General features: G+C 40.7%; 1 protein-coding gene across 1 annotated transcript; it reads right to left on the bottom strand.

The window, feature by feature from the left end:
- Positions 1 to 2,927: 2,927 nt before the first annotated feature.
- On the bottom strand, positions 2,928 to 82,277 carry LOC149445914 (solute carrier family 2, facilitated glucose transporter member 11-like). The gene is made up of 14 exons (XM_089653169.1): positions 82,226 to 82,277; positions 77,934 to 78,088; positions 69,430 to 69,516; positions 59,783 to 59,881; positions 55,057 to 55,217; positions 54,852 to 54,976; positions 49,590 to 49,719; positions 49,291 to 49,439; positions 47,043 to 47,230; positions 43,612 to 43,722; positions 35,500 to 35,601; positions 22,096 to 22,171; positions 10,185 to 10,312; positions 2,928 to 3,574 (listed from the first exon to the last, which is right to left on the bottom strand). The coding sequence occupies exons 1-14, from the start codon at positions 82,275 to 82,277 to the stop codon at positions 3,377 to 3,379; spliced, it is 1,761 nt and encodes a 586-aa protein (XP_089509295.1). The 3' UTR covers positions 2,928 to 3,376.
- Positions 82,278 to 103,550: the final 21,273 nt, after the last annotated feature.

The raw sequence follows: 103,550 nt of genomic DNA, 5'->3' as shown, positions 1-103,550 counted from the left end.
AGGGAATAGATGATGGTATAGCCGAATAAGGGTCTTGTTTCTTTTTCTCTGCCATCAACACAGTACCTCAGTGCCTTCACTGCAGTTCAAGCCCAATCTCAAATTGCTAGTCTAAAGCCAGCAATACATGGATCCATATATGGACCAAGTCTCAACTGGCACAGCAGGAACCGGCTGAGATTTGATACATGTATGGGCAGGCTGATTGTACCTAAGTCAATCCATTGATCGACTTGGGTACAACCAGCCTGTCGTATTTGTCTATATGTGATTACTGCCAGCGGCTATAGCCACTGGCAGGAATCATTGTGTTCTGCTGGCTGGGAAGGCTCCACATGCCCCCCAGCTGTCAGAACACAGTAGAACAACAGGAGGTACTGCAGGAGGCATTCTCTCTTCAACACCAATCTATCGGCTAAGTAAGCAATCATGCATATTCACTGTACATTATTACTAAATAGAAAGTAGGGATTGCTTATGTAATGGGCAAACAAGGCTTTCCCCATATACAGACATGGCCAAAAAATAAAGGCACCCCTGCATTTCTGTCAGATAATGCACCACTTTGCCCAGAAAATTGTTGCAGTTACAAATGTTTCGGCATTCTCATGTTTATTTCTGTTGTTTGTATTGGTATGACACAAAAAAAGTGGAAAGACAAAAAGCCAAATCTGACACATTCCATGCAAAACTTAAAAAATGGACTGGGCAAAATTATTGGCACCTTCTCAAAAGTGTAAGAAATAATTGCATTCCAAGTTTGTGATGTTTCTGTAATTTGTAAATAAACTCACCTGTATCAATTAACAAGTGCTGAAAACATAGGAATCACACCACCAACCAGTTCAAATGGTGAAAAACTGATTCAAGCTTTCTGTTGTGTGTCTCTGTGTGCCACATGGAACATGGAGAAGAGAAAGAACAGCAAAGAATTGTCTGAGGATTTAAGAACAAAACTTGTGGGAAAGCATGGACAATCTCAAGGTTACAAGTCCATCTCCAGAGATCTTAATGTTCCTGTGTCCACTGTGCACAACATTATCAGGAGGTGTACAGCCCATGGCACTGTAGCTAATCTCCCTGGACATGGACAAAAGAGAAAAATTGATCAAAGATTGCAATGAAGGATTATTTGAACGGTGGATAAAGAACCTCAATCAACTTCCAGGCAAATTCAAGCTGACCTTCAGGCACAGGGTACAACTATTTCAGCTTGCACTATATGTCTCTATCTGAATGAAAAGGGACGTTATGGTAGGAGATCCAGGAGGACCCCACTTCTGACACAGAAACATAAAAAAGCCAGATTGGAGTTTGCCAAAACTTACCCAAGAAGCCAAAATCCTTTTGGGAGAATGTGCTGTGGACAGATGAAACAAATTTACAGCTTATTGGTAAAGCCCATCATATTACTGTTTTAAGAAAAAGAAATGAGGCCTTTAAAGAAAAGCATACAGTCCCTACAGTCAAACATGGTGGAGCTTCACTGATGTTTTGGGATTGCTTTTCTGCTTCAGGCTTTGGATGTCTTGACTGTGTGCATGGCATTATGAAATCTGAAGACTATTAAAGAATATTGGAGTGCAATGTAGGGCCCAGTGTCAGAAAGTTGGGACTCAAAGGTCATGGGATATAGAGCAAGACAATGATCCAAAGCACCCAAAAAAGCTCACACAGTGTCAAAAAGCACCCAGAAATGGTTTAAGAAGAAGCACTGGAGAGTATTGAACTGGCCAGCAATGTGTCCAGATCTCAATTACATGGACCACCTGTGGAGAGATCTGAAAACAGCAGTAGGGAAAATGAACCCTTCCAGTCTGAGAGACCTAGAATAGTTGGCGAAAAAAGAGTGGTTCAAAATTCCATTAGAGAGGTGTAAGAAACTCATTGAAAGTTACAGGAAGCAATTGATTTCAGTTATTTTTTTCCAAGAGTTGTGCTACCAAATATTAAATTGAGGGTGCCAATAATTTTGTTCAGTCCATTTTTGGGGTGTTGTGTGGAGTGTGTCAAATTTGGCCTTTCTCCACTTTTTTTGTGTCATACCAATAAAAACATAAGCAAAAAACATGAGAATGCCAAAATATTTGTAATGGCAACAATTTTCTGGGTGAAGTGGTAGATTATCTGACAGAAATGCACGGGTGCCAATATTTTTGGCCATGACTGTATACATAGATAGTTACAAGCTACACAAATAAAACAGGATATTTTTTAATGTTAAAGAATAAGTTCACCTTTGGAACATGTTACATGTTCCACCCGTTTTTAGGTTGGAACATGTAATATGTTCCCATAGCTGCAGCCACTACATTCCCCCCGTGACAGAAGTATGGGGAGAAGTCTCCCCGTACTATCTGTTAGATTTGAAAACAGCATGGCTGTGCGGGGTTCCGCCCACATGGCCACGTCGCTCATTTACAGGGTTCTGTGAATAAGTGCCTACAAGTTCATTGAAGCTTCCTGTCAGAATATCTGCTTGCCTGTACATCCCATACGGAAAGCAGATATTCTGACAGGTCTGCAGGAGACCTGCATGGCATCAGCGATCTACTGATCACTGGTGCAATGCTTTCCAGGCTCCTTTGGACAAAAATAATAAATGCACATTTTTTTACCTGCAAAATCATGTGCATTTATTATTTTTGTCCAAAAGGTGAACATATCCTTTAAAGGAGAAGTATAACCTTTAAAACATTTTTAATATACTGTACATGTGAAAGTTTCCATCTTAATGTAAAAAGTGTATTAATGCTTAAGGTCCTTGTTCCTATGTATAGACTAATTATATATGTACATAGAGTCAGCCATATAACCTCTTTTCTTGCTGGTTTTGTCTTCCTTATCTTTTTATTTTACTGCAAGGCTAGCAGGTTTTTTTTTTACCTAAATAATGTGATGTAGTAATGTTGATACATTTTATGCCATAATGATTCATGTGACCTTTAATAGTCGATCCTTGATACCATGTTAAGTGGTTCTTGAATGAATCACATTTGCACATATATTTAAGAAAACAGTAATAATGTTATAGATGTGTTTGGCAAAGCTCTGTAATCCTTTGACTCTCAAAGATGTAGCCTATGCTTCCTGTTAATTAAAGGGTTATAAGAAGCTTGTGCCATTGATGACATGGTGACTAATAAATATATGTATCTGCCTGGAATATTTCTTTTTTCTTATAACATTGCAAATAGCCAGAAGTACAGATAAAACTCTTGATCTGTACACAGTATATAAAACATATTTTTCCAGGTACTTATGACACTTTTGTGTGAACAGACACTCCAAATTCTGCTTGGCATCTTTTCATAAGGGTCAAAAAAAGTCTTGACCAAAAACAATTTGAAGTACAGATGTTTGAAGCTTTGTGAAGTTAGAGTCTGGTAGATATAAAAAAAATCTCAGGGGTGCGCTCTGTGCTAGGCTGGTTTCTGTAGTTGTATTTGTTGAAGTCCTCCCTTATTTCCAGTGATGATTTTCCTTTTGTTTCTGGTAGGTAAAAGTATAGAAACACTCCACAGATTGCTATGATGACAAGGAATGTAAGGAAACAGTACTGCTCTATTGTAGCCTGGAAGAAGAGAAGCAAATGAGTGAATGCTATGTATAGAGAATGCTGCACAAATTTCAGCCATAATATACGGATGACAAAGACATTCTACTCTAAACTTTAAGGCAGAAATGTAATATACTGCAGCTCTCCTGCTTACCACTTCTGATGTTATGGCTGTATTAGTTTTCATTTTTCAGGCTAAGAACATTTTCAGAAAGTACGGAACATAACTCTACTATACCATTTGCCAGAAACAAAGTGTTCTTGACACTTTTTGAGAGCTTAATAGATTGCAAATAATTGTTCTTGTATAAATTAGCAGGCCTTGTTCTGTGCTGAACTGTGCATACTGGCACTGGTCCTGTAGTACGCACTGCACATGGGCTTCACTAGCACTGGGTACCTGGGGCATGTGTCCTGTGTCTGCTGGTGAGTGACATTCGCATACTCACAGGTATCAATAGGTATTAACACTAGATGGCTGCAGTAACTTATGATTTTGAAGAAAAATAATTTCCCTTTATTTTTAATGAGAATCATTCCAACAGCAGTTCAACAGGGGCAGGGCTTTCTACAGCTTAGAACGGCTGTGTTAACAATTTTAAAGTGGAATTCCAGCTTCAACCTAACTACTCCTAAAACTGCCCCCTCCTAACACCTATGCTAACTATCCTTTGTAAGAAAGATGTATATACTCACCTACTTTCAGGCCACTCTGGCCCTGCCATGTGATCCAGCTCCCCTGTGGCAGCTAGCATGGCTTCAGGGGAGAGGAGGAAGTAGATGGTCCATTGAAGCAGCTGCCACTGGCTGACATAGGGGACATTATGTGACCAGACCAGAGACAGCTGAAAATTGGTAAGTATATATATATATATATATATATATATATATATATATATACACACAGTTGTGTTCAAAATAATAGCAGTGTGTTGAAGAAAGTGAATAAAGCTCAAAATCCTTCTAATAGCTTTTATTTCCATACACACAAATGCATTGGGAACACTACACATTCTATTCCAAATCAAAACATGAAGAAAAATATATCAAATTTGTGTTGTTCCTCTAAACAAATTGAAGAAAAGTGAATATTAGACTGTTCAAAAAAATAGCAGTGTTTGTATTCTTCTTTACAAACTCAAACATTCACTATATAAACTGAAAAATGTTTGAAGATTTTGCTTTCCTTTGAATCACTTAATGAATATTTAGTTGTATAAGCACTGTTTCTGAGAACTGCTGTACATCTGTGTTGCATGGAGTCAACCAACTTCTGGCACCTGTGAAGAGGTATTCCACCCCAGGATGATTGAACTACATTCCACAGTTCTTCTCTATTTCTTGGTTTTGCCTCAGAAACTGCATTTTTGATGTCACCCCACAAGTTTTCTATTGGATTAAGATCCGGGGATTGGGCTGGCCACTCCATAACGTCAATCTTGTTGGTCTGGAACCAAGATGCTGCATGTTTACTGGTGTGTTTGGGGTCGTTGTCTTGTTGGAACACCCATTTTAAGGGCATTTCCTCTGCAGCATAAGGCAGCATAACCTCTTCAAGTGTTCTGATGTATTCAAACTGATCCATGATCCCTGGTATGCGATAAATAGGCCCAACACTGTAGTATGAGAAACATCCCCATATCATGATGCTTGCACAACCATGCTTCACTGTCTTTACAGTGTACTGTGGCTTGAATTCAGTGTTTGTGAGTCGTCTGACAAACTGTCTCCGGCCACTAGACCCAAAAAGAACAATCTTACTTTCATCAGTCCACAAAATGTTGCGCCATTTCTCTTTAGGCCAGTCAATGTGCTCTTTGGCAAATTGTAACCTCTTCAGCACATGTCTTTTTTTCAACAGTGGGACTTTGCGGGGGCTTCTTGCAGATAGCGTGGCTTCACATAGGCGTCTTCTAATTGTAACAGTACTCACAGGGAACTTTAGACCTTCTTTGATCTTCCTGGAGCTGATTGTTGGCTGAGTCCTTGCCATTTTGGCTATTCTTCTATCCATTCGAATGGTAGTTTTTCGCTTTCTTCCACGTCTTTCAGGGTTTGTTTGCCATTTTAAAGCATTTGCGATCATTTTAGCTGAGCAGCCTATCATTTTCTGCACTTTTTTATATGTTTTCCCCTCTCCAATCAACTTTTTAATCAAGGTACGCTGTTCTTCTGAACAATGTCTGGAACGACCCATTTTCCTCAGAATTTCAGAGAGAAATACATTGTAACCAGCATGCACAACATTTGCTGCCTTCCTTCCTTCCTTAAATAAGGGCAATAATTGCCACCTGTTTTTCAAAGAATGACTGACTTCACTAATAGAACTCCACACTGCTATTATTTTGAACATGCCCCTTTCAATTAGTGAATCAATTACACAGAATCAGCAGCATGCATGTCATGACTGTTGGGTCTGTTGGATTTCTATTACTCTACTACACCTGCTAGTAAATGATTTGCCATGTAGAGATATAATTTCTACCAAAAACAGTGATTGATCAGGTTAGTGATGTCTGACTGCTATTATTTTGAACACAACTGTATATCTTTCTTACACACAGATTAGTAAGCAGCAGTTTTAGAAGGGGGAAAGAACAGTTATAGGAGTAGTTGGGTTTAAGTTGGTATTACACTTTAAATAATAAGTTCACCTTTTGCTAAAAAATAATAAATGCACATTTTTTTGCAGGTAACTGTGAATGAGTGATGCGACTGGGCAGGTCACGTTTTTAAAAATTTTGAGGAGAAGACCCTTCTTGAGCACCCCAGAGATACCCCTATTTTTTTGTGATTAAAATTTTTATTGCTTACTTCAGCAAGACAAGAGATCTTACAAAAATAATGCAGTGTTACAAATCTTGGAGGTACATCCAATATCACTGGTCAGTCAAAACAGTATCCCAGCATATTAACAAGTACTAAACAGTAAACAAGGACAATTCTTAGCATGTAATAAAATGATAACTGGACCAGAGATAGCTATCCAACTGGGGGAACCCCACGGCAGAGGTGGACTGACCATTTGGAATGGCACCGCCCGAGGGCCCGGGGTCAGTAAGGGCCCCAATGAAATGCCCCTGGTACCTTTTTCATAGGTTTTTTTGAGTTTGGGCAAGGACACAGGGGCCCATGATCCCCTATTGCCCGGGGGCCCCATGAGTTGCCAGTCTGCCCCTGCCCCACGGATATATATAGACTCCCAGTAGCTATTCATTGTGTAAACATACAATTACAACACCTCTCCATCAGAGAAGGAGACCCCCCTACGTGATTTTATCTACTGTATGGTGGACTTTAAACTGAAAGGAGAAATTATGTGCACTGCTGGTGATTAGAATGAATTCATGCATGGTACTGGGGTTCACAGCAGGATATCGTATGTACTCTCCAGCGCCTCAGGATATGCACAGCCAAAAGGGAAGCCAAGGGTACCAGGACAGCGACAACCAAAGGAAATGTTCCAGGGGTGCAGCCCTCCTCAGACGGGGAAATCAGCCACTGGATAGAGAGAAAACAGGTGGCGCACACACCTAGTGCATTATCCAAGGTTTATTGTAGGAATGTACCTAAGGTTGATGCCATCAACAGCGAGGCTCTTTCTGTCCATACATCATACATCAGCATCAGAGGTTGGTCATCAGCTCTGAAGAAAGGGATTCGTCCCCGAAACGCGTCAGCCATTTGACCGCACTGACAGTGAGAACACCTTGCCCGCCGTTGTGGCCATTGCCATTTTTCTATGCTTTTTAGATACATGCTTCGTCTGTGAGTATGTTTTTATTATTTAATTCCTACAATAAACCTTGGATAATGCACTAGGTGTGTGCGCCACCTGTTTTCTCTCTATCTATGGGGTTTCCAGCACCCTAGTTGGAGAACTGGACCTATCCCAACATAGGTCTGCTGATCATTCCCACAGCGGACCTGGAGGCCTTTACCATATTTAATTTTATTTCATGTCATATAATTTCACTCTATTTCATTACATTGCTTTACTTTATCTCACATTGTTTATGGTTAACTGTACTAGATCTACTGGTCCACATGTAATGCCCATGCTTTGTTAATATGTTTTATACTATTTGGTAGACGCATTTCCTGCCCACCTTTTGGTCCCTACGGTTGCCTCCCACATCTTGTGGGTTTTAGTGCAGCACCACTACACTGACACATAGCTTTATCTTATCAGCTCCCCTCCAGAGGCCACAGGATCATCGTGCTATTACCTTAGGTACAATGTGGTCCCTCTGTCACACTTCAGTGACTGAATGTCTCAGTCTGTCACCTCTCTTCACCCCATTTTAGCCGTGCTGATACATCCTCGACTTAGTGCAATGGGTACAGGGTTTTCTACCTGCACCCACCTGATTGACTTTTTCTCCTCCTTTTTCCTATCTACCCCACCCTCTCCTACTCTTTCCCTCACCCCATTTTCTTTCCCTCCCTTCTCCTTTCCCACCCAGCTTTCATCCACTTACAGAGGGGATTTCTTTCTCCCCCTCCTCCTTTTTTTTTCCCTTGGCAGGATCCTGCTCATGCTCCATTATATCATTCTTTTCCCCTTCTTAGATATTTTTTGGCAGTTAAGTGTTGTGCAGTACTGATTTATGTCCAGTATAGCCATTCCTTTAGCCACCATGCCTGCACTTACTGGGAAGTCTGACCAACAGAGCCTGAAATTCTACTCACTCAATGCTAGAGGTCTTAATATTTCTGAAAAATGGTCTATGCTTCTCCATGAACTCCATAGACATTAGGTGCACATAGCATTTATCTAAAAAACTAATTTTAGGTGCTCGGCAGTCCCTAAACTGATGAATCACAAATTCCAGACCACTTACACCGACTAATTAAAATTGGTATGGAATATTTTACCTTACCTACTAATGATTTAAAGAGTCAAAAGTACACTGCAGGCCAAAAGTTTGTGATAACCTGACCATCACATTTATGTGAGCTTGTTGGATATCTCATTTCATAGGTATTAACCACTTCCACTCCAGACACTTTTACCCCCTTCCTATCCAGGCCAATTTTCAGCTTTCATCGCTATCACACTTTGAATGACAATTGCGTGGTCATGCAACACTGTACCCATATGAATTTTTTAGCATTTTGTTGAGACAGATAAAGCTTTATTTTGGTGGTATTTATTCACCACTGGGATTTTTATTTTTTTTGCTATATGAATGAAAATGTTCAAAAATTTTGAAAAAAAGTGTTTTTCTTATAAAATTTTTCAAATAACTAATATTTCATCATAAATCTTGGCCAAAATGTATTCTGTTATCTTTTTAGTAAGAAACAAAATAAGCCAAATTAGTTTATAACCAAAAACTATAATTTTTAAACATTTTTTTAAATATTTTTATTTATATATTTATATTTAATATTTATTTTATTTGTTTATTTTTTTTTTACATACTGTTACCCTAGCAGTACAGTGTCACCATGGTGACACTGTACTACTTTTGGGGGGTGATGAAGATTTTTTTTTTTTTTTTTTTTACATTGATTGCTTTTACACCCATAAAGGCTGTAAAAGCAATAATTTCTCCTTCTCTCTGGCTGCATTCTTGCAGCCATTGAGAACTACTGTGTGACCTGTGATTGGTCACAGCTTTTCACATGGTACAAGGCTGTTGTGAATAGCCTCGTACCATGTGACCTCTGTGATCATTCACAGATTTCATACATAGTAAGCAATGATGTCAGAAGTGCTCTGCATGTGATCACTAATTGACCAATCAGTGATCACATGATCGGGACCTCGCACGGAGGTGTTTCACTGTGTTTCACTGTGTCCGGATCGCGGTGCTGCGCACAGTCCATAATGGCGAGTGCCGTTTATGAATGGCAACCCACCCGTGGAGTGCCACCGTCCTGCCGTTTATAAACAGTGGCCGGACGGCAAGTGGTTAATATAGTGTTGTCATCTTCAAAACAGAACTGAGAGGTAATCCTTGCAAATTAAGGGAATCCCTTGGGCCCCCCTAGTTCACCAGAACTAATGTCCCCACCATATAGAGTTGCCATCTTCCCACTGCAGCCATAACAGCCTGCACTCTCCTGGGTAAGCTCTCCACAAGATTTTGAAGGGTGTTTGTGGGAATTTGTGCCCTTTTAGCCAAAAGAGCATTCGGAAAATCAGTACTGATGTTGCGCAAGAAGATTTGGCTTCCAATCTGCATTTCAATTACTCCAAAGGTGTTCAATAGATCTGAGGTCAGAGCTCTTTACAGGTCACTTGAGTTCCTCCAACCAGACCCAACCATTGTCTTTATGGAGCTGGCTTTATGCACAGTTATGCTAGAGCAGAAAAGGACTTTCCCTAAGCTGCTGCCACAAGGTTGGAAATGCACAGTTGTCTAAAATTCCTTTGAACTGTATGCTGCATCAATACCAGTACCCCTCACTGGAAACACCTTGAACTCGTTAATTCAGAGGAAAGTCTACAGAGTTTTGGCCATATAGTATAATTTAGCATAGTAATTGATATATTAACATGACAGCTCCTTCTATGTAAAGAAATATTTCACAGGACACAATGCACATATTCACATCACTTATGAATCTTACTCACTTTTTAAATAGTAATTTGTACAATACAGTTTTCTCTTACCACTACAAAGGGGAAGACCATGCCGATGATAGCCAGACCTAACCAGTTTATCACCCCCACAATGACAAAAGCTGCTGCTCGAGCTTCCTGAGAAAATATTTCCACATTGATAGTCATGGTGGTTGCACCTGATAGGAGATACAATTCAGTGATTAACTATAGATCATTTATGGAATTTATTCCCATACAAAACAGATAAATAGTAGATTTTCCAAATAGCAGCAGATATACTAATGAAAGGATATCACCCACATAAGGAGTGCATTATTAAACCCACAGGCTTGAATTGTGAAATTGTCCTTTAAATCACAGCCATTGTATGGCACTGAAAAACAGTACGCCCATGTACTCAACGCCATCAAACCAAGAGACCAAAACCTCTTTTGGGTGAACTGGATGCAGACCAAAGAACTGAAAAAGGATGTCTTGTTTGAGGACACAGATACAAACTGCCCAAGCAATACTGAGAACTGGGTAACATCAACCTTGTTTTATGCAAAACCGATGAAGAATTCCATGCCAGTTAAGGTCACCAGTCCAAAGAGTCACGTCACCAAATGAAGGCTACAAGTGAACGACTTAAAATCCCACAAAGTCATGTGGGCAGCAGCATTAAGAGCTAAATGCGGACCTAGGCCCAGCTGTAGGAGAGGACTTGTCCATCGAAGAAACTCCAGGCGAGAAAGTCCTAAGGCTTACATAACAGATAAGCATGCATCATATGTCCAGCAATAGATTTAACAAGAAGTAGACCTCTCAGCTTAGCATCAAGGGATTCCTAGACTCCACGATGCCCTGTCTCTCAGAATTTGAGTCTCAATCATCAAGCTGTCAAAGGCAGTTTGAAGTTGGATGGCAAAAAACATTCCTTGTTAACAGATGATCCTGGTCCAGTAGATCCCTCGGAATAACTGCCCAGCATCCCTTTAGATTGGCGTACCACATCTGCTTGGATCAGCGTGGAACGATAAGGAACACTGTAATGCCTTCTATCCTTAAAATTGAAGACAAACGAGGGTAGTACTGATCCCATGGAGTCATTGTAGCATCCACCAGAGGACCACTGCATCTGAGCCAAAACTGCCTAACCTTTAGTTTGACCTTGGGTGCCAGGTAGTCAACTGCTGAAGTTGCCTAACTGGGACACACCTCCAGGAATAACTCCAGGGGTAGAAATCACTCTCACAGATTTAGGTGCTGCTGTCTGATGCAGTTTGCCTGCCACTGTGTATACCTGGAAAGCTCATGCCTGACAAGACTGGAGCCTGACGTTTTACCAAAGATACCAATCTATCATTTGCTATTGCAAAACTCTGGATAAACCTGAAAATGTATGTACGCCACTTGCATGGCATGGTCTGCTTGAATCTGTTTTGTATAGCCTTCCACTAAGAAGGTCCTGTACTTCATACAGCTCGGAAAATCTCGATGTTACTTTGGGAAACAAGATATCAAAGACAACCAAGCCACTTGAAATCAAGGGTGTCCATGTCTAGGTCTCTTCCCAAGAATAACTGACTGTCTGCGGTATCCCACCATGGGAGTTTCTTAAACAACAGGAAGTGAAGACTTCCTTGCTTCAGAGCCAGATGCTTGAGCCTCAGCAATAGGGAAGTCACCTGTCCAAAAACTGAGAAAACTTGTCCCCCAAAGAAAGGCCTGTAAATGCCTGTGGTAAAACTAGGAAAAAGGAACTGCCTCAATTGAGGCTACCCTCAGTTCTAGGCCTCTCATACAAAAGTGGAGTTCCAGATAGCTCCTGGTCCAGACTGCTTGAATCTGAGACCAGAGTGTGTCAAATTATCAATGAGGAAAAGCACTTTGTACTGAGCTGTAAGCAGGGACATTCAGATATTCCTAAGTTGAGTCGGTTCCAGAGACGATCTCCCAAGGTTTTGAACCTATCCAAATTACTAGAATACCTGGAGGACGAAGTCAGGTTGATTGATAGGATAGAGCCTGTGCCAATTGTTTCCTAACAGGAGGTCATCTAAGGATCCCACCATGAGAATGTTTCAGGAAGGCAATGAGGCTAGCACTGGGTCCAGCATCTTAATACACGAGGTGATGACAAGGGGACAGGGGAACGAGAGGCAAGACTCCAGATTGGTAGTGCATGGGTCCTAAAGCAAGGCATTGAAATTACTGGAGGGATGAGAACATTTGTTATCTTTGATGCCCACAGAAGCCATCACAACTGGGTCAAAAACATCTTGATCCAGAAACCTTCAGAGGATATGTGGAGGCCACCAGTGGACAAAAGACGCTTCTTAACAATTAGTTGGAGAAAAAGGCATTGCAATTTGTACTCTAGCCTTTTTCCGCTGGTAATGACAGGTGTTCAACTTCAGCAGCATCTCTAATGCTGTTGACCTGGGCTGTCTCAAAGAGACTCTGTCCCTGGAAGGCCATGCATGCTATTTCCAATGACTGAGAATAGAGATGAGCGAATTTCTCAAAAATTCGATTCGGCTGATTCGGCGAATTCCAGTGTGAAATTCGATTCGATGCGAATTTCTTCGCTACGAAGTTAACTTATTAAAAGGGTTTCTAGGCTTCAGAGAGCCTTTAAATTAGTGCAGAACACTGTACCTTTAATTTAAATGCCCTTGGAGATGAGGAAGGAGAAGGAGAAGGAGAAGGATGAGAAGAAGGAGAAGGAGAAGGATGAGAAGAAGGAGAAGGATGAGAAGAAGGAGAAGGATGAGAAGAAGGAGAAGGAGAAGGAGGAGGAGAAGGATGAGAAGAAGGAGAAGGAGAAGGATGAGAAGAAGGAGAAGGAGAAGGATGAGAAGAAAGAGAAGGAGAAGGATGAGAAGAAGGAGAAGGAGAAGGATGAGAAGAAGGAGAAGGAGAAGGATGAGAAGAAGGAGAAGGATGAGAAGAAGGAGAAGGAGAAGGATGAGAAGAAGGATGAGAAGAAGGAGAAGGATGAGGAGAAGGAGAAGGATGAGAAGAAGGAGAAGGATGAGAAGAAGGAGAAGGATGAGAAGAAGGAGAAGGATGAGAAGAAGGAGAAGGAGAAGCAGAAGGAGAAGGATGAGAAGAAGGAGAAGGAGAAGGATGAGAAGAAGGAGAAGGAGAAGGATGAGAAGAAGGAGAAGGATGAGAAGAAGGAGAAGGAGAAGGATGAGGAGAAGGAGAAGGATGAGAAGAAGGAGAAGGATGAGAAGAAGGAGAAGGAGAAGGATGAGAAGAAGGAGAAGGATGAGAAGAAGGAGAAGGATGAGAAGAAGGAGAAGGATGAGAAGAAGGAGAAGGAGAAGGAGAAGCAAAAGGAGAAGGATGAGAAGAAGGAAAAGGAGAAGGATGAGAAGATGGAGAAGGAGAAGGATGAGAAGAAGGAGAAGGAGAAGGATGAGAAGAAGGAGAAGGAGAAGGATGAGAACAAGGAGAAGGAGAAGGATGAGAAGAAGGAGAAGGATGAGAAGAAGGATGAGAAGAAGGAGAAGGATGAGAAGAAGGAGAAGGATGAGAAGAAGGAGAAGGATGAGAAGAAGGAGAAGGATGAGAAGAAGGATGAGAAGAAGGATGAGAAGAAGGAGAAGGATGAGAAGAAGGACAGTTCTGTGACAGTTTCTGTCTATTTCTGACAGTTCTGGGACATTCACTCCATACAGCGGTTTCAACCGCTGTATGGAGGGAATGTCATAGAACTGTCAGAAATAGACTATTAATGACAGTTCTGGGACATTCCTTCCATACAGCGGTTGAAACATTGTATCTATTTGTTTCCATAAATGGATCCATTTATGGAAACAAATAGATACAATGTTTCAACCGCTGTATGGAAGGACAGTCCCAGAACTGTCATTAATAGTCTATTTCTGACAGTTCTATGACATTCCCTCCATACAGCGGTTGAAACCGCTGTATGGAGTGAATGTCCCAGAACTGTCATAAATAGTCTATTTCTGACAGTTCTGGGACAATCACTCCATACAGCGGTTTCAACCGCTGTATGGAGGGAATGTCATAGAACTGTCAGAAATAGACTATTAATGACAGTTCTGGGACATTCCTTCCATACAGCGGTTGAAACATTGTATCTATTTGTTTCCATAAATGGATCCATTTATGGAAACAAATAGATACAATGTTTCAACCGCTGTATGGAAGGACAGTCCCAGAACTGTCATTAATAGTCTATTTCTGACAGTTCTATGACATTCCCTCCATACAGCGGTTGAAACCGCTGTATGGAGTGAATGTCCCAGAACTGTCAGAAATAGTCTATTTCTGACAGTTCTGGGACAATCACTCCATACAGCGGTTTCAACCGCTGTATGGAGGGAATGTCATAGAACTGTCAGAAATAGACTATTAATGACAGTTCTGGGACTGTCCTTCCATACAGCAGTTGAAACATTGTATCTATTTGTTTCCATAAATGGATCAATTTATGGAAACAAATAGATACAATATTTCAACCGCTGTATGGAAGGACAGTCCCAGAACTGTCATTAATAGTCTATTTCTGACAGTTCTATGACATTCCCTCCATACAGCGGTTGAAACCGCTGTATGGAGTGAATGTCCCAGAACTGTCAGAAATAGTCTATTTCTGACAGTTGTGGGACATTCACTCCATACAGCGGTTGAAACATTGTATCTATTTTTTTCCATAAATGACATTCTGCAGATACACTTAGAGGAGCGCTGCAGATACACTTTTTGCCAGCTTGGAATTATTCTTATTTTCATCCTACTTCTTCTTCTTCTTCTTATGAGGATGAGGATGAAGAAGAAGAAGTAGGATGAAAATAAGATTAATTCCAAGCCGGCAAAAAGTGTATCTGCAGCGCTCCTCTAAGTGTATTTGCAGAATGTCATTTATGGAAAAAAATAGATACAATCTTTCAACCGCTGTATGGAGTGAATGTCCCACAACTGTCAGAAATAGACTATTTCTGACAGTTCTGGGACATTCACTCCATACAGCGGTTTCAACCGCTGTATGGAGGGAATGTCATAGAACTGTCAGAAATAGACTATTAATGACAGTTCTGGGACTGTCCTTCCATACAGCGGTTGAAACATTGTATCTATTTGTTTCCATAAATGGATCCATTTATGGAAACAAATAGATACAATGTTTCAACCGCCTTATGGAAGGAATGTCCCAGAACTGTCATAAATAGTCTATTTCTGACAGTTCTGGGACATTCCCTCCATACAGCGGTTTCCGGCAAAAAGTGTATGTGCAGAGTTCCTCTATTCTGCAGATACACTTAGAGGAGCTCTGCAGATACACTTAGAGGAGCTCTGCACATACACTTTTTGCCGGCTTGGAATTATTCTTATTTTCATCCTACTTCTTCTTCTTCTTCTTCATCCTCATCCTCATCCTCTTCTTCTTCTTCTGAGGATGAGGATGAAGAAGAAGAAGAAGAAGAAGAAGTAGGATGAAAATAAGATTAATTCCAAGCCGGCAAAAAGTGTATGTGCAGAGCTCCTCTAAGTGTATCTGCAGAGCTCCTCTAAGTGTATCTGCAGAATAGAGGAACTCTGCACATACACTTTTTGCCGGCTTGGAATTATTCTTATTTTCATCCTACTTCTTCTTCTTCTTCTTCATCCTCATCCTCTTCTTCTTCTTCTGAGGATGAGGATGAAGAAGAAGAAGAAGAAGAAGTAGGATGAAAATAAGATTAATTCCAAGCCGGCAAAAAGTGTATGTGCAGAGCTCCTCTAAGTGTATCTGCAGAGCTCCTCTAAGTGTATCTGCAGAATAGAGGAACTCTGCACATACACTTTTTGCCGGCTTGCAATCATTCTTCTTTTCATCCTACTTCTTCTTCATCCTCATCCTCTTCTTCTTCTTCTGAGGATGAGGATGAGGATGAAGAAGAAGAAGAAGAAGTAGGATGAAAATAAGATTAATTCCAAGCCGGCAAAAAGTGTATGTGCAGAGCTCCTCTAAGTGTATCTGCAGAGCTCCTCTAAGTGTATCTGCAGAATAGAGGAACTCTGCACATACACTTTTTGCCGGCTTGCAATTATTCTTCTTTTCATCCTACTTCTTCTTCTTCTTCATCCTCATCCTCTTCTTCTTCTTCTGAGGATGAGGATGAGGATGAAGAAGAAGAAGAAGAAGTAGGATGAAAATAAGATTAATTCCAAGCCGGCAAAAAGTGTATGTGCAGAGCTCCTCTAAGTGTATCTGCAGAGCTCCTCTAAGTGTATCTGCAGAATAGAGGAACTCTGCACATACACTTTTTGCCGGCTTGCAATTATTCTTCTTTTCATCCTACTTCTTCTTCTTCTTCTTCTTCTTCATCCTCATCCTCTTCTTCTTCTTCTGAGGATGAGGATGAGGATGAAGAAGAAGAAGAAGAAGAAGAAGAAGAAGTAGGATGAAAATAAGATTAATTCCAAGCCGGCAAAAAGTGTATGTGCAGAGCTCCTCTAAGTGTATCTGCAGAGCTCCTCTAAGTGTATCTGCAGAATAGAGGAACTCTGCACATACACTTTTTGCTGGCTTGGAATTATTCTTCTTTTCATCCTACTTCTTCTTCTTCATCCTCATCCTCATCCTCTTCTTCTGAGGATGAGGATGAAGAAGAACAAGTAGGATGAAAATAAGAATAATTCCAAGCCGGCAAAAAGTGTATGTGCAGAGTTCCTCTATTTCTGACAGTTCTCTCACAGCTTCTTCACATGTACAGCGGTTGAAACATCTGTATCCTAAATGTAAACTAATAGATACAATGTTTCAACCGCTAAACATGTGTTCCTTCTGTCAGAGAACTGTCAGAAATAGCGGAGCTCACTGCAGGGACACTTTTGCCGGCTGATCGGGAAATGTTCAATTCGCGCACCCGAAGTAGGCAAAATTTTGGATTCGACGCGAATCGAATATTTCCTGAAATTCGACTCGAATTCTGGTTCGCCTGGTTCGATTCGCTCATCTCTAACTGAGAATATGCTGTAGCATGTTTTTTACCTACAGCCTCCTCTGGTTTCTTACCTGGCTCCTTTGGTTCTTCTCCACTCATGGTAAACTTACCTGCCTTAAAGGAAAATGGCCAGCAGGGGCAAAGCCTCAGGCTGAATGTAAAGTATCAGTTTATCCTCTGTTCTTTTATGCCAGCAGAAGTTGGCCTACTCTCTGCTGTGGGAGACTTTATGTAGTTGATAGCAACAGTGTTGGAATGCAGCTTGAGATATTCGCAATAACTTGGCTATGGTAACTTCACCCAGGCTCACAGCAATCCTTTGTGACAATGAATAGTGGGCAGGAGAGCTTCTGTCTACCCTTTTAAGGCAGTCTTAGCACACTATTCACCCAAGATTCACAGCAATTATTTGCGGCTAAGCATAATGGGCAGGAGAGCTTCTGTCTACCTCTTTAAGGCAGCCCTGACATACTCTTCAGGCCCTAGTGTTGGAGTTTGCAGTATGGAAGAGGCTTTTCTATACCTCAGACATGGATTTTTGATGCTCTTCTCACGCATATTTGTGTCAGTAGGACTGGCTGGGCTCCTTAGCCCAGGGAGAGGCCCATTAGCACCTGAAAGCACTCTTTTAGTAGAAAAATATCTACATGGTCTGATGACGCTTACCTCTAGGACCCATGCGGAACTTTGTTATGCAGGGCAAATGCAACACTGACATTTAGTCAAGTATGATAATAATGCAGCACTGAGACATGAGCAAGGGCATATCTATCCACTAGTTAGCAGACGTAAGTGGAGTGGAGACGTAAAGGATTGTCACTGAGTGTACCTGGAGGGGCCTGAGGAAGCAGAAGATCCAGTGGGATTAATATTGAGGGCATGCTGACATATATTTTTTATGGGTCAACTGTTAAGATGAGCGTGTATGCCTGAAGGTGGAGGAGCACAATTAATTTACACACTTGTTGAAGCCACTGGTACATTACTTTAAATGTTGCAAGAAAAAGACTGTTATGTCACTTTTGGACTGTATTTTTCACTTTATTAGTGATATCTATTATTCACTGTTCATTTGTTTTCTTTTTTGTATATATTTAGTATAGCTACTTATCTTTTCCATTACGCACTTTATGTGAATATCACTTGATTCGTCACAGATTTATTCCATTGTGGGGCTTATTGATCAGCTGGGCATTTATTTTTCAGTTATCTATTACTGTTGTGGTTGGTTTTAACAGTTTATGCTTCAACTCAGCCAGGTATTTATTATAGTTCGGCCAAGCGTTTACTGCTACTGTGATTGTGTTTTATATCCTGATATATGTTTCACATATTTATTACTGTTCTTGCTGGTTTTTATGCTATATTCTTCAGCTCAGCCAGCTGTTTATTACAGCTCGGCCAGGTGTTTATTGGTACTGTGATTGTGTTTTATTTTTGTTATACGTTTCACATATCATTTGGATTTAGTGGTTCAGCCAGTTTTCTTATTAACTATTGACTCTATTTGTTTCACAGATCTATTCATTTACACATTGGGTTTGATGCTCAGGAGGGTGTTTATTTAATATTAGTTTGTTTTTTGGGTCACTTGGGGGCAGGGCAGCACTATTCCTGGGGAATTTTTCTATTGATGTGGGAACACATTTAGGTGCTTGAAGCAGCTTATCATTCATTTGTGGCAGCGCATGAATAATATATCCTTATTATAATAAATGCCTAATAGATGTTCTAATCTCTTCTCTATTGAAAAATTAAAAAAAAAAGTTTTGTCTTATAATATTCATTAATGACATCAAGTTGAACTTTTTTAATGTTATTAACTAAAAGATAAATACTAGTGTTTTTATAAATAGAGAATGTGATGTTCACCAAACATTCACTGCAGGTGTATCTTCCTGGAATTTTAATTGTAGTGATTCACCTGCAATGTTTGATGAATGTCACATTCACGGCATTATATGTGCACATTGCTATTAAAATAATTATGTATGCTTTTGCCCATCACCATGTACTTTGGTGTTTTTTTCTCAGATTTAAGTGGATGTCCCTATATCCTAGGATTGAAAAGTTTTTGAGAAATATTGCTGCTGTGCTAATGTCAGAAAGTTTTCTCTCTGTATTTCAATCAGGTACTTATTAAAGCTAATGCTGTCAGATTTAGAAAACCATTTGTAGGACTGGACTGGGAATATAACATCTATGGCAGTGTTTCTCAACCTTTTTTTTTAGTCAAGGCACACTTTAAAATTATGGACAATTTAAAGGCACCCTCTAAAATTATGGACAGTCCCGAGGCACCCTTTAAAATTATGAACAGTCCCGAGGCACCCATTAAAATTATGGACAGTCCCGAGGCACCCTTTAAAATTATGAACAGTCCCGAGGCACCCTTTAAAATTATGGACAGTCCCGAGGCACCCTTTAAAATTATGGACAGTCCCGAGGCACCCTTTAAAATTGTGAATAGTCTTGAGGCACCCCATTCTAAAATGTAAAAAAACTGTTCTAATAGTTTTATATAATGCAGAAACATCTACACATGTAGGACACCCAACGCTAGAGGTGATTTATTCTTTCAAATCAAATACACTTTTGCACAGTGGTACTGACTAGTATTACAGTGTTTCTCTCAGTTTTTCTCCATCACTGAGCTAATGTGACCCCAGCACTGACCGAGAAGGGCAGGGAGGGGCAAACAGAGATGCTGTGCAGGCAGCTGACATCCTCCTTATCAACTGATGATGTCATTGGTTGTCAGGATGCCGGTGGCTAGAAGGTTGTAATGGTGCATAATGAAAACCTGTGGCTAGCTTCCACCTGCTAGCTTTTATACAAGTTTTGTGCAACTTTTAGACATTTTGTCAAAGTTTCCAGATTTGGTCTACAGAGGAAAACAATACAAGGAAAGAGTTCTCACAGTCTGTAAATGTTGTGCCTTTATGCTGCCTACGCACAGGCCCACAAGGGCAATTATGGTAAATTCTCCTAGATTGTAAGCTCTAAGGAGCAGGGCCCTCTGTTTCCTCTTGTACCAAATTGTATTGTAACTGTAATGTCTACCTTCATCTTGTAAAACGCTGCGCAAACTGTTGGCACTATATACAGTTGTGTTCAAAATAATAGCAGTGTGTTGAAAAAAGTGAATAAAGCTCAAAATCCTTCTAATAGCTTTTATTTCCATACACACAAATGCATTGGGAACACTACACATTCTATTCCAAATCAAAACATGAAGAAAAATAGATAAAATTTGTGTTGTTCCTCTAAAAAATTGAAGAAAAGTGAATATTAGACTGTTCAAAAAATAGCAGTGTTTGTATTCTTCTTTACAAACTCAAACATTCACTATATAAACTGAAAAATGTTTGAAGATTTTACTTTCCTTTGAATCACTTAATGCATATTTAGTTGTATAAGCACTGTTTCTGAGAACTGCTGTACATCTGTGTTGCATGGAGTCAACCAACTTCTGGCACCTGTGAACAGGTATTCCAGCCCAGGATGATTGGACTGCATTCCACAGTTCTTCTCTATTTCTTGGTTTTGCCTCAGAAACTGAATTTTTGATGTCACCCCACAAGTTTTCTATTGGATTAAGATCCGGGGATTGGGCTGGCCACTCCATAATGTCAATCTTGTTGGTCTGAAACCAAGATGTTGCACGTTTACTGGTGTGTTTGGGGTCGTTGTCTTGTTGGAACAGCCATTTCAAGGGCATTTCCTCTTCAGCATAAGGCAGCATGACCTCTTCAAGTATTCTGATGTATTCAAACTGATCCATGATCCCTGGTATGCGATAAATAGGCCCAACACCGTAGTATGAGAAACATCCCCATATCATGATGCTTGCGCAACCATGCTTCACTGTCTTCACAGTGTACTGTGGCTTGAATTCAGTGTTTGGGGGTCGTCTGACAAACTGTCTCCGGCCACTAGACCCAAAAAGAACAATCCTACTTTCATCAGTCCACAAAATGTTGCGCCATTTCTCTTTAGGCGAGTCAATGTGCTTTTTGGCAAATTGTAACCTCTTCAGCACGTCTTTTTTTCAACAGTGGGACTTTGCGGGGGCTTCTTGCAGATAGCTTGGCTTCACATAGGCGTCTTCTAATTGTAACAGTACTCACAGGTAACTTTAGACCTTCTTTGATCTTCCTGGAGCTGATTGTTGGCTGAGTCCTTGCCATTTTGGCTATTCTTCTATCCATTCCAATGGTAGTTTTTCACTTTCTTCCACGTCTTTCAGGTTTTGGTTGCCATTTTAAAGCATTTGCAATCATTTTAGCTGAGCAGCCTATCATTTTCTGAACTTCTTTATATGTTTTCCCCTCTCCAATCAACTTTTTAATCAAGGTATGCTGTTCTTCTGAACAATGTCTGGAACGACCCATTTTCCTCAGAATTTCAGAGAGAAATGCACTGTAACCAGCATGTACAACATTTGCTGCCTTCCTTCCTTAAATAAGGGCAATAATTGCCACCTGTTTTTCAAAGAATGAATGACCTCACTAATAGAACTCCACACTGCTATTATTTTGAACATGCCCCTTTCAATTAGTGATTCAATTACACAGAATCAGCAGCATGCATGTCATGACTGTTGGGTCTGTTGGATTTCTATTACTCTACTACACCTGCTAGTAAATTATTTGCCATGTAGAAATATCATTTCTACCAAACACAGTGATTGATCAGGTTAGTGATGTCTGACTGCTATTATTTTGAACACAACTGTAAATCCTGTATAATAATAATAATATATACGTCCAAGTGTGTGGGTGAGACAGAAGTGGGCTCAGGCAGGGAGTGGTTTCAGTACTAGGAAACACATTGACCTGCATTTGCACAGCCTCAGAATCATTAAGTGACAGAGAATAGGGATTTAGCTAATGCTCCCAGCAGTGCAACATGTAAAATAAATAAAAAATATAAAATAAGTAAAATTAAATGTAAGACTTTCAGGTTTGAGTGAAGTGTACATTTAAAGCTGAAAATGAGAGGTTTCTTACCTGGCCCTGCCCCAAAAGAGAAAGTATATATGAAAATCAGAATCACACTGCAGTAAGGCATCCAAGTGTACATAGTCTAAAACACAAAATATATTAAGAGTTATAAAAAAAAGCACACAGTCCTTAGCAATCCCTATCCTTAGGAGGCAATGAACATGGTCAATAACCTTTTACTGATAATAATGGAAAAAAAAAATACAATTTATCAATTTTTTAACTGTTCAAGGGAATATTATTATTATTATACAGGATTTATATAGCGCCAACAGTTTGCGCAGCACATTACAATATAAGGGAGATAGTACAATTACAATACTTTCAGTACAGAAGGAATATGTGATTTTCTGTATAACATATGGCCTAAAATATGTCGGCTGCACAGATCTTATGCACATGCTTTGGGGAGCAATGGGAAACTGGTAGAAAACTGGACCCTAAATCATAGCATTCCTAGCCAATTTCTTAGGAAACATCAAAAACCCACAAAAAATTTAAACATTTTCCCATCTCCTCCCAGTTCTCCACCACAGAGAGATTGATCAGGAAACCTACTGGATCTACATATATGATCAGATCAATATGTATGTTGAATACCCTGTCACCTATGGGCTTGAATGAACATCTTGAGTTCATACATAGGTACTAGTCATCCATCCAGTAAATATTCATTTATATAGATATGCTATCCTTTATATCCCTTCATATTTAATTTTAAGAATAAATCCTCTGATCTCCAACACAGCACAAACAAATATATTTAGATATGTGTATATTCTTATACATATGATCTCTCTTCTGTACATGGTCATATGTGTTAGAATATGCATTATTTTTAACCACTTGCCTACCAGGCACTTATACCCCCTTCCTTACCAGGCCAATTTTCAGCTTTCAGCGCTGCCGCACTTTGATTGACAATTGCGCGGTCATGCAACATTGTACCCATATGAAATTTTGATCATTTTTTTCTCACAAATAGAGCTTTCTTTTGGTGGTATTTAATCGCCACTGGGCGCTTTACTTTTTGCGCTATAAATTAAAAAAGTGCAAAAAATTTGAAAAAAAAAGTTTCTTTGTTTCTATTATAAAATTTTTCAAACAGGTAATTTTTCTCCTTCACTGATGTGCGTTGATGAGGCAGCACTGATGGGCACTGATAGGCGGCACTGATGGGCACTGATAGGCAGCACTAAAGGGCACTGATAGGCAGTACTAATGAGGTGGCACGGATAGGCGGCACTGATAGGCAGCACTAATGACGTGTCACGGATAGGCGGCACTAATATGCAGCACTGATAGGCGGCACTGATAGGTGACACTGATGATGGGTACTGATAGATGGCACTGACTGGCATCACTGCTGGGCACTGACTGGCGGCACTGACTGGCACAACCGCTGGGCACTGACTGGTGGCACTGACTGGCAGCACTGCTGGGCTGCACTGGTGGGTGGCACTGGTGGGCGGCACTGGTGGGTGGGCACAGGTGGGTGGCACTGGTGGGCACAGGTGGGTGGGCACAGGTGGGTGGCACTGCTGGGCACAGGTGGGTGGCACTGCTGGGCACAGGTAGGTGGCACTGCTGGGCACAGGTGGGTGCACTGCTGGGCACAGGTGGGTGATCTGCTGGGCACAGGTGGGCGGAGCTAGTGGGCGCACTGCTCGGCACAGGTGGGTGGAACTTGCGAGTGGCACTGCTGGGCACTGATCATCAGGGCACTGATCATCAGTGCCCTGATGATCGGTGCCGATCCCCGCTGTGACAACTGCCGGTTCTCGGCAGTACTTTCCTCACGATCTGACAGCGTGAGGAAAGTGCAGCCGAGAACCGGCACTTGCATTTCCCTGTGATCAGCGTGTCATTGGACACCGCTGATCACGTGGTAAAAGGCCGGTATGATTGGCCTTTTACCACATCTCGTGATCAGCTGTGTCCGTAGGACACAGCGATCACAGAGATCGCCGGGTGCGCGCCCCCTGGGGTGCGCAGGAGAGCGCGTTCTGGGGGGACGTCATATGACGTCCACCCAGAACTGGCCGGCCGCAGTGAAGCCGTCATTCGGCTATCTGCGGTCGGCAACCAGTTAATTATCTTTTATTATTTATTTATTTTTCTAATTATATTATGTCTCTGCAACTTTCACATTATTTTGCTTAGGTTGGTTTTAAAAGTCCGTGAGTGACTCAATAGTATTTTTTCAGCAGAAGTTATTTTGTTTCATTGCAAAAGTTACCAGGTTTCTTGTGATTAGCACAGATTCTTCTATATTTGCAGTAAGAGCTCCTTCTAGTGGCCAGTCCTGAGATTTATGCATGTCATTTATGCAATGTAATTGTCAGTGTCAATCAATTTCACTCTTGGTTTTTGTTTTTTATTATTATTATTATTATTATTATTATACAGTATTTATATAGCGCCAACAGTGTGCTCAGTGCTGTACATTACAATGGGAGACAATACATGAGACAGTACAATAACAATACAATTCAATACACGAGGGGTTCGAGGGCCTTGCTCCTTGGAGCTTACAATCTAGGAGGGAGGGGATAGTGGTACAGGAGGAAATAGCTGTGGGGGATGGAGTGGTAGGAAGAGTGGAGGAGATTGGCAACTAGCTGAGGGTGGGGTAGGCTTCCCTGAAGAGATGGGTTTTCAGGGTGCGCCTAAAGGAGAGGAGAGTAGGTGATAGTCTGATGGATTAAAGTGGAACTAAATCAACATGAACTGTATTTAATCATTGTGCTGGTAGTATTAGTAAATACATAGGAATATATATTATAGTCACATGTTTTCAACTCTTTTTTTTAACATTTCTTCAGTTCCTGGCCTCATACATCCCAGGAGTCTTCATGGGCATTTTATTTATTTTTTGACCTGGAGGAGAGGAGGAAGAGTTTTCTCAGCTAAGCACACCTCCCTGCCTGCATGCATGAGCTAAGGGCAGATAAATTCCAGGAAGTAAACGCTATATGATTAATCTGCCCTTACTCAAGATGGCTGCAGCTAGACATACTAGCGTGTTTTTGCAAAGTTTCTCAACAAAATAGAGCATTGAGATATAGATGGATGGATGGGTGAGTTTGCTTTAGATATTAAAAATGCATTAAATAGCATTTTCAGTTTGTGGCACTCAGTTACAGTTAAGTTTTGCTTTAATTGATTTTACACATACGGTCAACTAAAAAAAATTAATTGTGAGAATATTAAGGTTTCATTCACATGGACATACTACAGTGCACACACTTGTGAGGGCTGTGTTTGCCCACACTGGAATGCACAGATGTTCTGCGTATTTCTGTGCAGGCAGTCTCATACATGTCAATTTGGACACAGCTGCTGCACCCAATTTGACAGCCATGCGAGTGCACGGTCCCAAACAAAAACAGTGGGGTTATTTACTAAAACTGGATAGTGTAAAATCTGGTGCAGCACTTCATAGAAACCAATCAGCTCCCAGTGTTTTTTTTGGCAAAGCTTAACCACTTCCAGTCCGGACACTTTTACCCCCTTCCTGACCAGGGCAATTTTCAGCTTTCAGCACTATCACACTTTGAATGCCAATTGCGCGGTCATGCAACACTGTACCCATATGAATTTTTTACCATTTTTTTGGGACAGATAAAACTTTATTTTGGTGGTATTTATTCACTACTGGGATTTTTATTTTTTTGCTATGTAAATAAAAATGTCCAAACATTTTGAAAAAAAGTGTTTTTCTTATAAAATTTTGCAAATAAATAATATTTCATCATAAATCTTGGCCAAAATATATTCCGTTATATTTTTAGTAAGAAACAAAATAAGCCAAATTAGTTTATAACCAAAAATTATAATTTTTAAACATTTTTTTTTACATTTTTATTTTTTTTTATATTATTTATTTTATTTATTTATTTTTTTTTACATACTGTTACCCTAGCAGTACAGTGTCACTGTACTACTTTTGGGGGGTGAAGAAATTTTTTTTATTTTACACTGATTGCTTTTACACCCATATAGGATGTAAAAGCAATCATTTCTCCTTCTCTCTAGCTGCATTCTTGCAGCCATTGAGAACTACTGAGTGAGCTGTGATTGGTCACAGCTTGTCACATGGTACAAGGCTGTTGTGAATAGCCTTGTACCATGTGACCTCTGTGATCATTCCCAGATTTCACACGTAGTAAGCAATGATGTCAGAAGTGACATCTTGCTTACTACTTTGCATGTGATCACTGATTGGCCAATCAGGCCAATCAGTGATTACATGATCAGGACCTCGTACAGAGGTCCCGTCCGACGATCGGTGTTTCACTGTGTCCGGAGGACACAGCGGGCACCGGATCGCGGTGCTGCACGCTCCCTGGGAGCGTGCACAAGCAGGGTGTGGGGAGGCCATTTTTAAATGGCCACCCGACCCTGCAGTGCCACTGTCCGGCCGTTTATATACAACGGCCGGTCGGGAAGTGGTTAACTGAACAAGCTGAAGTTAGAAGCTGATTGGCTACTAGGCACAGCTGCACCAGATTCTGAGTGCCCTAGGTTTTGTAAATCTCCCCCACTGTGTGAAAACGTTAATTTATGTTTGATTATCGAATGGTTAGTGGGGTCAAATTGAAGTTAATTTTTAACACAATGAAGAAAAAATTCAAAGAGACAGGAAAAAACATTTTTTTTGAACAAATGAAACCACATTCAGTAACAGCGAATGTGGTTTTCATTTGGGAAAATCCATTCACTTCAAATTAAATGTTAAACGTAAAAGTGAAGTACTTTGGGATGACATTAGTCATTGAATGTACCTACTGGTAGACATGTGCGATTCATTTCATTATGAAACAAAATTCAGACGAAAATGTCATTATTTAGAGATTCAGATGTACAGTATCTGAATCTCCGAAACACAATAGTAATGAATTGCAACAAATCCAGAATAAATTATAATGAAAACAACAAACTAATTCATATTCATTCCTTTCATTTGGATGACATGATGTAAAAGTTTGAGCTTTTTGTTAAAGCAGAACTCTGGGCAAAAATTTTATTTCACAATGCAGTTGGGCTGTGCCCCCACTGCATGGGTCAACTGCTTGTTTTTTCAAGGGGTAAACACAAAGCTCATACTCACCTGTCCCGCCAATCCTCTGGTAAACAGCACTGCCTAACAGTCCAGTGGTGGACTGTTCCTGTCTATGGAGTGTGCTATGAACGTACTGACATCAGGAACAGTCCATTTACAAGATGGCTGGACCACAGGGGCTGGGGTTAGGAGTCGGAAAGACCATTCTTGCGTGGCAGGGACGGGCAGGTCAGGTAGGTATATCTCCACTGTCTTCTTCCCTAGAACAAAATGAGCAATTAACCTGTGCAGTGTGCAATATTTTGCCCGGAATTCTGCTTTAATATTTAAAGCATCCAAAATAACGTAACAACATAATGAATGATCCAAACTGATTCTGATCCATTTCATTTTTATTTTGCATTAACATTTTTCCTTATTATAAAAAATGCACTACATATGAAATGGAAATATATTACATTAAATACAGTATGGTATAAGTTAACCATATCCTTCATTCGGCTATAGCGCAGTTGTCCAGTTCTGGGAGGGCGTCATGGGATGTCTTCCCAGAACGCGCCTTCCTGTGCGCCCATAGCAGCGCGCACCCTGACATGGACACAGCTGATCACATGATGACGTAAAAGGCCAATCACAGTGGCCTTTTACCACATGATCAGCTGTGTCCAATGACACAGCAGATCACCGAGTAAATATGGTTGGTTATCGGCAGCACTTTCCTCACGCTGTCATAGCGTGAGGAAAGTACTGCTGATAAGCGGCAGCTGTCACAGAGCAGATCGGAACTGATCATCAGGGCACTGAATATCAGTTCCCTGATGATCAGTGCCCTGCAGTGCCACCCAGCAGTGCCACCCACCAGTGCTCATCTGTGCCCAGCAGTGCCACCCATCAGTGCCACCCATCAGTGCCCCCATCAGCACTGCTCAGCAGTAGTGCCCATCAGTGCCCAGCAGTGCCACCCAGCAGTGCCGCCAGTCAGTGGCGTCAGTCAGTGCTGCCCGTCAGTGTCACCCATCAGTGCCGCCTATGAGTGCCCATCAGTGCCCATCATTGCTGCATATCAGTGCAGCATCATCAGTGCCTCCTCATCAATGTTAGGGGTAAGCTTATGGATGAATATAAGCATAAAACAGAAAACATTAGTGATGGTGCTTGTCTCAGAGTCTGCTTTAAAAATGAAAAATAGGAATAAAAACAGTAACATACAACAAGAAACACATGAATGCTTTGTGTGCAAGAAACAAGGCCATTTAAAAGTAGATTGCATAATCTGGAAAGCTAGAATTCAAAAACAAACTAAACTACAAAAGGCCAAAAGTGTGAAGGAAGAAGTCTTCTTAAGATAATAAATATGTTTTTTCAATACAAAAGTTGCATCTCATCTTTTCAGGCATGGTGTGTTGATTCAGGAGCTACAAGTCACATAACAAATGACAGAAATTTCTTTATTCATCTTTACCAGAGTCAAACAGAAAAAATCACCAGAGCAAATGGGCAAAAAATTAGAAGTAATAGGAGACAGTATTGTTTACTGTCCTATTTCCCAGAGTGTCACCAGAAAGATACCTATGAACAATGTCCTGTACTGTATGTTCCTGCTCTTTAAAACTAAATGTTTGTCAGTGAAGAAGCTCACAAAACATGGCAATGTAGTGACCTTCTAAAGTGACAGTTGTGTCATCACAAAATGGGATATCTTACTTGCAAAGGCTAAAATTACAGGTTAACTGTATCAGCTGAACTGCAATGAGGTTGTTAACCACTTGAGCCCCAGCCACTGCATCAAAACGTTTGCAGGGCGGCACAGCTGCGCAAAACCACGTTTTAAAACGTGGTTTTGCAGAACAGGTAGGGGGCGCGCGCGTGCGAGACACGCGCCCGCCCTACCTGTCCCGCGGGTGTCAGCAGCGGGTCTCAGCCGCCGGGTCACAATTTTACAAAATTGTCACTTAAATGATTTACTGCTCACACATGCCATGGGTATATGTGGAATTACACCCCAAAATACATTTTGCTACTTCTCCCGAGTATGGGGGTACCACATGTGAGAGACTTTTTGGCAGTCTAGCCAAGTACAGGACCCCAAAATCCAATAAGCACCTTCAGGCTTTTAAAGGGCTTTATTTCCTCATTACACTTCCAGACTACCTATCACAGTTTTGGAGGCCCTGAAATGCCAGGATAGCACCTAACCCCCCCAAATTACCCCTTTTTGGAAAGTAGTCGCCCCAAGTTGCCAGAGGTTTTTGGAAAATGAAGAAAAAAAACAAAAACATATTTTTTTCTATTTTTTTTATATTTCAAAACCTTGTGAGAAAAAATGAGATCTGCAAAATACTCACCATGCCTCTTTTTAAATTCCTTGGGGTGTCTACTTTCCAGAAAGGGGTCATTTGGGGGGGGGGGGTTTGGGGCTATCCTGGCATGTTTGGGCCTTCGAAACTGTGACAGGTAGTGAGGAAGAGTAATGAGGAAGTTACGCACCTTCAGGCTTTCAAAGTGGTCATTGGATTTCAGGCTCCTGTATGTGGCTAGGCTCCCAAAAAGTCTCACACATGTGGTATCCCCATACTCAGTAGAAGTAGCAGAATGTATTTTGGGGTGTAATTCCACATATACCCATGGCTTGTGCGAGAAATAAATCATTTAAATGACAAATCATCAATATACACTTATTGGGATTTTTTTTAACCAAAAACATGTAGCAGAATACATTTTGGCCTAAATTTTTGACGACATTTTTGTTTTTTTAGATATTTTTTATGACCAAAATGAGAAAATATTGTTTTTTTAAAAAAAAATGTTTTTCCTTCAAAACTTTTTCTGGTTATAGCGCCAAAAATAAAAAGTGCACAGGTGATCAAATACCACCAAAAGAATGCTCCATTTGTGTTAAAAAAAGGACATAAATTTCATTTATGTACCGTATTGCATGACCGCGCAATTGTCCGTTAAACTAGCGCAGCGCTGTATAGCAAAAAAATGGCGTAAATTGCAGTATCTATACCATAGATTGTAGACGCTATAACTTTCACACAAAGCAATCAATATACACTTATTGGGATTTTTTTTACCAAAAACATGGAGCAGAATACATTTTGGCCTAAATTTATAACTAACTTTGAGTTTACTATATATTTTTTATAGCTGAAAGTAAAAAATATCGTTTTTCTTCAAAATATTTGGTCTTTTTTTGTTTATAGCGTGAAAAATAAAAAGCGCACAGGTGATCAAATACCACCAAAAGAAAGCTCTATTTGTGTGAAAAAACGGACATAAATTTTGTTTAGGTGCAGCATTGCATGACCGCACAATTATCAGTTGAATTAGTGCAGCGCCGAGTAGCAAAAAGAGGCCTGGTCATTCAGGGGGGTAAATCCTCAGGAGCTCAAGTGGTTAATACTGCCAAGGAGGAGAAACATTCAAACTGTATTCACACATGGCACAGATGACTTTGTACATGGAAATCCTGACATAATAAAGAAATTAACTGAGAATGGCTATGCAAGTGGAATACAAATTAGTCCATGTAATCAATTATTGAAATGCACCAGCTGTATAAAAGAAAAAATGACAAGAAAACCCTTTCCAAAGCAGAGTAACAGCATTCACTATATATAGTCTTCCACAGTACACATAACATACAAATGCAATCATTTTAATAAATATAAACTGCTAAATACTGTTTCTCATCAGCAGTATATAGCAGTCTTGTGACTTCTACAGTCAGGTCCATAAATATTGGGACATCGACACAATTCTAACATTTTTGGCTCTATACACCACCACAATGGATTTGAAATGAAACAAACAAAATGTGCTTTAACTGCAGTCTGTCAGCTTTAATTTGAGGGTATTTACATCCAAATCAGGTGAACGGTGTAGGAATTACAACAGTTTGCATATGTGCCTCCCACTTGTTAAGGGACCAAAAGTAATGGGACAGAATAATAATCATAAATCAAACTTTCACTTTTTAATACTTGGTTGCAAATCCTTTGCAGTCAATTACAGCCTGAAGTCTGGAATGCATAGACATCACCAGACGCTGGGTTTCATCCCTGGAGATGCTCTGCCAGGCCTCTACTGCAACTGTCTTCAGTTCCTGCTTGTTCTTGGGGCATTTTCCCTTCAGTTTTGTCTTCAGCAAGTGAAATGCTCAATCGGATTCAGGTCAGGTGATTGACTTGGTCATTGCATAACATTCCACTTCTTTCCCTTAAAAAACTCTTTGGTTGCTTTTGCAGTATGCTTTGGGTCATTGTCCATCTGCACTGTGAAGCGGCGTCCAATGAGTTCTGAAGCATTTGGCTGAATATGAGCAGATAATATTGCCCGAAACACTTCAGAATTCATCCTGCTGCTTTTGTCAGCAGTCACATTATCAATAAATACAAGAGAAGCAGTTCCATTGGCAGCCATACATGCCCACGCCATGACACTACCACCACCATGCTTCACTGATGAGGTGGTATGCTTAGGATCATGAGCAGTTCCTTTCCTTCTCCATACTCTTCTCTTCCCATCACTCTGGTACAAGTTGATCTTGGTCTCATCTGTCCATAGGATGTTGTTCCAGAACTGTGAAGGCTTTTTTAGATGTCGTTTGGCAAACTCTAATCTGGCCTTCCTGTTTTTGAGGCTCACCAATGGTTTCCATCTTGTGGGGAACCCTCTGTATTCACTCTGGTGAAGTCTTCTCTTGATTGTTGACTTTGACACACATACACCTACCTCCTGGAGAGTGTTCTTGATCTGGCCAACTGTTGTGAAGGGTGTTTTCTTCACCAGGGAAAGAATTCTTCGGTCATCCACCACAGTTGTTTTCCGTGGTCTTCCGGGTCTTTTGGTGTTGCTGAGCTCTCCGGTGCGTTCCTTCTTTTTAAGAATGTTCCAAACAGTTGTTTTGGCCACGCCTAATGTTTTTGCTATCTCTCTGATGGGTTTGTTTTGTTTTTTCAGCCTAATGATGGCTTGCTTCCCTGATAGTGACAGCTCCTTGGATCTCATCTTGAGAGTTGACAGCAACAGATTCCAAATGCAAATAGCACACTTGAAATGAACTCTGGACCTTTTATCTGCTCATTGCAATTGGGATAATGAGGGAATAACACACACCTGGCCATGGAACAGCTGAGAAGCCAATTGTCCCATTACTTTTGGCCCCTTAACAAGTGGGAGGCACATATGCAAACTGTTGTAATTCCTACACCGTTCACCTGATTTGGATGTAAATACCCTCAAATTAAAGCTGTCAGTCTGCAGTTAAAGCACATCTTGTTCGTTTCATTTCAAATCTATTGTGGTGGTGTATAGAGCCAAAAATGTTAGAATTCTGTCAATGTCCCAATATTTATGGACCTGACTGTATCAGACTGTCGCCGAGCACTGGTTAATCTTGTAGGACTTTTCATTCTGCTTTGATTGTCTTATGAGGCTGCATGTCCCCTGACCCTCTGTCTGGACAGTGCTGATTAGCCATTTGCTAAGCACATATACCCTTCCCAAAGAAAAAAAAATCTCACTAGCAATACACACCCAGCTGAGCATGTACACTGATTGTCAGCACCTGTGCTAGTGAGCCCTTGTAGATAGTCAACTTGGGGTTCCCCAGGGTCTAAGCCCAGCCTGCTTCTTCACCAGAGCCCCTGATGGTGGGGATGGACCTGCAGCAAGCTGGGACCAGGTCACGGCCCCCGGGTACACCCAGGTGAGGATGAGGAGACCGCTCTCAGGAGCAGAATACAATGGGAGGAGACAAACAGAAATCTGATAGACTAGCTGAGGTCAGGATGGGCAGAAAACAAGCAGTTAGAGAACAAAGCCGGGGTCAGTACACGAGTAGTCAATGCAGGATATAGGCAATAGCAACACACAGGAGCTCAGACAACTAGGAAGTTGCTCAGGCAAAGTGGCCTAGACTGTGCATGTTTTATATAGGCAGGCAAACAAGGAGGCGGGCCAGGAAGTGATGGAAGGGAAGGAAATAAAACCCAGAGAACAGCAGATGACGCCCATAGGTGAGCACAGACAAACATATGTGAAGGGATCAGGAACAGGACTGCAGCAAGGAGGTAAGAACACAAACAAGAAACTGCAGGCTAACTTGTAACACTGATAGCTTGTTATTGAAGTTCCATGGATCTCATTCTTATCATAACGAGGTTGATTTACTTCAATTATCAAACATGTGAAAAGAAAATTCCAGTTTACTTATTTTGCCTGCACATGATTGGATATTCAAAATGAAGAGGAATTTGCTATTCAACTGATTGGAAGATTGAAGTAATGATTACTCGCCTCTACTATTAGATGAACATTATTATTATTATTATACAGTATTTATAAAGCGCCGATAGTTAGCTCAGCGCTGTACATTACAAAGGGGGACAGAACATGTGACAGAACAATAACAATACAATGCAAAACATTGTGGGATAAGATGCAAAGACTTCTAACCCAGGAGAAGCAAAAGTGGAACAGAGCTTCTGATGAAGAGATGACATCTCTTAGTGAACTGCAGATATGAACACTTTCACAGCTACCTCATGGTAAGCGTGCAATCACCTACAAATTGTTTTTTAAGGCCAAATGGGACTCTGGAAGCAAGGTCTGTAGGTACAAACCACGGTTAATGGCAAAAGGGTACTCAAAACATTTAGTGAGGATTACTATGTTCCTTTTGCTCCAGTTGCAAAACAAAGTACTCTCAGAACACTGTTGACAGTGGCAGCTTCTCAGAAAATGGTTGAGATCGCCACTAAGAAAGGCTTGTGATATCATGGTGCTTCACAAAGAGGAAATATACATGACACCCAGAAGGATACGTGAAAAATGGAGAAGAGCATCTTGTGTGTGAGTTGCATAAATCATTTTAGGGACTCAAGCAATCAGCTCAAGCATTTAAGAATTTAAAAATAAACAAAATCTTCTAGACAAAGGATTCATACAAAGCAGAGCTGTCCCATGTTTATACTCAAAATGTGTAGATTCTGAATATATGTATATTTTACTCTGTGTGGATGATATGATTGTTGCTCATAAAAAGGTTGAGGAAGTTGCAAAGTTGATTGCAGTGCTCAACCAGCATTTTGAGACTAACGATCATGGAGATGTGACACATTACTTAGGAATTCATGTACAGTGTAAAGAATATGTCAGCTTCATGTTAAATCAGAAATCTAAAATGGAGGCAGTGCTTCAGCAGTTTGGCATGACTAAAGCCAAAGAAGCATGGACACAGCATACCGAAAAATAGAAGGGTATGTGGATCTTCTTCCTACTAATGATCCGTACAGACAAGCAGTGGGGAGATTGCTTTTTTATTGCAACCACTACATGTCCAGGCATTGCAGCTGCCATGTCACTTCTTTGTATGCCTGTGAGTTAACCACATTGAAGAGACTGGTCATCAATCAAGAGTCATGAGATTTATCAAACAAACAAAAGGCTTGAGTCTGAAGATTTCTGCAGTTGGTGATTTGAACCTTGCAGGATATGTGGACTCTGATTGGGCAGGTGACCTAAGCACTTGCTCAGTTGGTCTTATGCCATTCAAAAAGCTACAGTCAGGTCCATAAATATTGGGACATCGACACAATTCTAACATTTTTGGCTCTATACACCACCACAATGGATTTGAAATGAAACGAACAAGATGTGCTTTAACTGCAGACTGTCAGCTTTAATTTGAGGGTATTTACATCCAAATCAGGTGAACGGTGTAGGAATTACAACAGTTTGCATATGTGCCTCCCACTTGTTATGGGACCAAAAGTAAGAAACACTTACAAGAAACAGATTTATTGAACTGAGATCAGAAATGGGACTAAATAACGAGTAGTTGTTGACTGGGCGTGTTGGAATACAGCGTTCATGTATTTTGTGCAACAACTACATCGGTATTCAGTAGAGATATATTTTTTGATCAGTAGATGGCAGTGTTTATAAGTTTCTAGCTGCATCTATGGTAAACTCTATGTCTTTTCTCTGAATAATAAAGTTTCCTGTTTGCAGTGAAACAGCAGAAAAGCACATGTGTTCTGTGCACTGTCGGTTCTGTAGGGCTATATACAGAATTTCTAAGAGGCCTTATTTAAATCTTTTGAACAGGATCCTGCAAGTTGTACAAGAAAGCACACTGTGGCATTGTTTCTTTTGCCTTGCCACTTTTTCATAGTGTGCGATAATACCCCTCCTTTCATCCTTCAAATCCTTATCCGGCAAGTCTAACCCCTGTTCCTTCTAGCTTATTAAGTAGTGCATAAATCAGTTTTCAGTGTTCCGTGACATTTTCAGCTGTGCTGCACAAATTATATTTGCATAGCAATAAGTATATTTACCTGTAATGAGATTGTCAGAGTTAGAAGCCCCAACGCTAAGACCATTGATGTATAGCCAGCCAGCAGGAAAACTCTTCTGCCAAAGCGATCAACCACCAGACTCTATAACAGAAGAATATGTGTGCAGTGAATGCAAATGCTTTAAAAGCTAATTGTTAAATGTCCTATATTTGCATTTTTAGAAATAAATGTTATTTTGTATTATTTTTTTAGTTTGTCTGTGAGTACAGCCTTGGTATATACTGTATGTTTCTTCTATCTTATCGAGATTTAAAATGTACGAGGAGAATTGTTCCTCATTGTTTTCATGTGTATGAGTACCAGTTGTGCTGTACTGGTTTTCTCAAAATGTGTACAGTACTGTGTGCTTTTTCTGATGCTCTATGCTTTTATATATAGCATGCACTATATACCTCTTTAGCTGTTCTGCCAGGAGGAGTTAGGAAAAGTATGTTTTATTTGAATCCCAGAATGGAAAAATTTGATGACACATAATAAAATATAAGGGTTCCCCACTTGTTTAATTAGAGATCCAAGGCTATCGAAAAATCTGTTATATACAGTCAGGTCCATAACTATTGGGACATCAACACAATTCTAACTTTTTTGGCTCTATACATCACCACAGTGGATTTGAAATGAAACGAATAAGATGTGCTTTAACTGCAGACTGACAGCTTTAATTTGAGGGTATTTACATCCAAATCAGGTGAACGGTGTAGGAATTACAACAGTTTGCATACAGTTGTGTCCAAAATTATTCAACCCCCAATGCTGTAAAGGGGTTTAGGGACTATAGTGTACATTTGGAATTGTATTCAGAATCAAATCCTACAAGGACGTTGTAACTACCCAAATGCAACTAAAATGACATCAATTGTTTATGTAATACAGTAGTAAATGGTTCTTATGTGGTTTCTTCATTGCCACAATTATTCAACCCCTTAAAGACTACCACTCTGAAGAACAGAGGTTCATACAGGTGCTTTCCATCAGGTATTGAAAACACCTGTGGATGTCACCGAGCAGCAATCAAGCATAATAAGCACCAATTAGGCAGCTTTAAAATGACTGTGATACTCAGCTCCTTCTAGACATTTACTGGTGTGGTTACAAACATGGTGAAGGCAAGAGAATGGTCCAGGAAGACAAGAGAAGAGGTGATTTCTCTTCACAGGAAGGGCAATGGCTATAAGAAGATTGCAAAGATGTTAAACATACCAAGAGACACCTTAGGAAGCATCATTCGCAAATTCAAGGCAAAGGGCACTGTTGAAACGCTACCTGGTCGTGGCAGAAAGAAGATGCTGACTTCGACTGCTGTGCGCTACCTGAAGCGTAGAGTGGAGAGAAGTCCCCGTGTGACTGCTGAGGAACTGAGAAAAGATTTGTCAGATGTGGGTACAGAAGTTTCAGCCCAGACAATAAGACGCACACTGCGTAATGAAGGCCTCCGTGCCAGAACTCCCAGGCGTACCCCCTTGCTGTCTCCAAAGAATAAGAAGAGTCGACTGCAGTATGCCAAAAGCCATGTGGACAAACCACAAAAGTTGTGGGATAGTGTTCTGTGGACTGATGAAACAAAATTAGAACTGTTTGGGCCCATGGATCAACGCTATGTTTGGAGGAGGAAGAACAAGGCCTATGATGAAAAGAACACCTTGCCTACTGTGAAGCATGGTGGAGGGTCAATCATGCTTTGGGGCTGTTTTGCTTCTGCAGGTACAGGGAAGCTTCAGCGTGTGCAAGGTACCATGAATTCTCTTCAGTACCAGGAGATATTGGATGGAAACGTGATGCAGTCCGTCACACACCTGAGGCTTGGGAGACGTTGGACCTTTCAACAGGACAATGATCCCAAGCATACCTCCAAGTCCACTAGAGCATGGTTGCAGAGGAAAGGCTGGAACATTTTGGAGTGGCCATCGCAGTCACCAGACTTAAATCCGATTGAGAACCTCTGGTGGGACTTAAAGAAAGCAGTTGCAGTGCGCAAGCCTAAGAATGTGACTGAACTGGAGGCCTTTGCCCATGAAGAATGGGCGAAGATACCCGTAGATCGCTGCAAGACACTTGTGTCAAGCTATGCTTCACGTTTAAAAGCTGTTATAACTGTAAAAGGATGCTGTACTAAGTACTAAGATTGAATGTCACTTGGGGGTTGAATAAAACTGATAATGCTGTGAGCACAGAAAAGACATTTGTGGTTATTTCATTATAACTGTTATGTTATATTTGTCTGACCTACAAGTGCCTCTTTAATGTAAATGTAAGCAAGATGACTGAATGATCAAAAGCAATGTCAAACTGGCCAAAACACTCAATTTCAGTGGGGGTTGAATAATTTTGGACACAACTGTATGTGTCTCCCACTTGTTAAGGGCTCAAAAGTAATGGGACAGAATAATAATCATAAATCAAACTTTCACTTTTTAATATTTGGTTGCAAATCCTTTGCAGTCAATTACAGCCTGAAGCCTGGAACGCATAGACATCACCAGACGCTGGGTTTCATCCCTGGTGATGCTCTGCCAGGCCTCTACTGCAACTGTCTTCAGTTCCTGCTTGTTCTTGGAGCATTTTCCCTTCAGTTTTGTCTTCAGCAAGTGAAATGCATGATCAATCGGATTCAGGTCAGGTGATTGACTTGGCCATTGCATAACATTCCACTTCTTTCCCTTAAAAAACTCTTTGGTTGCTTTTGCAGTATGCTTTGGGTCATTGTCCATCTGCACTGTGCAGCGTCCAATGAGTTGTGAAGCATTTGGCTGAATATGAGCAGATAATATTCCCGAAACACTTCAGAATTCATCCGGCTGCTTCTGTCAGCAGTCACATCATCAATAAATACAAGAGAATCAGTTCCATTGGCAGCCATACATGCCCACGCCATGACACTACCACCACCATGCTTCACTGACGAGGTGGTATGCTTAGGATCATGAGCAGTTCCTTTCCTTCTTCATACTCTTCTCTTCCCATCACTCTGGTACAAGTTGATCTCGGTCTCCTCTGTCCATAGGATGTTGTTCCAGAACTGTGAAGGCTTTTTTAGATGTTGTTCGGCAAACTCTAATCTGGCCTTCCTGTTTTTGAGGCTCACCAATGGTTTCCATCTTGTGGTGAACCCTCTGTATTCACTCTGGTGAAGTCTTCTCTTGATTGTTGACTTTGACACACATACACCTACCTCCTGGAGAGTGTTCTTGATCTGGCCAACTGTTGTGAAGGGTGTTTTCTTCACCAGGGAAAGAATTCTTCGGTCATCCACCACAGTTGTTTTCCATGGTCTTCCGGGTCTTTTGGTGTTGCTGAGCTCACCGGTGCGTTCCTTCTTTTTAAGTTTTAAGTTTTATGTTCCAAACAGTTGTTTTGGCCACACCTAATGTTTTTGCTATCTCTCTGATGGATTTGTTTTATTTTTTCAGCCTAATGATGGCTTGCTTCACTGATAGTGACAGCTCTTTGAATCTCATCTTGAGAGTTGACAGCAACAGATTCCAAATGCAAATAGCACACTTGAAATGAACTCTGGACCTTTTATCTGCTCATTGTAATTGGGATAATGAGGGAATAACACACACCTGGTCATAGAACAGCTGAGAAGCCAATTGTCCCATTACTTTTGGTCCCTAAACAAGTGGGAGGCACATATGCAAACTGTTGTAATTCCTACACTGTTCACCTGATTTGGATGTAAATAACCTCAAATTAAAGCTGACAGTCTGCAGTTAAAGCACATCTTGTTTGTTTCATTTCAAATCCATTGTGGTGGTGTATAGAGCCAAAAATGTTAGAATTGTGTCGATGTCCCAATATTTATGGACCTGACTGTATTTGTTGGACTCCTGACAAAGATGCTGATTGTTACCTCACTGCCTGCATGGTGCTGACCTCTACCTTTTACTGGCTTTGATTTTGCAAGTGATTTGGCGAAAAGTATCTATTAAAACTTATTTGAAGGCTTAGTAGAGCATAGAAGTCTAGTCGTAAGGTTGTCCCTGCCCAGGCGCATGAGCATTTGGAATTTTTCTTGTCTGCCTATATTTACTGGTTATCCTTCTTACTTTTGTTGGGCTGCTGACCAAGATGCTGTTTGTTACCTCACTGCCTGTATGTTCCTGACCTCTGCCTGTTACTGGCTTTGATTTTGCAAATGATTTGGTGTTTTGCTGATATACTGTTCAACAAATTTTTATTTTTTGCCAGTTTTGGAAACAAAAGGATCCATTTCTTAATGAATTTCACATTCTGAGTTCAAATATAACAATGAAATTTGTCAATTGGCTCTAGTTTTTCTGTAAACGGAAAGTTTTCTACTATAGGCGTAATGACTACATAATGCACAATAATTATATAGATAGATGTCTTTCCACAAATATAAAGCAAGTGATATTGACTACATAACAAAGCCTAAATGGCATAATATATTGCATAGGATTACCAAGAAAAATTATAGCCATAAGCTAAGTTGAATCATTTTAATACTTAGGATTCTCACTAGTTTTGTCTTCAGTTTGTGTCGGTTTTGCTTCTCTTGGCTTTTCTCTTGTATTCGAGGAAAGGGCTATCTCTTACAACTGTCCAGCAATAGTCAGCAAGCACTGATGGGCTCCATTTACCTTGATATCTTCTTTCCATAGCTGCAATGTCTTGATGGAAGCGCTCTCCGTGTTCATCACTCACTGCTCCACAGTTTGGTGGGAAAAAATCCAGATGCGAATGTAGAAAATGAATTTTTAGAGACATGTTGCAACCCAGATTTCTGTAAGTCTGGATGAGTTTTTCTACCACTTTCTTGTAGTCTGGTGTTTTATTGTTTCCAAGAAAATTTGATGTCACTGATACAAATGCTGTCCAGGCAGCCTTTTCCTTTCCACACAACAGAGAAAGAAACTCATCATCATGAATAAGTTTACGAATCTGTGGCCCAACAAAGACTCCTTCATTTATTTTTGCAGCACTAAGTGCTGGAAATTTGCTAATCAGGTACTTGAAACCTGCTTTATTCTTGTCCATTGCCGATGGAATATTTGGATAGTGCACAGATAACTTTTTCTTCTTATTTAGCCCTTTTACAATTGGAGGCACCATACAAAAGTAACAATTACTAACATGATCTGTTGGCTCTCTCCAAATCATTGGCACAGCGAAAGGCATAGATGCCTTTTTTCCATTCAACCATTGTTCCAGTGCCGTCCCACAAGAATTGCAGCATATATGTGGTGCCCAGCTCTTGTCCTGGTCTCCTATCTTGCAGCCAAAATACAAGTTGTAGGCTTTCTTAATCATTCCTGTTATCCTCCTTTTTTGTGAGATAAAAGTTATTTCACCGCAGATATAGCAGAAATTATCTGCTTTATTCACACAAGTTCAAGGCATTACTGAGTAGCCTATATAAGCATAAAACGAAATGTAAAGATGCTGTCGAACTACAATCAGCTACAGATACTGCAGCTTTTATGCAGTGAAGTGATGCAATTAAAGGCTAATATTGCATCATCTCAGTATACATGCAATTTTCTATTGGTCACCAGTATCAATTGCGCAATATGCAGCTGAAGTTGCATCATAATTTTGAATGGCTTACGTCATTAGATGGGTGAATATATCATGGAAACTAGAGCCAATCAACATTTTTTAGGGTCATTTTCGTTTTCAGCACCCCAAAATTATGTAAGATTAGCTAATTTTATGCCCAAAACTTTTTACCTGTTGAACAGTGAATCTGTCACTGACCATGGCCTGTGACCAGACTATGCATTTATCTGAGATCTGTACATCCTTGGTGTGCTTCCAAGTGAACGTCTCACATTTAATAGTCAGGCTGGAGTCTCAGGCATCAGTGTCTCTACCTGGGCACATGTGCCCATCATCTTGAGTTCCTCACGTGACGTTTAAGAAGTCAGTAAAACGTACAATACATATTTATACACATTACTGTATCAAAAAATTAATCCACCTCCGGTTTTTCCTAACAACTATGCAGTGACATATGTGTAGAATCGCACTGGACTGAAAAACTGAAAGTACTGAATAATTAAAAGCACTGATTGTCAGCACCTGTGCTAGTGAGCCCTTGTAGATAGTCAACTTGGGGTTCCCCAGGGTCTAAGCCCAGCCTGCTTCTTCACCAGAGCCCCTGATGGTGGGGATGGACCTGCAGCAAGCTGGGACCAGGTCACGGCCCCCGGGTACACCCAGGTGAGGATGAGGAGACCGCTCTCAGGAGCAGAATACAATGGGAGGAGACAAACAGAAATCTGATAGACTAGCTGAGGTCAGGATGGGCAGAAAACAAGCAGTTAGAGAACAAAGCCGGGGTCAGTACACGAGTAGTCAATGCAGGATATAGGCAATAGCAACACACAGGAGCTCAGACAACTAGGAAGTTGCTCAGGCAAAGTGGCCTAGACTGTGCATGTCTTATATAGGCAGGCAAACAAGGAGGCGGGCCAGGAAGTGATGGAAGGGAAGGAAATAAAACCCAGAGAACAGCAGATGATGCCCATAGGTGAGCACAGACAAACACATGTGAAGGGATCAGGAACAGGACTGCAGCAAGGAGGTAAGAACACAAACAAGAAACTGCAGGCTAACTTGTAACACTGATAGCTTGTTATTGAAGTTCCATGGCTCTCATTCTTATCATAACGAGGTTGATTTACTTCAATTATCAAACATGTGAAAAGAAAATTCCAGTTTACTTTTTTTGCCTGCACATGATTGGATATTCAAAATGAAGAGGAATTTGCTATTCAACTGATTGGAAGATTGAAGTAATGATTACTTGCCTCTACTATTAGATGAACATTATTATTATTATTATACAGTATTTATAAAGCGCCGATAGTTAGCTCAGCGCTGTACATTACAAAGGGGGACAGAACAATAACAATACAATGCAAAACATGAGGGGATCGAGGGCCCTGCTCTTTCGAGCTTACAATCTAGGAGGGAGGGGATAGTGGTACAGGAGGAGATAGCTGTGGGGGATGGAGTGGTAGGAAGAGTGGAGAAGGTCGGCAAGTTAGCAGGGGGTGGGGTAGGCTTCCCTGAAGAGATGGGTTTTCAGGGTGCGCCTAAAGGAGAGGAGAGTAGGTGATAATCTGATGGGTTGGGGCAGGGAGTTCCAGAGGATGGGTGACACCCTGGAGAAGTCCTGGAGGCGGGCATGGGAGGAGGAGACCAGGGAACTAGAGAGAAGGAGGTCTTGTGAGGAGTGGAGTGTGCGTGATGGGCGGTACTTGGATATTACGTTAGTGATGTAGTTCGGGGCAGTGTGGTGGACGGCTTTGAACGTCAGTGTTAGGATTTTGAATTTGATCCTTTGCGCAATCGGAAGCCAGTGGAGGGATTGGCAGAGAGGGGTGGCGGAGATGGAGCGGTTGGAAAGGTGAATGAGTCTGGCTGCCGTATTCAGGATCGACTGAAGCGGGGATAGCCAGCGGCGAGGCAGGCCAGTAAGGAGGGAGTTGCAGTAATCGAGTCGTGATATGATGAGGTTTGAACATTCTCAAATCCATTAGTAAATCAGTGACAGTGAGTCACTGGCCTGCAACAAGCATGCTCTGATTAAATATCTCAATGTCTGATATACTTAGGCATATTTCAGGTCTGACAGGTATAAAATAAAGGGGCGACGCTCCAGCCTGGACCCTAATGAACAAGCCATCAGAGGCACCTTTAGTTATTTGAAACCTTCCAGGTTCATCTTATTTAGTAACCTGTGTAAGAACCAGGGGCGGACTGACCATTTGGAAACTCGGGCACTGCCCAAGGCCCCATGAGATGCTCCTGGTGCCTTTTTCATAAGCTTTTTTTGAGTTTGGGCAAGGACAAAGGGGCCCCATGATCCCCTATTGCCTGGGGGCTCCATGAGTTGTCAGTCCATCCCTGGTAAGAACTGTAAAAGTGTGTATTGACGCCACATACAAGGCCTTGGGATCCGGTGGGGAGCTTCACTGCTCTGGACCTTCATCAACCATTCCAATGCTGATTGCTAGAGGAACCCGCACCTGGCTTCCCTATAAGGCTCTGTCTTTTTGGTTTTCCATTAAATGTCAATTTTCTTCACTGAAATGCAGCAAAAGTGTTGCTCACATCACTTACACATAGAATCACTGATGTGGACTCACACAATCCTACACCAACTGTCAGGTAGGGAATCTGCGCATCAGGAAAGCCAGCAGCTTTGAATACTTCAACAGCATAGAAAAAAATCTAAAAAAAAAAACAGACATAATTATACACTGTTATGTCTCATGTGTATAAATTGTACTTTATATACAGTTTTTATCAAGTTAGCGCTCACAGAACACTGTATATTTATAGAGTAGCAGTAAAACTGTTGCTGATATATCTCATTAACAGGAATTCATACAGTTCCCCATCAGCATCCAATAACTTTTTTTTGAACTAAGAAAATGTTTTTGGATATTTTCTAATGTTTTCAATGCAGTTGTACTGACTTGAGATTCAGATTAACATGATAGATGGGCAAAACAGCAAACCCATAAGTGACATCATAGAAAAATAATATTCATAAAAATGATCAAAAATTCTGATCTAATCTAAATAAAAATCCAGTGCAAATTTAATGAATGTGTAATTGGTCTAAAAGTTAGATTCAGTTACCAATCTTAGAAGAGCAATTAATGTTATACCTATTTTAGAATATAAAAATATATCAGTATGTATCTGCTGCCATCACATTACACTACGGGGTTGATTTAGTAAAACTGGAGAGCACAAAATCTGGTGCAGCTATGCATGGTAGGCAATCAGCTTCAAACTTCTAGCTTTAGGTTTAGGTTTTTATGCAGAGCTGCACCAAACTTAACCTAACTTAAGCTTGTTCAATGAAGTTTTACAAAGAAAGAAAACCTTGAAGCTGATTGGTTTCTATGCAGAGCTATGTAATTGTAACGCGTACTGGGCCCCTCACAAAGCTGTATGACAGGGCATAAATGCCATGTTGTTCAGAATTCAGCCATGACAGTATATAACAACAAGAGACCTAATAGCAGCGGAGGTCCCCTTTTACATTCCCCCAGGACTGTTAATTGATGCCAGGTCCTTCTTATCAGCCCTTGTCCATTAACCAATACCCAACTCAGTCTAGGTACCCTTGTAAAACTGTCAAATTTGCAAGCTTAAGCAACCCAGGAAAACAAACAGAGGTCTAGCCAGATCACCCTTGTCTTAAATACTTTAGCAGGAGTCTGTAGAAATACACATTTCTGCCTTGTCCTCTTGGTAGAATCCATAATCCAAGCGTATTTCATAACTTCTGAAGTACTAAGAGTACAGCCAGAATAAGGACATATTTACTGTACCTCCATCAATTAAGTAGTAGCATTTTGAGCCCAAACACCGCTACCCTAGGGGTACTGGGAGCAGAACCAGCCCACCTCTCCTAGGTGAAATGCACATCTGAAACCTGTCAAATTTATATTTATTGTGAAGATAATTCAATGCTGGACAATAATATGCAAGTTATCAGACAGTAATCTGTAGGTTTTCAAAGATATCAATAGCTATAGAAACTGTATCTGGAACATGGTTGTAAACACAGTGACATCCCGGCTGCCACACTGTAGACCAGAAGATTTGGCAAGTCATTTCTTTAGACTTCCCTTTGAGGTCCAGAAAAAGTGACTGCAACTACAGTTGGGGGCTCTCATTTAACATCAAACCAAGGGACACCTAACAGGACTTGTGAGAGCCACTGTACCGTCTTGCTTATTCATTGGACTCTGTAAACCAGGACTTGCAAGTATTTTCATTTTTTACTTGTTTTGTCTCGCTGTTGCATTACTGTTTCTTTGTAATACCCTTTTTCTGTAAATATTTTATTTGCACCATTTTTACCTTTTCATTATTAAACTTTATTTTAAAAAAAGTGTTTATATTACTGTATCTCTAATGCGCTAATGCAAACTTAACCTCCCTAGTGGTCTGATTATGTCCATATTTCTGTGCTCAAAGCGGTACATTTTGTTGCATGGAAATATGTATTTTTTTTATTGTAGGCCTGTAATTTTTAGGAATAACTCGCTGAAATCTGTCCGAACAAGAGTCTGTTAAACATCCCGGGAATGTTAAAGATTGAAACACGAAATCATAAATTATAATTTAATAAATAATCATAAAAAATTATAATAATACATTTAATTCAATAATATAATCAAACCAAAAACACTGCAATTTCAAATATAGCACCAAGTTCGCACATCACTGAGCAAAGTTGCAAAATCGTTTTCAGTGTCTGATGATGAATTTCCCCACGAATCATTATCACTCAATTCTGCAAGTGGTTCTAATTTACTATTGCTGTTCTCTAGCTGGTCTAAAACCGCTTTTCACCTAAAGGGACGCTTTTTGGGTGCCATGGACGTTTCTCAGTTTCCAGGCAGAAAGAACAGTAAAAATGCAGGCAGGGCACAGGGCAAAGCACTAGGGACAAAATGTATGTGAAATGGTTTGATACAGTAATGTTTTACTATGTCATTTTAGTGATTTTAGTGAATGTCACTTTTTGTCATTTTCAAATTTCCAGGCGTTCCGTCCCCGTACGTCCCAACACCATGGAATGGGTTTCCATGGCCGAGCAGCTGCATCCAAGTCTTACATCACCAAGTGCAATGCAAAGCTTTGGATGCAGTGGTGTAAAGTACACCACCACTGGACTCTAGGGCAATGGAGACGTATTCTCTGGAGTGACTAATCACGCTTCTCTGTCTGGCAATACTATGGACATGTCTGGGTTTGGTGGTTGCCAGGAGAACGGTACTTGCCTGACTGCATTATGACAAGTGTGAAGTTTTGCGAATGGGGGATTATGGTGTGTGGTTGTTTTTCAGGGAACTCTTTAAGGTGTCAGCATACCAAGACATTTTGGACAATTTCATGCTCACAACTTTGTGGGAACAGTTTGGGGATAGCCCCTCCCTGTTCCAACATGACTGAAGACCAGTGCACAAAGCAAGGTCTATAAAGACATGGATGAGTGAGTTTGGGGTGGAGGGTCCTGACCTCAACCTGATAGAACACCTTTGGGATGAATTAGAGCGGAGACTACGAGACAGGCCTTCTTGTCCGACATCAGTGCCTGACCTCAAGAATGTTCTTCTGAAAGAATGGTCAAACATTCCCATAGACACACACCTAAATCTTGTGGGCAGCCTTCCCAGAAGAGTTGAAGCTGTTATAGCTGCAAAGGGTGGGCCACCTCAATATTGAACCCTACGGGCTAAGACTGGGATGCAGTTAAAGTTCATGTGTGTGTAAAGGCAGGTATCCCAATTCTTTTGGCAAAATAGGGAGAAATTTACTAAATCTGGAGCACTCAGAATCTGGTGCAACTGTGCATGGGAGCCAGTCAGCTTCTAACTTCAGCTTGTTCAATGAATCTTTGACAATACAACCTGGAAGCTGAATTGGTTTCTATGCAGAGCTGCACCACATTTTCCCCCATAGTGTATATATAAAATGCAGATAGGGATGCTAGTCAATATAATATGTAGCAACCGGAGACTTACTGCATTGATCCCACAGAGCTGCAGAGTTATCGTCAAGGCAAGGAGCATATATAGCTGCCAGCGCACGGAGCGCTCTTTCAGAAGCTCCAGGACACCCAGGCTCCGCCCACTTCTGCGAGCTGCTTGCTCCTTTAACATATCGTCAATCTCCTTTTGGTGGTCTCTGTCTCCCCAGAGCTGTTTCAGGGCTAAGGAAATGAGGGATCTATGTGAATATTTTTTTTATTTTTAAAGTTAAAATTTCCTTATTTTTTCAGTATAATTCTAACTAAAAATTAACCAAAACCTCTGATGGGGGCAACCAAAAATTTACAGCGCAAATCAAACTGAGTGTATCACATTGTGTTAAGTCAAAGACATTGTTTTTATACACTTTAAACAATGACATATGCATTGTGTATACATTTTTAACATATGTTGCATTTAATGTGGCTGGTTTATGATATCATTTGACTTTTTTTGTAAATTTTTGGTTGCTTTCAAAATCCCATTAGAGGTTTTGGTTAAATTGTACGTTATGAGGGGAAGTGGCAACCTTTACCCGAAATTAAAGCGGTATTTGTTCTTCTATATTCTAACTATAAAAGTGTGATTTTTTTTCTTTATTGGTTACCTTATTCTCTAAGTTATAAAAGTTCATATTTATTGTATTTTACATAGCCTCTGCAATACTGTATTTATGTAACCTGGAAAAAAAGCTGTTTTGAAATTCAAATTGCTTTGAAAAAAATAACATTTCTAGATCTTTCTAAAATCTCAATTTATGATAGTTTTGGATTAAATTTTTATTACAAATTAAAGAAAAAGCTTATTATGCTGTTATTTAAAAATTGATTCTTGTTTGAAAATGGATATGCTGTAGAAAGTTTAGAAGCTGAGTTATTCAATAGCATTTTATATTTGAGTTGGTACATCGCTATCCTTGTAACAACATTTATAATTTAATCCCCGACATTCTAAAATTCAACCAGTGAAAAATACTGTATGTCATATGTAAGCTACGAAACTGGAGTTTTAATTTGCACAAAAATAAAAATCCTTTTCTTTTCTAGATAGAAACCTGGGTATTTTTCATAAGGGACTGGACTAGAAATTTCTAAATAAAGACTTAAAGTGGTTGTAAACCTCAGACATGAAATATGAACAAAGCATATCCTTCTATAGTGTGCACTTGCCTCAGTTGTGACCATCATTTCTGTTTACTAATTTGTTCCTCTGCTGTCAGCATGAATCACTTATGACAAATTTTCCTGACATCAAGAGAAAAATGGTGACGGAGGAAGGGAATTCCAGCAGATTGACAGCCCCAACTCTGTTCCTGTGTGCTGCGTGGAAGGAGTGTGTCCCTTCCCTCCAATCAGCTTTGAGAGCCCTTCTTACTGAGCTCTGCAGTGTTTAACTTCAGCACCCCCCCTTTTCTGAACTCTGAGACAGTCTTGATAAATTATGCACTTTGAATGGATGTAGAGAAGAGAAAGCTGCAGATAAACAGGTCCAACTTATGTAGGAGGATTTGTTTTATCTCTGTGTATCACATGAAGCCAGTCACGTAACTGAGTATATGTAAGGGTTTACAACAACTGTACAGAAAAATTTGAGTTCATGCAAAAATGACACTCATAAAAACATCATACTGTATTTGTTATTAACTTTAAAACATCCATAATCCCCCAGATAGGTAAGTCTACACCACTATGTCCAAAGTACATCCACTAACACAAATAACTAATATCAATATAGCACATGTAGTGGTTATCTTGGTATATAGAAGTTAAATGCATCTTCAAAGTCACATTAAAGCTCTTAATCGCATTATATGTGGATAATATGCATTCCACTTGTGGAGCGATACATAAAATGAATCGGATATTGTGAAAGTGCCAAGAATAATTTTCCCAAATTATCACATATATTGTCATACAGAGCAACACAATCCCATATCATCACTATTATTAACTGTCAGGAACATGGAATCAAACTTTCAGCCAAAGAAATTGAACAAGGATAATGTGCTCTCCGTCCCTCCCCCGTGCTCCTTCCCCCCCCCTCCCGCTCTCTGGGCTTCCCATGCTCTCCAGCCCCTGGGCTCCATGCCCCCATGCTCCTTGGCCCCCTCCTTGGTGGTCTTTCAACAAGTAAGATGTCTTCAGCAAAACAAACTCAAAAGCCACAATAACCTAGGAGTACTTCATAGTAAACCTCTATCATTAATTATACAAGTAGGACATATAAGGATCTTCATCTATACCTTGTATACAGCCATCCTTGTCTTGTTTTTCCATCAGAAGGTATGGTGGAGACTCAGGAAAGAAAGGCAAGGTAAGTAATTGGATTATTGCCCAGAACCCACTGGCAGACAAGAGAAGAGGCCATATTGATTCAAATCCTAGGACCTCCCTAAAGGTAAGCATAGAAAACAAAACTATAAAATGTATATATTGTATATCCCAAAATACCCTCACATAATAAAATAAATTGAATTCCATCTGACAGTATAACAGATAATTAAAACACATGAAAGCTATCTACTGTAAAAGATTCACTTACCTTAGCCCAAGAATTTGCCCAGTCAGTTTCCCCGTTGTCACAAATATAGAGATACTGGTGTTAGTAAAGCCACGCATCTTTTTATCTGCTATTTCACTTGCATACCGAGAGTGGATGTTCAGCCCAAATCCTGAAAAGTAAATACATCATTTACCCGCAGTTCACACTAGCCCACAACCGCCTGCAGGAATTGCACCTGCTCCCGTACCCGTAACCACCTGCAGCCAAATAGCCCTGCTTTTGTAAGATGCGTGGGGGTGCCATTCAGATGAATGGCACCCCCACACATCTGAGCCCGAAGTGTGATTATGGTGCGGGAACCGCATGGAAACCACATGGTCAAAAAGACCATGCTGTTTCCCTGTGGCTGCATTTTTAGAAAGGTGCATGCAACTTTTTCCTGCAGGAAATGCAGCACAGGAGCCCATTCAAATGAATGGGCTGCTGTGCCTGAGCAAATGTGGGCCGCATGGCCTACAATAGTGTGCACCGAGGGTTACAGAATAAACAAGGTTAAAACATTTTAAGAGAAATCCATCAGAAATACAGTATATCTAAGAAAAAGTATAAAACTATAACTAAAGACATTTTTTTAGTTTTGGAGAGAGGGATTAGAAAACTTGTCACGTTTTTATTGTCTATGTTCCTGTTAGGGAGAGTTACCATCTCTATTTGTACTGTTTATCATTATCACAAGAGTGAAAGTGAAAGAAAATTCCAAATTTTGGATGGTCATCAGAACAGGAAAAGAGGGGAAACCTGGGGACACTAGTTCTGGGAACCCTGGCAATTAGTATTTTCCAAAAGAGGTCCAACATCTTATATATTTCTTAGAGAACAGGTATAATTTAAATCAACTAACAATTTTATGTGTCTCTATGATGGTGAGATCTTTGCATTAGTAACCTAGGACTGCATGTAGTACAGCAATTACAAGGGGGTCTCACTCTGACTGCTGGATTGTTAATGTAGTTTTTGTAATGGCGACATTCACTTTTTAGTAGAAGGAAGTCAACTGTACTTGAAAACAGAGGCAAAAACTTTGAAAAAAGGGCCATCATTATAAAGTCGGAGAGATATAATAGGCTAGCACATCTCAGTTATAACTGAAATATTAGTTTTTAGGTTAAAGCGTATCTACTGTCAAAACTTAAATTCATATATTCTTTTCTACATTGTATTTTAATTATTTTTAGCTTACTTATATTAATCTGAATGATATTGAAATTTGTAAACACACTTTGTCCCTACACATTTATTTCCTTGAATTCTATGACACATATTCAATTGGATAAAGAAAAATGATGCCATGATATTATGCCTACATCTCACCATCTGTATATAACACAAAATAATTTGTAGTATACCACACATCCATCGTGGGGGCTGCTCATGATGGATGTGCGGTATACACTATATTGCCAAAAGTATTGGGACGTCTGCCTTTACACACACATGAACTTTAATGGCATCCCAGTCTTAGTCCGTAGGGTTCAATATTGAGTTGGCCCACCCTTTGCAGCTATAACAGCTTCAACTCTTCTGGGCAGGCTCTCCACAAGGTTTAGGAGTGTGTCTATGGGAATGTTTGACCATTCTTTCAGAAGTGCATTTGTGAGGTCAGGCAATCATGTCAGATGAGAAGGCCTGGCTCACAGTCTCCGCTCTAATTTATCCCAAAGGTGTTCTATCGGGTTGAGGTCAGGACTCTGTGCAGTTCAGTCAAGTTCCTCCTCCCCAAACTCGCTCATCTATGTCTTTATGGACCTTGTTTTGTGCACTGGTGCGCAGTCATGTTGAAACAGGAGGGGGCCATCCCCAAACTGTTCCCACAAAGTTGGGAGCATGAGATTGTCCAAAATGTCTTGGTATGCTGACACCTTAAGAGTTCCCTTCACTGTAACTAAGGGGCCAAGCCCAACCCCTGAAAAACAACCCCACACCATAATCCCCCTCCACCAAACTTTGCACTTGGCACAATGCAGTCAGGCAAGTACCATTCTCCTGGCAATGGCCAAACCCACACACATCCATCAGATTGCCAGACAGAGAAGAGTGATCCATCACTCCAGCAAAAACATCTCCACTGCTCTAGAGTCGAGTGGCAGTGTGCTTTACACCACTGCATCTGACTATTTGCATTGCACTTGGTGATGTAAAGCTTGGATGCAGCTACTCGGCCATGTAAACCCATTCCGTGAAGCTCTGTACACACTGTTGTTGTGCTAATCTGAATGCCACACAAAGTTTGGAGATCTTTAGCTATTGGCTGTACGGACAGTTGACAACTTCTGTGTCAACTAACAGTTGACCTTGAAATATTTAGTAGCAAGGAAATTTCACGGATGGACTTATTGCACAGGTGGCAAACTATAACTGTACAATGCTTGAATTCACTTAGCTCCTGAGAGCGACCCATTTTTTCCCAAATGTTTGTAGAAGCAGTCTGCATGCCTAGGTGCTTGATATTATACATCTGTGCCCATGGAGGTGATTGGAACACCTGAATCCAATGATTTGGAGGGGTGTCCCAATACTTTTGGCCATATAGTGTACATAGGATTATGCAAACACCACCACTATAATCTTCATTGTTTCATTCGTGATTGTTGTGTCTCACTACTATTTGATGACCGTGCACCAATAGACACCAATTGATGCAACTGATAGATACGCATACGGTGTTATATACATATACGAGGATTAATCCTCAGAGTTGTAGAGGCTTTTGGCATTCCTTTAGATTGTTGCTCCCAGAGCCACTGCTCATCAGCTGGTTTATAATAGTACCAGCATAGAGCTCTGGTGAGTTCATTTAATTTGTTCGGTGGTGGATTTTACACAGTGTGGTGGTGTTTACAAACACGGATATTTATAAAGATAACAATAAGGACTTTTTTGCACATTTATTTATGGATGTTTAAACACACTTATTTGATGGACACATTGTCACTTATGTATTAGTGGATATGGATAAATGGTATATATTGAATGAGATTTAATATATATTTGTTGCACGTTATATACTGTATGTATTTTTAATTTTGATGGTGAGAGAATAAGTTTCACATATTAGTTTTTTGGCACATTAAGATTTTTTGTTATACAGTTGTGGTCAAAATAATAGCAGTCAGACATCACTAACCTGATCAATCACTGTTTTTGGCAGAAATTATATTTCTACATGGCAAATAATTTACTAGCAGGTGTAGTAGAGTAATAGAAATCCAACAGACCCAACAGTCATGACATGCATGCTGCTGATTCTGTGTAATTGAATCACTAATTGAAAGGGGCATGTTCAAAATAATAGCAGTGTGGAGTTCTATTAGTGAGGTCATTCATTCTTTGAAAAACAGGTGGCAATTATTGCCCTTATTTAAGGAAGGAAGGCAGCAAATGTTGTACATGCTTGTTATAGTGCATTTCTCTCTGAAATTCTGAGGAAAATGGGTCGTTCCAGACATTGTTTAGAAGAACAGCGTACCTTGATTAAAAAGTTGATTGGAGAGGGGAAAACATATAAAGAAGTGCAGAAAATGATAGGCTGCTCAGCTAAAATGATCCCAAATGCTTTAAAATGGCAACCAAAACCTGAAAGACAAGGAAGAAAGCGAAAAATTACCATTCGAATGGATAGAAGAATAGCCAAAATGGCAAGGACTCAGCCAACAATCAGCTCCAGGAAGATCAAAGAAGGTCTAAAGTTACCTGTGAGTACTGTTACAATTAGAAGACGCCTATGTGAAGCCAAGCTATCTGCAAGAAGCCCCCGCAAAGTCCCATTGTTGAAAAAAAGACGTGCTGAAGAGGTTACAATTTGCCAAAGAGCACATTGACTGGCCTAAAGAGAAATGGCGCAACATTTTGTGGACTGATGAAAGTAAGATTGTTCTTTTTGGATCTAGTGGCGGGAGACAGTTTGTCAGATGACCCCCAAACACTGAATTCAAGCCACAGTACACTGTGAAGACAGTGAAGCATGGTTGTGCAAGCATCATGATATGGGGATGTTTCTCATACTACGGTGTTGGGCCTATTTATCGCATACCAGGGATCATGGATCAGTTTGAATACATCAGAATACTTGAAGAGGTCATGCTGCCTTATGCTGAAGAGGAAATGCCCTTGAAATGGGTGTTCCAACAAGACAACGACCCAAACACACCAGTAAACGTGCAACATCTTGGTTCCAGACCAACAAGATTGACATTATGGAGTGGCCAGCCCAATCCCCGGATCTTAATCCAATAGAAAACTTGTGGGGTGACATTAAAAATGCAGTTTCTGAGGCAAAACCAAGAAATAGAGAAGAACTGTGGAATGTAGTCCAATCATCCTGGGCTGGAATACCTCTTCACAGGTGCCAGAAGTTGGTTGACTCCATGCAACACAGATGTACAGCAGTTCTCAGAAACAGTGCTTATACAACTAAATATTCATTAAGTGATTCAAAGGAAAGCAAAATCTTCAAACATTTTTCAGTTTATATAGTGAATGTTTGAGTTTGTAAAGAAGAATACAAACACTGCTATTTTTTTGAACAGTCTAATATTCACTTTTCTTCAATTTTTTTAGAGGAACAACACAAATGTGATATATTTTTCTTCATGTTTTGATTTGGAATAGAATGTGTAGTGTTCCCAATGCATTTGTGTGTATGGAAATAAAAGCTATTAGAAGGATTTTGAGCTTTATTCACTTTTTTCAACACACTGCTATTATTTTGAACACAACTGTATATAGTCTGCATTTTGATGCTATGAAATTTACATCCTGAGGAGCGCTTTTCTAATATATTTGTAGTGTATTTTACAAAACAACAGTTAAAGGGGATGTTCCGCCTTAAGGACTTGTCCCCCTGCTCCATGTTAAGAATTGGCACATTTGGGGAGCAGGGGTGGAGCGGGTACCAGATTTTGACAAGTACACTCCAAGTGCCTAGGTGAATGGAAGCAGAAGTTCTTCTCTCCTCCACAGTCTTTTGGGACATGTGACAGGGCCCAGAAGACTGCAGGACCATACACAATGCGCAGCACTGCTCGCACAGCCTATCACAACCCGGTGCCCACGCTTAAGATTTAAGATGCTGGCGCTAGAGACAGAGGATGGCCAGTGAACCCAGATGCAGTGAGCAAACCGTGGGATCAAGGGACAGGTGAGTGGCTGTTTTTTAAAAGTCAACAGCTGCAATTTTTGTAGTTGCTGACTTTTATATTTTCACAAAAGACTTGAGCTCCACTTTAAGCAGACTACCCATACCTGCATTAATGCCATACAAAAAGCGTGCAAGCAGAATCATCTCAAAAGACCTGGCAGTGGAACTGAGACCAAACAGGAGGGCTCCAGCAATAGGAATCAGGTCACTGCATAGCAGACATTTCTTTCTGTAATGAAGAAACAATGGTAATTATCAGAAACTGCTTTCATTCTGGTAATGATAGCAAATAGGTTGTAATGCACTTACTTGCCAAATCTGGAAGCTAAATATCCTGATGCCAGAGATCCAAGTAGCCCGCCAATACAGTAACATGTTACAATGAAGGACCATAATAACCTAAGACCACTCTCAGCTATTGGAAGCTCGTATCGATATATCCATGTGTCATTGATGAATGTCTTGACAAACTGGAAGAAAAGTTTTAGGTGATCATTACCTATTGTCTAGGACAGCAATGGGCAAACTACAGCCCGCGGGCCGTATACGGCCCGGCGGACCTTTTAATCCGGCCCGCGGAGCTAGGCTCCCGCTAGGCTCCTCTCACAGTCCGCCCTGAAGACCGGTGTAGCATGAAAATCTGTCTCCTATGCGGATCTGTCCCCCTCGACGTATCTGCGCATGTGCCGGAGATCGCCGATCGGCTGCTAATGCCTGAAACTGGCACATGCGCAGATACGTCGAGGGGGACAGATCCTCATAGGAGACAGATTTTCATGCTACACCGGAACGGCGCGGGAACACGGCGAGAGGAACGCGCGGAGCAAAGGTAAGTGAATTGACACAGGGGGGACTTGGGGACTTAATATGGGGGATGAATTAATATGGGGGATGAATTACTATATGGGGGATGAATTACTATATGGAGGATGAATTACTATGGGGGATGAATTACTATGGGGGGTGAATTACTATATGGGGGATGAATTACTATGGGGGATGAATTACTATGGGGGATGAATTACTATATGGGGGATGAATTACTATGGGGGATGAATTACTATATGGGGGATGAATTACTATATGGAGGATGAATTACTATGGGGGATGAATTACTATATGGGGGATGAATTACTATATGGGGGATGAATTACTATGGGGGATGAATTACTATATGGGGGATGAATTACTATGGGGGATGAATTACTATGGGGGATGAATTACTATATGGGGGATGAATTAGTATGGGGGATGATTTACTATATGGGGGATGAATTACTATATGGAGGATGAATTACTATGGGGGATGAATTACTATATGGGGGATGAATTACTATGGGGGATGAATTACTATATGGGGGATGAATTACTATGGGGGATGAATTACTATATGGGGGATGAATTACTATGGGGGATGAATTACTATATGGGGGATGAATTACTATATGGGGGATGAATTACTATGGGGGATGAATTACTATATGGGGGATGAATTACTATATGGGGGATGAATTACTATATGGGGGATGAATTACTATATGGGGGATGAATTACTATGGGGGATGAATTACTATATGGGGGATGAATTACTATGGGGGATGAATTACTATATGGGGGATGAATTACTATATGGGGGATGAATTACTATGGGGGATGAATTACTATATGGGGAATGAATTACTGTGGGGGATGAATTACTATATGGGGGATGAATTACTATGGGGGATGAATTACTATGGGGGATGAATTACTATATGGGGGATGAATTACTATAGGGGGGATTAATTACTATAGGGGGGATGAATTACTATGGGGGATGAATTACTATATGGGGGATGAATTACTATGGGGGATGAATTACTATATGGGGGATGAATTACTATGGGGGATGAATTACTATATGGGGGATGAATTACTATAGGGGGGATGAATTACTATAGGGGGGATGAATTACTATGGGGGATGAATTACTATCTGGGGGATGAATTACTATGGGGGATGAATTACTATATGGGGGATGAATTACTATATGGGGGATTAATTACTATGCTTACTATGGGGGAATATTACTATACTTACTATGGATGACACATACACATCATTCATCTACTCTTGGTCCGGCCCCTGGGTCCAATATATGAACCCATTGCGGCCCTCAAGTCAAAAAGTTTGCCCACCCCTGGTCTAGGATCTGAAATTATTGTATGGAGCCACTGTATGTCTACCTATAAGAATAAATAATTCTTTAATTTTTTCAGACTACTTCCTTCCATAGTGTAAGTCCTCATTTACACCAGGGCACGGCATATATCTGGTACATTTTCAGCATTTTTAAAGAGTTTTCAGGTGTTTTTCAGGAGTATTAGAGATGTTTTACAAGTGTTTTTGAATATGTATCAAGAGTTTGTTTCCTGGGCTTGGCAACAGGAGGAGAGTAGTTCTAGAGGAGCTCTTCAGGCATTAAGACACACATGAAAACACCAAAAAATGTGTGCATTGTGGGTTTAAAAGAGCTCCCTTTGTATTATATAGGGCCAAATCTGGCTGAATATGCTCAAAGAAAAGCTCACATAATTTTTTGAGCATAGGGCATAAAACCACTGAGTGAACATCGAGTTAGAAAGAATGGGATTCTCTATGTAACTAGTTACTTTGCACCGGTCACTCCCCCCTCCCCTATGACAATGGGTGGGGGTTCTTCTCCCCGCACCTGTTGTTGAAATTAAAAACCAGTGCGACTGTGTTGGTGGAATCGGTGAATGAACTACAAGTCCCTAGCTGCCACTGTTGCAGATGACTTGTTTTTCTCAATGAAGAGCACTGGTGAGCGCTATCGTAGTTCATTTACACTTCCTACAGCTTCCAAAGAGAAAGCCCATACAGAGGTATGAGCAGAAAGCTGTAGGCAGTGTCTGCAGGAGCATGACACTGCACCTGTGATCTGCTGATCACAGGTGCCATGCTCTGCAGGCTTCTGAGAAAACAAATTGTAAATGCATATTTTTTTATCTGAAAAACATGTGCATGTATTATTTTTTTTTTTAAAGATGAACTTAGCCTTTGAAAAACTGTCTGGTTCACAGTTCTCTAAACTTTTGAAGAACATTAACTACTGTATATCTAGCTCTTTTGTAAAATTAATATTAAGCCTTTTAGAGCAAATTAGAGCAGTTCTTGAATTCTGAATACACCAAAAGGAATTTCAGATGTGTTTGTGATGTGTTTAGTATCTGAATCTACAATGATGCCTACAGCCGTGTTTCTCAACCTTTTTACAACCACGGCACCCTTTAAAATTATGCACAATCTTGAGGCACCCCCTTCCAAAATGTAAAAAATGAAACTAATAGTTTGCACACTGCTACTGACTAGTGTTCCAGCCTTCCTTTTTCCTCATTTTCTCCCCCCACCCATCTAACGTGACCCCAGTGCTGACAGACAGGGGTGGGGGGCTAATAAGGATGCCTTGCAGGTGCCCCATGTTCTCCTTATCATCATTGATGTGATACTGGTGGCTGGCCTGCACAGTGCCAAGCATTGACATGTTGCCCAGTGAAAACTTGTATCTTTTTGTAACAACAAATCGGACCTGATCCTCCTTACTGGCTTGTATACACTTTTTGCGCAATTTGGGGCATTTGTTAAGCATTTTGCCAAGGCACCCTTGAAGAACCCAGAAGGCACCCCAGGGTGCCACCCTATATTTAAAAATATAGTCTGTAGAAGGGACAATTGAAAGGTGATTGGTTACCCAAATGTGTTTCCTATAGAAACAAAATCTAACTAATCAGATGCATTTAATTTGTGTAATGTGATCGACAGTGTTTAGCACCCCACTAGGTATCCAGGGGGAGCTAATTGCTAATTGTTAGTTAGACAGGCTGAGCAGCAGCCTGGGAATGAGTGAGAAAGTCAAATTTGGGTCAGGGCTGAGAGGCTCTGCAGCTCAGTTCCCTGACAGCTCCCCCTGCTCTAGAATCTTGGAGAAGATTCTAGAAGCAGTGAGCGGGGGTAAGAAGGCGCTGTCTCGCACACTTAGAGGACTCTGGCCAATTCTCAAGCAGGAGGCTTGGCATGGGGCATGGGCAGTCTTTAAGTGTGGCTGAGCCTGCTCAGTAGCAGGAGAGTTTGGGTTGAAGATGCAAGAGAGAAAGAGATACAGGAGCCTGGGAGGGGGCCCAGTGGGAAAGGGCCTATCTACAGGCAGAGTTTCTGGATAGGAGGATCACTCAGCCTCACCTTTCCCAGAGGGAGAACCACCTGTGGAGCCAGGGAAGGAACCAGCCAGGCAGAAGGCCTTAAGGCAGCCACCTACCCAAACCAGCTCACAGGAAAGGGACTGACTGAGTAATCCTACACCCCCTGAGCCAGTTAAGGGGAAAGAGCATTCTGGTGGAAAACCTGACTAGCTTCTTACCCTGGACTGTTTAACCTAAAGTGGCAGACACTGGATCCCCTTGCCAGGGATTTCATCCAGATAGCTGGATGAGAAGAGGATTCATCTGGGGTCTGGGGTGGTACATCAGCAGAGACTGAAGAGCTCTTCAAAAAGGTACCTTTTGCTATATAAAGGCTTGTACATAGCTGCCAGGAGGTTGTCCTCGATTTACAGTTCCCTTGGGCATCCCATACACCTCTTACCCCATCCAAGTTCAATACCCCTAATAAAATGTAAACACTAAAAAAAATCCAAAACAGACATACCCATGAAAGAAGAAAGTAAATACTTACCATTCCTGTGGCTCCATTCACAAGAAATCCTCCTCTGAAATCTATATGGGAACTGACACTTCCAGGAGTGTCAATCTACTTGACCCTCCTCAGTGTTTAGCCCCTCTTCCCATCGAGGGCTGCAAATTGAGGGTGCTGCTGTATAAGGGAATGCAAGATGCTAATATCTAGTTAAAGAATACTTCTAATGTAATAATTTATTGATGATTAGTCTGTGAAACAGTCGACACAATTGTCAGATCGTTTTATGCTTGCCAGAGTGGCACTGAATGAAAACATAGACAATTATCAGTTTAGTGCTCACCTGAGAGGGAGAGTTTACCACAGATATATGAAATCCATATTGAAAAGTTCCTCCAATTCCCAACACACATATGAGCTTAAGAAGCCCACGATACTGGAGCTGAGAGACAAAATATTTAATACTGTATTACTGAACTGCCTACAACACGCATGCTGTGATAGATCAGCTGAACAGTTTGTATTGTAGTAAATCTAAAATTAAAATGATTTGAAGGGGAGCTCCAGCTAATACTTAATAAGCCGTTACAGTAACAGTTTTTTTCTTTTTGAGATAAAGGTTTTACATAAATTAATTAAAGGTAACCATTGTAAGCACTTCGGTCAGTGTCAAATTGGCTTTTCCCAATCAACTGCCAATTTGGTGGACAGCCAAAAATCCAGAAATACCAGGTGACTTTGAATCTTTATGCTTTAAAGTGGTTGTAAAGTGGTTGTCTGTGCAGCACCCCAACCCCCCCCCCCCCCCCCGCAGCACCCCTTAATACTCACCTAAGCACCCTCTCGATCCAGCGATGTGCACTGGAGTCTCGGCTATACTCCTTCTTTTCATTGGCTGAGAGCCAATGGCTCCCGCTGCTGTCAATCACATGCAGGGATGTGGAAACGCTAGGGAATTACTCGTTTGCCCCAGGTCTTCAGGAATGGCCCTCTTCTCTCATTCTCTGACCTACAGGGTGCAATCGGTCTCTCTCCCACATCGTGGTTCTACAATTTCCAACTCTGTCATGCTGACCACTCTCAGGGCTCCTTGACTGACTGGCTCCGTCTCCCACACCAGTCTTTCACTATGTTCAATCAGTACAGGACACAAATGGGTTTATCTTTTTTATGATTTTATGAAATTTTACTCTAATCTAGAAGGGCACCCTTGTAAAGCTAAAGAGCAGTGGAAGCAGGATGTGGGTCCCTTAGAAGAAGATCTATGGGATAATGCTTTAGACCCAGTCTTTCTGTGTTCTGTGTTCCCTCAATAGTTCTCAAAGTTTCTCTCAACTATATATTATTTAATATCTACAGTGGGGATCGAAAGTTTGGGCACCCCAGCTAAAAATTTGTATTAATGTGCATAAAGAAGCCAAGGAAAGATGGAAAAATCTCCAAAAGGCATCAAATTACAGATTAGACATTCTTTTAATATGTCAACAAAAGTTAGATTTTATTTCCATCATTTACACTTTCAAAATAACAGAAAACAAAAAAATGGCGGCTGCAAAAGTTTGGGCACCCTGCAGAGTTAATATCTTGTCCTGCCCCCTTTGGCAAGTATTACAGCTTGTAAACGCTTTTTGTAGCCAGCCAAGAGTCTTTCAATTCTTGTTTGAGGTATCTTTGCCCATTCTTCCTTACAAAAGTCTTCCAGTTCTTTGAGATTTCTGGGCTGTCTGTCACGCACTGCTCCTTTAAGGTCTATCCATAGATTTTCAATTATGTTGAGGTCAGGAGATTGTGAAGGCCATGGCAAAACCTTCAGTTTACGCCTCTTGATGTAATCCCCCGTGGATTTCGAGGTGTGTTTAGGATCATTATCCATTTGTAGAAGCCATCCTCTCTTTAACTTCAGCTTTTTTACAGATGGCATCAAGTTACCATCCAAAATTTGCTGAAATTTTATTGAATCCATTTTTCCTTCTACTCATGAGATGTTCTCTGTGCCACTGGCTGCAACACAACCCCAAAGCATGATTGATCCAACCCTATGCTTAACAGTTAGACAGAGGTTCTTTTCATTAAATTCTGTGCCCCTTCTTCTCCAAACGTACCTCTGCTCATTCAGGCCAGAAAGTTCAATTTTAACCTCATCGGTCCACAGAACTTGTTTCCAAAATGCATCAGGCTTGTCTATATGTTCATTTGCAAAGTTCAAACGATGATTTTTGTGGTGAGGTCGTAGAAGAGGTTTTCTTCTGATGACTCTTCCATGAAGACCATATTTGTACAAGTATCTCTTTATAGTGGAATAGTGTACCACAACTCCAGTGTCTGCCAGATCTTTCTGGAGGGATCGTGCAGTCAAACGTGGGTTTTGAATTGTTTTTCTCACAATCCTGCGAGCTGTTCTGTCTGATATTTTTCTTGGTCTTCCAGATCTTGCTTTAACTTCCACTGTTCCTGATGACTTCCATTTCTTAATTACATTCCGAACAGAGGATATTGACATCTGAAAACGCTTTGCTATCTTCTTATAGCCTTCTCCAGCTTTGTGAGCATCAACTATTTTCAGTTTCAGTTTTCTAGACAACTGCTTAGAAGAACCCATGGTGCTGATTGTTGGGGCAAGGTCAGATGAGTCTGGGCATTTAAAACCTTTGAGATTGACATCACCTGGTCTTCCCAGACGATGATTGAGAACAATCCATGACACTGGCAGGTCTCAGCTTTGCAAAAGGGGCAGTGCATGCTATAAATTCTGCAGGGTGCCCAAACTTTTGCAGACGCCATTTTTTTGTTTTCTGTTATTTTGAAAGTGTAAATGATGGAAATAAAATCTAACTTTTGTTGACATATTATAAGAATGTCTAATCTGTAATTTGATGCCTTTTGGAGATTTTTCCATCTTTCCTTGGCTTCTTTATGCACATTAATACAAATTTTTAGCTGGGGTGCCCAAACTTTCGATCCCCACTGTATATCCATTATTCTATAGCTATATCATTATCCATATGGGTATTCTGCAATCTCCCCTATTTACTAGACGTGCTATCACATCCACCTTTTATAGCTCCATCGCTATTGGTCAGACATTATTACTACTATTAATGCTGTTTTTTAAATTACTGTTACAGCTGAACCTACTCATTGTATTCTGGGTATTCTCGATGACCTCCCACTCACTGAGTTTCAGAAGGCAGCCATTAATGGAGCACTGTTTCAAACCCACCGCCTCCTTTCTGTAACTGTGGAAATTGGACAGGGCTCCCTCCCACAAAGAGTGGGTTATCCACATGGTTGACACCCTTAGACTAGAAAAGGTTATCCTCTATCATAGGGGATGCCCAGGAAAATTCAACAAACTCTGGGAGGACTGGGTGGCAGTCCTAGGCCTTGCACCTCTATCTCTGTATCTCTTGCTGGCTTAGTTTTTAATGGTGGGTGTATTTTGGGGGTAAATGTTGCTCTCTTGATTTGTTATATTCCATGTATCTTTTGAGTACTTTGGAACATGATTACTGCTATGGGTACAGATTGTATGTGCTTTTTTTATTGGTTGTATCTCAATAAATGTTATTTCTGATTTTTTTAAAAATGTTACTAGTCTTTGGTGTGGTGGCTGCATTTGTTTTCTTTTTTTCATGTGTTTTTCCTTTTATTTTTCACCTGGTAATCCTGCAAATAACACACTTTCTGTCCTGGGTGGCTACCTCAATCCTTCACTGTATCTATGGAGGCAGCCATGGTTCTCACTTTAGGCTTCTTCATCGTTATGCCATTCAGGGACATTTTACAGAAGACATTATGATTAAACCTTTTTCCCCCAGTGCCCAGTACTGGGACTGCTACATCACTTCCTGTTAGCAAAGTGGATTCAGTTTTTCTGACAGCAGAAGATCTTGGGACCTGTAGTCCTTTAGACAATACATCCTGCATTCCTGAGTGCTAATTGAACTACAACTACCAAAGAGCTGGTGAACGAAAAGGATGCTGGCTCTCTCTCTCTTGCGGGATTGCGGGATTCAGAGCTGAACGCAGGGGAACTGCTGTTCTCCTCCAGAGACAGAGTGCTGGCCTACTGCTGCAGGACTCCGCACATCAGTTCAGAACAGCAGTGAACCCAATGACCACTTTGGGATTGCATCAGCTTCTCTGCATCAGGACTGCCACTGTCCAGTCTTCACACAAACATCTCTGCATGCTGAGCTGACAGGCCATCAGACGGTAACTCTGCACATTCCTGCAAACAGCCAAGAGCCTGGGCAAGAACTCTTGTTCCTAGGAGGTTGTGCTATCCATAGGAACCTCTTTCTGTGGTCACTCTAGAGACACTAAATGCAGACACTTTTACACCTCATTTACCAGGAGACCTTTGCTTTGTGCAGTGCCATGGCTTATCTGTTTAACTTCATTGAGTTACCAGTATTCACTAATTCTTATGGACCTCTTCATTCTAGCAGAACACAGTGGATACCACCATAACAAGAACATTAAACCTTGAAGGACTCAATTTGCAATCTCTAGTTAAAGGAACCTTTTCTCTTCTAAGGCCATTGTTATTCAACTTAGTGTACCTATATCTATTTATGCCAGAAGATACATTTACATAATTCCCTGCATGCCCCGTTGTGGCACTAATGGCACAGAGGGAGCTGATAAGTCAACAAGCCTTTTCTTCTCCCTCTTGCTGCTGGTGTTGCAATTAAATAGTTTAAACTTACTACTTATGACTGTATAACCTGTTAAATGCTGCTAATTGATTATTCCTATTTTACCAGTGTCCTGCTTTTATGCATTAATTTGTGTTGTATATCCTAAACCCATTATTCCTATTGCCTACTCTTTTGAAGAAGTTTAATGTAGAGGTGTTACTAAATAATTGTGTCTCTTTCATTATTATTGTATACTGTTGAAATATGTTTGAACCCAGAGTGTCAGAGGTGTTGGGAGGTTTGCAAGGGCAGGGCAACCAACAGGGACAAGAATTATCAAGCGGCCACTGAAAAAGTAGCGCTACATTTGGGGGTTCGTCCAGGATGTCTCCCACAGTTAGCTCTAGCAAGCGAAGTCATGAGCCAAAGGGTAAAAAAATGATGGACAGACTGAAAGGCAGCCATCTGGAACTGTGTACAGTGGTTGAGATACCAGAAATTAATGGACTGAGAGGAAAATCCATCAGCTGGTAAAGAATCTGATGCCAGATCAGGGGTCCTATCTGATTGACATGAGGACAGAATTTGCTATAGACTACACTAGTGTATTACTAGAGTGGAAGGAAGTTATACCTGTTTGTTTCCAGAAGGACAGCATATGTTTGGCAGAAGGAGACTGCAAGAGCAAAAAGTTCACTGTCAGTGGATGCTGACCCAACCTCATTTGGGTTTCTCCTGCCTCGTTCTACACAGACATGAGCAAACTAATTGAGAAATTAGTATAGAATAGTTCTGCTTCTGTCGGTCAAGGATATCGGAAGTTTTGCTTTTTCTTGAGGCAGATTCCGACCCCCACATGAGAGGAAGTGTTTTAAACCTGAAAGGATCAGGCAACTCAGGCTGTGGAAGAATGAAATGTCCCAGAAGTAGTCAGGAGACAGAGACTAAGTAAAGGTCTTTGAGGGCCCACAGCTGATGTGATTTTCAGTCTGAGGTTGGGGAAGCAGGATTGTGTAGCAATGGACTATAATGATGCTTTATATGCTGTGTTCGGCTGAGTGGAGAAACTTCCAGACCTACTGTATTAGTTTGAGCACACTCATCAGCATATAGTAGGGGTGAAAGACTTTCTGAAAACATTACTTGAGTGGATAAAAGTCTACATCATGTTATTCTAAAGAAAGGGATCAATCCCCGAAATGCTGCTAAACTTTGACTAGAGCAGAATCTACAAGGTGCCCTGATTTTGCTGAAACTATTACTCAAGGGATCGCAAGCAACTCACACTTTCTCTGAATTAGTGAGAGAGGTGAAAGAGGAGGAAGCTTTATTAGAGGAGAAATATCAAGAAGCGTGAGAACTGACAATATCTGCTTCCAAGAAAGAAAAAGTGTTTACTGGGGTGGTACAGGTAGACAAGTGTAGCACCCTCCTAGTCAGGTGCTAGGATGTGTATAGTTAGGTTAAGCATAGCTGTGTTTATCTGCCAACGAGACAGGCTGTCAGGTAAATTCTGTGTGGTATTCTGCTTAACAGGATGCTGTGATTGATTAGTTAGGTCTGATCATGCTGCTCCGGTGCTGTTTGAGTTTGTCTGCGTTCTGCCCACCTTCAGGAAGCTATGAGGGCCTTCCAGAAAATGGGTAGGGGCTAGGCAAATGAACAGCATGAATATGGATACAGCCCTGTGTAAGCTACCTCCCCTAGTGCTTGATAGTGAGCATGGGTCTGAAAAAAAGGAAACACTGGTTAGTGTTCTGAAGAGCTTGTTCAAGTGTTGCTACTGCAAAGAACTTTGCTCAGCTATGTTACCTTTGGGCTGTCGTAGTCTGTTGTAACTGGCTTACACCTGAGTAGCTCAGCCTTGTAAATACTACTATTGTGAAAAGGGATTTTGCTCAATCCTAAACTACTTGCTGCTGTATGTTACAAGGAAGTCTGCTACCTACTGTCAGCCAAGACCTCAACTAAGAGATCAGCTAGATGTTCTGATTTTGCAGTATCGTGCTACAATTTCCCATCCCTATTCCCAGTTCTATAATAAACTCCAAAAAACAAAAAAAATCCCCTAGACTGGTCATTGAAGACATCGAGCGGAAGTGTGTGTGTGTATTTGGCTGAAGAAAAACACTGTGTCTGGCTGTGAGGCGAGAAAAGGGGAGCCCATGAAAATCATACATGCGGCTCCTTGGGGAGTAGCGCTACATAAGTATTTCACGGATGACGATAGTGCCTGGGAGACAGAAACAGATGAACAATCAAGCTTTTCAATCACCAAAACTGTCAGAGAGACAGCCCCAGCTGACCTGTTGACTCAAGCTGCTCAATTCAGAATCAGATACAGCAAGACTTGCTGTGGGTAATGGAAACACAAGTGAAAATGTAGGCAGCCAAACCAGATCAGAGGAGAGCCCATGCATCAGCCTATGAAGAGCAGAAGTGCTTCCAGTGTGGAAAACGTGGACATTTTAGGGCTCAGTGCCCCAGGAAAAAGACTGAGCCAGCCCTAATGCAGTGCCCCAGGAAAAAGACTGAGCCAGCCCTAATGATTGAAGTGCTAAAGGCAATACAGAAGCTTCTCCTCCCTAAGAAAGTGGGGAAAATTCAGCGGGCCTCAGTGAAGGAGATAACTGACAGCCCCGAGAAAAGCCAGCACTCCAGAAGACAGAAGAGTCTGAAATGCAAGCAGGGAAGACAGAGACATTTGATACATTAGCAGTTGTATGTTCCAGACCATCAGGGACGAGACAAAACTCTCTATTAATTGTAACCAACACTGACCAAGTGAGAAGGTTGCTTATTCTGCTAGCTGAGAATGAAGACCTCACACTCAAGGGAATACACCCTCAGTTGCATCATGCTTTTTGACAGGTGGTTTGGGAGTAGAGAGCCAATGGAAGGAGTGGGAAGATTGTGGAGGGTAGGAGCCTGCACAGCCTGGCAAAATAGTCTGTATGAAGGCCACAGTCAAATTGTTTTGGGATCAGCTGGGACCCTTTGTCGTCTTGGAGAATGATTCACAACAAGTAGAGATGGGAGTGGAGCTGGTCCCTGAAATAGTGCCTCTATGATGTTAAAGCCCTGAATGTTGATTGGACAAGTGAGTTCTTCTACTCCGGCAACACCTACTGATTTGGTGAAGGGGGAGTCTAGAGAAAATTCGGAAGGGGAGTCTTCTTCCTTGCACACCCCACTATCTCCTAAGTGGGAGAAAACAATCAAGGGTCAGTTGTTAAGATGGGAAAAGATGTTTTCCAAGGATTACTTGGGATGTACTAAAAGTGCTCTGCTTAGGATTCAACTGCAGGAAGACAGGCCATTTAGGGAGAGAGCAAGATGAATACCTTTGAGTGACCTAGAAGACCTCAGAGAACAACTTGATGAGATGAAGAACTCAAGAGTTATTCAGGAATCCAGGAGCCCTTGCGCTTCTCCTATAGTAGCAGTGAGGAAGAAAAGTGCAGTCACAAAATTGTGGTCCTTCCTAGGGTTCTGCTCCTAATATTGGAGATTCGTGGTGAATTTTACAAAGATTGCCCACCCACTCAATGAGTTACTACAGAGCGATGAAGGGAAAGGTGATGATGAGAATTACAAGGCGGTTCAAGTGAGGCGTGGAGCTCGAAAGTCACAAGAAACCATTCAGGAGAAGTGGACTTCCCAATGTGGGAGAGCCTTCCATCACCTCAAGAAAAGTCTCACGGAAGCCCCAGTGCTGGCTTACGCAGATCCTACCAAACCATTTGAGCTGCATGTGGATGCCAGTTGAGAGGGGCTGGGTGGGGTCCTATACCAAGAGCAAGAAGGGAGGTTAAGTCCCATAGCATAAGTAAGCTGAAGTCTTACTGCGATGACAACTACCCGGTGCATAAGTTGGAGTTCTTGGCCCTGAAGTGTTCCGTTGTCAACAGTTGAGGGATTATCTGTATGGGGCCTTCTTTGAAGTCAAGAAAGACAATAATCCCCTAACTTGTCTTCTGATAACAGCCAAGCAAGACACTGGACATCGTTGGCTAGCCACCTTCAATTTAGTTTGAAATATCAGCTGGGAGTAAGGAGCTAGAGAGATGCTGATGCTTTATCCCAAAGACCATATAATCTGGATACAGGTTCAGAAAGTTGGACTCATGTGATATCTGAGGGAGTCTAGGCTTTCTGCCAAGGCATTGATTATCGGTACAGAGATGCTGTTGGAGCTGGGGCCATTGGAGTCACATGACTGGAAACTATGAATACCAGAGTACGACAGAACATTAGCTCACCCAAGAGACTGACATATGATACACTGGGAGAAAACTCTGATGAACCCACTACTCAGCATTCAAGTAAAATGCCAGATCCTATTACCGTTCATTGGGTGGAAGGTGACTTTGACTTGCCCTCTGGCACTACTGGGTGGGCCACTGCCACCACACTGGCTTGTCAACAAAGTAATCTCACTTTAACTGATGAGTTAGGCAAGTGGTTACAGATGAAACCTGATATTTGTAAATTACTTGTGAATATGAGTTATGGTTGATTTCCTGTTTACAGTTAATGTTCAGTTGTACTATGGTTGTATATCCTAAAACCATACTGTAGCCGACTCTTTTGAACAAGTCTAAGATAGAGGTGTTACTAAAGAATTGTGTCTCTTGCATTATTATTCTATAGTGTTGAAATATGCCTGAACCCAGAGTGTCAGAGGTGTTGGGAGGCTTGCAAGGTCAGGGCAACCACTGGGGACAAGCATTATCAAGCGGCCCTTGCGGGGGTAAACGTGTCTGTATCTTTTCATCTCCTTTACATTGGGGGCAAAGGAAATTGTTAGTTTACAGAAGATGGCTAGGAAGTAAGATATTTTTCAGTGCAGCTCACAGAAAGTGAAAAGAACGTGGCATTTCTGGCTAGATCAATAGGTATTTTATGTATTTGCTGGAATTACCTTGAAAAAAAAAAAGAAAACAGATGCACCATACAGTATCTAAGGATTGTAAGCTGCAAAATATTGCATTTTGTTCTTTGGTTTAGTTATTCTTTAAACTCAAGCATGAATCACTAATACTCCCTAATGCTTTTAAAAAAATTTCAAACCCTCCACCCAATCTGGTGATTTGACTAAAAAACATTTATAAGATAAATTAACCCTTGAACACGTTAAAAATCCATCCTAAGATACACATTTCATTCATTTAGGCAAAGTTTAAGAAACCAAATCAGTTGAAGAATATTTTACATGTAACCAATTGTACTTTCATATAATAACAAAAAGTAATGAATAAGCAGTATATACATAGCAGCCAGATTGCATTGTGCTGTTTGTGGCCTCTCTGCTCTTCAGCTAGGGAAATAAAAGTTGGATACTCACCAGGTTCTTAAACCAAGATGACATTGCAGAGCATTGACTTGCTGCCTTGGCTTCTTTCTGATTCCTGGCAATCTTGGACAGAGGAAACTGGTATTGAGGCGGAATGAGGTTAAATTTTTACATACACTGTTATTATTAAGTTATAAAAACCTGCAGATTAGACATTTCAGAGATGCCATACGGTACTTTTCACACACTTTTGAAGTTACATAATGAGCTACTAATCTATGATATGTATAACATTTGCAGGTACTGGGTCAAAGGCACACAGGAGCACATACATCCTATGTCTAAATTATGTTACATGCATTTGAGATGCTTTTCTGTAAAAGGTAAACTATCATAGTTTTCATTAGGGTCTGACTTGCCTACTGGAGAATCCTGCACTGGATTCTAATTCTTTAGGGCATCCTAATCCAGTGCCAGGTGTAATGCAAGACCCTAGCACTTATCCTGGGTCTGCAGCTACAAACAGCACACAAACCATCCTTATATGCAATGATAGTGGCATTATTCTGGCACTGATATCACTCAACACACAGGGCCAGCAGTGTGGAATGCTAAGGGGTATATTTAGAAAAATAATCACATAGCCATTCATCCAGTGAGTCTGAAAGTAAATTTTGTTTAGTATTTATTTTATTTATTTATTTTACACTGTCCCTTTATTTTTTAAATCACTTTTATTGATATCACAAGGAGTGTAAACATTCCTTGTGATAGCAATAGGCATTGACAGATCCTCTTTGCTGAGACATCTGGGGTCTTTTAGACCCCATATCTCTGCTCTGCCCTTGAAAACTTTGGACCAAACTTGGATCAGTTTGATCCAAAGCTTTCCCTTGCGGGTAATGGCCGGTAAACAAATGACCAAACTAGGAAGTGACTATACTCATTGCTTCCAGTATATAACATAGCGATGATCAGGGACATTCTGGTCCCCTGATCAGCTCTAAGATAAGTCAGCGGAAATTCTGGCTTCAGTCCAGGCTCACTGGAGGGATGGCTGAACCGAAAGAGGCACCGGGGGCAGGGGGGATGACCCCCTCCTGCCATCTGTACAAGCAATCCAGCTGCTCTGTGCATTGCGATTTCAAGCCCCTTCATTTTTAAAAGGGATAAAAATGCACCACATGCACTACTTTTTAAAATGCACTGTAACCGGATTACGTGGTTTGCGGGCATGTGTGACCTGCCTTTGGGGGTGTTATTAACTATTTATTGACACTTGCTGCAAGTGTTTGAAACGCTGATAAAATCTACTGAACGCAAGTTTGGGGCATTAAAAAAAACAACTGTAAACTCAACTGCCTGTAAACGACATAGTGTACATGGAGACATAGGAAAACATTAGGGAGAGTTCAGGGGCTGCTGAAAAAAAACGCAGAAAAGCTCCTAAACGTGAGTTTCAGCTGCAGTGTACATGGAGCCTTAGAGAACTGACCACTTTGTCCTCTCATCATTAGAGTGGTCAGTTTTTTAGAAATGCAGAGGGACTGGCAGGATAACCAGAGATTTCTTATAGAGTAACAAAGAGAACAGGATACTATTTCATACAAGTACATGGTACATCAGGTACATATCAGGAGTTTGAAATGTTAAGTTTGCATATGCTTTAAGTGTAAAAATATTATTTATCTTACAGAAAAATATTATGAATTATATTCAGTACTGGTATAATTCATTTCAGTGTCAGTGTTTCCCAGTGACAATATGTAATAATTGCATTAACCCTAGATGTAACCCTTACTATCTATAACTAACTCCAACGATCATAAGCTCAGCCCTGATATTAATTTCATGCCAAAAACAGCATGTGCCTATGATGCAGACCTTCAGTGTAGCCGCTGGGAATCGGGTATAAAAACATTAGCTCTGCGGAAAACAATAAATACGTCTGCAAAGTTCAATATGAATAAATACTTTGTTTCTGTTGAAAATGCCAAACTGTTTTCTGTTTGGCGTATCACTTTCTCTAGCTGCCATTGTAAAAAATAAACATGATTATTTCCAGCAAGGAAGAATTTTGTTTTATAGCTAATTTCAAGATTGTGCTTTGCTGTCATTAATTATGTATTAAAAATGAACGCCAGGCAAAGCGCTAAAGACGCATTAAAAGTACATATTTGTTTACCTGCCATCTAATTCTATACCGCCGCCTCTGATTCACATGCTTCTGTCACACTCTACAGTCGGGAAGATCTCTCTGCTATTTCTATCGTCATCTCTACCTCTTCCTGGATCATCTTCCTGCTAGTTAGATAGACACTGATGAATTGTCCACTGAGCAGGCTAGAGATGGAGAGTTGACACAGGAAGCTAAACACATAAATAAGTGTCACCTTACTTAGTGCAGTGTGGCAAAGATGTGTAAACCAAAAGACTTGCTGAACTGAATTGCAAATTCTTTGGCAGGCAAAACAGGATACATATTTATTTTTCACATCATTAACCGCTTGCTAACCACATCGCTTAGATGTACAAGCTGATCAGCAGGTACCAGCCCATGATTGACTGCCAGGACCTGCTGATCAGCTCAGTGATTCACGGACAGAGCTCTGTATAATGACACGGACAGACCTCAGTATAGTGACAGGCGATCTTGCAGTTTTTTTCATTCTAAGCAGGGAAAAAACAAGATCCCTTGGTAAAATCAGTATACAGTACACACATTAACACTTTCTAAGCAAACAGTTTGACTACCCCAGATGATACCCCCTTCCTACCCAGTGTCATTAGTACAGTGGCAGTGCATATAATTATTAGCACTGATCACTGCATTAATGTCCATGTCAGTCGGTTCCCACTCACTGTCAGCTAGTTTGATTTCCTGCCACACTATTACAGTCCCACTATAAGTTGCTGATCGCCGCCATTACCAGTATAAAAAAATCAATAAATATTCCAGTATATATACCTTCATTTGTAGACGCTATAACTTTCACGCAAACCAATTAATATACACTTATTGGGATTATTGTTTTTTAGCAAAGACATGTAGCAGAATACATTTGTGCCTAAATATTTTCAGAATTGTGATTTTTAAAAAATTATTTCATTCGATAAGTTTTTATAGCAAAAAGTAAAAAATATTTTTTTTTCCAAAATTTTCGGTCTTTTTTTTGTTATATATTAAAAAACCCAGTGATGATCAAATACCATCAAAATACAGCTTGATTTGTGTGAAAAAATTATAAAAATTTAATTTGGGTACGGTGTTGCATGACCATGCAATTGTCAGTTAAAGTAGCGCACTGCCAAATAGCAAAAAATGGCCTGGTCATGAAGGGGGATACATCTTCTGGAATGCAAGTAGTTAATGCAATTATTCTGTGTTTATATTTTCAGTGTGTCAGGGTCAGGGGCGGACTGACAACTCATGGGGCCCCCGGGCAATAGGGGATCATGGAGCCCCTGTGTCCTTGCCCAAACTCAAAAAAGCCTATGAAAAAGGTACCAGGGGCATCTCATGGGGCCCCCTACTGACCCCGGGCCCTCGTGCAGTGCCTGAGTTTCCAAATGGTCAGTCCGCCCCTGGTCAGGGTGCACATTGAGACCTTCACCTTAACTCGTCATCTTTGAGTAGGGCCATATGTAAGTCCACCCTGACAGCTCATAGGTAAAATATGCACCTAACTTGCTTTTGATGTTTGTGTTGTTTCTGACTGTAAGTAATTTTTCAGTGGCAAATCAGAAGCTGGGGTGAGCAGAAAGTACACCTCCTGCGTGTTGGGGTGGACAAAATAACATGTAAGATAGGTGAGGATGTTTTTAATGTTCATCTGGGGGTTTTTAAAGGCCAGCCTACTACATTTGTATTTAGTTTTGGCTAGGGTGTGGGGAATGGTTAGAAATTTAACCCTGTTTTATTGCTTGGAGTAGAAAAAAAAGATATTTATTTGGAGTACAGGTTTTGAACGGTAAAAAGGAATGTAGCAAAGATCATAGTCAAGGTGTATAAGGATCTCTTCTGGATTTCTGCCAAGCACTGTATGATACAAATGCATTTTTCTTGAGGATCTCTGTGCACATATTAATAAGCCCTGAGAAAGGGCACACAAATCCATTAAATGTGTTGGGTTACCTTTAGATCTGCATTAAAATACTTTATATGATTAAAGAGATAGATGTTTATTACAATCTCCTTATTCATCTTGGCTATAGGCTTTCGCCTCCTCTAAATATCTGTATTCCTTCTTACCAACTTTTTATTTTTGGCTGTGTTCCTATTTGAGAAAAGTCACATTTTCTTTATACTTACAGGGTGTATGGCCAATCAGGAACGGAGGGGAAATCTCTCCAATTGGGACACAGACAGCAATAAAAAAAAATCTAGTAGTGTGGTATTATTTTTCCAGCTAGCTAACAGCTTTACTGTAAAAGTGATTAATCGGCTTTATAGCCACCCAATCACTGTTACTGCCCTTGGAAGGCCCCCACCGCTGCCCACCGCCATTCACAGGCTCTGCCGTTCCATGAGGAAGCCTAGGTCCACTGTAAGCTGAAGGTCAGCTGGGCACACAGCAGATGGACGAACATTCTTTCCCTGATCCACTCTGTAACTAATGAAGTCGGAAGTGACAAAGATTTTGTCAATTCAAGCTTTGATGCTGTGTTTCCTTGGTCAGTACAGCCAAAGAAGCATCTGATCAAACACTGTCTATGCCTTGCTCCCATCCTGCAGACCCGCCCACACTCCCCTCGGCTCCCCTGCACCATGATATCACATGACACACTCAGGCACTGCCTGGTCTTGGCTGGCTCCAGACCGGAACTATGTATGCGCAGTTCCAAGCCGAGCGTAAAAGCCATGTTTTTAACTGGCTACCTTTTCCTGTCAGTGGCATTTACTGGCAGGAGAAAAGTGCCCGTTTTTACTTGCTGCCAGTAAAAATACTGACAGCAACACTGTCCCTGTCTCTCCTGACCTTCTTCTGTATAAGGCCTTGAAGGCCTGGACAGGGTCCTCTATGTAATTCGTGGGAAAAGCCTGGGAGTGAGTGGCTTGGCAGAGCTATGGAAGGGACATTGGGAGGAGACTGGTATACTAAATAAAGCACAACTTAAAAAAACGTAGGTACAGACAGGTGACTCACGTGGCTTGAATAAATATGAAAAAATATCTTACTTGAAGAAGTTTATTAGTATCTAAAGAACATGCTCAATAAATACTGAAAATATATCTCATTCACACAACACCCTACACCAAAATGTAACCAAAAAACAGCTAAAATAATACACCATATGTTTGGACATTATAAGTTGTAAAGCTATAAGTTATAAACCAGTGACAGCTACAGTGGGAAAATAATTATTTGATCCCATGAAGATGTTGTACGTTTGCCCACTTACAAAAAAACATATGATACAAATGTTATCAATTCAGTTCCAGTTCAATGAGTAAAAGAAGTATTTGATTGCCAAGCATAACAATACTTTGTGGAGAAACTCTTGTTTGCAAGCACAGAGGTAAGACATTTCTTGTAATTGGTTACAAGATTTGCACACATCTCAGGAAGGATTTTGGTTCACTCTTTTTACAGATCTTCTCTAAATCTCTAAGGTTTTTTGGCTGTCGCTTGGCAACTCAAAATTTCAGCTCCCTCTACAAATTTTCTATAAGATTAAGGTCTGGAGACTGGCTAGGCCACTCCATGACCTTAATGTGCTTCTTTTTGAGCCTCTCCTTTGCTGCTTTGGCAGTATGTTTTGGGTCATTGTCATGCTGGAAGACCCATCCATGACCCATCTTCAGTGTTCTGGCTGAGGGAAGAAGGTTCTCATCAAAGATTTTACAATACATGGCCCCATCCATTGGCTCCTCAATGCGGCAAAGTCAGCCTGTACCTTCAGCAGAGAAACAGCCCAAAAGCATAACGTTTCCACCTCCGTACTTGACTGTAGGTATGGTGTTCTTAGGATCACAGTCATCATTTTTCTTCCTACAAACACTGCTATTCGATTTAATGGCAAAGAGCTCAATTTTGGTCTCATCAGACCACAGCACTTTCTCCCAATCCTTCTCTGAATCATTTAGATGTTCATTGGCAAATTTTAGACAGGCCTGTACATGTGCCTTCTTGAGGAGGGGGACTTTGCGGGCCCTGCAGGATTTCAATCCATGGTGTATTGTGTTACTAATAGTTTGGTGACTGTGGTCCCAACTGCCTTGAGATCATTCACAAGCTCATCCTGTGTAGTTCTGGGCTGATACCTCATTTTTCTCATGATCATCCTTACCCCATGAGGTGAAATCTTGCATGGAGCTCCAGACTGAGAGCTATTGATGGTTATTTTGTATTTCTTCCATTTGCGAATAATCGCTCCAACAGTTGTCTCCTTGTCACCAAGCTTCTTTCTGATGGTCTTGTAGCCCATTCCAGCCTTGTACAGGTCTACAATCTTGTCCCTGACAACCTTTGACAGCTCTTTGGTCTTACCCATGGTGGTGCCCAAGAAAGAGATTCTGTGGACAGGTGTCTTTTATACTCATAATGAATTGTCATTAGGAGCACCTTCTTAAATTGACAGGACTAATCTGTGTACCACATAAGCACATTGCCAGTCTGTGGGAGCCAGAATTATTGTTGGTTGGTAGGGGATCAAATACTTTTTTTACTCACTGAGCTGCAACTCAGTTTATAAAATTTGTATCGTGGTTTTTCCAGCTTTTTGGTTGATATTCTGTCTCTATTATTTAAAATACACTGATTATAAAAATTGTAGACTCTTTATTTCTTTGCAAGTGGGCAAACGTATAAAATCTGCAGGGGATCAAATAATTGTTTTCACCACTGTATATGTTCAGCACTGTTTGAGCCCCAGTCAGGGATCACAAAGGCTCGTAACACCATCACTGATCACTGGGGACCCCAGTATAATATATCTTCCATGATCATAACTCCACATTAAATCTGTAAGTGGAATTATAACAGTCTGGAACAGTTACTTCTACTGATGGATTATATATTGATAATACAAAGCTTACTCAGAGGGAAAACATATGAAAACCTGATGTTTGATTCATTTTTGTTCCTTAAAAGCTCTATAAAGTAGTCCCCATTGACCTGCTTGCACTATAGGTTATACTCATATTTATGAGCTTACCTCATAACAGTCATATATCTTATAACTTATTAACAAATGCTTCTCAGAACATAGTATGCTGACACAATAGTATAAAAGCATATACAGTAGCTACGAACCTGTACATTAGCAGAGTCACCTCTAAACTGCCATCACACTAAAACAAATATGCCCACTTATAAGCCTTTATTGGCTTTACAAAATGCAGTGTGGTGGTATTCCTCTTGGTGGTAGATGCCTAAAATTATGGAAATAAAGTTGAAGCAGTATATACATCACATTCAGCCAGCTGTGTCCTCTGCATAATTGATTACAGCCTCAAAAATGGCTTTTCCTGTATGTGGCTGGTATAAAGTGCCTCTGTGAAGTATCTTCAAAGGTAAAGTGTATTTTCCAAACTGACTTATCCACACCAGGATATGGGTCTTAAAAGACCTCACTCTATGAGGGTAGATTTTTGCTCCCCTTTTTCTAAAATGGACGAATTTATGATAATCAAGGATATTAACTTGTTTTTAAGGAAAGTATTCTTGAGAATCCTGTGTCAAAAAAGAGATGAGCCTAATACATTTGTATCAAAACATACAGTGGAAGATAAATAATTTTATTTCTCTATTAGAAGAGAATGAAATTGAGGATACATCAGAAGAACACGAGGAGTGAAGGATTAGGAAACATGCTAATTTATGCATCAAATCTACTAAAATGCCCCCAATAGGAAACAATAAAAGATTACATTTATTCTTAGATGGTTGACTGGACAAGGAAAGGTAGTGATAACTTTAAAAATGTTGAGAGACAAGCCCTCAAAGAACTGATGGAAGATAAACAAGTGACAAAGGTGGAAATGTTGTTCTGTTGAGCATATTCCAGTGTGAAGATGAAGTAAAGAGACAGTTGTCAGTTAAGTCAAGATATGAGGAATTACCAACAGAAAGTACGAGTGCTGAAAAGTTAAAGAATTGAATACTCCAACATTTTACATCATACTTAAGATTAATAAAAATCCGGATAATCTCCCCAGACAACCGATCGTCTAGGCAATAAAAGACCCTCTTGAGCAAATTGGTGTTTACATAGACAGTCTATTAAAATCGATGGTGTTTTTATTGGGGTCATTTGTTCAAGATACATGTTATGTACTAGCAAAAGTTTCAGAAGTACAGGTAGAAGATGAATCATTACTAGTTGGGGTGGATGTAGAATGGCTGTATACCTCAATACCACATCATTGTGGTTTGAGAGTGATTGAGTACTTTTTAGAACTCTTATACCCACAGATGGGTCCACAAAACAAGTTTATCTTAGACCTGCTGCAATTTTCACTTGCTAATAACTATTTTCAGTTTTCAGGGAAGAGTCATCAGCAGGTTAGAGGCACCTTTATGGGAGAATTGTGGGCTCCAGCATATGCTTACCTCCAGCTTGGTTACTGGGAGGAGTAGGAGGTGTATGTGGCACCGATGCTCCTCAGCCACGTCAAATTGGGCTGAGGTACAACGACGACATACAGATTCTGTGGAAAGGTAGTGAAAGTGAACTATGAACATTTGCTGATGAACTGAATCAGAACCTGAGAAATATAAGGCTAACATATACAATTTTGCTCAAAAGTTTGCATACCCTTGTTTTTTACGAAAACATGCGTGAGCAGGCAAAACAAATTACTTCTGTTTCTTATGGGATTCATATTCAACTGTAGGTCATAACAGAATGGCACAATCATAAAACAAAACATGGCAACAAGTAAACAAATTAAATGACCCCTGCTTAAAAGTCTGCATACCCTTAGTTCTTAATACTGTCTATTGCCTAGCCTTTAATTGCCATTTTAACCTGTGTGTGTCACCATGTGTGTGTCTGTACCAAGGCCAAATATTCCAATGTAGGTAAAATTTTGATTAGGGCCATTTGGGTGATTCCTGTTATCATTATAACCACTTGTCTATTGGTCACTTATACCCACTTCCTGCCAAGGACAATTTTCAGCTTTTAGCGCTGTCACACTTTGAATGACAATTGCGCTGTCATGCAACATTGTACGCATATGAAATTTTTATAATTTTTTTCACACAAATAGAGCTTTATTATGGTGCTGTTTAATCACCATTAGGTGTTTTATTTTTTGCAAACAGGTAATTTTTTTCTTTCACTGAAGTGCATTGATGAGGCTGCACTGATAGGCAGCATTGATGGGCACTGATAGGCAGCACTGATGAGGTGGCATGGATAGGCGGCACTGATAGGCGGCACTGATGAGCTGGCACTGATGATGCTATACTGATATGCAGCAATGACGGGTACTGATAGGCAGTACTGATGGGCAGCACTGATGGGCACTGATGGGTGGCACTAACTGATGGAGCTGACTGGGGGCACTGCTGGGCACTGACTGGCTGCACTAATGGGTGGCACTGATCGGGGGCACTGCTGGGCACTGGTGGGTTGCACTGCTGGGTACAGATGGGTGGCGCTGCTGGGCACTTGTGGGTGGCACTGCTAGGCACTTGTGGGTGGCACTGTTGGGTACAGATGGGTGGCACTGCTAGGTACTGCTGGGCACAGGTGGGTGGCACTGCTGGGCACTGATCATCATCATATGACACCCTCCCAGAACTTAACCGCACTGTAGTCATCATTCAGCTATAGCACGGTTGGCAAGTGGTTAAAAGGAGCCAAACAACTATGCGAAAATAAATGGCTTCATAGGATCAGTATCCTTAACCAATTCAATACCGGGCAATTTTACACCTTCCTGCCCAGGCCAGTTTTCAGGTTTCAGCGCTCTCACACTTTGAATGACAATTGCGCGGTCATACAACATTGTACCCAAACTAAAATTTTATCATTTTCTTCACACAACTAGAGCTTTCTTTTGGTGGTATTTAATCACCACTGGGGTTTTTATTTTTTGCTAAATTAACAAAAAAAGATCAAAAAGTTATAAAAGTTTGCAAATAAATAATTGTTCTTCATAAGTTTAGGCCAAGATGTATTCTGCTACATGTCTTTGGTGAAAATAACCCAAATTAGGATGTATTTTTTAGTTTGTAGGAAAGTTATAGAGTTCACAAACTATGGTATAGATCTGAATATTGATCAGTCCTGAAGTACTGACAGCCAATCTAATTTCTTGAGGTCCAAGAATGTCAGAACAGTACAGATATCCCCCAAATGACCCCGTTTTGCAGAGTAGACAGTCCGACGTACTTCATAAGAGGCATGGCGAGTTTTTTGAAGTTGTATTTTTTTTGTCATAATTTTTCGGAAAATGAAAAAATTTAAAAAATTAGTTTCACTATTTTTTTTTTACATATTGTCACCAGTGCAGTACAGCATCATCATATAACTGGCATGGTGGTGATCAGGGACATTGACTGGTGACAGTATGAAAAAAAAAATATATATTTTTTTATTTTTTTTATTATTTTTTTATTAAATTTTTTTTCTTTTTTTTAAGATTTTTTTTTTCATATTTCACTATGACCAAAGTAGTACAATGTTACCATAGTAACATTGTACTACTTTGGGGAAGTGATCAGTATTTTTTTTTTTTTTACACAATTTGCTTATAGCAAAGAATTACTTTGCTATAAGCAAGCATTTACCTGAATGACATCGATTCATTCAGGGTTTTTTTTTTGTTTTTTTTTTGTGCTTAGCTGTGATTTGGCCACAGCTAATCACATGACAAGTGCATGTGATTAGCTGTGACCATTCACATCTAGACACTAGTATACAATGGATGGCATGAATGAAGCCATCCATTGTATACAACTGTCATGTGACCTGCTGTGATTGGTCACAGCAGGTCACATGGTACCGGCAACGGGGGCCGATACTCAGATCTGTCATCGGCCGTGTCCGAGGTACACAGCCAGTGACAGATTGCGCCGCTGCGAGGCTCTGCAGGAGCGCAATCTGCGCATGTGTGGGAGGACGCCATATGGTGTCCACCCGGAACGCTAATGACATTTGCCGGCCGCCATTCAGCCATAGGGCGGGCGGCAAATGGTTAAATAAAAGACAGTTTTTTGGCATGACCAGTTATATTTTCATTATCAATGCCACAATTTCACAATTTCTGCCAGGGTATGCAAACTTTTGAGCACAACTGTACCTATATTAATAAAGAGATCCCTTGTATTTAAAGATCACAGTGGAGAATAAAATCTTGGTTACAAAAACTTACTGTAATTAAACAGCAGCAAATATGCTGCTGCATGCAGATAGCTTCTACCGAGTGGAATAAAAGTGGAATACCAACAGGGCAGTTTTCATGTATTCGATGTAACTGCACCAAGATATCTGCCTATCAGCAAGAAGCAAAACAACTGTATGAGAGGTTTAGAGAAAGAGGATACTCACACAGAAAAATCATAATTGCCAGGAAAAAAGCAGCAATACAAGATCAGGAAAGCTTGAAACCAAAAGAAAAAAGACCATTAGGAGGTGAGGGGAAACCTGTAAGATTGATCACCCAATACAGGGTGCAATGGGATAGGGTAAGAGATGTACTCCAGAGACGTTGGAAAGTTTTAACTATTTATTATTATTATTATTAATATACAGGATTTATATAGCGGCAACAGTTTGCTCAGCACTTTGCAATATAAAGGAAGACAACAGAGAAACTATACAATTCAACACAAGAGGGTTAGGAGGGCCTTGCTCCTTGGAGCTTATAATCTAAGAGGTCCATCCATAGCCGAAATTGTTGGCCTTGAGCCCAAAATGATGGCACACAGGGCACAGGATCTGGGAGATACACTCAGAGTTTGTGAAGACCATGAAAATTGGTTGTCTTTGTACCCCAGAGCTAAGGGGATGTGTCCCTGAGGCCACTGTCAGGTATGCCTCTTCATGGACTGAACAAATGTGTTCTCTGATTCAGAAAATGAAAAATAATATAAGATAAATGAAAGAATTAACAGTTCTACAACCAGGATTATTTATGTGATAACATACCACTATGAAAAGATATATATAGGTAAAACAAAAGGCAGTTGAGAATAAGAATTGGGGATCACATGGGTGATATTTGCAAGAAGGATCCTGACAAACCTGTGACCTAACATTTTGCCATATTCCACAATGGAAAGTTATATTTAAGATGAAAGATATCTATGTATTAAAGATATCAGTGAGATAGGGTGACTTAAGTTCAGTAGTCCTGCAAAAGGAAAAATGTGGATCTATAGGGTAAACACATTGGTCCCCCAGGGTCCTAATACTGAACTTAATTTACAAGTGTTTTGGAAAGTATACATTTTGTATCCCAAACAGCCAAATGGTTTTACCTTTAAATAAGGTAAAGTAGGTGTCAGGGATCCCTCCATGCAGCCGTGCACCGGCGCCGGATCCCCTCAGGCCATGGCGGAGCGAGTGCGCATGCTCGGGAGCGTGCGGGGGCGCAGTAGAGTACACGTCACCGCAAGGCGGGCTATTTAAACCTGCAATATAATGTAATCAATGCCTTCTGGTCTATAATGTTCTGCACTCCATACCTGATTCTGTTGCCTGTATCCTGATCTGACCTGACTAAGAAAGAACTCCACCTGCACCGACCCCGGCTTATCCTTGACTATCCGCTTGCCTGCTCCCTTGTACTTGATTTTCTCGTTTGATCCTGATCCGGCTTGTCTGACTCTGCTGCACCTACTTACCTGTATCTGTACCTGGCTTGTATCCTGATTACGGCCATACTTACCTGCTGCTACACACACGGTCCTGCACCCGGTCTGCATCCTGGTCACCGCCATACTTACCTGCTGCTGCTCCCACGGTCCTGCACCCGGCCTGCATCCTGGTCACCGCCATACCTGCCTGCTACCGCATCCACGCTCCTGTGTCCATTCCCAGTCTGCATCCTAATTGCCACCATACCTGCCTGCTGCTGCACCTACGTTCCTGCATCCGCACCTGGCCTGCATCCGGATCTCCTGGGTCTTCACCTACCTACCAGCTCCAGACCTACCTGGCACTCGTGCCACTCCTGGCTCTGTGCCCTCTGTTCCCACTATCAGGGGCTCCGAGCAGGAGTAGTAAGAGGACGTCTCCTCTCCACGTCAGGCTCCCCAAGCAGGTACGTGACAGCAGGAGAGATAACATCAAGAATACGTGTTGACTGCTCCATTTTTTACTCTACCTATCTTTTTATATTCTTTCTACCTGTCCCTTGATGGCTATAGAACCCTCATGAACTTACTACTATGAATTTTTCAGCTTTGGTAAATAGTTTTGTGATGAACAACCTGGCATCCTGACTGGGTACCTCTGCCAAACAGTGCCTCCTGTCGTCCAAACCCTTCCATCAGACTGATAGCTATTACCAGACCTTTACCCCAAGCATCATACACAGATAAGATGTTGAGGTAAAACCAAAAAATTTGCTTTTTATTAAAACCCAGACACATACTTTATACCCCCAGGAGGACATTCCCCTCTTGGGGATATTAGCATAGATAAGAAGTACAACCAGTAAAAACATGACAATGCAACCTTTAAACATTAATCTAATAAACAGCTAGGCACCTAGACAAGTCTTATCAGTATGGCTAGTAATCACAGGAATTCTCCACCTTGCCTCCTTTGTCTATGTGCTGGAAAACATGTCCACAATAAGTCGATTAGCTAGGGCATACCCGACAGGATGCCCAAAACAGTTCCAAAGCCCCAGATACATAAAGTACATTACACCACTCATTTCTAAATGTCCCACCCCATATCCAGCTCGGATTTAGGTTACCAAGTAGCATATCATTGGCAGAGATAGTATAAAAAGCTAATAATAGTAGCCGGGGCAAAATGGGCAAATGCTGTATTATGCAGCTCTCAAAGACGGGCCAGGGCAAAATAAGGAATATGCCCAAGAAGAGTTCCATATAGGTTGAAGGTGCGTCTGCACCATCTGTCTGACACAATGTTTCTGCAGATGCACCACTGTTCTGGGGATTTCCTGGCTGCATAATTCTAGTAGATACTCCCAGACAGTCAAAGGGTTTCAGGACCCAGCTCTCCTCCATGTTCTGACCAGGAGAAGCAGACTAATTCCCCAGTCTCCTTCATGGGCCATAATAAGTGAGTAGAAGGCTAGCCCATAGTCCCCTCCAAAAGCCCCTGTCCCAGTTGGGTCTGTCACAAGTTTCACATTCACAAACAATGTACAAAGCCAGACTTGGATGAATATAGTATGCTGAGTTTCTATAGTATGTAAATACGCACCTATTTGCAATAATGGCCTATCTATTATTATCCCTGATTTTGTGGTCAGTCCACAATTAACTTAATCTTGAATACAGGTTTGGTATGTGGATACACCAATACCACTGTAGATGTGGAAAACTATATTTTATAATGGCATGTTTCACTTGAAGTCTCTTTTTGATTGTTTCTAGGGCAGAAATATATTAGGCAAGAGCTCTGCCTAACAACTTTAAATGTTCCCGCACTATATACAGTATCTCAAGGCTTTGATTGCTATATCATGCTTTTGCGCACATCTACCATGAATTTGTAATAGCAAAAATCTACCTTCATATAGTGATGTCTTAAGAATGTTAGGACCTATATCCTGATGTAGACAAGCCAGTTTGGAAAATACACTTTACCTTTAAAGTTACTTCACAGAGTCACTTTATACCAGCTACATAGTAGCCATTTTATAGGCTGTAATCAATTATACAGAGACCACAACTGGCTGAATATGGTGTATGTACAGCTACACTATGATTCCAGAATTGCATGCATCTATCACCATGAAGAATACCACCACACTGCATTCTGTAAAGCCAATAAAGTCTTGTAAGTGGACATATTTATTTTAGTATGATGGAAAACTAGAGGTAACTGTGCTAATGTACAGGTTCATGACTATATGCTTTTATACTATTGCTTCAGCAAGCTATATTCCACTAAGCATTTGTTAATAAGTTACCAGTTATATGGCCCTTATGCGGTAAACTCATAATTATACTTATAACCTATAGTGCAAGCAGGTCAATAGAGACTAAGTTATAGAGCTCTGAAGGGCAAAAAATGAACAAAACATCAACTTGACCAGGTTTTCATACATAATATAATGTGGTTTATCAATGTTTTCCCTCTGAGTAAGCTTTGCATTATCAAAACATAATCCGTCAGTGGAAGTAACTGATCACGACCATTATAATTCAAAGTGTAGCACTATTCCCATAGGAGCCGCTGGAATACTGTCTAGGTCCTCCTCAAATACTTTGCCCTGCAGCCAGGTACATAGGGTCATTCACTTATTTCTCCAATAATGAGTCTAGGGGTGTTGTTTTTATTTTTTGAGGAATTGGGATAGGGATGAGGGAGATGAGTGGGATACTCCAGGTTAGGAGCTATGTACACTAAGGAATTTGTCTAATCTTCAGGTCAAGCTATATCAGAGTCCATGCTTGAATCAAAGAGTGGACTTTAGTTTAAGGCAGTAGTGACATGTCGTAGCAGTAGCAGCAGTAACTTCTTTAGAGCCACAAGGCAGTGTTCCTTTAGGTAGTGGTGGGCAAATGGACCAAGCTCTTCAGAATACCAGCCAGTATTTCCTTTGCTAAACCTGCAGCTCACATCCTAGCACTAGAAGGGGTTAAACAGCATACAGCCTCTAAGATCCTTAGGGAAGCCTGTGCTCACAAAGCCCAAGAGCCGCTGACACCTTCCTCCAGGCCAGATCTTCAGGAAACAGCCCCTCAGTCAGCATAGCAGAACCCAAGTCTCAGCAATTCAGGCCCTCAGGTAGCCCACCTGAGCCTACGGTAGCAGCTGCCTGGGAGGGCAATGTGCTCTCTTCCATTCTTGGACAATCATAGACAGGAAAGACCCCGAGCCCCATTGTGTGCTCACTAACTATATACAGTTACCCAGCAAGCCTTAGAGCCCCTTTCTGTGGGATAGCTAAGGATGTATCAATATTCATGCTGCCATCTGCAAAGCTCCACACCTATCATCCAGAAACTTCTGCAGTCTTCTGGATACAGAGTAAGCTAGGCAGACTAGCAGCACCTGAGCACACAGAGCAGACCTCACTAAATAATCACAGCTCACTCAGTACAGTGAGCCAACTATACGTTTACCTAGAAATAATTACAGTCACTCTGCCTACAGAGTGACCACTAAATTTACCAAAAACACAACTAATCCTATCTACCTAATCCTAGCATCTACCTAGGAGGGTGCTACAGATTTATTGTGGACTCAGCGATGGCATTATGAGCCTTTGTGACCGATAATCTGGGCCCAATCAGTAATGTCACTGGTTTATAACTTGGACTTCTGAACATATGGTGTATTATTTTAGCTATTTTATGGTTAACTTTTGGTGTAGGATGTTGTGTGAATAAGATATATTTTTTGAACATTTATTGAGCATGTCCTTGTGATAGCATGTGATACTAATAAACTTTTTCAAGCAAAATCATTTTTGCATGTCAAGCCACAGGAGTCCCCTTATGTAACCACTGATTTAACTTAGGTGTCTGTACCTACGTTTTGTTATGATATGTGGATAAGGTTACGGTTAAGATTTATCAGTTGAGCCTGGAGCTTTTTATGTTTTCTTAATATGTGTTATACTAAAGCAAAAAGATCATATTCAGAGATTAGTAATTAATGATTCATACTCTGAATGGTCTAGAGTTGTTAGTGGTGTACCCCAAGGTTCAGTGTTGGGACCCTTACTTTTTAATATATTTATAAACGATATAGGGTCTGGGATTATAAATCCCATTTCAGTCTTTGCAGATGACACCAAGCTGTGCAGTGGAATAACGTCCTTATAGGATGTCTTCAATTTACAAGCCAACCTCGATGTACTGTTTAATTGGGCAAATGAGGTTTAATGTTGATAAATGTACGGTTATGCACTTGGAGGCTAAGAATATGCATGCATCATACATACTAGGGGGGTACAACTGGGGGAATCAATGGTGGAGAAGGATCTAGGAAGGTTTAGCTTAATAATGGCATGCAATGCCAAGCTGCTGCTTCTAAAGCAAGCAAAATCCTCTCTTGTATTAAAAGAGGTATAGACTCCAGAGAGAGAGATATCATATTACCCCTGTACAAATCATTAGTAAAACCTCATCTGGAATATGCAGTTCAGTTTTGGGCACCAATTCACAAAAAGAATATTGGGGAACTGGAGAAAGTACAGAGAAGGGCAACCAAACTGATAAGAGGCATGGAGGAGCTCAGTTATGAGGAAAGATTAGAGGAACTGAAATTTATTCTCTTTTGAGAAGAGGAGATTAGGGGGGATATGATCAAAATGTATAAATACATCAGTGGTTCATATAGTGACCTCGGTGTAGAGTTATTCACCATGAGGTCATCACAGAGGACAAGGGGGCACTCTACGTCTAGAGGAAAAGAGATTCAATTTTAATTTTAAGATGTGAAAATGTGGAATAGATTCCCTCAAGAGTTGGTTCTGGCCAGCTCAGTGGATTGCTTTAAAAAAGGCCTGGATTATTTCCTAGATACACAGAATATAACTGGTTACTAACATTTATAGGTAAAGTTGATCCAGGTATATCCGATTGCCTCTCGGGGGATCAGGAAGGAATTTTTTTTCCCCTGCAGGAGAAAATTTAATCATGCTTTGCTGGTTTTTTTTTGCCTTCCTCTGTATCAACTGTGGGTATAGGATTATAACTTTTTTTTTTTTTGGTTGAACTGGATGGACGTTTGTGTTTTTTTCAGCCAGACTAACTATGTAACTATGTTAGGAAAGCACCTTGATCCAACTGTGGGTCCTCTGAGTTGTGACGGAAACTTGTTATTATTATACAGGATTTATATAGCGCCAACAGTTTGCTCAGCGCTTTACAATATAACAGGAGACAATACAGAAACAATACAGTTTAATACAAGAGGGATAGGAGGGCCCTGCTCCTTGGAGCTTACAATCTAAGAGGGAGGGGCTAGTGGTACAAAAGGTAGTAACTGTAGGGGATGAACTGGTAGGAGGAGTAGAAGATTCCATTATTAGCTGAGGGAAGGATAGGCTTCCCTAAAGAGATAGGTTTTCAGAGGTCGCCTAAAAGTGAGCAGAATAGGCGATAGTCTGATAAATTGTGGTAGAGAGTTCCAGAGGATGGGGGAAGCTCTGGAGAAGTCCTGGAGATGAGCATGGGAGGAAGAGTCGAGGGAGATAGAGACCAGGAGATCGTGCGAGGAGCGGAGAGTACGGTTTGGGTGATATTTAGAGACAAGTTTGGAGATGTAATTTGGGGCAGAGTTATACATGGCTTTATATGTTATTGTTAATGTTTTGAATTTTATCTGTTGGGCAATGGGAAGACTTAAAGGATAAGTTCACCTTTGGGAACATGTTGCATGTTCCACCCATTTTGTACTATGTTCCCACTCCAGCAGCCACTGCCCGCTTCACTGCCTCTAGCGACAACAAGGGGGATATTCTCCTCTGCCCGTCCGGCTGCGTTATTCATTCACAGAGTTCTGTGAATGGGAATATACAGGTACCCACAGCCTTTGCAGCTGTCGGCTTGTAGTTCTCAATGAACTACAATAGCACTGTTGAGTGGTCTGTTCATTGTCTCTTCTTGTCAGTGTGTCTCTGCCTGTCCATACAAGGTACGAACCAGGGACGGACTGACAACTCATGGGGCCCCCGGGCAATAGGGGATCATGGGGCCCCTGTGTCCTTGCCCAAACTCAAAAAAGCCTATGAAAAAGGTACCAGGGGCATCTCATGGGGCCCCCTACTGACCCCGGGCCCTCGGGCAGTCCCAAGTATCCAAATGGTCAGTCCGCCCCTGGTACAAGCAGACAGATACACTGATAAGTCTGCAGGAGTCCTGCATGGCACCCGCAATCTGCTGAACATAGGTGCAATGATTTACAGGCTCCAAGTAGAAAAAAATATTAAATGCATATTTTATTACATGCAAACATTTTTTTTTTTTAACCACCTCCCGCCCGCCATATAGTACAATGACGGGCGCAAGGTGGTTCTCTCGTTCCATTGTCACCACGCATGCGCGGCTCAGGGAGCGCGCAGCACGGTGATCGGTGGTGCGCTGTGTCCCTCGAACACAGCGGATCACTGATCACGGAAAGAGCCAAAGATGTCGGCTCGGTCATGTGATCAGCTGTGTCCAATCATAGCTGATCACATGCAAACAGGGAAATGCCGGTTATCGGCATTTCTCTCTTCTCGGGCTGTCACGCTGACAGCTCGAGAGGAGAGGAGAGCCGGTAATCGGCTTTCCGCGGAGGGGACATGTGCACTGATCATCAGGGCACTGATGATCAGTGTGCCCTGATGAACAGTGTAGCCCCATCAGTGCCACCTGTCAGTGTCCATCAGTGCCACGTGCCAGTGCCCATCAGTGCCATATCAATGCCACATATCAGTGCCTGCCAGTGCACATCAATGCCACATATCAGTGCCCATCTGAACTGCCTTTCAGTGTCACCCATCAGTGCCAGTCAGTGCCACCTATCAATGCCAATCAGTGCCACCTATCATTCCTGCCAATCAGTGCCGCCTATCAGTGTGCATCAGTGCCGCCTATCAGTGCCGCCTATCAGTGCGCATCAGTGCCGCCTATCAATGCCAGTCAGTGCCGCCTAACAGTGCCAGTCAGTGCCGCCTAACAGTGCCAGTCAGTGCCGCCTATCAGTGTTGCCTATCAGTGCCATGTGTCAGTGCTGCCTTTCAGTGCCCATCAGTGATGCCTGTCAATGCCCATCAGTGCCACCTAAAAGTGCCTCCTCATCAGTGCCCATCAGTGCCACCGATCAGTGTCCATCAGTGCACATCAGTGAAGGAGAAAAATCACTTATTTACAAAATTTTATAACAAAAACTAAGAAAAAACTTTTTTTTTCTAAATTTTCTGTGGTTTTTGGTTTGTTTAAGAAAAAATAAAAAAACCCAGAGTTGATTAAATACCACCAAAAGAAAGCTCTATCTGTCACACAAAAATGACAAAAATTTCATATGGGTACAGTGTTGCATGACCGCGCAATTATCATTCAAAGTGTGACAGCACTGAAAGCTGGAAATTGGCCTGGGCAGGAAGGGGGTATAAGTGCCCTGTAGGCTTGTGGTTAAAGATGTACTTATCCTTCAAAGCTGCGGACTTAGTATACACAGGGAAGTGAAACCAACTCTGTGGTGTTCCCAAGGAGGGAAATGGAGGTTTGAGAGCTTAAAGATGTGTGCACTCTGCACTGAAATTACTGCTATAGAATGTCTAACCTAGCACGTGACGATCTGTGTCGAATAATCTGCTAGTATATCAATATGATATGTCATGGACAAGTCATTATAAAGTGCAAGAAATGGATTTGTGCGTGGACATTCCTTTGTTTTCAGATATTAAGGTCTCTGGCTGGGGATGTCATTAGTGGGACTCAGCCAGCAGTATGGCGCAATATGGAAGAGAGTTTTACACCAGTTGGGTGGTTGTCCAATTCAAGAAGAAGCAGGGCAGGGACTTACAATTTGACACTAACACCTGCCTAGTTGTCGTCCACCTTACATAATGGAAAATACATTTTTTTTAGAATTCTGTGTGTAATGATGTAATTTACTTTCTGCCTGTTTGAATATTCTAAGAAACAGGCAATAAAAAAATCCAATGCTTAAAAAATTTGTAATTTATTTAATGTTAATTTATGCTGAATTCTTCAATTTTTCTGTTCTCTGTGTTTGCTGCCCCTGGTTTGCAAAGGCAGAGCCAGTTTTGACAACTGACCACTGATGTTTCATTAATTTTTCTACTCATCTATGGCCAGCTTTAGTTACTGGTTACATTAAGCTCTAAATTGGGAGACTGGGGGTGGGTTTTAAAAACTAATACTTTTCTCTTATAGCACTGTAATGTGTTAGGACCTCTTAAAACATCTGTCATTGACATGCTTAGGTAAGCCACGTTAGCATATATGGAATCAAGCTCAGCCTCTTTCTTTGTATTGTAAAGCAGAGGGGTAGCATCATCTTTTCATAATCTGTGGTTGGCAATCCTAGAATTTGGATCATATTCTTGGCTGTCATGGCCACTCTTGTTCTGCTCTGGAGCCCGTAAAGCCTGTTCTGAGTCTTCTCCATCTAGTAATCCGGATGTACAGTATATGTGGAGAAGGCCGGACATGTGTGGTGTTGAACTTATTGTGTAGTGCAGAATTGTGTACACAGATCAAAAAGTAATCCCCTTGTAGCTTCTTTTGTTTTCAGCAGTCTCATATAGATATGAAGATGAAGATTTAAAACACAACCAAGTGTTACTGAAGCTAAGCATCCCAATTTAGTTTTGGGATTTCATTGCTATTTATTTAATAATTTCTTCATGTATTGGTTTAACTATTTAGTTCAGTTCATCTAATTAGTAATCTATTTCTTACATATTAATACATTAATTGTATTTATTCAGTTAATATTCTCATGTTTGCACTTATTATAAAAGTAATTGTTGAAGTGCAGATCTGTGTCCTGTTTTTAACAGTTGAATAACAGAGCCGGAAACAACCAACAGGCTGTGCAAGTTGTTGTCAGAATACCTGAACAATGTCTGCATTTGATTGGCTGCAGCTGCTGTTTGGCTGATAATTTTCTGCTTGGCTCCTTCGCATTTTCTTTCGGATGATGTCAGATGGGAGAGTGCCAAAAGGGCCACCCATAAAGCAAATTTTAGCCTGTTTATTAGGAAATTCGCTCAATGAGTGACCAGTTTTAAGCAGAAAACCTAATTGCATTATGCTGCTGTGTGCTTGTGTGTTTAAACATTTGTGGCTTAGTCATTATTTTTTATTATTAGCGTAAAAGTAATTCAGCACTGTGCACTAATTCAGCAGTAATCAATATAACTTATATTGTGTGTAACAAACACCTAATAGTATGTATGTTCGTATGGAATATGAAAAAAAATTTTTTTCTTGAGCTCAAAGTACATAATCTCATGTCTACTCTTCCAGACAGTAGTCCAGGACATGGTGAACAAGTAGTAACCCTTCTTCCATTTACGGTTGTCAGCCTTACTCCATGTACTTGTTTTACAAACCATTTTGTAATTGAAATGTTCTTAAAAAATACTATTCTGTTTCAGCCTATAGTTCAGGGGATTTTCTAATACTGTTAAAAATTAAACTGTCAATGCAACAACCTGGGGCATTCAGCACACTAAATTCCCCAAAAATCCTAATTTACTACGTCTGAAATTAGATTTTTTTTTTTGAGCTGGAAGACACATTCCAGGCACCCCATGCAATAGATGTGTTTTTTGGTGAAATACTTTTGCAGTTGAACTCTGGGATATGTAAAATAAGCATCCATTAGTACACCCTCCTACATAAAACACTAGAATTTTTTTAAATCCTTACGATTTAGGAGAAAAATCTAATTGAATTTGCATGTCCTCATCTCTGTAATTCAAAAAATAAGAGTATCTGCTCTGCCAAGGAGGAGATGCAACAGTAGGGATTACATCATATTTTATTACTATTTATTTATTTATTACAGGTACTTATATAGCGCCATCAATTTATGCAGCACTTTACATAAATATTATACATTCACATCAGTCCCTAACCCTCAAGGGGTGTACAATCTAAGGTTCCTAACTCACATTCATACATACACATACTAGGGCCAATTTAGACAGGATCCAATTAACCTCCCAGCATGTCTTTAATATCCTCTCCCCTCTCTCTGCAGTAAAATGAAACTACAGTTCCCATCAATCACAGGGAATTGTAGTGAATGTGGGCGGGTACACTATTCTTATACATCAGGGGTGTCAAACTGGCAGCCCTCCAGCTGTTGCGAAACTACAAGTCCCATCATGCCTCTGCCTTTGGGAGTCATGCTTGTAACTGTCAATCTTCCTAGATTGTAAGCTCCAAGGAGAAGGGCCCTCAAATCCCTCTTGTATTGAACTGTATTGTTGCTGTATTGTCTCCCGTTATATTGTAAAGCGCTGAGCAAACTGTTGGCGCTATATAAATCCTGTATAATAATAATAATCTTGCAATGCCTCCTGAGACTTCTAGTTTGGCAACAGCTGGAGGGCCGCCAGTTTGACACCCGTGCTGTACATGTTGAATGTATCTGATAATCTCAGTTCGCCCACCACAGCAAGTGGAACTGAATTACAGCACAGCTTCCTGGAGAAAGAACTACAGAAGGGATGTGCCAAGACCAGTGGCTGGGGGAATAGGAGGCATAGCAGCCACTGGTCTTACAAACAGAAAGCCAAAGAGAATTAACGGTTTGATTTGAAAATGAACAGGATATTTCAGAGCAACTACTGAGTGAACCAGAAGATGGATGAAATATTCACTGAAGGTAGAAAATCAGCAACAAGGATGTGTAAAGAAGTTTTTGCCTGGAGTTCTGTTTTAAAGACTCTTTTACTCCTAAATGTTTTAAAAATGTCCCTTTCTGTTTCAGCCTATAAATAATGTGATTTTTCTAATACTGTCAATTAAATTGTCAAAACTACAAAATAAGGAAAACATGAATTACTTTAGAGGAAAAACTCTATAAATGTGCATATATTGTATCTGCAAACAAACCTGAAGTTATACTTTTTTCAGAAGAAACGTCACTGACAACGTTCAACATATGGCAGTCTGTACTTTGCATATGACTCAGAATTATGACAAACGTTATGTCTTAAGAACTTTCCTAACCTCTATAAATGGAAATGAGTAGCTGTATTTATTAGTTTACAGCCTGCTGCAGAGTATTAAGAGCTAACCAGGAACCAGTGCACAAAGAAAAAGCAGTAGGTGTGTTGAAGGGCAGTTCTACTATCACTAAATAAACCCAAAAGTGATATCACATCTCCGTATACTGACATCACGAAAACCTAGTCTGCGGTAATTAGGTGTTGAAGGTTGAGAGATAGCAGCTCTTGTATTTTAAAATATAACCAGTACCGTCCCACCACTTGTTGCCCTCTGAGGTTGTTACTCCTGTAACTAAGCACTCCTTTAATACCAGCAGCTTCCAAAAGCCATTTGAGTCTGGACCTCCAAAATTCCTGTGCTACAAAGTGTATAAAGCAACCCCACCGATTTCCAAATAATCTTCTCTGCCCATTGTCTCTGCAGAACAGCTCAACTCTTTCATGTGTCTTCAAAGTTAGTGTCCAGGTAGAAACACAAACTACAAGCAGTGACAGAAAGCAGATGGTGCAGATGCAATGAAATGGATATTAAACCTCAATTAATTATACTCACAAAGGGGATTAGATCAACCAGCATGTCTAGAACTAAATCCTGACCAGGGTTCTGCTTTTTCAGGGGAAACCTTTTATCCAAAGAGATATTCTGTTCTTCTTATAATCCGTTAAGCACTTCCCCGATACACACCCTTGATTAACCACTTGTATATCGTGTATGTCTTTCAGGAATCTTTAGCTATAATGAAAATGGAAAACACTGTTGGAAATATAAGAAAAAAAAACAGAGAGAGAGATCATCTGGGCAGCACAATGTCTAAATGGTTAGCACTTCTGCCTGGCAGTACTAGGGTTGTTGGTTAAAATCCCAACCATGACACCTCCTGCCTGGAGTTTGCATGTTCTCCCTGTGCCTGTGTGGGTTTCCTCTGGGTACTTAAGTTTCCTCCCACACTCCAAAGACATGCTGGTAGGTTAATTGGCTCCTGTCTAAATTAGCCCTAGTATATGTATGTATGAATGTTGGTTAGGGACCTTAGATTGTACACCCCTTGAGGGTTAGGGACTGATGTACAATATATGTGTAAAGCGCTGCATACATTGACAGCGCTATATAAGTACCACAAAAAAATAAAACATCTTTAATCTAAATAGCAAAATCTTCAAAAGCATCCCCTGTGCCCTTTAGAAGGCAATTATTCATGTACATTTGCCAAATCGATGTTGTAATTAACCACTTGACCTCCAGAGGATTTACCCCCCTCAATGACCAGGCCTCTTTTTGCTACTCGGCGCTGCACTAATTCAACTGATAATTGCGCGGTCATGCAATGCTGCACCCAAACAAAATTTACGTCCTTTTTTTCACACAAATAGAGCTTTCTTTCGGTGGTATTTGATCACCGTGCGCTTTTTTTATTTTTCACGCTATAAACAAAAAAAGGCCAAAAATTTTGAAGAAAAACAATATTTTTTACTTTCAGCTATAAAAAATATATAGTAAACTCAAAGTTAGTTATAAATTTAGGCCAAAATGTATTCTGCTATATGTTTTTGGTAAAAAAAATCCCAATAAGTGTATATTGATTGCTTTGTGTGAAAGTTATAGCGTCTACAAACTATGGTATAGATACTGCAATTTACGCCATTTTTTTTGCTATACAGCGCTGCGCTAGTTTAACACAAATAGAGCTTTCTTTCGGTGGTATTTGATCGCCTGTGCGGTTTTTATTTTTTGCGCTATAAAAAAAAAGTCTGACAAATTTGAGGAAAAAAAAACAATATTTTGGACTTTTTGCTATAAAACATGTCCAGTAAAAAAAATTTAAAAATCAAATTTAGTCATAAATTTCTGCTAAAATGCATTCTGTGACATGTCTTTGCTAAAAAAAAAAAAACAATACGTGTAAATTAATTGGTTTACGTGAAAGTTATAGCGTTTACAAATGGCGGGAAAGATACTGGGATTTTTAGTTTTTTTTTATACTAATAATGACGGCGATCAGCCACTTATGGCGGCGATCAGCGACTTATGGCGGGACTGCGGCGGACATTCTGACACTGGGGGGTAATGATACAATATATGTGTAAAGCGCTGCATACATTGACAGCGCTATATAAGTACCACAGAAAAATAAAACATCTTTAATCTAAATAGCAAAATCTTCAAAAGCATCCCCTGTGCCCTTTAGAAGGCAATTATTCATGTACATTTGCCAAATCGATGTTGTAATTAACCACTTGACCTCCAGAGGATTTACCCCCCTTAATGACCAGGCCTCTTTTTGCTACTCGGCGGTGCACTAATTCAACTGATACTGGGGGGTAATGACTTGGGGTCACTGACATCCCCAGTGACACCAATACAGTGATCAGTGCAAAAAAAACCACTGACACTGTACTAATGGCACTGGGGAGGAAGGGGTTAAGTTTATTATTCAGGGTAAGGGTTAACTGTGTGAGGGGAGTGTTTTACTAGGGGGCAGGGGTGTGTACTGCAGGGAACACCGCTGATCGGGAGAGAGAAACTCTTCTGTCCTGATCAGCGTGTCCTGGAGCTGTCAGGGAACTGACAGAAAGCACAGCTACTGCAGTTGTGCTCTCTGTCAGCGATTGCCGCCGATCGCCGGGACATAGCCGGTAACAACCGGCTGTGACCCGGCGACTGACATCCGCAGCTGTGATCGGCGGGACAGGCAGGGCGGCGGAGTGCCTCGCGTGCGCCCCCTACCTGTTTTAAAAACACACGTTTTAAAACGTGCTTTTGCCCAGCCATGCCACCCTGCCGCCGTATTTCTACAGTGGCTGGGCGGCATGTGGTTAAACTTTTCTCCTACTTAAAGCTGGATAGGTACTTGGTACCCATTACCAATCCTTTGATTTACCTGTTGTAAGAATAGTCAAACCAAAAGTAATTTCCGAATAATGCCAATTTTAAAAATTGTTGAAAACAAACACCATCTGTGAAATGTATAAATCTTATCTTAAAAAAATCCATAATTATTTTCTTCCCTTTTTCAAAAAGAATCATTGTACAAAGTCACATGACATTCATGATACAAATAAACATTACTGACACCCATTGAAGCTGTCCCATTTGGTATATAACATCACGTCAATCTTTTCGATAAGGTGGGAGCTGATACTGCCCAGATTGTAGAAAAATGTTACTGTATTCTCCCTCCCTATTGTTATAAAATGGATTCCAGATATGATGAGGTACCGCAAAGGATAGTATATGAACCACATGCCTCAAAGGGCCATTACATCCTTAAGGACTACTCTCTAATTCCTTTTTATATATTTGTTTTAGCATAATTACTTTTTTTACTATTTTTTTTTCTTTTCGATAAGGGAGCTGATACTGTACCTCAACCAGTTGTAAAAAATGTTACTGTATTCCCCCTCCCTATTGTTATAGAATGGATTCCAGATATGATGAGCCACCTCATAGGGGCATTACATCCTTAAAGTGTTACTAAACCCACTACAGTAAAATCAGTCTGTATATGCAGTAAAGCATGCTTGTTATACCCACGTTGGAACCTAAGGGGTTAATCTTATGCATTGTGTAAAAAGGCTGTTTGATCCTAACTTCTCTGATTCTCCCCTTCTTCCAGTGCTCCCCTCTTATCTCCTGATAAGACATATCATGTGGAATCATTCTGCACATCCTCAGTTTGGTGTGTATTGCTAGAGAGGTTTTTTTTTCTTGGATGAGTGCATGTGATCAGCCCAGGACCAATCACCCAGACAGAGGTCAGGGGTCCTGCATCCTCCTAGAGCAGAATGAAAACTCCTCCAAGTATTAACATGTGCATGGCTGGACACTGATAGAAGTCACAAGACTGCTCTAACTGCAGAAGAGAAAAGGTATTTAGCAGTTTATATTTCCATGTCCTGTGTACTGTGGGAGATCAGATATAGTACATACAGGGTCTTGGGTTTAGTAATACTTCACGTGGGTCCTGGCGGCCATCTTTGATTCATGTTAGCTGATCAGTAATTGTCTTTCCTTATGATTTTACCTGCTTACTGGTTGCAATAAATAAAACATAGTGGAAACAATATCATGCTATTGGCCTCCTCCTTCTGGGGCTCTATGTGAGCTTCCCACTACCCACAGAGCCACGTGAAATGAGGTTAGAGCCATGGCTGACAGCTGAGTGAGCAGAGAGCAGCAGCAGACCAGACCATATTCCAGAGGGATTTCCAGCTAACATTGAGAGTATTATCTCTTAAATGCGCATATTGATTGCACATCTGGTGAGTGTGCAGTCTTTTATAAGTTTACATACACCATCACCTTCTGAATATACTACCAGTTTTTCGGAATCCTTGTGATCTTCCATGCACCTAACCCACTGGGATATTGTGCACTATATGGTGACATATATCACTATATATGAATGAGTAGTCACGACGCAGTGACACGGATAAATGATTATATGTGTGGATTACAGGCTTTGCACTTTACTGTATGCACCATTATGGGTCACATGTAGTGTCATGGAAATTTTGTATTTACAGGTTGAACTTTAAATGTGTCATATATTAGTGTTATTCATATGTCTCTCATGTGGCTTAATTAAAGCTCTGAAGGCTGCAATTGGGCCATGCGCATTTACAATGTATGTATTATAGTACTCAGCTCGGTAATGGATGAGATAGCAGATCTGCGCTTATAGACCGGCGTGTATACCACCACGGCATTCGATGTGAATGCCACCAGTGGTAGGGCGCGGGCCTGTATCCACATATCAGCAGCATAGTACCACATGGACTTCGTATCGCCAGGCGCCAAGCAGTGCGAACTCCGCGTGTAGGCTCATGTATATCTTACAAGCCATTACCGACCTGAACTGTATCTGGATGGATGTGTTTTAATAAAGATCGTATCGGGCCCATTCAGATACAGACTGACACTGTTTAATCTAGGGGATGCTTGTACAGAGAATGGACATACTGCTAGGAGCTGATAGGATAGGGGGAAGTTTACTCTCCTCAGAGAGCTCACCATGGGAAAGGGGGAGGGGAGAACTGGTTTCCAGTATAGATAAAAGGAAAGGCTATGCTCCAATCAGGATGTACATTCTGTGTATAGACACTCCCCATGCATTGTTCTGTGGGAGGGGATTGACCTGACTCATGTGGGGGGCGTGTGTGTGTTTGTAATAAAACCGGAGGCTGAGAATGGAAACGGTCTCTATGTGAATTCCAACAGCAACCTGAGAGTGTCGTGTGATCATTCCTAGGTAACTGGAGCTCCATTTTCCCCACATCTCGAGATAGCTAAACCAGTTGGAGGCACAGGAATCGTGGAGTTTAGCTGCAGTCGCGGTAAGCAAGATTCGCACAGCTTTATGAGGGATTGCTGCGCATCCAACTGCGAGTACTCACGGTAAGGAGAAATTCGTTAAAAGCGAATTTCCAAGACAGTAGTGACTAGTATTATTTAACACATTGAGTCACGTCATTTATTTATTTATCAGCACTTTATTATCAGTCACTTTTTGCATATGTTCATATTGTATACATTATTTGTGGTAATTTTCCATTCAAGCGCTGCACCCATTGCTTATATAACACTTTAAGGACTACTCTCTAATTCCTTTTTATATATTTTTGTAGCATAATTACTCAATTTCTTTTACTAAAAGTATTGTTTAACTGCAGGTGCACCTCTTCCTCATACTGTATTTTTATTCCCACATTAGTGGTATTAAAACCAAAACCAAAAATGTAATATAATGCAGCCTACCAATTCTTAAATGTAATGTCTGCATTAGTTTTCTTTTTTCTGACTTTTTTCCTATGTTTTCATCTGGTGATCTGGCCAGGAAGATGCCTCCTGTATTAGAGTACTAAATAAAGTATTGGGTTATTGCCAAAACATACACAAACACAGGGGTATCACATCCCAATAGAGAACATTGTGGACAAATAGGGACTTTATCGGTACCCCATAAAATTTTCAGAAAATAGAATAAAATGTACAAACTTTATTACATGGGCAAATACATAAAAACTTTACCATGTACATATTTTACTTCTGTTTTGTTCTCTGGTGGTTTTGGTCAAGGTGTAGATGTACAAGTGCCAAACAAGTTGGTTTTCATGCGCATGGCTGCAGCTACTGCTAATTATGTGTATGACATTTATAATTAGTTTTAATCATAAACTACTTTTGTTTATTGTTTTCTATCTTTTATTTTTCTAGTTTCTTTACTTACCTTCTGTCATTTGGATGAGCGCTCGCCCTGAGGATGGGGTTGCAACATGAGTGTGCGTTTGCCTCCCCATCTTTATCTTGCTTTTGTATGTCGATCCTTGCACTATCTGAATTATTTGATTGCTGTATTGATACATATAACTTTAATGTTTATTATTTATTGTTATTGCCTTTATATATGTTTGTAATTTAGAAGTAATGGTGATACCTCCCTTCTGTTCCTGAGGAAGTTTCTGCAACACAAGCTAAGGACTTGTGAAACAGGAGAAATGCCTCAGTTTATTCTACACCATTTCTACTTTTTATAGAACTTTGGGTCAATTTACTTACATATTTATACATATTTACACATTGGGGGTTCTTCCTGCTTTGGGTCACATCTCTTTTCTATAAAAAATTAAGTACTTGTCAAAGTTTTTTTTTATGTATTTGCCCATGTAATAAAGTTTGTTAATGTCATTTCACTGTCTGGAAACTTTATGGGGTACCAGTAAAGTCCCTATTTGTCCATAACTTTCTGTATTGAGTTTTGCATTAAAGTGCCTTCACTCTGGATGAAGACGCAGAGAGACACCTTTGGACAGCAGCATTGTTAATATGGGGGGAGTGTTGGATGTACTAGCAGATTTAAATACACTAACGAATTGTCAAACTTAAAAATCAATCCAACAAAATCTGAAATTTTAAATATAAATCTTAAAAATAGTGAAAAAGAAAAAATACAAGAAGAATTCCCCTTTGTGTGGAGAGAGAAGAAACTAAAATATCTTGGGGTAAAATTGTCTGCCTCAATTAATAATATGTATAAGATTAATTATATTTCACTTTTAAACGAGATAAAAGAGGAATTGAAGAGGTTGGGAACTGGAAATCCGTCTTGGATGGGTCGTATAAATTTGATAAAAATGATAATTTTGCCCAAAGTCTTATACAAGTTTCAAATGATCCCAATTAAACTTCCAGAGGTTTTTTTCAGGACATTAAGGAAAATGCTGTTGGGGTATATATGGAGGAAAAAAAAACCGAGGATATGCTATGAAACGCTGACTAGAATTAAAGAGAGAGGAGGCTTAGGGCTCCCAGATTTCAAGAGATATTATAAAGCGACCTTGATTGCGAGAATCTTTGACTGGACTCATAACCCAGGTAAAAGTTGGGTTAAAATTGAAAATATACTGAGTGGGTCCAATCTGAATAGAATTATATGGTTACCTACACATCATAGAGGTTTAGATGTTAACACAAGTATATACACTTCTATTGTTTTAAAAGTTTGGCAGATGTTACACAGACAAAGGGGTTGGGTTTTTAACTCACAGTTAATGCCACTTAAAAATACAGATTACTTTGCACCGGGGAAGGAAGATATCACGGGGAATTGGATTATTAAACAGGACGCGCAATTGAGAGATATAATGGTGGGTGAGGAACTAAGATCTTATAGAGAGATGGAGAAATTAAAGGGAGAGGTTTTTAGCAGAATGGACGAGGTTCGATACCACCAATTAAAAAATTTTTTTGAGAGTCTCCCAAAACCGGTGAGAACTAAAAAGGATTGGAATTTTTTTGAAAGTTTATTAGATACACGGGGAGATGGGAGACACGGTGTTGCTAAAATGTATAGAATCTTAACGGCACTTGACACTGACACAAAATTAATTTATGTAGAGAAATGGGGAAAAGACATGGGTAGGGAGATCGATGAGGGACAGCAGAGGAAAATGCTTAGATTAATTCACGAAAATATTAGTATGAGAGAAGTAGAATTAAATTATAAGTGTTTAGTTATATGGCACATCGCACCGAGTGTGGAGCACAAGATGAATGGGGAGAACTCTCCACTATGTTGGAGAGGTTGTGGAGAAGTGGGTACACTATATCACATTTGGTGGGAATGTTCAAAGATACAGGTGTTTTGGGGGAAAATCGTCCATTTAATGAGGAAAATTACTAAGATCGATATTAGATTGGACCCAGAGTTATGTCTCCTTCATATCTCTGAGCTTACAGTGAGATCATATAAGGACTCAGGGATTTGGTACTTTCTGAGTGCAGCCAAAAGCTTGATTCCTAAGTTTTGGAAAAAAAGGGAGGTCCCGACGGAAGAAGATTGGTTGATTAGAATGAATCAGTTATGTGAGATGGAAAGACTTTATTACACACACATAGACGGGATGGAGATGTACCATAAAAAGTGGGGAAAATGGGAAGAATTTAGACAAGAAAGTGAAATATAGTTGATTTATACCTCTTGGCGAACAATGATTTTTAGAAATGCGTTTTAGAAAGAAAAAGGATAGTGCTATATATTTATTTATTTATTCGTTCTCTCTCCTTTGGATTTGAAAAGAAATGGCAGAGTGGGATGGAGGGGGGAGGGGGGATGTGGTGATGGGTGTGGGTGGGGTGGGGCTTAGGGGGGGATTAGGGTTGTGGGAAATAAATAAATTATGAGGAACATAACGATTATTTAATGAAGAAAATGTTTGTTAACTATATCTGATTGAAATTCAATAAATATTTATAAAAAAAAAAAAAATACACTAACAAATTGTAGCCAACCTCCAGTTATCAGTATATAAGCCGAATTCAGTTCTACACTGCACTTGGGAAAACAACCAAACACACATGCATACAATGGGAACCCTACTTGTAGGCTACAATGAATCAGAAGTTGGGGAAGGTGTTTTGGATTTAGTGAGGGGGGACTGAAATGGCCTGTTAAAATAAGGTCTATGGCTATATTATATGGGACATGTCACATGTATTATAAGCCAAAGTCAGTGTTTTTTATCATATGCTAACACAGCAACCACATACTAATGGCTGTAGTAGGAAAATTATCACAAGCAAATTTTACAATTTTGGCAAGACAATTTTGTATCTTTGGTTCCATAAATTGTACAGAATGCTAAAAATGATTGTAGAATTTGGGAACATTGGTGCAAGGTTTGGCCAGATGTCTTTACCTTGGCTTTTTCAATTAGAAGCAGTAGGAAGACAACCACTTAAAGACACTGTGTCGCCAACATCTAAAGGATATAGTAAATATTTACTTCTCCTGCAGCCTACACTACTAAATGCTGCCTCAAGATTCTGGAGAAACCAGAAGCTCCAGAAATATCTGACTGCAGGTCCTGTAATGACATTATGATGACAGGTTGGTGGTAGGAACCACGGAGCCCAGTCCATACTGGGAATCTAATTCTCCTAGAATTGTTGCTTTCTGAAGACTCTTCAGGCAATGAGCTCCCTTCATTAAAGCGGCCCTCTACCTGAGATGTAATTATTTACTGTCTTCTATACATAGAGACCATTAATGACAGAGTCGCCATAATGGCCATTTGTACCCAACACTGAAGATAGAATGTTGTTTACAAATATATGCACCAAAGAGCCCACAAACATAGGATTTCCGTTTACTGACTCTCAGCATTAGTGATAACTAATGGATTTATGGATTCAATACTGCAATTTCTACCCAACTTTACATTTGTATCAATAGCATGAATGTGCCTTAAATGTATTGTACAAACACACCTCAGGAAGTTGCACATACGTTAGAACCTGGTTTTCACTTGATATCTCATTTATTCAAATAATATTGTTTAGTGTAGGAAAGCAAGGGATTAATAATGTGGAACACTGCTAATCTATTTAAAAGTTAATACTAAGTTAACCTTTCAGATACACAGAAAGGTTAAAGAACAACAAACATCATATTAGGTTTATATTTTCTGCTGATCTGGGCAGAAGGTATTTGCAGGTCTCCCTTCCATCACAGATCCAAAAAAATGGAACAAATATCTCCATAGCTGTACTCTAATCCAGCAGTTGTGGATGTGTAGGTAACCACAAAGGGACATAATGAAATGATTTCCATGGTGTTGGAAACTATGCTATAATAAGGAATAAACTCTTAATTCATGTTTACATACAGCCAGGGTTGTCATCAGGGGGGGCAACCAATAAACATGTAGAGGGCCCGGATGTCCAGAGGGGACCAGCCGTTCTGAGATACCTGGAGAGGGGACCAGCCGTTCCGAGATACCTGGACCCCATCCACTGGTGGACTGACCATTTGGCCGAGGGGTTGGGGGGGGCTGTGTGTACTGCAGATGTGTGTGTGTG

Source organism: Staurois parvus, unplaced genomic scaffold (assembly GCF_062004578.1).
Source record: "Staurois parvus isolate SC_StPar_1 unplaced genomic scaffold, SC_StPar_1.0 ptg000704l, whole genome shotgun sequence".
In the NCBI taxonomy this organism is placed as follows: Eukaryota; Metazoa; Chordata; class Amphibia; order Anura; family Ranidae; genus Staurois; species Staurois parvus.
The sequence above is the reverse complement of the archived record's forward strand: the minus strand, read 5'-3'. Positions and strand labels throughout refer to the sequence as shown.

What these genes read in the sequence shown, in the direction of transcription:
- LOC149445914 (XM_089653169.1), bottom strand. Translation starts at nt 82,277, where the DNA reads ATGGCGGTGACCAGGATGCAGACCGGGTGCAGGACCGTGTGTGTAGCA. An exon ending in TTTGTATGGCATTAATGCAG is followed by an intron (nt 49,720 to 54,851) that starts GTATGGGTAGTC and finishes TTTACTTTTCAG; the next exon opens with GATTTGGGCTGAACATCCAC. An exon ending in CTCTTTTGGGGCAGGGCCAG is followed by an intron (nt 10,313 to 22,095) that starts GTAAGAAACCTC and finishes ATCTCCTATCAG; the next exon opens with GTGCAACCACCATGACTATC.